At 40.7% G+C, this 144,179-nt stretch overlaps 1 protein-coding gene across 5 annotated transcripts; it reads left to right on the top strand.

Moving 5' to 3' along the window:
• The first annotated feature begins 64,222 nt into the window (after positions 1 to 64,222).
• On the top strand, positions 64,223 to 129,280 carry LOC148034983 (transcription factor). 5 transcript variants are annotated; one of them, XM_087679901.1, is made up of 5 exons: positions 64,223 to 64,456; positions 114,248 to 114,365; positions 128,099 to 128,171; positions 128,330 to 128,385; positions 128,514 to 129,280. In XM_087679901.1, exons 2-5 carry the CDS (start codon positions 114,268 to 114,270, stop codon positions 128,617 to 128,619), a joined length of 333 nt encoding a protein of 110 aa, XP_087536027.1. In that variant the 5' UTR covers positions 64,223 to 64,456; positions 114,248 to 114,267; the 3' UTR covers positions 128,620 to 129,280. The 5 variants fall into 5 exon arrangements, with proteins under 5 accessions (XP_087536027.1, XP_087536030.1, XP_087536028.1 ...); XM_087679904.1 differs by having other exon boundaries at positions 64,223 to 64,484; positions 128,330 to 128,358; positions 128,518 to 129,280; XM_087679902.1 differs by having other exon boundaries at positions 64,223 to 64,484; positions 128,330 to 128,358.
• The last annotated feature ends 14,899 nt before the right edge of the window (positions 129,281 to 144,179 follow it).

Genomic DNA, 144,179 nt, shown 5'->3' with positions numbered 1-144,179 from the left:
TGTGTTCATGGCCTATTTATAAATATCCTAATCTGTGAATTTTTCTTGAATAAAACAAAACCCTTTTTTATTCAATCTGTAAGTAACCCATTTATATGACACCCTTCTGTATATGTTAAAAAAATGTATAAAAATGGGGTTTTAAAAAACCCTTATTTTGAACTCACGTTATACATACATGTATTTATGAGTGACCCCTCGAGTACGAGGCGAGGACTCCTATAGCCTGATCAAAAAATATTATCTTTTAGCACATTGGTTCTTTAGCCTCTTATTTTTCATACTCGGGCATGTAAAAAGGAGAGAGCTGAGTGTAGTGACCCAAAGAGAACAAGGCATCGGCCTTAGGTCCTATATTGGTACCCAAGAACCTACCAAGCTCTCGCAAGGCATCATTTAATCCTTTTCTAACACTCACTTTTATTTTTGCTCCAACCTTATTTTATTTGCTTTGCTTTTCAGCTAGTTGCCACCCCTAGGAAGACAAGGCATCGGCCCCGGGTCTTGTCTCATCCCCAGGAACCTACCAGGCCTTTGCAAGGCGATAAACAATTGCTCAAGGATTTTTCTTTCTTCCCTTTTCTATATTTTTTTAATAGGGGTTAGACCCCTTTTTACACACCTCTGTATATTCATGGATTTTCTCTAAGATATTTAGGCCTAAGATTTGCTTCTTTATATCATCATTTTAGTAGGCTTCTCTAACTGCCTCACACTAATAGGACCTCCTAGAACGACCGCCTAGTAGGCTAGCAGAACAGGGTCACTAAGACTACCTTCAAAAATAGGTCTTTCAGTGCCTGACAATTCCTTTGCAGGAGGCAATGACTACTCAGACCTCCCATAGACATATCGAACCTAAACCTGGGATGTCATGCCTTGATTGCCAGTCCCCAACAAATAAAAAGAAAGTACCCCTTACACATGTATCGTTATTCGCTTAAGGGGAAAAAAACTCGAAAAGGGGACGAAACCACCTGGAATGGCCACAAGAAGCTCCTCCGTAGCAAAGGCTCCCTCCAGCGACTTCATCAATCTATATGATGAAATCACTAAAACAACAAACCATTAAACGTACTTGCACCAAACAGACATAGGGCCCTCTTGGCCTAAAGAAATAGCACATTTGTACTACAAACTAATTGGCCCTCTTGGCCTAAAGAAATCAATCAAACCAGCTCATATAGATCCCTCCTTGGAAGAAGGCATATATACAAAAATACGCTCTATTCCAAGGGGAAAAATAGGGCTCTCAACCCTAAACTAAATGCATCAAGTTGTAACCCATACCTCCTATATATATAGCAAGAGGTGTACGCATAACATGTCGGTTGACCAACCTATGGGTCCAAGATAATAGTGGTAGATGGGTCTCAGCTACTCTTCGCATTACCCATATCAACCATCACTTGCTATATAATGTGTGGTCTGATAACATTCCCCGCAAACGACCAGGTTCTGTCTCATTATCAAGAGCAACATCTGGACTAGGACCATAGTTGAAGAAGAGGTCATCTTCATAAGCAAAATTGGCTAGTGAATCCGCAAAAACTGATTCCAAGAATGTGGAATGAGCTGAAGAGATATGCTCTCAAATTCATCAAGTAGGGTTATAGCAGTTCGATGATACATATGAAGGATAGGATTCCGGACTGTATATGTCTCATTGAGTTGATTTAAGATCATCTGGGAATCTCCTTTTACTAACAATCACCGAATACCACCTTTCTTGGAAATATTCAGTCCCATAATCAAGGCTTTATACTCTGCCATGTTGTTAGTGAATCTTACCCTGAGATAAGCAACTAATTTCATTGTAACTCTACGTCGGGGATCTCGGATAACTACTCCAACACTCCCTTTTTTATTAGGACTCCTGAACACCCCATCAAAATATAATGTATATGTCCACATGGGTTTACACAGCTAGCCATCCAGACCTCCCCTATTCATAATTATGATAGTCAAAATTCAATATATTGAGAGGATGAATTAACGACTCCATCCCACCTTCATCATTAAATACTATAGGGATGCTCGTCAAAATCTACAAACAATGATGACAAAAGACCTTAATCTCCCAAATGAATGTCCCCTCGTCTTGCTCAGTCACTTTATAGCCTTTACTCCACCAGATGAGCTTTCCCTGATGATATCGCTGCTCTAAGTATGGGTGCTTCAAATAAGGGATCAACTGACCCATCAACCTCTATCATTGTTTCCTTGCAGATGTCTGATCAATCACGCATAGACCTGCAAGGCAGTTATGTCATTAGCGCAGCCAAAAATAATAAGGTTTAAACTTATTAAGATTAACCTTATTCTTAAACTCCACATCCTCAAGATTTGCCAATAATGCTGTGGATTTATTCTTTCCAATCTTGACAATCCTATAAGAACCGTCCCATTTGGACTCCATCTTTCCTGGAAATAAATCTCTATGTGCATCATAGTACAACACTAGCTGTCCTTTCTTAAAAGTATATTTCTTTGCCTTTAGGTCATGGAGCTGCTTCATCCAACGCTTGGTCACCTCCTAATAAAGCAAGCTTTACAATTTAATCTCATCAAGGTGTGCTAGAGTCGAAAAGCGCTCTAAGAGGGCATCTCTGTCACCCAAATAATGATTGATCGTGAATCTTATCTCAGCAACGCGATCTCTAGAGGTAGGACACACTCTCTCCATATACTAACTTGAATGGGGTGTGACCAGTAGCTTTTTTGAATGTTGTATTGTATGCCCACACTGCCATGTATAACTTTTTGTCCCAATCTCATTTCTTTTCCAATACTACCTTAGAAAAAATACCCACAAGCTGCTTGTTGGTACTGTCGACGTGTCCATTGGTTTGTGGGTTATAGGGGGTTGTTTTATTGTGCTTGATGTGTCAAGCTTTTTATCACTTTGTTCAGAAAATGTGTCCCGCGGTCTGATACTATTTCTTTTGGTGGACCAAATTGACATACTATTTGCTCTAATGGAAAACTGGCGGTTTCCTTTGCATTGTCTTTCTGTGTTGCACGTGCTTTCGACCACTTAGTAAAATAATTAGTCACTACCATAATATATCTTTTCTGTGTAGTGGACAATGGAGTAATAGGGCCCACAAAGTCGATCCCCCACTTCTTGAAGGGAAAGATCACCATGATAGGAGTGAGTGGTCGCTTCCTATTCTCTTTGCTATCATGTCGTGGTCAGGTGTTGCATCTTTTAATGTACTCAAATGCGTCTTGGAAGATGTCCAGCTACCAATGTCCCTCTCTCAAGGCTTTTTTCACAGCCAGCTGCCTAGCAAAATGACCTCCGCAAGCAAAGTCATGCCACTCTTCTAAGATGAAAGGGACCTCATCAGGCATTACGCATCGGCAGTAGATATCATCTACCCCTTGCCGATACAACGTGCCTATGATTACTGTGAATTTTAAAGACTGCTACTTGATCTTTCCCTTTTTTGACTTTGATAGACCAGCTCCAGTCTCTCCCGTTGACAAGTAATGCGTTATGGCCCAGTCCTTTCCTTCAGCCAGGGCTTTCTTTGGCTCCCCAAAGTCCACAAGGCACTCTACGATACCCTGCAACCTGGGTGGCTTGCTCTTAACCTCATTGTCAAACTCCTGCAAAGTGATTAACCACTTTGCCAAATAGTCAGGTGGTTGTAGCTTATTCATCAACACTCGTAGCCCTTCCGTCTTCGTATAAAGGACAATCTTCTCATAAAGGATGCAGTACCTAAACTTTTTAGTCGCAAAGGCTATCCCAAGGTACAACTTTTCCATATAAGTATAATTAATTTTGGATACACCCATCTTTCGATTGGCAAAAGCAATTAGGTGATACCACTTCTCTTCTCACATCTGCGCTAAACAACAACTAATGCTATGCATGGTAGCTGCTGAAAAGATATAAAAAAAAATTCCCCTCTTCGGTGCTTTCAGCACAGGTGCTCTTGTGAGTTCCTGCTTTACATCCTTGAAAGCCACCTTACAAGGATCACTCCACATAAACAAACAGTTGAAGGATAACATATTTGCCAACGGAAAAGTTCTTTCTGCCAAAGCATTTATGAACCATTGATAATATCAAACTGATGAGAGAAAGCTGTGGACTTCTTTGGGAGTGTGTGGCGGACTCATGGCGACTATAGCTTTGATCTTTTCAGGATGCGTCACAATCCCTACCGAGCTAACTACATGGCCCAACAAGAGCCCATAAGGTACGCCAAAAATGCACTTCCTCGGATTGAGAGCTATGCAAAATTGTTTGCATCACTCAAAAAAATTTCATAAAATAATCAAGTGCCTTTCTCTCACGGTGGTTGCCCCTAAATCATCAATAAATACCTTCAACTCCTTAGGGAATGTCACCAAAGGTCTTATCGCAATTCGTTGCCAAGAACCAGGTGCATTGCATAGACCAAATGCCATCACATGATATGCAAAGGTCCCGAAGACTGTTATGAATGTCGTTTTGAGCTTATCCTCTTTTGTAATCGCCATTTGATTATAGCTTGCAAGACAGTCCATGAATGAATATATCTCCCTACCCGCTAGTTGATCCAGAATCTGGTCGATAAAGGGCAATGGGTAGTAATCCTTAAATGTTTGCTTGTTTAACTCTCGAAAGTCCACATATAACCGGATTTGATTATTTTTCTTCTTCCTAATCACAACTGGTGAACACCATTCAGTGTGCTGCATAGGGAAGATCAAACCCGCTTTTTGTAATTTCTGTAACTCCATGAATAGCCCATCCCGCAACTCAAACGGCATACACTTGACTTTCGGTCACACAGGACGACTTCTTTCCTTCAACGGAATTGTATGGACAACGAGGTTAGGAGGAATGCCCCTAAGTTCATCGTAACTCCAAGAAAAAATATTGTGGAACTCTTGGATTAGAGTGACATAATCCTCATGTTCCTTTGCACTAAGCATGGGCCTTAGCTTTATTGGCCGCTCATCATCTGGCGTACCAAGGTCTAGCTTAATAACATGTGCATCCCTTATTCTATCTTGAGCTTCTAATGGCTCGTTCAACGTTACTTGATAGACGTCTTCTATGGTCGATCCCTCTTTGGATTTGTCAATCGACGACGTCTCACTTGCAGACGCATCTTCCATTGTCTCTAACTCTATAGAAGATAGGGGAGCTCGCTCACTTTGAGGTGACTTAGGATATGCATCGACTACCACACGTCTAGCACCTCTACCAAAAATCAATCTACCAGCGTATATATCTACTTAACAGTCTGCTTGCAAAATCCAAGGCTGATCAAGAAATACTTGGTAACTTGGACGCCCTGCAAATCAGATTACCCTAAATTCCAACATGCATTCTACATTGGCAACTATCACGTGGACTTTAGTAATGCAGCCCTCTGGCTGTCTTAGACTGTCATCAGCCATTCTTAGGATTGTGGAGGCATCTTTCTAAACGACAAGACCCAACCTCTCCATCAATTCAGAACTCATAATATTAATCGAGGATTCTGTGTTGATGATAATCCCATCAACATTATCCACTATAATCCCATCAACATAGGCACTATAATCCCATCAACATTATCCACTATAATCCCATCAACATAGGCATCTTTCTGAACCACAAGACCCAACCTCTCCATCAATTCAGAACTCATAATATTAATCGAGGATCTTGTGTTGATGATAATCCCATCAACATTATCCACTATAATCCCATCAACATTATCCACTATAATGTGTTGATGATAACATTATCCACTATAATCCCATCAACATAGGCTGCAACCCTTGGGCAGTGCTTTCCGGCATGTTCAAACCAGTCATCCCCTACCCGCGACTCTTGACGACTATCTTTTTAAATATCTTTTTAAATAACTCGTATGCAATATCTTTTTAAATTCTTTGCGTACTCTTGGCGATAGCTTGATTAGCTACAAGAGATTCACATCTGGTTTAACATTGCAAAGGGAGCTAGCTAAATCAAATTCATGATAATTCGCTAAAGCTCGCTTCTCGTGCTAAAGCATCTGCTCTTTAGGACGTTGCATTGACTTTATTGCCTCTTTTTTAACTCTCACCTTCTTTCTCAACACCACTTTGTCTCTCTTGGCGTCATCCTTACTCTCTATGGGCTTAAGAGGTCCCCCTTTCTTGTCAGGATTTAGAACTGCGTTCCTTTATCATCCTGCTTAGGGTTTCCGTCGATAGGTTTTACATTATATTTGTCGACTTCTCTATTTTTTTAGCCTCTTGTTACGACACTAGGCTAGAAGCTTCAATGCCATTAACCTGCACAACCTCGATGAGGCTCATCCCACTATCGCCTGGCAATTCTTTGACAGTAGCCTTACCCCTTTGGAGTATTTATTTCGGCCCATCATCTTACTGAAAATTGTTTCCTTGCACACGATGATTAACAGGCCCTGGTTGCCAATTGCCTTGTTGGAGGAAACTGATCTTGCTCCAAGAGGTGACTACTAAATGGCTAGACTTCTCACAAATGTCACAGTTGACGTTTGGGCAATTACGTGGATAATGTTGCCCACCACACCATTCACAGCTGAATCTAGAGGGTGCACCCTCTTCGGGGCATCGACTCCCTATCAGATTCTGTTGTTTCTTTAAGAAATTAACGTCAACGGCTATTTGCCGATATTTTTTAGAGATTATATCTGTGTAGTGCTTCATCATGTCCTTGACTTTGCTAAGGACATTTTATGAACTCGACTCATAGCCTTGATCGTCTACCCGTCGGTCCCTTGGCCACACAATTTGATTAGGCATTGGTTGCATTGGTTTTCTGACCCATAGGAACGAAATTAGGGTTTGTTGCTTGGTCTTCCACATTTGGAGGCATCTGATTAGCCATACGCATAGTCACACTAGGTGGAGCTAGCAATAAAGGCACATTCGGCACCACATTCCCTCTCCCGTTAGGGTTGGCCATCCCTATCCCTTGGCTTCCACTGCCATTGATCGGTTGCGAATTATTTTCTGACACTAGGCCCATATTGGGATTGGTTCGAGAAGCATATGCCACTTGCAGTCGGGATTCTATTCCTTGTGCTCATTTAATGGCAGTGTCTATATCCGCCAAGGTGACACTACTCAGCTGCACCTGGATGTTAAAATCAAGACCATGCAAGAAGTATTGTAACTCAACAATAGGTGGGATAGGGATAGAGGCATCCAATTTACAAAAAATCTCTTTGATCTTCTTCGCATACGCTTGTATATCTTCATGCGGTTCTTGGCATGTCAAATTCAACACGCGCAGCCAATATTGGCCACCCCTCTCAGGGGCGAACTCCCTTTGGAAGGCTTCATAAAATAAGTCCACAGTGTAGTATGGTTCCAACTCAAGGCCATGATACCATATAGCTGCCCTTCTCTTCAAGGTCATGTTGAAGAACATCATTAGATGCCCTTCCTCTCTTGGATGTGTCGAAATGAGCGGGATCTAGGACATGGCAATGAGCTATGGTGGATGGAAGAAGAAAAATGAACTCATGATGATAGAGACAAAGAGACTGTTTGTTACACAAGTGAATTAGGTTCCAAGATTGAGACTTGGACTCATAAACACAATCTTGTGTATGACTGGCAATGAAAAGACACTTAACTGAAAGTACAAAGCATCATGACATTGTATTCATTCCATATGAAAAGTGGTAGTCTACAATGCTTTATAGTTGTTGGATGGGTAGCAATCTTCCCTCTTTGTGCATATGGGATTACTGCAGCGCCTACATGTCCTAAGCCCAGACTGCCTCATACAAAGAGGCTACATTAGGTGTGATTGCAAATATCTCAACACCCCTCCTCAATCACAACCAGAAAGTACAAAGTGTGTAGAGGCTTTAGTGAAAGTAACACCTGCAAAGTGTGGGCACACCATAAACATGGCAAAACACCAGAGGCTGTCGCAAAAAAGGCTAAGTGTGGGTACCACAAACATGATGGTCATCCAGAGGCTGTAGCAAGGGCCTTATAGAAACTATAGTACAAGGCTACATGAGGATTTTTACAGGCTTATGATAAAGACATTTGGGCTAGACATTACAAGGCTAAAGAAGTCAGTAAAAAATTGGATCAAGGACCGCTAGGCCCTTGTAGTTTTCAGCATTACTTTTGACATAGATATTCAATTCATTGTAGGTCTTCTTGTCTGAGTAGTCCAGCTTGCCCTTTTTTATCATGTACTTGCTGCTCACTTTGCTTGCTGCTTCAAAGTCTTCATGATTTTTCTGCTGCTTCTTCTTATTCTTTTTCTCTTTGATCTTTCCTTCATGGTCATCATTTTCATGGACTTTGCTTGCATTAGTCATCTGGTTCTTGTCTTTATGGTCCCCCTCAAGCAAAGGTACAATCTTTGAGATAGCGAAAATGTCTTCAAGGTCTTCAAATGGATGCACTGATGGCATTTGGATACAGGCAGCTCCATGTCTTCCTATAGGGAGAGTAACATCTTCTATGTAGTGTATTTTGGCAAGGAGAATTGTATCACTCTTCATAACAAGCATCTTCATAAAGGAGTTCATTTTGGTCATTCTCATAACTGAGAATCAGCTTCAAATTCTGAGTTTGCACCGCAGAAGAGTTACACTTTAATGTGTCAATAGACACAAGAAGATTAGTGTTTATCAACACTAAATGAGTATCAAAAGATACTATCTTGAAGCTTGGTGTTGAAACTAGGTTTGATTTCTTGCTTCCCTTGCTGATTTGAATTGGAAACTGAGTAGATTAGAGTGAATTAGAACTGTAGAGGGTTGGTTGAGCCCAAAGGAGTGAGAAATTGAAGAATTTTATGAGCTTGAGTTAAAAAGCTATGGAGGACTGTTAGGGTTTGAGGTGCAGGCGACTGATTTTTTCAATAATTCAACAGCTACAATGGATCATTCCGTTGCATATTTGATGGAGATGAAGCTTAGGAGTCTTTCTTCAAATGCCCTATGCCCAAAGGCGGAATCGCAGTGCGTAGACAGAGATCCAGCTGTACAAACTGATACATGCATAGAATTTCTAGCGAGCTCAAATTCACGCAATGCTGGGCTCAATGATGGGTAATGTTGGACTATGATGTACCAGGGAGCTTCGCCATGAGTAGAGGAATGTTTCTCCAGAAGGAATCGTGGGCTGAAATGACTTGTAGTGTGAGATCCAGGGGCTCAATTAGAGCTATGTGATGTTTGGCTATGGCTGCCACAAGCTTGGCTAAAGATGAAGCTGAGAAAATAAGTCATACACTGACACCGAGCTGGATGTGAGCTGGATAGAGGTTGAGAGGAATCAAGAGAGGCTGGAGAAGCAATGCCATGCCCGACTGGGCTCTGAGCGTCAGAGACTTGGAATGTACTAAGGAGTCAGTATGAAACATGAAACCAAACAAGGATTCAAAACTTGGAGAATCAACTAGCAGCGGCGGAGAAGTTTGCTGAAGGAGAGACGGTTGAAGCATTCATCACTCGGATTAAGAATCTGCGCAACCAGATGGCTGGCGCTGGGATACAAAAGAGTAGAGAAGAGCTAGCTCGGAGGTGTCTTCGGATTTGTCCACAAAAGTTTGGGCCGATGTGGAAAAAAAGGTAATGATTGAGGGGTAATAATAAGGTGGAAAGAAGACGATGAATGGGGAGGTTGATTCAGTAGTGGCAATGTGGAGCTACGGCGGCAGCAGAGCTGCAATGGCAGCAGAGCGGCCAGCAGGTCTGGGCGTGGTGGGGCGGTCCTTACGATGGCTCGACGGCAGCTACCAGGCTTGGGGATGGCGATGCCGGCCTCCACTCTCTCTCTCCTCTCCCTCAGCACGACGCCGTTCCTCTGCTCCTTTTCTATCCCCCACTGAGGGGTGTTGTTATATAGACTTAAAGGGGGGGGAGGGAAGCCACCACGTAGCCGGTGCATGGCTCTCCCTCCATACACCAACTTCAACACATCATCTCCTTCTCCCATTCCCTTCCCTCGAGCCATGCATTGGCTGGGGGAATTAGTAAAAAATTTTGCATTATCTTGATCATTATCCATTTTTCCCCCTTTAAAAAGGGTGTTTCCCCACAATTATGCAATCCTGAATCCCTAGGCTCGATTTCACAATGTGGAGGCCTCGTTTTTGCACGTACGGGGTACATATTAAACTGCCGGTAATTACAATGCGGGAGATAACCTTGCATAGGTTTTACATGGCGTGCGGGGAGTCAGGTTTAGTAATATTTTCGAGCGGGAATATTGCATTCTCTCACTCTTGGCGGAATCGAGATGTCCTCATCTCAAGAAGAACTGGGGGTATTGTTGGTTGAGAGTGCTTCCATCCATCCAAGTGGCATCCTCCTTGGGATAATCTTTCCACTGAACGAGGCATTTTCTCAAGGTTCTGGATCTCAATTGTCTTTCCCTCACATCCAAGATCTTGTCAAGCCGTAGCTCAAGGACTCCTTGGCTAGGCATTACAACTTGTTGGTCATCAAATACATGGCTAGGATTAGGTACATACTATCAAGAATCGCGTGGTGGGGGGACTTGCTCAAGATGTTGTGCTGAACACACACAGAATGCACAAGGAGAAGCTCACTGAAGAGACAAGAAGAGAGATGGAGGCCAAAACGTTTTCTTGCTGGTTTCTTCTTCTTCTTCCACATTTTATGAAGATGTTGAAGATTATTGTTGATTCTATCAAATCCGTGGGAGATATCTACTATGATGTTGCGTGAAGATTTGCTATTTTCCTTGTTTTGGTCATCAAAAGAGTGAAACAAAAGCTTGTTGATGTTACAAGATAGATTTTCTTGCACTAGAATCCTCTTTTCCTTGGTGTCTCTCTTAGGGCTCCATGTTTTTGGTGCACAGCCGGGGAAACTTGCTATCAACAAGCATCAAAAGAGGCTAAAAATGAAGGAAATGGCATTACCAAGAAGAGGAGAATTCAATGGATGCTTGCAAAGTTCCTTCTTTCATTGAAGAGTTGGAGATTCTTATTACCAAAGCCACTTTCCACAAGAAGTTCATCCCACAATGACGAAAACATATTACCATCATGATGCAAGCTCTATGTGGTGGACTATTTCCTCTTTTTGTTGAGGCAACAAAGATGTGCATCTTGGTGGCAAATTGTTTGGAAACAAACTAAAGAGTAGAAACAGAGAGAATGACCATCCATGGAAGATTTGGCATTCATTGAGAAGTTTCTAGACATCATCAAGTGGGAGATCGTGAAGAAGCTTCAGGAGTCATGGTCAATGGAGGTTCACAAAAACAAGAAGAAAAAGAGTTGGAATTTGTTCGTGGATGCTCAACAGCAAGATACGTGGGATGCTTGGTGTTCTGACAACCTTTTGTTTGCCCAATTAGCAACCCACTGGAAGTCGGTAGACATAGTGTTCTTCACAACATACACTGTTGAAACCATCAAAAGTTGGCATTATTATAATGATGGCACAACAACGATCCTAAGAAGAATGAGTTTTGATACTTTCAGAACGGAATATCTCCCCCTCTGTAATGGTTTGAAAGCTAAATTCAGAGATATTGAAAAGAAGGAAGTAGAAGAGATGTTGGCCAAAGAATCCTCTAGACACTGAAGCCCCTCTCTGATTCTATTTTGTTGAGTACAGACCGACTGGTTGGAGCCAACCCCCTGATGAATGGCGCAATCAAGAGGCAAGCATTAGAACAAGTCTAGAGGTATGTGAGAAGAGAGAAGGCAAGAATCAAGGTTGAGAACGAGCTTGCAACAGAAGCCTCTTTTGACGTCCTAAAAGAACTCTTTACAGAAGTCCCCATGGCGACTCATGGTCCCCTTCCTAGTCAGATTCGTCCTGGAAATATTGATGATAGGCGAGCAAATGTAGTCCCATTGCCAATGTTTAAGGGAGAGTACAATGAAGACCCCGATCTTCATGTAGCAGAGTTTATGGTAGCATGTGTGGCTAACAATGCCTGAACCCCTGAGCATTGGTTAGCAATCTTCCTCGCCACTTTCAAAGGTGTTTTGTTTCAATGGTATGAGAGACAAGCAGCAGGAACTTTTGGCACATGGGATGACTTGAAGTTGGCCTTCCTTACTAAATTCGGGCGTGAAGGTTTTGAAGGGCGGATGCGAGAGGAGTTCATGAACCTAAGTCAGTCCTCTAGAAAAGAGTAGAAGCTTATGTCTCGCAGATGGAATCCATCCTGAAGAGATGGACTAACCATCATTTGGACGAAGGTATCTAAAAAGGAGTGTTCCTCAGAGACCTATAACCAGAAGTTTGCAAGTTCGTGGAATTGAGAAGACTAGTCAATCTGCAAGCTGCAGTGGAAGGTGCAAGATTGTATGACGAAGTTGAAGCAAGGTTGTCAATGACTCCAGGAAGAGGAGTCTTACCTCCTCCCATGCCAGGAATGGTATACCCACGAAATGCAGTCCCACGGACAATTCTCTACCCTTATCCCCAATTGCAAACAATGCCACAGTATAGTGCACCTAATCCACAGTGGTCGCCGCAGATGCCAGTGCCTCAAATGATGGTTCAATCACAACAGAAGTGGCCTCAAACATTTTCTCCAATGGTGACTCAACAATAATGGAACCCTACCAACTCGAATTAACAACCCCAAGTCTCAATAGGAGCTTTGAATTAGAACTAGAACAGAGGACCCTCTAGATCAACCCAACCTGTATATGCAATAATTACAGAAGCTTCCCAAAATCCTACTACAAGTACTTTAGGAGGTGAAAATCTGAAGGACTACTTATCCAACTCAGTCGCAAGTATCAAGAAAGAGCTTATGGATGTGATTATAGAGCAACTACAGATGCTAAAGGTGAATACTGCCAATACATCCTCTCCTGCAGGAGCTGGGATAGATGTGATGCATTCTAATACATGGTGCGGAAAGTGCCATCAAGCAAGACATTTAGCCATAGAATGTACTTGAAAACCAACCATTCTTGGAGCCTTCTATTCCTATTGTTTGCAAAAGAATCATACAGAGGATATCTGCTCTCTGAAAGAGATGCACAAATGAAGACAGAAAGATAAATATGCAAGATTCAACTTGCTAGAATCTAAAATGACAATGTAGGACATTGGACCAAATCCTAGAGAGTTTGGTCCTAATTTTGGTCCAAGGAGTTTTCCCTCTCAAAGTTACAGAGGACGATAGTCTGACGGTGGTCAAAGATCAGAGGTGGAATGTTACAGATGTGGAGAAAAGGGTCATATCTCCCCAAATTGTCTAAATCCTAGAAGATCTATGGGTTACAAGCCCTTATGCATCTGATGCAAAGGAGAAGGCCACACTGCAAAGGACTGTCCAAGTCCAGCCCTTGTCAAGGCCAATGCCACTGATAGCCAGCAGAAAGCACAAGAGCTTGCCTCCAATTTGGTAGAGTTGGAAGTTGATGCTATCACGTGCACCAAGAAGCAGGAACCAGTTGTCCGATAAGAGAACAACTCTCCTGCCAAGACTGTGAAGTTCAACTTGCCAACAAAGGGATAGAGCAGTATAGGACAGAACATTGCAGTACAAAGCATTGTAGTGCCATAGAGAGTCACAGAGACAGACCTAGAAACAGGACGAGAGGTCTAGGAGATAGGCGATATAGAAGCACCTCCAGAAACAAAAGAAGTGTCAATGCTGCCATTGCTAGAAAAAAAAGGAAAGATGAAAATGGGTGTAGCCGCATTCCCCAGCAGGCTAGAGAAGCCCCTGGATCCTATCAAAGAATATAACTTGGTAAAAGACCTAGAAACTTCCAAACCAAACTTAACATTCCGGCACTTGCTGATGTTGTCTCCCAGCTGCCGAAAGAAATTCAAAAGCATCTTGACTCGAAGACATGAATTGAGGATTGCTCCTTCAACAGCGACCAAGACCAATAAGGCCCAAGAGTCTGTAAAGGAAGTAGATGTGGCTAACACTTTCCTAGATCCTAGAACCCTAGAGATTAGTGTGGATAGAAGGATGCTTTTTTTCAGATGCATTGATTGATGGAGGCTCATCAGTAAACATAATGACGGATGTGACAATGAAGGACTTAGGTTTGCAAGGAATTCAACCTACATAGTGGCTTATCAGATTCGTAGATCAAAGAAGATTTAAACTGTTGGGCATCCTCCCATATGTAAAAACAACCCTTGCAGGAAGAGACTATTGGCTGACATATTTGGTGGTCAAACCAAATTCTTATGGGACCTCATACCCTTTGTTGTTGGGAAGACCTTGGCTTTTTGAAGCAAGAGCCAGGACGGATTGGTTCAAAGGAACCCTAACCCTAGGCAAAGGACCCCGTAAAGTGGTGTTGAAATTGTATGGATCGCAAAAAGGCAATGGATCCACATCCATTGAAGTCATAACCACTCCTCCAATGAAGTAACATATGGTACATTAGGAGACGAAGAGGTTGTTAAATAGATCTTTCCAAAGAAAATAGAGGCACATTCCCTAATAGTGGTCACTGTAAGCCAACTACCGAAGGAAGCAAAGTCTTTGTCCATGGGAGAATACCTCCTGCCTCTACTCGAAGTGACTATTGAAATCACCTCTGACAGTGAGATAGAAGCATGGATGTATTGTTCTCCCTATTACATGGCAGTCGTAGAGTCAGAAGCAGAGATAGAAGCAGAAGTAGATGCCAAGACAGAGGATCTGTTCATCTCCTATAGAGCCTCTATAGAGGCAGAGACAGAGCCTCCAGAGGAAGAGGATGAAAATGATGAAGAAGGAAATGAAGCAGGTTATGAAAGTACATATGAAGAAATTCATTTGATAACAAACGATCTTGTTGATGTCCCTACAAAGACCTCATAAGCCAAAGATCTCGAGTGTTGGATGGAATGACCATGGTTCCATTTGGGTTGACCAATGGACCACAAAGTATACAGAATCTGCATAAGAAATGGATCAAATGTATAAAAATTAAGTTCACCTATGGCTCTTGTCGCCCTGACCAATGATTCTAGAGAAAAGAGGATGATGATGCCCCTTGTCAACAGAAGGTCCATGCTATGTGACATTCCTGGACACATCCTCTGAAGATGAATCCCTAAGTCCAGAAGAAATCACCACTCACACAGAAACAAACAAAGTTTTGATACCCTTCCAGCAATCTCAACAGACAAATGAGTCATCTATTTAGAAGGAAGAGACTCGTTCTAGTGGAACATCAGACGATGACACTACTCCCTTGAAGGAGTCAGACCTCTACCCAGAAGCAATCCATGGGACATTCATCCGCGAAGTGGAAGGTGAAAGGCAAGTGACATTCTTGGATACTGACGGTACTAAGCATCACCTGAAAGTGGGTCTCAATCTTCTAGAAGAAGAACTAGTGGTCCTGCAAGACCTACTAAAGGAGAACTTAGACGTGTTTTCTTGGTCATATAAAGATCTAAAGGGGATTGATCCCACAGTATGTCAACATCACATAGACCTAGACCCTGATGCAAAACCTATGAGGCAGAGACAAAGGCGTATGAATCCTAATTATTTAGCTCTGGTAAAGGCTAAATTATTGAAGCTTCTTGAAGCCGAGTTCATCTACCACATGGCTAACAGTGAATGGGTTTTTTCAATTGTGGTAGTACCCAAGAAGAATGGGAAACTTCAAATATGTGTGGACTTTCGAAAGATGAACTTGAAGACGAAGAAGGATCATTTCCCTATCCCTTTCACAAGCCAACAGTTGGACATAGTGGTAAGCCATGAGCTCTATTTCCTCTTGGATGGATTCAACGGATATAACCAAGTCCAAATCGCAGAAGAGGACCAAACCAAAATAACCTTCACCATAGAATGGGGGATCTATGCCTATAGAGTGATGTCGTTTGGGCTTTGTAATGCTGCTGCTACCTTCCAATAAGTAATGATGGCTTCCTTCCAAAATCATCTGCATGATTTCATTGAGGTGTATCTCGATGACTTCTATGTCTATAGCCTAATCCGTGAGTATTGGAGACACCTAGAGCAATGCTTCGAGAGTATGGGATCTCTCTCAACCTTGACAAATGTGTCTTTGGTGTCTCATCAGGAGTTCTTTTGGGCCATATTGTCTCTGCACAAGGTATTGCAATAGACTTGACAAAGATTGAGAAGATTGTCGCCTTGATAGCACCAACAAACCTCAAGCAACTGAGAGGATTTCTTAGCCATGTGGGCTACAACAGAAGATTTATTGCACATTTTGCAACCAAGGCAACCCTTCTCCACAAGCTTCTAAGGAAAGATGCGGATTTCTTTGGATTGATGACTGTGAAGAAGCCTTTAATACCCTAAAACAGTGCCTTATCCAAGAACCTATCTTGCAGCCTCCTAATTGGACGAAGGAGTTCCATGTGCACATAGATGCATCAGCTGAAGGGCTAGATACTATACTATGTCAAAAGGCCGCCTCTAAATTAGATCAGCCAATATATTATGCAAGCCGAAAGGTCACTGATAGAGAGCGGAACTACACAGTGGCAAAGCTTGAGTGCTTAGCAATGGTTTTTGCACTAGAGAAGTTTTGACACTATCTACTGTCAATGCATTTCAAGTTCTATGTGGATCATGAAGCCCTGTCCTTCCTGATGAACAAATCAGATGCCAAAAGACAACTGATGAGATGGTTTCTCTTATTCCGGGAGTTTTATTTTGAAGTGGTCACTAAGCCTGTCCGTTCCCATGTCCTAGCCAATCATCTATCACGAATCCCTCAAACTACAGAAGAGGAACAAGATGATCCATACCTTCCTGATGCTTCCTTGTTTCTAGTCAAAATAGTTACTACATGGTATGTAGACATAGCCAACCTCCTAGCAACTCAAGAGTATCCTCCTGGTATCTCAAGTCGTGAGAAGAAGAACCTTCTGTTAGAAACAACCCCCTACACCTTGCCAGGCGGTGCACTATATAGGAGAGGCAAAGATGAAGTATTGTAAAGATAAGAGATGAAATTGGCATAGTATTGAAAGCATGCCATGACGAACCATGTGGTGGACACTTCGTAGGAGAAGCACCAGCCAGAAAGGCTCTGCTCGCAGGATATTGGTGGTCGACCCTCCACAAGGATGCATATGACTACTACAAGAGATGCGATGTTTGTCAGCAAATGGGAAAATCCACCAAAACAAGTACCATGCCACTGTAACCTATTCTTCCCCTTAAGCCATTCAAGAAGTGGGGGATTGATTTCGGGTCCCATTGATCCACCTACCACACAAAAGCAGAACAGATACATCCTAGTATGTATGGATTATGTCACAAAGTGATGTGAAGCTAAAGCTTTAAAGCGGGACAATGGTAATAGCGTAGCCCTATTCATGTACAAGAATATTATCACCAGTTTTGGCAATCCCCTCGAGCTGGTAAATGACAGAGGTACTCATTTCCTTAACAAAATCATGGAAGAGCTGACAAAGCTGTATAAGATCCACCATCGCAAGTCCACTCCTTACTACCCCAGAGCTAACAACCAAGTTGAAGTCACCAACCACATCCTCTGTTGGATCTTGACAAGAACGATTGCCACACATCGTCACAACTGGGACAATCGACTTACAAAGGCCCTCTAGGTATACAAAACCTCCCATAAGATTGCTACAGGACAGACCCCTTTCTAGCTGGTGTATGGTATCGAAGCCGTTTTCCTGGTTGAATTGGAATTGCCCTCTTTGCGAGTGGCAGTTAAAGAACGCTTGGGAGATGATGATTCATTGCAACACCGCCTCCTAAACTTGGAATGTTTAGAAGAGATTTTGTGGATGGCCCTGCATTTCATGGAAACCACTCAAGCACAATGCAAGGCCTATCATGACAGCTTCATCAAGCACAAGAAGTTCAAAGAAGGTGATCTTGTCCTTGTTTATGATTTCCGATTTGGAAAGTTTCCAGGCAAGCTTCAACAACGCTGGATGGGTCCCTACAAGGCACTTGCTGTCAACCCAAATGACTCTGTCCAAGTGCACTGTCCAAGTGCAAGCTGTTGATGTTTCTGAGGATTCCTTTTTTATAAATGGCTATCACCTGAAGAAGTACTTCCCTCCCTAGGGATCTTGACAATCACAATCGACCCACCCTTTTCCTTTTGGGCGTCGCACTGTCCTTCTCTTCGTGATCCTGATAGCCCTTATAATCTTCCTCATGAGGCGGTCTCGTTCTGCTAGCCTCTCACAGATACCTTTGAACGCTACCTTGTTCTCTTCTCGTCTGATATAGCAGCGGTGGAGAGGATGGTTCTGACAAATGGTGGTTCTACCATTTCCCTTCTGAAAAAAAAAACAAACAAAACAAAACAAACAAACAAAAAAAAAGAAAAGAAAACTGTTATAGGAGAAAAGGAAGAAATTCCCTATCATAGCAGGTCCCCTAAATTGTAGGGGAAAGTGGGTTTTGATGCTGATTAGTTGCTGGAAATATTGGAACTTGTGATCTATTTGTTTGTGCATACCATATAGGATGGTTTATAAATTAAGTTAAAAGATTAAGCCGCACGAGTATGGTCGGGGCTAACCCTTAGCAATGAAGCATGACACATAGGCTGAAATCATTAAAAGAAATGTTTGTTGCATTGTACAATGCTGATTCATAAAATGTTTGACCATGATGGCATTCACAATTGCATTGCACATATCACATGGTAATTCCTAGATGCATTGCAATTGGTTACCTATACTTATGACCCACGCTGAGTTGTGAGACACTTAAACTATATGTTTAGATAGTTGTGTTCTTTGGGGAGTTGTCAAGTGAAAAAATATCTTATCTCCTGGATCAGTTTAAATAAGAGTGGAGTTTATTATGCATGTGTTATTTGTGTTAGTGGCACATCGAGGGTCCAATCCCCTTGATATAGGAGAGATGTAGTGGAGCCACAACATTTAGCTAGAGGGGTGTCTCCTTTTGTTTGTGATTACGAGGTATCTTATACCAATCTATGTGTAGGGACTCTCTCTGAGGAGTGTGGGGTTTTATTATTGGACTACAACTCAAAACAAACGCAAGATTCACAGTAGTAGTTAGGGCACTATGTCCTTTATAGCCATTGTCGGGCCCGGCTAGTACCTATAGCCAGTGTCGGGCCCATTTTAGGTCCCGACACATGGCATGTCCATGACATCACACCCTCCTATAGCGACAAGTTCCATGAGGAGTGGCTTAGTGGTTTGGTCCACCAAGCTTCGTTGGATTCCTCTTGTGAAATTCTTTGACTTTAAGAGGGACGCTTTAGAGATATTTGATGCCAGGAGGCCTATTCCACGGTGGATTCCATGAGACCATGGTGGATTTCGTGAGTTTTTTATTCCATAGTGGATTCTTGAGGTTTTGCGGTGGATTTTGTAAAACTATATTTATTTGTCGGGGCTCGTAGACAAGGTGAATTCCCTGTGTGAGAAGTTGACGGGGATGCTTGTCCTTTTTGGGTATCATATTAATTGAATGTGCACATGGGTGATTCTGCAAAATACATATTTAAATTAATGGGCGTTTATGCCTTTAGAGCGCACTCGTATTAAATTAAGGTTAGGACATAGTTCCAACCTATTTATTTATTTTGTAGCTGAAGACTGCTAGGTATTCACTTTTGTTGATTTAATTTTATTATTTTCTAACAATTGTGAATGCTTTAGTTGATGTGTAGAGCAGGTGGTGGTACATTGGGAAGCACTGGGCGATAGCGTGTATTCAAATTACCTAGAATAAATTATCATTTTTGATGGGCGCGCACCTTATTATTAAAGGCGTGGTGCTAATATTTATTTAGGAGTGTTTATTTATTGAAGCACTTAATAAATATTTATTATTTTTTATGCACATGGGTGCATGGTTTAAATATTTCATTATTGGACATTGTATTTGGGCACAGCCCAAATACGACTTTTGGGGCGCCCAATTGCTTTATTCTTTATTTGGACAAAAGCAAACACAAAAGCTAAAGCATGCTAATTGTAAAATTGGGCTATTTTTGAGCTTTGAGATGAATAAATTTATAAATATATGCCTTGTGAAGCACTCACACAAGGTATGGGAGGAGATTGTACCCAATTTGTCTCTTTTCTTCATGTCGTGCAAATCTTCCTTTTTGTTTTATGAGCTTAAGTAGAGTTATTTTGTTCTTGGGGACCTTCCAATGTTCACTACATATGCATCCAGCATCCGATTTGTGCACCAATATTCTACAAGTTTCCAAGTGTGATCATTGATTTCATATCCTTTCTACCGAAGAAGGTATTCCAATCGACCTCGCGAGATCCTCGAATGTTGGAGAGAATATTGGTCTGCATAGTGCTTGTACTGATTATGAGCCTTTTGGATTTGTTGGTCTTGTTCTTGGTGTATATCTGCTAGGTTTTGAGCTTTATCTTGGGCAGCAAGGTTATTTACTGGATTGGAGAGATGTACATCCATCCTTGGATGCTGGCCATAGTTTGCAAAGAAAGGAGTGTGCTTGGTAGATGCGTAGAAATTATTATTATAAGCAAACTTTGCAAAGGTCAAGAGCTCAAACCAATCATTCTGATGGTAGTTGATGGTGCAATGGAGATATTGTTTCAAGACTTGATTTACCCGTTAACGGCTCTTCGACCATTAGTCTATTGATGATTGATTGTGGATAACTTAACTTGGACTCCAAGGAGGTTGTAGAGTCTCTTCCAAAAACTAGATATGAATTGGAGACCCCGATCACTGATGATGTCGCTTGGGAGTCTATGTAATCTAAAAATTATCTAAGGAAGAGTCTAGTGGTAACTATGCCTATGATGGTCCTGGTGATAGGGATAAAATGTGCCATTTTTGTGAACCTATCTACCACAACAAGAATAGAGTCATATTTGTTTGATTTGGAAAGATCTATTATGAAATCCATGGATAGAGAAGACCAAGGACATGCTAGAATGGGCAAGGATTGCAGGAGGCCATGTGGTTTGTGACGAGGTACCTTGGCCATGTTATAAGTATCACATGATTTTATATATTCCTTAACTTCTTTCCACATCTAGGGCTACAAAAAATCTCTTAAAAAAATCTCTAAGATCTTATTAACTTAAAAGTGTCCTACTATTGGGGTGTCATGGCATTGTTGGAGTACCTAGAGTCTCGATTTTCTTGGAGGAATGTAAAGTAGATCCTTATAGTATAACAATCCATTAGTTTCTTGAAACTCAAAAATTTCATTTCCTTTTCCCTCTTGATTTTGTCTCTTGACATTGTTGGCCAAATCATCATGTGGCAAGACTTCATGGATTAACTAGATCAAGGTAGGGTCATCTTGGTAACAATTGGAGATGGTTCCTAGTTGGAGGTGCTCTTGCTTGAGTAGTATTGCTCATTGTTGATCAAAAGTTTCTTCTCCCTTCTTAGGTGCCACATAGAATCTTCTTGATAAAGCATCTAATTGGAATTGTTGGCATCCTGGGCGATAGGTGGTGACATAGTCAAACCTAGATAAGAAGTTACTTTAGTGGGATTGTCTTTGATTGAGGATGTAGGGTTTCATAAAGTATTCTCAATTTTTATGATCTTTATAGACGATAACTTTATGGGCTCCACCCTCTAGATGATGATGCCAAGTATCAAAGGCATCTATAGTGGCAAGGCATTCTTTGTCATAGATCTCAAAGTTCATCTCTAGAGGGGAGAACTTCCTTAAGTGGAATGCCACTGGATGCATATGACCATCATCTCCATGCTAGGACAAGATGGCTCCTAAGGCATAGTTTGATACATCAGTCTCTAAGAAAAATGACTTAGTCAGATCTAGGGGGACTAGGATTGGGATAGTGGTGAAAGTGATCTTGAGTGTCTGAAAGGCCTTTTGAGCTTCTAGGGTCCATGAGAACTTTGAGTTTCCTTTGAGTCTAGTGAGTGATGTGACTGAATCCTTGATAAATATCCTATAGAAGTTGGCAAAGCCAAGGAAACATTAGACATCGTGAACACATATGGATGTCTGCCAAGTCAAGACTCGATCTTCTTGGGGTCCATGAAGATTCCTCTCTAGGAGACATTGTACCCCAGGAATTTCACTTCTCTCTAATGGTAAAAACAATTCTCAAGTTTTGCATATATTCCTTTTTCTCTGAGATTTTTCAAGTTTAATTTTACATGGTGCTCATGCTCCTTTGCATCTTTTGAGAATATCAAGATATCATCCAAGTATATAACTATAAAATCATCTAGATGCTCTCGGAAGATATCGTTCATCATATATTGAAACACTGCAAGAGCATTGGTGAGACGGAATGACATAACAACATACTCAAAGTGGCCATACCTTGTGCGAAAGGCTATCTTCCATTCTTCTCCTTCTCTAATCCGTAAAAGATTGTAAGCCCCTTGTAGATAAATCTTTGTGAAGATCTTGGTCTTTCCAAGGAATTCCAAGAGCTCTGGTATTAATGGAAACATGTATTGATTCTTGACTGTTATCTTGTTGAGTCCTTGATAATCCACACACATTTGATGTGACCCATCTTTGCATCTCTAAATGTAGAAGTAAGCTTGCAAAGAAATGCCTCGTAGCATATGAAGTACTTGCATATTCTTTTATAATATTGGGTTGAACCATGATAAAGCTTGACCACAAAGCAAAGTCCCAATGAATCCCAGCTTGGAAGCATCATCTAGATACCTATCCGGTTGCATGCGAATATAGAGCTTTACTTGTTGCAAGAATCCCCTGAACTTTGAACTCTAGCATGTTGATCTTAGGTTCTCTTGTTGGGGGTTGGTAAACACACAGAATCATCTAATCACTTCCTATGTTGTTTTGCAAGGCTTGGATCTACTAGTCTTACATCTCTTGAAGAATAGGGCCTAGATACATAGGGTATTCTATTTGAAGTTGCGATTGTTGTTCTTTCAAGTCTTGAATTCCTTGTTGGAGGTTTTGAAGGGAGGACACAACTCTTTCAAGGGTTGCCTCCATGGTGCTTAGTAGGGCTAAAAAGCAACCAAATTGTTATGGGAGAGCACCAAAGTGTGCTCGAAAGACTAGACTAGATGCAAGATTTGTTAGAAAGATTATGATTACAAGATAATCCCATGTAGGGGCACAAGATACAATGATAACTTAGAGCAGAATTTAAAAACCTAGGAAATGCCAGAAAGGAGTGAAATAATCCAAAATTTACGCATGAATTCAAAGCCAACAGAAGCATAAGATGCGGATTCGACAATTTTAAGAGACCTAGACGACGGGTATGAAAATTTTAACCCTTGCGGTGGCTGCATATTTTTTCATACTTTTTCTTATTATTGCCAGATTGAAGCAAGACGACTTCTTGCCATTTGAGACGACAAGCCAGACGCATAGGATTTTTCAAATTCTCAACGAAGGAGCTGCAAGAGGTCGGTGAATATCTCAAAGGTCAAAATTGACCAAGATTTGAAGGGTTACCAGCATGGACCTTCGGGGGGGCCAAAGCCCCCAAATTTTTCAAGGGGGGAGTTATCAAAATGGCATGAAAAAAATGCCACCGCCTAGCAATGATTAGGATGGAGGGATAGGGAGCTTCGAGCAACCCTCCCAACAAAATACATCAATGGAATCCCTATATTTTTCACCTCCAATCACCTATTTAATCTTGCCGAATGGTTTCCCGAATGAAATTTTGAATTTATAGCCTTTCTGTCTCCTCTCTCCTCTTGATGTGTGTTCTCATGCTTAATTGATGAGAGAAGGGGCTGAGCTGATATGCGAGATATGGATCGTGGGATGATGCTAGAGCTTGAAGGAGCATAAATCAAGGTTTGGAGGAGTGTCAATAGCTATTGGGAAGCATCAATGGCCTTCCAATCATGAGATGCATATGATATGAAGCGCGGTTCTATGAGTAAGTCGTAAATTTAATCATTTAATGGATAAATTCCATTTGTAAGTGGTTGAAGATGGTTGGAGATTCGGTTGTTAATGATGTGATCTATCAAAAATGTTAGGAAAATTAGGAAAAATCAATCATCGAATAATTTCTCTAAAAACATGCAAAGCTTCCGTAACATTGCAATTTTAATAAAAATCATGAGCTTTTGGGATTTCATTGTCTATATGGTATTCGCATGGGATGGAATACAATATAAAAATAATTCTTAGCAATCCTAATCAATTTAAATCAATAAATTAGAAAATATCAATATTTATCAATAAATAAATATATAAAAATAAAAAATAATAAAAAAGGTTTTTTGTGTCTAAAACATAAGAAACTTTTACATTTGTGTTTGTGAATGTATGATAAGGTTGAGGCATGAAGGTGAGCCTCAGTTCAGCCCTATCTTTATATTAAAGTGGGTATTTTATTGCTTTTATGAAGGAAAAATACATTAAAAATATACTCTAAACCTACCATCAAATGCACAATCTTAAGCGGTAGGGAGAAGGGGAGTGTTAAGGGCTAATAATACACTAAATTCTGATTTTTTCCTGATGCGTGGCATATAGGACACGTGATCTTTAAAATTAAGAGGGTCTAGTAGTACGAGCATGCTCTCGATCCTAGCCCTATGCAATGCAATAATTACATTTAGAGTAAAGACATGAAAAGAAATATTTTTTCACCTTCTAAATGTTGGTTGTTAATGAAAGAAATGTTTGAGAACTATAAATCATACACAATTGCATTGCATGCAACACATGGTATCATCCTCGATGCACAACAATTGTCTTCGTGAACATTGACCTATGTTGAGGAGGTGAGGTACCCTAAGTAGTAGGGCTAGTGGTTCAATCTCGGTGGGGAGTATGCAGTGAGAGGAATATATTACATCTCCTGGAACGACTAATTAAAAGAGTGGAGCATGTATCATATGTGCTCTATGTATGAGCGACACATCTTGGGACCAATCCTTGAGGTGTAGGAGAGTTAGGAGAGTCATAGTGGGGCCATGGCAATTTGCCAAGGGGTGCTCCCTTTGTTTGTGCTTACGTGGTTTATTACAGTGATATGTGTAGGGACTCCCTTGAGGAGTGTGTGAAGGATTATCCGTTGGATTACAAGCCATGCAAACGCAAAGTTCTACATTAGATGTGAGGGTAGTATATTCCTTTGACGCTCCTAACCATGAGGCTAAGGGGTAGTTTGGGTACATAGTAGAGGCTTGGCTAGTGCCATAGAGCCATTGTTGGGCCTTTTTTAGGTCATAGTAGTAGGTGGCTTGTTTGTTGGGAGCTGTTAATAAGTGGAGGTCTCTGAATCTTGGTTGATAGGGACCAATTTATTAGTGTATGCCAAAATGCAATGAAATAGATCCAAAATACCATCAAGCTAAGCTTTAGAAGAAAGAAAAAGATGAAGGGGATAGACGGCGGACTAAAAGTATGAGGAGATATTCTCCGCAAAGGAGTGGTCCAATATCCTTACAAGGGAGGGGACTTAGCAACCCTAGCCCCACACACATAGTCTGTTATTAGGAGGAGGAGAAAGTTCCAGTACTTCCCCTCTCCAAGTTAGCGAGCCCACTTCAAGTGTAGTAGTGCTTCCCATGGTTTAGGGACCCTTAGTGATTCTGGTCGTCATGGCACAACCCATTGCAATCCCAGCAAGAACGTCGCACTTGCTAGCCTTGGTATTTCATTTATCCATTTTTAATGGGTTATTAGAGAAGAATGTGGAACTTCATATTAATGAATTCCAAAAGTTAATGTTTAACTATCGAATCCAAGATGATGGACTCTGAGCTGCAATATGCTATCACAACCTAGAGGTTGGAACCATAACTAGGATTGATTTATTATTTGTAGCCTTCCAAAGAGAGTTTTTCCCTGGAAGGGGACGTCAGTATTGGCTATGTGTTCTTAATGTAACACGTCAAGAACCTCATGAGAATATTTGAGGCTATGCCAAGAAATTGAATTAAGTTTTTCATAGGTTGTAGACTTATATTCCTTTTTCAGCTCCTACTTAGCTACAATACTTTTTGCATGGGCTAGACTTTAACATTCAAGTGTAGCTAAGCAATGTTGCTCTTGTTAACATTGATATGGCTATTACAAGATCATAGGAGGTAGAGCCACGATTACAAGCGGCCTACACCTCTATGGAAAACTAGAATTCGAGTCTAGGTGTTGGAAATATTTTGGTACTGAGGAATGGAGATCAAGGGACACCCTGAGTACTTCTAATAGGAGAGGAAGCATGATTCAAAATGTGCCTATGGTACCAGCTCCTCTTTGTGTGACCATGCCTATGGCTAGTCAAATGGCTTCACCAAGTGTTGGGGGCCAAACAATAAATCCTAATGTTGTTCCAAGGAATCAACAACCAATTCCTAATCAAGTGGTTAGGCCAATGGAATGACAAGTAGACAATCACGGCTATGAGTCAAGTGCCTTGAATGTCCTTGGCAAAGTTAAGGATATGATGAAGCACTATACTGGTATGATCACCAAGCAATACATGAAAATAGCTATTGATGTCGATTTCCTTAAGAAGCAGTAGAATGTGATAGTGATGAGTGGATGCCCTAAAGAGGATGCCCCTCAAGATTCAGTTGTAAGTGGTGTGGCAGCCAACATTTTCCTAGGAATTATCCAAATGTTAAATGTGACATATGTAGAAATTTTGGCCACTTAGGTAGTACCTGTTGGAGCAAGATTAGCTCCAATAAGGAAGTAAACAGCCAGTTCTAGTCAACCATTAAGCAGAAGAAAATAATATCCAGCAAGATGACGGACGGAAACAAATACTACTAAGAGGGAAGGCTACTATAGAGGAGCTACCTATAGTGGCAGTGGAGTGAGCCTTATTAAAGCTATATGTGTCAATGGCATTAAAGCTTCTAATTTAAAAGTCATCATGAGAGGTCAAAAGGGTAAAGACGTTGACAAAGACAAGGTAAAACTTGTTGAGGAAAACCCTAGGCAAGATGATAAGGGGACACAAGTCCTTAATCTCGACATGGAAGGCAGACCTCTAAAAGCCATTGATGGTAAAGTTGACACCAAGAAGGATAAGGAATTGCCAAAGAAGAAGGAAAAAGTCAAGAAAATGGCACCAAAGCATGTTCAAAGACCAAAGGAGACAATGGTCTGGCAAGAGAAGAGAGCTATTGCTAACTCTCATGAATTTGATTTAGCAATTTTTCTTTACAAAGTTAAGTCAAATGTAAATCTCTTGTAGTTGATTAAGTTATCTCCACAAGTGGGTAAAGAGTTTAAGAAGATTCTGCACACTAGGTATATAGCCCTTGGGCGGCATAGTGCAGGTAAGAGATGATTAGTTGGCATGGTGAAAAGCATTGTCCAAGGATAGCATCATATGTTGATGGAATATTAGTGGATCATACTATTGTAGACATAGGATCTTCCTTCAACATTATGAGTTTGGAATTGATGGAGAGGCTAGGGTAAGAGATCCAAAGAGATGCTTCCACAATTCTTTGAATAGCTAATGTCACTTTAAGACAACCTGAGCGTTGCATCACTAAAGTCCATGCATGTGTCTGTTGCCAATGTGAAATGCATTCAAGACTTTAGGGTGATTAGGTTTGTGGGCGGCCTAGCTATCAAATATTGCTAGGTAGGCCATGGATCTTACAAGTAGACTGTCAGGTTGATATACCCACTTAGTTAGTTGATCTTTGGCAGAGGTGCTAGATGTGTAGTAGTAGATGCCTACATTTGAATCTCCTCAAAGTGAGAGAGTTCCTTTATCCTCTATAGAGATAGATACATTAGATGATGTAGCTAGTAGTGAGATGTCATCAAGTGACGAATCCAACAAGGGATTCACTACAGAGGATATCTATCAAGTAACTTTGAATGAGCCAATAGAGGCTCATAATATGATAAGAGATACGGGCATAATTGAGTTGAACCTTGGTATGTTGAATGTTGCACATGGTCAATTAAATTAGGGTCCATGCTCAGTTTGGAATAAAGAAAGGACTATGTCTCCTGGATTCAGGAATTTTGTGACATGTTTACTTGGAGTTATGACAAGTTGAGAGGTATTCCTCCTAGCCTAGCTTTTCATACCATTCCCCTAAAGGAAGGTAGCTGCCCTATGTGACAAAAAGTAAGTTGTATGCCTTTCAAATTAAGGGATGGGCTATTTGAGGAGTTGACAAAAGTATAGAAAGCTGGCCAGATATTTTTGATACAACACACAGAGTGGTGTTCACCAGTTGTTATTAGGAAGAATAATAATAATCAAATTTGGCTTTGCATAGACTTTAGAGAGCTTAATAAGCAAACGGTTAAGGATTACTATCTATTACCACTCATTGATTATATTTTAGATTAATTAGCTAGTAGGAAAGTCTATTTAGCTATGGATTTCTTTGCTCGATACAACCAAATGGCTATTGCAGAGGAAGATAAGTTGAAAATGACATTTATCATTGTCTTTAGTACCTTTGTGTATCATATGATGGCCTATGAATTATGCAATGCATCTGGTTTTTTAGCAACAAACAGTTAATAAGACTTTTGGCGACATCTCTCCAGAGGAGTTAAAAGTCTTCATTGATGATTTGGGGGCAACCACCACAAGGGAAAGATAACTTATTATTTTATAAAAAGTCTCTTAATCCACAAAAGTGTGTCTTTGGGGGGCCCTATGGATTGTTACTAGGCCATATCATTAGCTCAGGGGGGACCATGTGATTAACCTTGAAAAGATAAAGGTTATAGTTGCTATGAGTCCGCTACGCACTCCGAAAGAGGTACGTAGCTGTTTTTCATCAGTGGGATATGATCGGAGATTTATCAATGCATTGGAAAAAAGAATGTTACAATTGATGAACTTTTTATCTTTTAACTATCTATTTAATTGGAGTGAAGCTTGTCAGGTATCTTTCTACTATTTAGCCCAAATTTGGGAAAATAAATTGTATCATCCCCAATAGCCTTTGCTAGTCATAAATTGGGGATATCTAAAATTAATTATACTTATATGGAGGAATTGGACTTTGGAATGGTTTTCACGACAAAGAAATTTATACACTATATTCTCTATGAGAAGGTGGTATTTTTTACAAAGGCAGAGAGACTTAGACTGTTGATAAACAAGTTGCAACCACTTGATCATTTAGCAAAGTGGTTAATCACTTTGTGGGAATTCAATTATGAGATTAGGAGTAAGCCACCGAAGCTGCAGGGTATTGTGGAATGTCTTGTGGATTTTGGGGAGCCAAAGGAAATTCCAACTGAGAGAAGTGACATTGAAGGTCTATTCAAAATCAATATAGCTTCCATCCCTTCACGATATGCAACTATAGCTCATTATGTATCTACAAGAGAGATTCGGACTGCTCTATCAAAGTCTGAGAAGAGAAAGATTAAGTAGCGAGCACTACGCTTTTCGATCATAGTAGGTTTCTTGTATCAAAAAGGCATGGATGAGATTTATTGACAATGTGTAGTACGATATGAGTTACCATTCATTCTTGAGAAATATCATTTTTCACCATGTGGGGGATATTTTTTTGGATAGCTTACTACCCAAAAAGCTCTCTATGTTGGATATTAATGGCCATCAATTTTCCATAATGCTTTCAATTATGTTAAGCATTGTGATGTTTGCCAAATATATGATGTGAAGAGAATCGTAAGCGGCCGCTAAATCCTATTTCAGTTACGTTACCCTTTGAAAAATGGGAAATCAATTTTTTTGGACCAATATATCCTTCATCAACTACACGGAAGTGTTATATCATTGTTTATGACATAGTACTATACAAAGCGGTCTGAAGCTTGAGCAACAATGAAGGATAATGCTAAGGAAATTGCAAGTTTTATTATGGAGCAAATTATTTGTCATCTTGATCCACCTAAGGAGATAGTGTCTAACTGAGAGACACACTTCTTGAAATAGTAGCCTTGATGGAAGATCTAAAGATTAAACATAATAAAACTACCCCATATAATCCGCAAGCAAATGGTCAAGTCAAGAGTACAAATAAACAACTTGTAGGGATCTTATCCAAGACAGTGTTTGAAAGTAAGCAAGATTGGGATAAGAAACTGTATGTAACACTATATTAGAGAATTTCGGAATCTCCCAAGTCCCACTTTCAAATAAGGGGTAAAGATTTGGCCATGTGGCTAAATCTTAACCCATACTTCAAAGTGGGACTTGGAAAGACAAACTATATAGTAATTAGGGTAGACTCCACTTTCAAGTAAGGGAACAAGATTTGACCATGTGGCCAAATCTTAACTACATTTGGAATTACCAAACTATATGAGAATTCCCAAATTTCCTAATACATTGTTATGTGGTGCTTTGGGATTACAATACGACATTCAAGAGAGCTACAGTGCCCACACCTTGTTCAAGCTGATATATGGGGAAGAGTGTGTCTTACCATTGGAAATAGAGTTGCCACTGTGAGATTTTCTCTCAATCATTCTTTGGCTGAGATAGAAGCATTCCAGGAAAGATTTATTTCTCTTGCACATCTTGATAAAATTTGATTATAGGCTTTATTACATCAAGAGGTAGGGAAGAAGAGAATGAAAGCACTTCATGACCTTTAGGCTAAGAAATATAAATTTGTGAAGGGTCAATTGTTGGTGTTGTACTACGATATTCATCATGAGCTATTTCTTGGTAAACTAGAACCCAAATGAAATGGGCCGTATAAAATTTTATCTATAGGAAAGAATGGATCTATATGATGCCAGGAGGCATATTACACGGTGGATTCCATACCAAGGTGGATTCTTTGAGGTTTTACGGTGGATTCCGTAAACTTTTATTACCAGGGCTCATACACAAAGTGGATTCTTTGTGCGAGAAGTCGATGGAGACGCCTATCCTTTTCGGGCGTTTTGTTAATTTAGTGTGTACATGGGTGATTCCATAGCGGGTGATTCCGCAAAATACATATTAAATTAATAAATATTTATGAGTTTAGAGTGCGCACTCGTGATAAATTAAGGTTAGGATTGATTTCTAACCAATTGATTTATTTATGTAGCTGAAGACTGCTAGGTATTCACTTTTGTCAGTTTAATTGTATTATTTTACTAATGATTGTGAATGCTTCAGTTGATGTGTAGAGATCGCAGTAGTGGTGGTGGAAAGCATTGGAGGATAGCGTGTATTCGAGTTATCATCTATATTTTGATGGGCGCATACCTTAGGCATGGCGCCTATATTTTGTCGCACCTATTTATCAAGGCGTTGGATATTTATTTATTATTTTTGTATGCGCATGGGCGCATGATTTAGATATTTGTATTTGGACATTGTATTGGGTATGCCTGACTTCTTAGATGCCCATTAGCTTTATTTCTATTTGGCACAAAAGCAAACTCAAAAGCTAAGGCGTGCTATTTTGTAATGTGGGCTATTGTTTGAGCTTGAAGATGATTAATACATAAAATACATGCTTTGTGGAGCGCTCACACAAGGCATGGGGGGAGATTGCACCCAATTGGTCTCTTGTTCATGTCATGCAAGTCTTTTACATTGATTTGTGTGCAAAAAGTAGAGTTCTTTTGTTCTTAGGGACCTTCTGATGCTCACTACGCACGCTTAAAGCATCCGATCTGTGCACCAGTGATATCAGAGCGAAGCTGAGATTGAGAGCTTCCAATCGCTACCCATCTCGCGCGAAGGCGAAGCTCCTGGAACAATCGAGCTCTACAGTGATTTTCATCGCGAACGATCGATACGGGTGGATTCCTGGCGATCAAGAACCTCTGTCTGCAGCCTCTGATCGCGAAGGACCGGCCTGAGGAGGCAGAGGACCACTCCTACATCTCCCTCTCCAATACGTTTTTTTTTCATAGTCACAGTAAGCTTCTTCCATATCTAAAAGTTCTTAAGCTTTAAAATAAAGCTTAGTAAGCTTTATAAGAAGCTTTAAGAAAGCTTTAATTTCGAAAATTCAACGACTGTGGCAGCGGCATCTCAGCATCAAAATCGATGCCAATTTGCAACGAACTAACACCGACAAAGATGGACCGCAACCCGAAGATCTTATTCGACGTACCATCGATGCGACACTCGAAGCTCAATCCATCCGCAAAGAAACAAAGATAAGTAAAGAAACTTCAAATTTCGTACTTTCAATGGATCTCGAGATGGAAAGACTGTACTTGCATTTATCAGTCAGTTTGATGATTACTTTCATGAAGAGACATATGCTGAGAAAGACAAAATTAAATGTGTTACTAATCATTTAGTTGATCGAGCATCTCTATGCTGGACTGTGGTTCGTAGGAGCATTGATTGTAGAATTTCCTTCCTCCTCAATACCATGAAAAAGCTATAAAGCAATGGGACCTTCTACAGCAAAGAGATCGTGAGCCTATTTCCCAATACACTGAACATTTTTGCAATGCCCTACTGCAACTCCGCATGCTTGAAGACGTACCTAAAGCGACTCACAAACGCAAGTTTATGTCTAGCCTACTTGGACATTACTATGCTGAAGTCAATATGTTCAAGCCAACAACCCTTGAAGATGCAATTTCTTTGGCTCATGACACTGAAGACAAGATTTGGGGAAGAGACAAGCGTCCACAACAATTTCAAGCAAATGGTAACTATGGTTCCAAGCAAATCAATTCAAATTTTAGAAGATTCAATCAAAGTCGTTTTCTTCCATCGTCATTCCATAAGTCTTAGATAAAACCACCTGCTTTGCCATCAAATACCAATCCAAACCCTAAGCCATCCTCACAACCAGATCCTAATATTCCTAGACTTCTTGCCATTGCCAACAATGTATCTAAAGCCAAACCAATAGTTTGTTACAAATGCCATCAACCTGAACATCTGGCAGCCAATTGCCAATTGAAGAAGCCACCTGTCCATATCAATTATCTTGGAGCAATGGAAGGTGAAGAACGAGAGGAAATGCCTGGCTTTACAGAAGATGAAGACGACATTGCTACTCCTTCAGATACTTTGCCAGGTATGCCAACTCCACATTCTTTGTTGACAATGAAATGTTTAGTGCATGGTAAAGAAAAGATTATTTTGCATGATGATGATAGCACACATGACTTTATTTCTGCAAAGTTAGTGAAAGAATTGAATTTACAAATTGTTTCTACACATTTTTGTATTAAAGTAGCATTCCTAGGCACAAGATATAATGGAACATAAGAGGTGCATAACTTAGAAATTAAAATTGGTGAATATACTAAACGAAGGAATTTTCTAGTTGTACCTTTGCAGTCTAGTGATATTATCCTAGGTATGCCTTGGCGTCATCAGTATAACCCTGACATAGATTATTCAACGCATTCAATTAAAATTTATTTTCAAGGAAAATCACATTGCATGGTATGCATGCCTCCAATAATTTTCCATTGCTTACTCATACTCAAGCTAAACATGCATTACGTAAAAGTAGTAAATCTTATTTAATTTGGGTGAATGAATTCAAGCTAAAGAAAAACATATGCATCCCAGGCATAAACAATTTCTTGCTCAATTTAAAGATTGTTTTGTTGATGTTTTACCACCTAGACTACCACCTTCACGACCTGAAGATCACAAAATAAATTTAATTCCTGGTACACAACCACCCTGTAAAGCACCATATAGGCATAACCAAATTGAACAGAAAGAAATTCAAAATCAAGTAGAGGAATTGCTTAACAGAGGATTAATTAGACCTAGTAGTTTTCCATTCGGTGCACCTGTTTTATTAGTAAAGAAGAAGAATAATACTTATTGCATGTGCATTGATTAACGTGCCCTAAATAAAATAACTGTTAAGAATAGATATCCGATTCCTAGGGTAGATGATCTTATGGATAAACTACAAGGTTCTGCCATATTCAGTAAGATAGATTTAAAACTGCATTTAGAATACAATTTGGACATTATGAATTTCTAGTGATGCCTTTTGGATTAACTAATGCATCTACTACATTTAGTAGAATGATGAATCGCATATTTTTGAAATATCAGCATTGTGTTATAGTATTCTTTGATGATATATTGGTATTCGTTAAAAATGAGAATGAGCATTATGAATATCTGTCTTTATTTTTCAAGTTGTTAAAAGATAATCAATTGTATGCTAATCCAGAAAAGAGTGAATTCTTTCAAACAAAAATTGAATATCTAGGTCATATTGTTTCATCAGAAGGTATTAAGGTTGACCTTAAAAAGATAGAAGCAATTTTGAATTGGCCCATACCCAAAAATGTGCATGAGTTACGTTCTTTTCTAGGTCTTGCTAGTTTTTACAGAAAGTTTGTGCGAAATTTCTCATTACTTGCATTGCCTTTGACTAAACTTTTAAAGAAGGGTATTGTGTATAACTGGACTAATAATCAACAAAAATCTTTTGATTTATTAAAACATGCATTAACCCATGCTCCTGTATTACAACTACCTGATTTCAATAGACCGTTCTTTTTAGTAGTTACTGATGCTAGTGGATCTAGAATAGGAGCCATACTTATGCAAGATAATCATCCCATAGCCTACTCTAGCTGTAAACTGAAACCATCTGAACTTAAATATTCTACATATGATAAAGAATTGCTAGCTATAGTACAAGCCTTACGTCAATAGAAACATTATTTAATGGGTTCTAAGTTTATGATTAAAACTGACCAACAAAGTATTAGACATCTCCTTAGTCAACCCCAAATATCTGACATACATATTAAATGGGCAGCTTTCATTCAAAGTTTTCATCCCCTTATACAATATCAACCAAGAAAAGAGAATGTAGTAGTTGACGCTTTAAGTAGAAAACCGACAATTCATAATATTTCTGTGATATCATTTGATTCCCTTATCCCTATGAAAGATACTTATTACTTTTCAAGCTTATTGGAATAAATTAGTTGCAAATAATTGGATTCCTATTGATTCACTGTCTTATAATAATGGATTCATGTTTTATGAAAAGAGATTATGTGTTACAGTTCCATTTAGATATTTTATTTTGAATGAGATTCATTGTCCTCCATATCAAGGTCATAGAGGTAATAGATCTACTTTGCGTACATTGACTGAAGATTTTTATTGGCCACATATGGACACTGATGTATCTAACTTTGTATCTGAATGTTTAGTTTGTCAAAGAGTTAAAAGACACCATGGTAAACAGTATGGTTTACTTATGCCTTTATCTATTCCATCACGACCATGGGAACAGATTTCTATGGATTTTATTACTGGTTTACCTAACACTAAAGCTAACCATGATATGATTTGGACTGTTGTAGACAAATTTAGCAAACAAGCATATTTCATTTCATGCAAGAAAACTTTAACAGCATCTCAAGTAGCTCAATTGTTTTTGAAAACTGTTTTTACTAATCATGGTTTACCAAAAGTTATTATTTCTGATCGTGATTCTAGATTTTGTAATAATTTTTGGATTACTTTGTTTGCTAACTTAGGAACAAATATTGATTTTTCATCTGTATTTCAACCTGAAACTAATGGTAAAAAAGAAGCTACTAACAGTACTATTTTAGATCTTTTACGTGCTTACACTATTTCAAAACCACATACATGGGATACACATCTACATTTACTTCAGTTTGCATATAACAATACACCACATACATCTACAAAGAAAGCACCATTTGAAGTCATTTATGGTTATAGATTGTCTACACCTATTGCATCTTTATCAAATAAGATTCAGACTGCTGATGATATTGCTAACATGCATGCTACTATTTTTGATGAAGTTAAAGATATGATTGCCAAAACCCAGCAATCATATACAAAACAAGCAAATAAGAAAATACAGGCTATGAATTTCAAAGTTGATGACTATGTTTGGTTACATATAGAAAAACGTAGATTACAAAGTGTAGATAAACATCCAGTTGTGAAATTAGCACCTAGATTCTATGGACCATTCAAGATCATACATAAAATCAATGACAATGCATTTAAGTTAGAACTACCACCACATTGGAAAATTCACAACACATTTCATATTAATTTACTACGACCCTTTAGAGGCCAATTTTGAAATCCTTGAGCCTGAAGCTATTATAGATATTGACTTTATGACCACTAGAACTGGCGGTAGATATTCTAGATATTTGGTCAAGTTTAAAAACCATCTTGTTGAAGAGGCCCAATGGATGCATGCTAGAGACTTAAATGCTTTCCCCACTGTTACCTCCACATTGAGCTAATAGCAATTGAGGATAATTGCTATCCCACCCCGAGGGTATGATGCCAGGAGGCATATTACACGGTGGATTCCGTGAGGTTTTACAGTGGATTCCGTAAACTTTTACTACCGGGGCTCATACACAAAGTGGATTCTTTGTGCAAGAAGTCGATGGGTACGCCTATCCTTTTCGGGAGTTTTGTTAATTTAGTGTGTACATGGGTGATTCCATAGCGAGGATTCCGCAAAATACATATTAAATTAATAAACGTTTATGAGTTTAGAGTGCGCACTCGTGATAAATTAAGGTTAGGATTGATTTCTAACCAATTGATTTATTTATGTAGCTAAAGACTGCTAGGTATTCACTTTTGTCAGTTTAATTGTATTATTTTACTAACAATTGTGAATGCTTCAGTTGATGTGTAGAGATAGCAGCAGTGGTGGTGGAAAGCATTGGAGGATAGCGTGTATTCGAGTTATCATCTATATTTTGATGGGCGCATACCTTAGGCATGGCGCCTATATTTTGTCGCGCCTATTTATCAAGGAGTTGGATATTTATTTAATATTTTTGTATGTGCATGGGCGCATGATTTAGATATTTGTATTTGGACATTGTATTGGGTATGCCTGACTTCTTAGACGCCCATTAGCTTTATTTCTATTTGGCACAAAAGCAAACTCAAAAGCTAAAGTGTGCTATTTTGTAATTTGGGCTATTATTTGAGCTTGAAGATGATTAATACATAAAATACATGCTTTGTGGAGCGCTCACACAAGGCATGGGGGGAGATTGCACCAATTGGTCTCTTGTTCATGTTGTGCAAGTCTTTTACATTGATTTGTGTGCAAAAAGTAGAGTTCTTTTGTTCTTGGGGACCTTCTGACGCTCACTACGCGCGCTTACGGCATCCGATTTGTGCACCGCTATAGCCCTTTTAGTTTTTCCAGGGATAGAGTCTGAAAATAAAGTTAACTTTAATAAGCTAAAGCCTTACTAGGTGTAAGGGATGATGTTGGCCTTGGTGCCTGTGTAAGTCCTTCAATGATTCAAATTTAGCTTGTAGTAGTAGGTAGTACCAAGACAATCGAATGGGAAGAATCATTCCTTATCTTGAGCATCCATATTTAGAGCAACATTATCACCAAGGTCAAGTGATCTGGTGGAGTAAAGATTATCATGTTATTGAATGACAAGAGGGATCTTTCATGTGGGATATCAAAGGATTCTTATAACTATTCCTATTGAGTTCAACAAAGGAAGGAGGGATTATACCTGTTATATACATCCTCTCTCTCAGCTTAACTTTGATTATCATAGGTACAAGTGAGCTAATCAATATGGTGTGGCCTATCAATGAAGATTGGATCTATACTTTGTATTTCGACGCGGAGCTTCTAGAGGGCACTTTGTATCACTAAAGATCCCAGATGTAGGTTTGTTATGAAAATGGAGGTATATTTAGAACACTCTTTTACTAATAATATGGAAGAATACAAGGCCTTGATTATGGGGCTAAATGCAGTGCGACGTGGTAATATCTGCTAGTTATTGGTGAAAGGTGACTCACAGTTAGTAAATAACTAGTTGAATGGGACCTATAGTGTGCAGGATCCCATCCTACGAATGTACCATTGTGTAGCCTTGGATATGTTGCATCTTTTTGAGATGGTGACTTGTTAGCTAGTTCCTCGATATAGTGGAATCACTTTGCAAATTCCCTCACCAATTATGCTTTTGTTGAAGATTTCTTTTTCAATTGTGGTCCAAGGGAGCTCATATAGTTACCTTCTAACATTAGCCCACAACTACTTTGGGATCTTCTTACACTAACATGTCTTATTTTGGCCGTCGATGGCTAGTTTGGGTTATGCTTTTTACCCGTTGCTTGCTTGCTCGAACCTTGCTTCTTCTTCTTCACTTCAGCCTTCGAATTCATCCTCTCTCAGTGGCGCGGCTCTGATACCATGTCAAGAATCGCATGGTGGGGGGACTTGCTTGAGCTACTGCGCTAAACACACACTGTATACACAAGAGGAAGCTCATTCAAGAACACAAGAAGAGAGATGGAGGCCAAAATGTTTTCTTGCTGATTTTTTCTTCTTCTTCCACACACTATACAATGTACACAAAGTATAGATAAGATATAACATAGAGGAAAGTGGCCTACTAAGTCAAACAGTGCATAACCGACTATACTAATCGACTGGTGCTATGTCTTTGCTAGCTGTAGGTAGGTGTAACAAACTAAATATAATAAGTGATAAGTTAGTGGCCATGTGAGTATCATAATGACCACCAAGGTTCTAAGTGTAGACGTGCGGACCCATCTAGCCAAGCGGTCCATCATCAATGTCCGCACATGTCGAGCTTGCCATCTCAACAGTGACTCTATACTACTTTATCTTTGTATTTATAATGAGAATCTTGGTGCTTGTATGGAGATGGTAGAAATCTTGTTGAGATGGCAAGATCAACACATGCAAACATTGATGATGGACCACCTATCTAGATTGGTTCACATGTTTATACTTAGCATGTCAGTGGTCATTATGATTCTCACATGGCTACTAACTTATCACTTATTATATTTAGTTTATTGCACCTACCTACAACTTGCATAGTTATAATGCCAGTTGATTAGTATAGTTAGTTATGTATTGTTTGACTTAGTATATCACTTCCTTTATATTGTATATTATCTATATTTTGTGTACATTGTATTATGTAAGAAAGAAGAAGAAGAAACCAGCAAGAAAATGTTTTTGGCCTCTATCTCTTTCCTTGTGTTCTTAGGTGAGCTTTCTTTTGTGTATCAAGAAAATCCCCCCATCACATGATTATTGATATGGTATCAGAGTGGTGCTACCAAGAGAGGTTGGTTTTGAAGACTGAAGTAAAGGAGAAGAAGTAAGGATTCGAGAAAGAAAGCAACATGTAAAAATCTCTCTCATTTGTCCACTCTTTCTCTTGGATAGTGTCCATGGAGGCACCAAAAGTAGAGTAGAGTGAAAATATTTGATTACTATGAGATATGGTGTGCAAGCAAAGCATTGTAAATTTTGGACAACAGTCCTTTTGGGGTATTCCACTAATTTTTTTGCCATTTGAGTCCGTTTTTAAGCCCCGTTTTAGATATGCAAGGTTGTGGACAATAATTTCAGGGCATATTGCATTTTTGGCTGTGTCAATTGAAAGTGGATGGCTACAAATTTCAAAATTTCAAATCTATAAGTTTTGAGAAGTTTGTGAGGAACTGAACATAAGTTTTATCTGCAAACAGGTTATAGATTATATGTATTGTTGAGAAATCACAATGAAAAAATGTTGCTTGGTGTATTGTTGTACACTTATTGTGGAAGATTGCATAAGACTTGCTTGTAGTTTTATATTATTTTTGTGATAATGGTAGAAAATAGTGAAAACCCCATCATTGAGAATCTAGACAAGAACAACCATCATGGAAGTTCTATGTGATAAACTTCCTTATTAGAAAATGCCTTTACGAGTTTGTTTCAAGTGAAGAGATAGAGCCAGAGCTAAGTAACCATATGACTATGGATGAATTAAAAGCATGGAAAGAATTGAATGCAAATGACAAAAAGGTGATGTATTGGCTATTTGTAATCATTGATAATACTATGCTGGGGCATATTAAAAATACAAAAACTTCAAAATAACTTGGATAATTTTTTAGAACATATTTCAGTGAATACAAAGATATGAAAGATTCAACTCAAGCAAGAGTTGAATACTTTGAAGAAAGAAAAACCCATGTCAATGAGTGTGGTTTTGAAGGTGAGGAGCATTGCAAATACTTTGGCAGCAATTGATGCAATGCGTGATGATAATGATTTGGTTTCATCTACTTTGGATGGTCGTAATAATGAGAAGACCTAGAAATCATTTGTCACTTGATGATCACCAAAGAGATCAACATGCAGGGTAAATCATCTAAAAGAAGTGGTGAAGAGATCCAGCTTTTTACTCAAGTTCAAGAATGAGACATGTTAGATTCTCTTGAAGAGGCTGCGGTATGGGACCTGCTGGTGATAATCAGCAAAATAGGTTAAATCAATAATTTGGTAAAATGTAGGTTTCAAGAGGCCGTGGAAACTTTAGAGGCAGGAGGAGCTCTAGAGGAAGAGGTAGATGGTAGAACAAAGACTCTAGAAATTCCAGTATTATTTGCCATTATTGTGGTAAAATATGTTATATTGCAGTCCATTGTTATGCTAAGAAGAATGATATGGATAGTGGTAAATTGTAGCAAGGAAACTATACATCGTCTTCACAACAGAATGAAGATAAAAAATACCATATTAGAGAATTTGGAAATCTCCCAAGTTTTACTTTTAAATAAGGAGTAAAGTTTTGACCAAATGGCTAAATTTTAAACCCATATTTGAGAGTGAGACTTGGGGGGTTGTTTATATAATATCTAAGGAAATTTTTACATTCAAGTAAGGGGATAAGATTTGACCATGTGTTCAAATATTAGTCAGATTAGAAATTTTCAAACTTTATAAAAATTTCCAAAATTCTTGAATATGTGGTTAAAATGAGTGTGTATTTTTTATGTAGCATATGATGAATGTCGTTATAGGAAAGAGGACACATGATAATGTAAGGCATGTCAATTTAAGTGCATCCAATCATATGACCAATTATGCTAAATGGTTTGGAGAGATGTAGGATTTGCAAAATCTAGGTTATGTGCAGACGGGTGATGATTCATATCACCCAATTTCACACATTGGAAAGGTTCCCTTGCCTTGTATAATGTCCAGAAAAAGAGTTTATCAAATGTATTACATGTGCCATCAATCACAAAGAACCTAGTGTCTGTTGGCCAAATGGTAGAGCAAGAGTTACAGGTTCGATTTAATACAAAATGTTTTTTGGTAGAAGTTTTAATGATAAGTGTAAATAATTGGTTGCAAAAGAAAGTAGTGTTAGTCACCTTAGATACTAGAATTCCTACTATGAATGATATTATGTATGCTAAAGAAAAAGGAGTGGTCTCACAAACATTGAAATATGGTATAAACATATTGAACGTACAAATGTGCAAAGGATGAAATTATTATAGTCCAAAGGATTAGCTAGATAGTTGCCTACTTTTAGAGTTATAGAATTTCATAAGTGTAGGAAGCATATCACTTTGGTAAGTAGACAAGACAACCTTTTTTGCATGACAGAGATGTGAGCACAAATATACTTGATATTGTACATACAAATGTTTAGGGGCCTACATTGAACATCTCTTAGTGGCAGCAAATACTTTGTCAAGTTTATTGATGATTATTTAGAGAAGTTGTGAGTATATTTCATAAAGAAAAAGAGTGATGTATTTGAGCATTTCAAAACTTTCAAGTCTCTTGTTGAAACAGAAATAGGCTTGAAAACTAAGTGCTTGAGATCAGATAGAGGGGGAGATTACCTCTCTAATGAGTTTAGTGGTTTCTTGAGGTCTCATGGGATAAAGAGACAATTTACTTGTAAGTATATCCCACAAAAAAATAGAATTGCAAAAAAGAAAAATAAACATACTACAGAAGTTGCACTGGTATTGATGGTTAGTTGAAAACAATATTTAAAAAAAACTTGGTCTAAAGTTGCTCATACTACTATCTATATTATGAATAGAACTCTCACATCTACACGTCATGGGATGACCCCCGAAGAATTCTTTGCATGTAAGAAGCTCAATGTGTCACACTTAAAAGAGTTTTGCTATATTGCATATGTTCATGTGCCACATAAGCTACAAAAGAAGCTTGATCCAAATGCCAAACAATGTATTTTTATTAGATACTTTTTAGAAGTAGAAAATACTATATTAGAGAATTTGGAAATCTCTCAAGTTTCCCTTTTAAATAAGGAGTAAAGATTTGACCAAGTGGCTAAATCTTAACCCCATATTTGAGAGTGGAACTTGGAGAGATTGCTTATATAGTGATCCGGGTTTTTTACAACCTGGATTATTACCACAAAATTTGGCCAAAGCCCCTATCAAGAGCTTACCATATCACTCTGGGGTTACTCTTCAAGCACTAGGTATGCTACATTGCTTCTCGATTATGATAACTCTAGTAAATGGGGGGAACAAGTTCTTAGGAGACATGTCAATGTAAAGGGTAAAAGGGATGGTTATCTTAATGAAGATGAAAATGGATTACACCTAGGAGTTGAGTGAGTGCATAGATTTTTCAAAGGACTAGCCTCCAACTACACATGGGCTCCATCTGCATCACTAAGATTTGGAATCTATCACCATCATTAGAGGACACGTCACCCTAGTACACAAGTCAATATCCACATCATGGTGTCATTTGGATCTTACATAAAAGCTTACAAGCATGGACCCCTTCTGTCACATGCTTATATGTATTTATATATATATGGGGGACTAAAGTCAAAGCAGCTTTTGGAAGCCGTTTTTTATAATCTTGATAACTCCCAAGAAAAAGCGAATTTCAAGAAAATTCATGCGATGCCCGATCGGTTTCGACTTGGTCTACAAAGTTACAGAAGAAACTTTTTTCAAATTCTTCACGGAATTGAAGTTATGAAGGCGCAGACTGTTGGCTACATACAATTTGCTTCTCTCTTTCACCACACCAACTTTCCACTCTATCCTTCTTGTAAATATATTATAATAATGTGCTTTGGACACCCACCTCTTGTAATCTAGCTCAATTTCTCTATTTTGTCTACCATCACCCTTGGCTTCTTGCATGATGACCAAGGTGGGGACTTGTCCCATCCACTACTCTCCATATTTTCAAAGATGCCATACATCATCTAGGATTATGTTAATCAGGAAGATTAGCTTAATCTAATCCCTCATGGAGGCTATATAAAGAGCCCATGGAGAATGAAGGGGGGAGGACAATGACAAGCACATGAGAGCACTCTAGAATACCCTCATCTCTTTGAGGTAAGCTATGAGTAAGTTCTTTTATTATGTAGTATAATGGCAAGCTTCCTCTACCTCTTCTTCTCTTGTCTCCCTCTCTTCTCATCTTCTCATTCCATAAATATATAATGGAAAGCTCCATTTACCTCTTCTCCTCTTGTCTCCCCCATGCTCTTAGCTTATGTGATGCTCCCGAGGCTTGGTATTTGATGCTCAAATGCTTTGAGGATATTTTTTCAATATTTTGAGATGCTTTGGGACTTGGTTTGAGCTTCCATAGCTCGATTTATGTAGGGATTTACTGTTGTACATTGTTTGGGTAACAAGGTTTTATCAGGGACGGCTTATGTATAATGCTCTTTGTTGACATTCGGGTGTCCTGTTGGATATATTGATGCTTGGTCATCATGATTTATGCCTGAATATGCTATTTGAGAGCTATTGAGCCTTGATTTGGATGCGGACACTTTGTTCTTGGTTGAGATTTATGCTACCTTGGTTAACAAGTTATTTTACCTCCAGTTTGGTTGTGCCTATGGTCTACAGGTGCTCCCAACTACTCAGGATGATATGTTGATGTATTTGGATGATGCTACTTTGATGTTTATTCTCTCGGATGCTGCTTGAGCAAAGAGTAGAGCTCAATTCTTGGTTCATTGTTATTTTCTTTGTAGCTAGCATTTCACTTAACAAGGTTTATGCCCCATGCTACCCATTATGGGACTTATGTCTCATGTGGACGCTTTTGGGTTTGGCTACAGTATGCTAATTGTTTGGGCTTTGAATCGACTTGCATTTGAGAATTTTGTGGAACAGCTTGCATTTGGTTGGCTTATCACTTATGCAATTTGGATGCTATTTGGCCCTTAATGCTCCAATTATGGATCTTGGATTTACTTGGATGCAGATACATGTCTGAGCAGTGCTTGCTCCATTGTCTTGGCAATTAGTTATTGAGCTTTCATTGCTCATTGATGCTTGGTTCTTTGTGGGTTACTCCTTGATCAGTGGTGGACTTCTTGACAGTGCTTGGGTTTAGCAGTTATGGCTTTGTTACTTCTGTGTTGCCTAGCTTCTATGCTAGTTGGGTTGCTTTTGGCCATACAGGTTAGAGAGCAATTGCTCTTGATGCTTACCTGGCTATGCACTTGTCTACTATCATGTACTTTATAGAGCCACTTATTTGGATGTTGTTGTACAGATACTTGGGCTTCTTCTAGAGCTTGACCATTGTAGGATCTTATGCCACATCGTGCATTGACTTGGATGCTACTGTGTGGTCTGATGTACTGTAGAGTCATGTTTGGCATTATGGTTATGGGATGATTTCATGGTTGAATACCATATGCTCTTATGACAGATGTACTATGCTTTACTATACTATGGTTGGTTATGTCATGCAGTTGGCTACGACTCTTTTTCATGTGGGAGCTTTTGCATCCTTGGGTGATGCCTTTATGTCCTCCCGTTTGTTGAGGTTTCATGAGCCTTTCAGTAGCATGCTTCTACCACTTGTGCTTCTACTGATAGTTGTCTTCATGAGCAAGTTTCCTATGTTGGGATAGCCCTCGACTCCTTGAGCTCCATGGATGCTATGGATAGCCCTATTCATGATGACTTGGATTCCTTATCGTCTTCTACAGATTCTTCTTGTTGAAAGGGATGCAGGAGACGCGGGAGAGAAGAGTAGGCACAATGTAGGTGCTGTCAACAATGTTATGATAGCCTTATTGCACTTTCATATATATATGAATAAAGAATATGGGTAGTCACTGTACACGGGCAAGCCCAAGGGCCTTTTACCCCAACAACCTCCCACTAAAAGGCCAATGGGCCAAGGAGTGAAAAAACAAAACAAAAGAAAAGAGACAGGGTGAGGAATCATGACATCTCACCCAATGCCCAATCGGAAAGCGAGCTGTGCAATAAGTGGCGGGAATCTCCTCACAAGAAGAGTCAAGTATCCTTAAGTCCATGGCATCTAGGAGATAAGCGATCCCATAGCTCTAGACAATAGAGCAATCCATGACTACTTCCCATGAAGCAAGCAATAGAACTCATAAGTGCACGGTTATAAAGCATTAGAGTGGCGCATAGCATCAGCGCAGCGCATAAAAGACAGCGGAGAGCATACAGACTCTCCAAGGTCAATCATCGAAAGAAGGCCAGCATCTCAGATACAAGTCAAACGGAGTCTCAAGACAGTGTGCAGCCTCAACAAAGCGGAAGACTAACATACAGCTATAGAATCAGTCATAAAGCGCATTGAACACGCATCAAGAGGCCTGAGAGGTGTCTGCATCTCATAAAAGATAGGATGACGGTTGCGTAGAACCTACTGGGCATCTAAATCCCAAAAGTTGTAAGCCGTAAAGTCACCATCTCTATAACCAAGGAGTATGCATCTGCGTGACATAGGCTCATGTGGCATACTGGCATATGCCTGGCAGCCAAAAATCCTCAAGTGATCATAGGAGGGTCTCATGCCACTCCATGCCTCATGCGGTGTAATACCGTCCAAAGTCAGGTACGGCGTCCTATTAACCAAGTAGACTGCCGTCATAAGGGCCTCAGCCCAAATACCATAAGACAATCCAGCTGTGGTAAGCATAGCAGCAACCTTCGTTTGTAAGGTTAGGCACATGCCATGAGAAATTCCATAATACTGTGGGCATAAGAAGTGAATGCCATACTGCTGACAATAGGACTAAAAGCTGGGAGAGAAAGCAAAACTCTCATAATCCATCTGCAAGCATCTAGGCCCGCTACTAGCGGAATCCATAAACATGTCAAGCATAACTGCGGCATCCTCAACCCATACCAAGGGGAAAGCCCAAACACGATGGGTAGCATGATCCACAAAGGTCACCAAATGTGAAGCTCCACCAAGTGACTTGGAAGGTATAGGTCCATATACTACAACATGGACTAGATCTAGAGGAGTATGCCTCACACGATCGCCATAAGCCAAAGAGGCTCTGCACGGACCATGAGTATAATGAGGGCAAGTAGCATGGGGAAGAGCAGGCAATAAGCCTATGTCACATAAAGCATCCATCTCAGTGTGTCGTACATGGCCTAGGCAACAATGCCATAACAATGCATGTGGTATCTGCGTAACTGCAACCATAGAATCTCCCACACGAGAGACATGCACTACATAATCACTGCTATATCTAGCACCTCTGGCCAATACCAAGCAACCACGACTGATTTTCCATGAAGTATCCCCAAGAGAGACATAATATCTTGCACCATGCAACTAACTGACAGAGATCAAGCTCTTACTGAGCGTAGGTATATGCAAGACATCACGGAGCATAAGAGAAGACCCATTTGGCAAAGCCAAGTGTATATCCCCTATACCAATAACATGACAATCCTGCTCAAGGCCCAAAGAAATACATTCGTCAACCTCCCTATAAGAAGAGAACCAAGCTCTATGCGAAGTAACATGACAAGATGCCATATTGTCTAAAAGCCAATCAAAGGTATAGGCGGTATCACTGAGCAAGTAATCAGCAGGTAACACGATGCCAGGAGTCTAGGCTCAACTGCATCATCATGGGTAACTACATGCACCATACCACTATCAACTGTGGTCTCACCTACTATATCACTGACTCTGCTCTCATGTCTAGTGCAGTGCAATCTTTTTGCTCTCTAATTCACTTGAAGCATTTACACTTCACATGCCCTGTCTTTCCACAATGAAAGCAAACAGAACCTGTAAAACCTGTAGAAGAGGACAACTGCTCTGTAATAGTATGAGTAGGGTTGTCCAATACATCCAAGGAGCTCAAATAATCATGGGAACTCTCATCAGAGAGAATAGGCTCATCAAGAAGACTATTTGCGTGACTAGAAGAGCTGGAAGTCGTCATAGCATACTGCAAAGGGGACTCATCCAAACCAGAATGTGAGAACACAAAGGCATCAACCACGGGTGCAAAAGCTCCCACACGGACAAGCCTAGCAAACAAAAGCATGGCATATCCAACCACTGTGGCTCATAGCCATAAAAGCATAAGCATGCCTCGGAGCATAAATGCATAAGCATCCCCAAAACATAGGAGTATACATAACTTTGCAATGTCTCATACCATATATTGACATACATGTCCAACCAAGAATGGCACGTGGCAAATAAACCTGCAAGAATCAAGCTCCAATAAAAGCCCAAATATATGTGTAGAAGCATCTGGGTAAGAGGCTCTATAAAATACATAGCAGCAGACCATGTGCATACACGGGTGGCCATAAAGATCAACTGCTTCCTGACATACACGGGCAATAGCAACCCAAATAGCATAGATGCCATACAACATAGAAGTAAGACGGCCATAACTGTAAATCCCAAGCACTATCCAAGTCCATTGATCAGTAAGTATCCCGCATATCAAATGCAAATGAGCAATCACAGCTCAATAGGCAACTGCCAAAACAAGGGAGCAGTTCACTGCTCAATACTTGTAAGTGCATCCAAGTAATAGCCAAGATCCATAATCAGAGCATCAAATCCCATATAGCATCCAAGGTCGTAACGAAAAAAGCCAAGTCATAACGGAAAAAACCAAGTCAATGTCCAACTACTCAAGGGAATACTCAAATGAATGCGAGACGAGCTCAAACAACTGCCATCCACAGCCAAAGCATAAAGCATTCACCAAGACATCATAACCCGTACTAGGTAGCCTCGGTATAAACCATGTCATAGATGAAATGCTAACTGCAAAAAAGTGACATTCAAACCCAAATCGAGCTCTAATCTTAGCTCAAAAGCATTTCAGAGCATAAACAAGACATGTGGCATAGTCCAAATACATCATGACATCATACCGAGTAGCCGGGAGCAGCCCGTGTGACCAATAGGCATAACCCAACTGTAGCATAAATAGCTTCAACCTTGAAGTTTCCAACAGCAAATATTAGTCCAAAACTAAGTAAATTAGTGCTCAATGCAAGCTCAAATCCATAGGCAAACCATAGGCATACATTCCCGTATGTATAGACACCAACCGGGCATAATCGAGCATCAAATGCCAAGACCTGTAAGCATAAAATTGAAGTAACATGTGGCTTTCTTATTTTGGACAGATTTGAGACTATTCAAAACAACCAATGACTGAGCTAAATCAGCTCCAAATGTGTCTCACATAAGAGGCATAACATCCAGAAGTGATCCGGTATCAATAGTCATTAGTAGAAGCATCACATAAGCCATAGGCATACAAATACATGTTGTCTCAGACCTGAAATCTGTTGTAGAATATTCTATCATTAGAATTTGGAAAATCCGATATCACCATCGCATCCGGAGCGTGCCAAAACCCCAACTTAGACTCTTACCTTGCCTAAATCGGGTTTCGAATGCCCGAGATATGACAAAAAGAGTGATTTTTGAGCCATTTTTGCAAACATGTGCAAATAAAACGTGAGCATACTGCTGAACTTGAGCGGTCAAATGAAGACCTACAATAGGCCTACACAAGCCTAGGACAGGTCCAAGCAAGAGGTGAAGAGAACAAGCTTCAATGATGGAAGCAATGGCCGCCTCTTCATGAAACCCTACTGTTCATGACAAAGAATGGCTAAGAACTGAGTGAGAAGCAAGCTCTTATACCTTATGTAGATGCCGGGGAAGGCTAGAAAGCACTCACGAAGGACTTGATTTGATACCAATTGAAAGGGATGTAGGAGACTTGGGAGAGAAGAGTACACACGCTATCAACAATGTTATGACAGTATTATTGCACTTTCATATATATATATATGAATAAAGAATATGGGCAATCACTGTTGTACACGGGCAGGCCCAAGGGCCTTTTACCCCAACACTTCTTCTACAGATGTATGCTTCCATTGTGGGAAGCTTGGGCGTGTTAAAAGAAAATGTTTCAGATGGATTAGAGAGCAGCAGAGACAAAGACGGACTTGACATGAGCAGAGAGTCAGAGATACAGGAGATGCAGTGTGTGTTACCACTGTTACTAGTGGTGAGGTACATGTTGTTACCCACCATGATGATGCAGTTGAGCATGTACTCCTATCATCTAGTTTCCCTACAACTTTCTTGCTTAGTGATATGGCCTATGACTCGGATTGACTATTGGATTCTATGGCATCTTGTCATGTTACTCCACATAGAGCATAGTTCTCTACTTACAAGGAGTTTGATGGATGCGTTTCTTTGGGCCTTGAGCAGAATTATGCTATTCTTGGTATAGGGGACATATACCTAGATTTTCCTAATGAGACTTCTCTTATGCTTAGGGATGTTTTACATATTCCCATGCTCAGTAAGAGCTTGATTTCTGTTAGTCAATTGCATGATGCAGATTACTCTGTTTCTCTTCAGGATAGGTCATGGAAGATCTGTCATGGTTGCTTGGTTTTGGCCAGAGGTTCTTGAGTTGGTTCTCACTACCCAATGCATGTCTCTCATGTGGGAGATTCTATGGTTGTAGTTATTTGATACCACATGTATTGTTATGGCATTATCTTCTAGGCCATATGCACCACAGAGAGACGGAGATCTTGTCTCGTTCAGACTCATTGTTGCCTCCTATGTCACTTACATATCTTGATGCTTGCCCTGATTGTACTCTTGGTACTTGCAGAGTCCCCTTGGCTTATGGCGATTGTACGAGGCATGCTCCTCTAGATCTTGTCCATTGTTTAGTATATGGACCTATGCCTTCCCAGTCACTTGGTGGAGCGTCGTACTTTGTGACCTTTGTTGATCATGCTAGCCACCGTGTTTGGGCTTTTCCCTTGGTGCAGATTGAGGATACTATAACTATGCTTGATAGGTTTATGGATTCTGCTGGTAGCAGGCCTAGGTGCTTGCAGATGGATTATGAGAGTCATGCTCTCTCTCCCAGCTTTTGGACCTCTTGTCAACAGTATGGCATTGATTTCTTGTGCCCACGGTATTATGGGATTGCTCATGGCATGTACCTGACTTTACATGCAAAGGTTGCTGCTATGCTGACCACAATTGGGTTGTCTTATAGCTTTTGGACTAAGGCCCTTATGATGGCAGTATATTTGGTTACAGGACGCCGTGCTTGACCTTGGATCGTATTACATCCCATGAGGCATGGAGTGGCATGAAGCCCTCCTATGATTACTTGAGGATGTTTGGCTGCCAGGCATCTGTACATATGCCACATGAACCTATGTCACGTAGATGTATCCTCCTTGGTTATGGAGATGGTGACTTTAAGGCCTACAGATTATGGGATTTGGATACCCAGTAGGTCATATGCAGCCGTCATGCTGTCTTTTATGAGATGCAGACACCTCTTAGACCTCTTGATAGCATTTAGTACGCTTTATGGCTGATTTTATAGCAGCTACAATGCCATTACAGCAAGCTATTTATGTTGAAAATGAGGCACTTATTGGCCCAGATGACGTAGTTATGCATAGCAGTCAGGGTTAAGATGTTGGTGATCAATTATTAGACCCCTTGCAGGCTCATGAGAGCCATTTTCTTGTAGTTTTGCAGGCTGGCCAGCCAGAGTCTTCCGCTTTGCTGAGGCCACATGTAGTCTTGAGACCCTGTTGGATGAGTGTCCGGGATGTTGGCTCTCTTTCAATGATTAACTCTGGAGATTTTGACTGCTCTGCGCTGTCTTGTATGCACCACAGTGATGCTATGCACAACTCTGATGCTTTACAACCGTGCATTAATGAGTTGTGCTTGCTTCATGAGAAGCATTCTTGGATTGCTCCATTGTATGGAGCTGTGGGATCGCTTATCTCTTGGATGTCATGGACTTGGGGATGCTTGAATCTTCTTCTGCAAAGGTTCTCGACACTTCTTGCACAGCTTGCTTTCCGATTGGGTGTTGGGTGAGATGTCATGATTCCTCACCTTGTCTTCTTTTCTTTTCTTTTCTTTGTTTTCACTCCCTAGCCACATTGGCCTTTTAGTGGGAGGTTGTTAGGGTAAAAGGCCTCTGGGCCTACCCGTGTACACTGTAACCGCCCATTCTTTATTCATATATAATATGATAGTGCAATACGACTGTCAGTTTAGTTGGACAACACCTACATTGTGTGTGCTCTTCTCTCTCACATCTTCCTCTTCTCCTTCTCCACTGCTATTGCATCCCCTTCATTTATATCAGTTCGTTTGAAATTAAAGTAGTCTATGTTTTTCTCATATTTGTTGTGTGTTCTCTTCTGCTTGCTTAGATTTTGTCAGTTGTGTCATGTAATTTCTACACAACTCACTATCCATCCATGCAAAAATACTTGAAATTTTGACCTAGATGGGAATTTAGACTGCATAATCTCCTCAAGCTTAAAGGCTGCGCACCATGGCTAGGAATACACCAAGTTCCCTTTGTAGCAAACTGCCAACCCCAAAACAAAATCTATTCTTGCCTTTGAAGCCATTAGGCCATGAAATAACCTTTGCCTACAAACCTATGATGTACTTTGGACCCAAATGTAGCCTAAAACCCTCCTAAGAACTCCTCCTTCATTGGCAACTTACCCATATAATACGTATAAAGGCCACAATAGGCATATTCAACATACCTTTGCTTAACCTAGTAGTAAGAGAGAAAGCAACATGAGTCCATAGCACTCGTCTATTTTCATTAGCTCCATCCTTCTTTCTCTTTTTGTAGAGCTTTTGATAAACTTGTTGACATTTCTCCAATTTAGCTAGATCTCCTCTAGCCCAAACAACAATTGCGTAATCCATTGCCATCAAGTCATCCTTTCTTTGTTTCTTTAGTGGTGCCATTTTGATCCTTGGGTTCGCCACATTGTCTTTTGCTTCCCCCCTTGCAAGCATGGGGGTCAAAATAAAGAGGCAATAAGGCCACAAATGGCAATTAATGTGCTTTGAAAGAGCCATGTTTCCAATTGGAGCTACCATGTTGCGTGTTTTCTTATATGAGTTTCATGTGCATGTGGCTTGTGCAAAAAGCAGTATAGATAAAGAGTTTATATAAGGGTGTCATAATGCAAAAAAGGTCTATCGGAGATTAATTAAGGGAGCGACATCTAGACCTAGCAACTAGAGTCAAGGTGCAATTGAGTCTCTTTTGTTAAATATATTCAAAATTCATAATGATAGACTGGTGTTCCTTACACTTGTGGGGTAGCTTTGCACTATCATGTGAAGGTGTCATGAAGCAGCCTCATGAGGGAAGCAATGTTGCATGCTACCCTCACTTCTTTCCCACACATTGTATTTCGCTTTCCTTATATTTCTCTCTCCATATTTTATTCTCTCTCTCTCTCTCTCTCTCTCTCTCTAAATTTAATCTTTTCTATGTATGTCTAAATTCACACACACACACACACATTCTCTTTCTCTCTCTCTTTTTCTTTCTCCCTTTCCTCAAATCCTCTCTCTTTGTCTCTCAAAAGTTTCCCTCTTTCTATTGCAAATTTCTCTCTTTCTCTTCTCTCTTCTCTCTCTCTTTCCATTTCTCTCTTCCATCTCTCTCTCTAAATGTTTTCTTCCCCCCCCCTCTCTCTCTCTCTCTCTCTCTCTCTAATTTTTTCTCTTTGTGGAACTTTTTCTTCTCTAACTCTTTCCCCTCTCTCTCCCCCTATTTTCTCTTAATTTTTCTCTTTCCTCTCTCTAAATTTTATTTATTCTCTCTATATTTCTCTTCTCTTTCACTCTCACTCACTCACTCACTCTCTTTAAATTTTTCTCTTCTCTCTCTCTCTCTAAATTTCTCTTTCCTCTATTTCTCTCTAAATTTTATTTTTTTCTATGTATAATTTTCTCTTCTCTCTCTCTCTCTCTCTCTCTCTCTCTAGATTTTTTCTTCTCTCCCCCCTCTCTTTGTCTCTCTAAATTTTTACATTGATTTTCCTCTCGATTCTCTCTCTCTCAAAATTTCCTCTCTATTCCTTTTCTCTTTAGTTTTTTTTTCTTCTTCTTCTCTTCTCTCTCTCAATTTTTCCCTCCATCTCTCCCTCTCCCTCTCCCTCTCCCTCTCTCTCTTTTCATTTCGTTCTCTTCTCTCTTTCTCTCTCCCTCCCTCTAAAGTCTTTTCTTCTTTCTCTCTCTATCTAAATTTTTATTCTCTCTTCAGTATCTCTTAAATAAATAAATAAGTCTTTGCTAGACTATATTAAAAATTTTAAATTCAAAACATTTAAATCTACGAAATCAATTTAAAAATATTTTTTGAAAATCCTCTGATTAAAAAAGGGGACAGGAGAGAGGGAGGAAATATAAGTTTTAAAATAAATTCAATCAAAAAGTTTTAAAAATCAATTAATTAAGAGGGAAGGGAGGAGAGGTTGAGAGAGAGAGAGAGAGAGAGAGAGAGAGAGAGAGAGAGAGAGAGAGAGAGAGAGAGAGAGAGAGAGAGAGAGAGAGAGAGAGAGAGAGGAGAAAGTTTGGGATATTATATAGGCCCTTTGGGAGTTTAGGGCTTGGCAAAGCCACAAGCAAAATAATGTTGTATATAGATTTAATTAAAGAAACACGTTCATTGAAAAACCTTGATTAAAAAAGGAGAAGGGAAAAAATAGATGTTTAAAAAATATTCAATTAATTTTTTTAAAATAATATTTAATGAAAAATGGGAAAATAAAGTGAGATAGAGGGGAGATCATGTTGGAGCCACACGTGAGAGGGGGGAGGGGGCAAGGAGAGAGAAAGAGAGGGGGAAAGAGAGGGGGTGAGTAAATTAGAAAAGATTTGATTGAAAAAGGGAGGGGGAGAGGGCGGAGAGAGAGAGAGAGAGAGAGAGAGAGAGAGAGAGAGAGAGGGGGGGGGGGGAAGCCCTTCAAAAACCACAAGCAAAATAATGTTTTAGTATAAAAATATAGACATAGATATAGTTTGAAGCCTCAAAAAGATTTAGAGCTCGCAAACTGTAAGACACATCTTCTGCCCGTCTTGTTAGAAATCAGAGTTGCAGCATTGGAATGTGTGCACAAGAGGAAGAAGAGAGCTCAAAGTACAAGAACAAAATCTTGCTTACTAAGTTGCTTAGAGTACAACTTGGGTACACTCTCTCACACACTTGATAGTGACCCATAGGCTGTTTATATAGCCTCTACCAGGCTAGGGTTAGGGTTTCCCCTGCCCCTAGGGCTATTCACACCCATCTGCCCTCATACTCCCTTGCTTATTGTGGGTTCCTATGCCTATCTTCTAACACCCCCCCTCAATGCCAGGGTTGCATTGGATTACAAGGCATGTAAGATATCCCCCCCCCTTCTTGGGATGCCTTTATAAATCAGGCTTACAAGAGTGTTTTAGGTAAATGATTTAACGAGTCAAAATAATCGATCTTTAGATGGATTGGAGGCATAGTTAGCCACCAATTCTTTGTGTACATCAGGAGTATTGGGGTATTTACTAGTGATATGCCCTGTCTTCTTGCATTTGTTGCATTTCATTTTCTCGAGATACTTCTTCCAACAGTTGTTTACAAGATGTCCTTTTTTCTTACAGAAAGAACATCTAGTGGGAGCTGTATGTACCAATAGTTGATCACGGGAAGTTGAAGATGCCCGACCGTTGCTGCTTTCTTTGTGGTTCCTCTATCCAAATAAGATTGAATGGTACTTGCCAATGTAGGATTTGGAATGTTGGTGAGAGTGGTTACAAGAGTAGGAAACACCTGTTTTATAGCTTTTAGGAGAATAGCAATAGCATCTTCTTCATGTATTGAAGCTTGTACAGAGGCAAGCTGTGCCATAAGTCCCTTCATGTGAGAGATGAATTTTCCCAAATCTTCTCCTAATTTATATTCTAAGCTAAAGAATTCAATTTTAAGGAAGATTTTTGTATTTTTACCAGTGGCTCCATAGAGCTTTTCAAGCCCATTCCATTTTTCTTTAGCAGTGTTTCGTTGATCAACATGATGAATCAGGGACTCATCTAAGTGTAGCATTATGATTGCTTGGGCACATTGGTCATCCTCTATATCAATCAGATTTGCAGAGTTTACAACTCTAGTGCCTTGAATGAGAGGCCAATACCCTCTCTCCATCATTTTGTACTTTATAAGTACCTGCCATGGGTGAAAATCTTTGCCATCAAACTTTCGAATTTGAGGACGGACATCAGCATATGTTGTGGTCATTGGGAAGGTCTTACCACTTATTAGGACAAGGGCGGTGTCTAGTCCCTTACAAATTTTCTACTGAATGCAGAAGCAAATAAGACAATTTGAAATCAAAGTTGCAATGAAGAGAAAGGCTGAAAATCATACAGATGTAATATTTCAAGGTATGACTGTGGTGGTCCTTTCTTATGTGCAATCTTCTTCCGAGGTTTAATAGTCTTTTTAGGTTTTAATGAAGTAAACCTAGATTGGACTTCAGGCTCCTCCTTGTGGTATGGCTTAGTGGATGAAGCTTGTGTTGGACAAGGTTGGTCTATGATCTCAATGCTTGTTGTTGCTAATGATTGTGAGGAGAGTTATACAATGACACTCATCCTTTTGATTTCATTGACCGGTGTACTTGAAACAAAGTCACTCAAGATATGCACTACACTTCTAGTGTATGATGGTCTATGTATTTATAATTGTACACATAACCTTACAATAATATACGAAGAGGAATAACACTCACTAGATTTTAGTAAATACCCAGCAAGCAAATGATTAGATGATTAATGATTAGTGTTTAGAAACACTAGTGTTGGTGCGCAAATCGGACGTCGTAAGTGCATATAGTGAGAGTCAGAAGGTCCCCAAGAACAAAAGAACTCTACTTTTTGCACACAAATCAATGCAGAAGACTTGCACGACATGAACAAGAGACCAATTGGGTACAATCTCCCCCCATGCCTTGTGTAAGCTCTCCACAAAGCATGTATTTTATGTATTAATCATCTTCAAGCTCAAATAATAGCCCAAATTACAAAATAGTACGCTTTTGGCTTTTGAGTTTGCTTTAGTGCCAAGTAGAAATAAAGCTAATGGGTGGGCGCCCAAGGAGTCAGGCATATCCAATACAATGTCCAAATAGAAATATCTAAATCATATGCCCATGCGCATACAAAAATAATAAATAAATATGCAACACCTTGATAAATAGGTGCGACAAAATATAGGCGCCATGCCTAAGGTATGCGCCCATCAAAATATAGATGATAACTCGAATACACGCTATCCTCCAATGCTTTCCACCGCCACTGCTGCTATCTCTACACATCAACTGAAGCATTCACAATCGTTAGTAAAATAATACAATTAAACCGACAAAAGTGAATACCTAGCAGTCTTCAGCTACATAAATAAATCAATTAGTTAGAAATCAATCCTAACCTTAATTTATCACGAGTGTGCACTCTAAACTCATAAACGTTTATTAATTTAATATGTATTTTGCAGAATCACCCGCTATGGAATCACCCATGTACACACTAAATTAACGAAATGCCCGAAAAGGATAGGCATCCCCATCAACTTTCGCACAAAGAATCCATTTTGTGTACCCATTCACTGTTAGCTACGGGATAAATGAACTCTGCTTCAAGAAGTTTCAATAATTCGGCCTTCACCAGAGCAGAGTAATTAGGATTCATTCATACCCCTGGGGTGGGATAGCAATTGTCCTCAATTGCTTTTAGCTCAATGTGGAGCTAACAAAGTGAGGAAAGCATTTAAGTCCCTAGCGTGCATCCATTGGGCCTCTTCAACATGGTGGTTTTTAAACTTGACCAAATATCTAGAATATCTACGGCTAGTTCTAGTAGTCATAAAGTCAGTATCTATAATAGCTTCAGGCTCAAGGATTTCAGTCTCTTCTTCTAACAAAGGTGGGTTTTCATAGACAGGGTATACAGGTAATTGGCCTCTAAAGGGTCGTAGTAAGCTAATATGAAAGGTGTTGTGGATTTTCCAATGTGGTGGTAGTTCTAACTTAAATGCATTGTCATTGATTTTGTGTATGATCTTGAATGGTCCATAGAATCTAGGTGTTATCACAACTGGATGTTTATCTACACTTTGTAATCTACATTTTTCTATGCGTAACCAAACATAGTCATCTACTTTGAAATTCGTGGCCTGTCTTTTCTTATTTGCTTATTTTGTATATGATTGCTGGGCTTTGGCAATCATTTCTTTAACTTCATCAAAAATAGTAGCGTGCATGTTAGCAATATCATCAGCACTCTGATTCTTATTTGATAATGATGCAACAGGTGTAGGGAATCTATAACCATAAATCACTTCAAATGGTGCTTTCTTTGTAGCTATATGTGGTGTATTGTTATATGCAAACTGAAGTAAATGTAGATATGTATCCCATGTATGTGGTTTTGAAATAGTGTAAGCATGTAAAAGATCTAAAATAGTAATGTTAGTAGCTTCTGTTTGACCATTAGTTTCAGGATGAAATGCAAATGAAAAATCAATCTTTGTTCCTAAGTTAGCAAACAAAGTAATCCAAAAATTATTACAAAATCTAGAATCACGATCAGAAATAATAACTTTTGGTAAACCATGATTAGTAAACACAGTTTTCAAAAACAATTGAGTTGCTTGAGATGCAGTTTAAGTTTTCTTGCATGGAATGAAATATGCTTGTTTGCTAAACCTGTCTACAATAGTCCAAATCATATCATGGTTAGCTTTAGTGTTAGGTAAACCAGTAATAAAATCCATAGAAATATGTTCCCATGGTTGTGATGGAATAGATAAAGGCATTAGTAAACCATACTGTTTACCATGATGTCTCTTAACTCGTTGACAAACTAAACATTCAAAAACAAAGTTAGATACATCAGTATCCATATGTGGCCAATAAAAATCTTCAGTCAATGTACGCAAAGTAGATATAATACCTCTATGACCTTGATATGGAGGACAATGAATCTCATTCAAACAAAAGATCTAAATGGAACTGTAACACATAATCTCTTTTCATAAAACATGAATCCATTATTGTAAGACAGTGAATCAATAGGAATCCAGTTATTTGCAACTAATTTATTCCAATTAGCTTGAAAAGTAATATCCTGATAATAAGTATCTTTCATAGGGATAAGAGAATCAAATGATATCACATAAATATTATGAATGGTCAGTCTTCTACTTAAAGCGTCGGCTACTACATTCTCTTTTCTTGGTTGATATTGGATAAGGGGATGAAAACTCTGAATGAAAGCTGCCCATTTAATATGTCGGTCAGATATTGGGGTTGACTTAGGAGATGTCTAATGCTTTGTTGGTCAATCTTAATCATAAACTCAGAACCCATTAAGTAATGTTTCCATTGACATAAGGCTTGTACAACAGCTAACAATTCCTTATCATAAGTAGAATATTTAAGTTTGGATGGTTTCAATTTACAACTAGAGTAAGCTATGGGATGATTATCTTGCATAAGTACGGCTCCTATTCCAGATCCACTAGCATCAGTAACTACTAAAAAGAATGGTCTAGTGAAATCAGGTAGTTGTAATACAGGAGCATGGGTTAATGCATGTTTCAATAAATCAAAAGATTTTTATTGATTATCAGTCCAGTTATACACAATACCTTTCTTTAAAAGTTTAGTCAAAGGCAAAGCAAGTAATGAAAAATTTCGCATAAACTTTCTGTAAAAACTAGCAAGACCTTTCTTTAAAAGTTTAGTCAAAGGCAAAGCAAGTAATGAAAAATTTCGCACAAACTTTCTGTAAGAACTAGCAAGACCTGGAAAAGAACGTAACTCATGCACATTTTTGGGTATGGGCCAATTTAAAATTGCTTCTATCTTCTTATGGTCAACCTTAATACCTTCTGATGAAACAATATGACCTAGATATTCAATTTCTGTTTGAAAGAATTCACTCTTTTCTGGATTAGCATACAATTGATTATCTTTTAACAACTTGAAAACTAAAGACAGATGTTCATAATGTTCATGCTCATTTTTACTGAATACCAATATATCATCAAAGAATACTATAATACAATGCTGATATTTCAAAAATATGCGATTCATCATTCGACTAAATGTAGCAGGTGCATTAGTTAAACCAAAAAGCATCACTAGAAATTCATAGTGTCCAAATAGTGTTCTAAATGCAGTTTTGAATATATCAGATTTATCCAATTTCACTTGATGATAAACCAGATTTAAGATCTATCTTACTAAATATGGCAGAACCTTGTAGTTTATCCATAAGATCATCTACCCTAGGAATCGGATATCTATTCTTAACAATAATCTTATTCAGGGCACGATAATCAATGCACATGCGATAAGTATTATTATTCTTCTTTACCAATAAAACATGTGCGCCAAATGGAGAACTACTAGGTCTAATTAATCCTCTGGTTAGCAATTCCTCTATTTGATTTTGAATTTCTTTCTGTTCAATTTGATTATGCCTATATGGTGCTTTACATGGTGGTTGTGTACCAGGAATTAAATCTATTTTGTGATCTTCAGGACGTGAAAGAGGTAGTCCAGGTGGTAAATCATCAGCAAAACAATCTTTAAATTGAGCAAGAAATTGTTTATGCCTAGGATGCATATGTCTTTCTTTAGCTTGAAGTTCATTCACCCAAATTAAATAAGATTTACTACTTTTACGTAATGCACGTTTAGCTTGAGTATGAGTAAGCAGCGGAAAATTATTGGATGCGTGCATACCATGCAATGTAATTTGTTTTCCTTGAAAATAAATTTTAATTGAATGCGTGGAATAATCTATGACAGGATAATATCACTAGACTGCAAAGGTACAACTAAAAAATTCCTTTGTTCAATGTATTCACCAATTTTAATTTCTAAGTTATGCACCTTTTGTGTTCCATTATATCTTGTGCCTAAGAATGCTGCTTTAATGCGATAATGTGTAGAAACAGTTCGTAATTTCAATTCTTTCACTAACTTTGTAGAAATAAAATCATGTGTGCTACCATCATCATGTAAAATAATCTTTTCTTTACCATGCATAAAACATTTCATTGTCAACAAAGAATGTAGAGTTGGCATACCTGGTAAAATATCTGGAGTAGTGGTAATGTTATCTTCATCTTCTGTAAAGTCAGGTATTTCCTCACGTTCTTCTTCATCCATTGCTCCAAGATAATTGATATGGACAGGTGGTTTCTTCGATTGGCAATTGGCTGCTAGATGTCCAAGTTAATGGCATTTGTAACAGACTATTGGTTTGGCTTTAGATACATTGTTGGCAATGGCAGGAAGTCTAGGAATATTAGGATTTGGCTGTGAGGATGGCTTAGGATTTGGATTGGTATTTGATGGCAAAGCAGGTGGTTTTGTCCAAGACTTACGGAAAGATGATGAAGGAAAACGACTTTGATTGAATCTTCTAAAATTTGAATTGAATTGCTTGGAACCATAGTTACCATTTGCTTGAAATTGTTGTGGACGCTTGTCTCTTCCTCGAATCTTGTCTTCAGTGTCATGAGCCAAAGAAATTGCATCTTCAAGGGTTGTAGGCTTGAACATATTAACTTCAGCATAGTAATGTCCAAGTAAGCCAGACATAAACTTGCGTTTGTGAGTTGCTTCTGGTACATCTTCGAGCATTCGGAGTTGCAGTAGAGCATTCCAAGAACGTTCGGTGTATTGGGAAATAGGCTCACGATCTCTTTACTGTAGAAGATCCTATTGCTTTATGGCTTTTTCATGAAATTGAGGAGGAAGAAAATTCTGCAAAAACTTCTTTTTGAAACTCTCCCAGGTAGTGGAACAAACAATGCTCTTGCGAACCACAGTCCACCAAAGAGATGCTCGATCGACTAAATGATTAGTGACACATTTAATTTTGTCTTTTTCAACGTATGTCTCTTCATGAAAGTAATCATCAAATTGACTGATAAATGTAAGTATAGTCTTTCCATCTCGAGTTCCATTGAAAGTACGAAATTTGAAGTTTCTTTTACTTATCTTTGTTTCTTTGCGGATGGATTGAGCTTCGAGCGTCGCATCGATGGTACGTCGGATAAGATCTTCGGGTTGTGGTCCATCTTTGTCGGTAATAGATCGTTGCAAATTGTCCAATTGAACTTGCAAAGCTTGTCGGGCTCTTCATTCTTCATCAAGCTGCATCATAATCAAATCCAATTTTTGTTCCATTATAGGTTCGGGAAGATCGCCTTCAGCCATTAAATCGTCCATATTTTGTTCCGTCATCTTGTAAAAATCCAAAAGACCTCACTCTCTCAAAATCTGATGAGTGGGATGAGCATAGCTCAAAGTCGGGAATACAAGACTTATAGATTTTTGTTTGGCTTTTACGATCTTTGTCTTTTGTGGTTGCGAGATTTGTAGTCTTCGTAGAAACTGCGTGTGAACTTCTACGTGTGCTGAAACTGGTTCAGCAAGTCTGTGTATGTGAACAGAGTCTTCCAGGGAATAATTTTGTAGTTCTGTGCTTCTGCGCATGAATAGCCTTTATGGGAGTAATTAAGATAAGTTGGTAATGACTTCTGTGGACTTGCAGGACTTGCAGAGTAAGAAGACTTGCATAACTTGGTAGACTAGGAAGATTTATGACTTGTAGCTTAGGTGACTAAACTTATGAGCTGCCTGTCGGTCGAATTTTAAGGGGGGGGTAGCCGTTTTTTTCGCCGCCAATTCCGTCTAGAATATGCCGCGATACCAGACGTCGATTTTGTGGGGCTTTAAGCTTTTAAATAAGCTTATTAAGCTTTTAACTTAAGCTTTTCAGATTTTGGTTATGGAGGAAAGCTTACTGTTGATTGTGGAAAAATGACTTGGAGAAGAAGATGTTGACGTGTTCCTCCACCTCCTCAGGCCGGTTCTTCACGATTAGAGGTTGTAGACAGAGGTTCTTGACCGCTAAGAATCCACCCGTATCGACCGTTCGCGATGAAACTCACTGTAGAGCTCGATCATTCCAGGAGCTCCGCCTTCGCGTAAGATGGGTAGCGATTGGAAGCTCTCGATCTCAGCTTCGCTCTAATACCATTGATGTGCAAATCGGATGTCGTAAGTGCGCATAGTGAGAGTCAGAAGGTCCCCAAGAACAAAAGAACTCTACTTTTTGCACACAAATCAATGTAGAAGACTTGCACGACATGAACAAGAGACCAATTGGGTGCAATGTCCCCCTATGCCTTGTGTGAGCGCTCCACAAAGCATGTATTTTATGTATTAATCATCTTCAAGCTCAAATAATAGCCCAAATTACAAAATAGTACGCTTTTGGCTTTTGAGTTTGCTTTAGTGCCAAGTAGAAATAAAGCTAATGGACGGGCGCCCAAGGAGACAGGCATACCCAATACAATGTCCAAATACAAATATCTAAATCGTGCGCCCATGCGCATACAAAAATAACAAATAAATATCCAACACCTTGATAAATAGGCGCGACAAAACATAAGCGCCATGCCTAAGGTATGCGCCCATCAAAATATAGATGATAACTCGAATACACGCTATCCTCCAATGCTTTCCACCGCCACTGCTGCTATCTCTACACATCAACTGAAGCATTCACAATCGTTAGTAAAATAATACAATTAAACCGACAAAAGTGAATACCTAGCAGTCTTCAGCTACATAAATAAATCAATTGGTTAGAAATCAATACTAACCTTAATTTATTACGAGTGCGCACTCTAAACTCATAAACTTTTATTAATTTAATATGTATTTTGCGGAATCACCCATGTACACACTAAATTAACAAAACGTCCGAAAAGGATAGGCGTCCCCATTAACTTCTCACACAAAGAATCCACTTTGTGTATGAGCTCTGATAATAAAAGTTTACGAAATCCACCGTAAAACCTCACGAAATCCACCGTGGCATGGAATCCACCATGTAATATGCCTCCTGGCATAAAGTGTCAAGCTTAGTGAAATGCTTGAATGAAACTCGATTGGAAGTTGGCTTCCCGATGCACTTAGTGATGCCCATTAAGCATTCCCAAGAGCTTTTAGATCTGGAATAAGCTTCAGAGAATATGCTTCAATGATTAGAATCAATATAAAACTCAGAGTGAAAAAAGTGAAAAATGCCAAGCTTAAAGCTTGCTGGCTATGGCTACCACAAGGTACACAGTTAGGGTTTGGTAGAGATCTCTCTCTGTGGAAGGAATTTCTAGAAGCCCTCTTGTGGGAAGATGGCCCACTAGGGGGGCTAACAAAGCCCCAAGGTAGCCAGCATTATTGTGCCCTGTACATCAGACGAGCTTCAGCTCGAACCAGTTGCCTGCGAAATCTGCGCCAGATCTGGAAAACACGTAATGTCAGCTCCTACATCGACTAATGTCCGCCTCTATTGCGCCAGTCTGAGTCGCCTTGGGATAAGCAAGAAGTTCCTAGAAGAAATCAGAAGAAGATATGGCCTTCTTTGTCCTCCCCAAGTCCTCCAATGGAGGTAGATTGCAGGCAACTATGGAGGAAAGAAGGATAAGATGAAAGAGATGAAAGCTCATGTGCACTTAGTGATAGCTGAGGCTGAGGGAAGCTGAGGAGATCAGAGATGGCTCTGATACCATGTTAGAAATCAGAGTTGCAGCATTGTAATGTGTGCACAAGAGGGAGAAGAGAGCTCAAAGTACAAAAACAAAATCTTACTTACTAAGTTGCTTAGAGTACAACTTGGGTATACTCTCTCATACACTTGATAATGAACCATAGGCTGTTTATATAGTCTCTGCCAGGCTAGGGTTAGGGTTTTACCTGCCCCTAGGGCTATTCACACCCATCTGCCCTCATACTCCCTTGCTTATAGTGGGTTCCTATGCCTATCTTCTAACACATCTAAGGTTGGTTACGCACTGAGACAGCCCCAAATTTCTGTGAAAAACGAAGTGTCCACAAAGGTACATGTCCCACTTTTACAAGCTCTGGGTTTAGCGCTTAATGCAGACACTTACGGGCCCCGCCCACCACCCATAGAAGGACCACACTTTTCATATTAAAAGCTGACTTTGGTGTTGGTAAGAATCCAACCGCCGGCAATCGTATACGGTGGGTGTATAGGGCTTGAGGGCCGACTAGCAAGCCAGCTCATCTTGGTTGGCAAGTAAGGGTGGGTTCAGATTCTGCACCCGGAATTGAAAAAGAGAACATGCTTGCAGACATGTATAGTTTCTATTCGCCCCGTAAAATACGCCGCAAACTCGACTTTTTGAATCAGTTCCGCACTGGTTGGGTTGGACAACATTGATAAAGTAGATTTCGCAAGGGTTGAACCCTCACCAACAAACTTCAAACCCAATAGGGCACTACCATGTAACCATTTTGGCAAGAACCACATCTTAGAGAACATCTTAGCTTCCTTTTAATTTGAACCACATCGTTGTGGGTTCCCTTTAATCTGAACACACTCTTGACACACACAAGAATTACCAATTGTGTCGGCAATCAAAGTCTGAACCCGCCCTAAGGGTGCAGCTTGCGTGTAAATAAACGGCTAGACGGTCCGGGCCCGGTGCGTAACCGGCGTAATCGTACTAGCAGCACCCCCCTTTGGACGAGGCAATTGAAGGCTGTCCATCCCTGGAGTCGCTCACCAGTCCCCCGTCACTCTCTGTCTGTGGCGTCCCAGCTCGTACTGCTGGTCGGGAGGCTCGGTACCCTTTTCCTTGCTCTGAATCTCAGGTGCCGCGCATCTTCTTTGTCTCTCTTTCTAGCAAGAATAGGTGAAATTCGATCTCTCTGCATGCACATCCGACAAAAATTTCACTAAGGCGGGGGCCTGTGAAGCCTTTACTCTAAACTCGGGCATCCCAAAACTTCAATTACATGAGGTGAAGATAGGCATGAGCCGCTGATATCATGCATGCCCTGATCACACGCAGGTAGCTGAAAAGGACATCTAACTAAGAAAGCATGTGCTTGTGCTTGGTTGCGATAGGTCTCAATCACCTTCATTTACATGACAAGTAGAAAAATGTGAAATATGTTTAGGTGGTGGGAATTTGCACCAATCATGCCACGCTTGTAGTAAAGAAAGTTTGTTACAAGTGATGGTGGTAGAAGAATATGAAATATATCTTGGGATGCAAAGCCTTAGTGGATAGATAAAAGGAATGCGGGAGACCTGCCGAGTGTTTTGATATGCTCTAGTTTGGGGAAATGAGCCCATTTATACATCTTTGATATAGTAAGTACATTTATTTACATTTGATGTAATTGCAGACGCTTGGAGAGCTTAAGATTTAAAATTGAGTGTTTGAAACTTGACAGGGGTTGCAAGATAGGTAGTATTTGAAACTTGACAGGGGTTGCGATGTAGGTATGTTATAGTAGCAATCCCATGCAATAATGAGGTATGTTATAGTAGCAATCCCATGCAATAATGATCCGACATTTGGAAGGAAATTGCAGATAGTAAACACACAAGAACAAGGCTAAGGTGAGAAGGGAGCAGCCCCATTGTAGGAAAGAGATGACTATCTCCATCTCCCGCTTGGGTTTCTTCATATCCTCTTTTCGTAGGAAGTTTTTTGCTCCCTTATCAACAAGAGACAATTAACTTTCCATCTAGTCTTTGAAATATGATGCCAATAAGCTACTTGTGAAAATTTTGATAGTTATAAATACAGAAAAACAAGAGAATATGATTAAGGTGATCTTTAGACAACTCTATCTTAGATATGGAATTGACATTGTGTTGAGTAGTGGATATCTAAGCAAATCTTCACCAAATTGCAGAAATTTGCCATTGGCCATAATCTCAAATTTGGGGCTTCTTGTCAAATGCCTTCAATTTCTCTCTAATCTTGCTGTCAAAATTGGGCTTCTATCAATTTTGCATGAATTCATTTGAACCGAGGCCTAATTTGGCATTTGCCATGAGAGAGCATAGTCTAGGTAAAAATTTCATGAAATTCTTTAAATTTCTCTTTAGTTTTTGGGTAAAATTTGGGTTGGGGCTTTTTGCTGTTTGAGCTCAATTCTGCCCAAATTTCATGAAAATCAGGTAATCTTTATCAAAATTTTCAAAGTTTACCTCAATTTTTGAGAAAAATTTAGGGTTTAAGCTTAAATTTCACCTTTGAGGTGCTGAAAATTTGGGGCTTTTGTCTCAAATCACTTTCTTTGGTCTTGAGGGTCCAAAACTTATATTATTTGGTTTGCTAGTTTTGTGTTTTCCCAACATTAAAGAAATTTTTTATCTTGTTGGTGGTAAAGGCCCCTCTGCCTAGCCGCTTGTGTATTACTACATTGACAGTACCCGCCACTACATACTACAGGTGGCGGGCGCCCATCACCGTCACTTTATTCTGTGACTGTTGGAGTTCTCATTTGGTCTCTCTCTCTTTTTTGCTCTTGCTCTCCCGCCATAGCTTTTTCAAGCAAGCTTCAATCCTTCTCATCTTTCAACTGGTATTAGAGCATGGATTCATGACTACTTGAGCTTGGTTCGTGGGGTCTTCAGCTTTCTATTGATTATCTACACACATTGGGTCTCCTTCCCGGCAGCCATAGCCGACTCTCTTGAGCTTCCGTGACTCCTCAGCTTCCCGAGCATCCACCCGGCCCCCTTGGGCACCCTTAGGGCATTGTATCAGAGGAATTGCTTCTTTTGTTCAAGGTTTTCATTGGTTTACAGGCCACAAAGGGTATTTACAGGAAGGGGACAGCCATATCTCATGCTCATTGGAGCTCCTATGCCCATTGCCTTACCTGGAGCTCTTTGAGGCTAGCTTGGGCCTCTTATAGGCCATCCTTACCACCATCCCAAGTCCCCCATCAACCATGTTGAAGCACAGAGGTGCTGCTGCTCTGCCACGCTGGTTGTGCCTGTTTTCTGCAGCATGGACTACATCTACACACTACCAGATTTGGCTCCTTGGTCATTACCCTCTTCATTGGCTCTAAAACAATGCTTGGCAATCTTGGTTGCAATGTACTGATGCTTCTCTTGAGCTTTGGGACATTGATTTGAGCACACATTGGCTGTAATATACAATAGCAGGTCTGTCCAGGTCTGCAGCAGAAGTATACAAGTCCCGGAGCTCATCTACATACACTATCTCATGTCCGTATGCTATGCCATTAATGCCTATGCTTGGTGGATGTTGTGCTAATGCTTTGCCATCATTTTGGTGATGATTTGAACCTGCAAATACTCAGTTTCAAACAGCAAATCACTGCTGTACAATAGTGGGCTGAAGTGCCTCTGATTGCCTTTGTTATGCCTATTGGTTTTGGGCTATATCTTGGAGGTATGCAATGATGTGTTGACATTCGGGGATGACTTTGAACTTGGCTTTTATACCGGATCATTGATTGAGCTTGAGCTTGGCTTTGGAAAGCATTTGGATGCTCCGTCTTTGATGTGCTTATGGTATATACTTTGCTTATGTCTGACCGGTCTTGACATGCTCTATGCTACTACTACATGCTAGTATTGTTTGGAGCTGATTGCTATTAGAGCCTTATCTTGGCTTGAATTTGGATTCCCATAGCTTACTTGGGATATTTCTTGGCTTGCCCGAGTTGTATTTGGGATACAATTGATGTGTATGGATGCTATGATTAGAGGCTTCAGAGCCTATATGCTCATGATGTCTTATTGATGCTTGGTCTTGGATCTTTCGTCACTGGTGCTATCATATGCCTTTCTTGAGCTTCTTGGCTTGATCTATACGGCTTTTGTGCCAGTGGGAGCATCTTTGGATGCTTGACAAACATTGAGTAGGTGGTTTATGCTATTGAGCTTTGAGTCTTCTGAGACTGGGATCTTTTTCACTTGGATATTACATGGTTGATATGCCGTGGTCCGCATACATATAGTTGGGCTGATTTAGGCTTTGTACTCTTTGAGCATACACCTATTTGTGTCAGGTCTTGCTAGTGTTATGTACACTTTGTCCTATTACACAGAGAGTGTGTCGGCTTACTGATGGATTCTTTTTTTGATATGCTTGGGTGTTTGCTCGATGTTTGTATGATTGTCACATGCTGATTTATGTTCGCTTGATGCTGGTTATGCTTTGACAGTCAGTGGTTGACTTGGTGTATTTATTTTGCCTATAGTTTGCTCTCATTGTACCTGTCTGTACTTTATTACAACAAGCAGTTATGCATGGAATGATGTGGTATTTTCATGCTGAATCATCCTGATTTTATATACTCTTGATTGTACTTGGTGGGCAACATCATTAGCTATCAGTTTGTGGTCACTTTGCCTTGGTTTTGGTAGTATTTTAGTCATTTATAGCAGAAAACAACAAACAATTTTGAACTGTTTGCACCGTTTTAGACTGCATTATGGGTTCTTCTTCCAATGATAGTGCTATCTTCAACATCATTAAGCTTGATGGTACGAATTATGCCTATTGGAAGAGCCAAGTTTGGTAGGTATTGGTGTAGAAATCACAGATAAAGCCACTATAGATGCATGGCGAGCAGCTTGAAACTATGATTGACGAATGGGATGAGCTTGATGAGTTATGCAAGTCCACCCTCATCTTGTCTCTCAATGAACAAGTGCATTACAATGTGGTCGAGGAGACATAGAGTGCTTGGTAGCTTTGGGATAAGATAAAAAATCTCTATGACAAGAAAAGTCCAGCAAGTTAGATGTATTGGTTGAAGCAACTTATGGACCTGCACATGAAGAAGAATATGGTGATGTTTGCTCACTTGAGCTAGTTCCATGCTATTCTCAAGAACTTGACTTCACAGGGTATTACCTTTAATGATGAGGTTACTCCATTGTTTTTACTTGGGACTCTGAGTGAGTCATGGGATGTATTCCGCACTGTCTTATGTGCTCCTGCTACTATTTTGAACTTGCTTGATGTAGAGAGTGCTTTTTTGCAGGAAGAGATCAACCGTAAGAACTTAGATGCCTCTCATGTGTTGCATGCTTTGATTGTTAGAGGGAGAGATGGTAATGGAAAGAATGACCGTGGGCATGGACGTGGCAGAGACTCGCAAAAGTCTAGGTCTAAGTCATGTGGTAAGTCACGCAGTAAGTCTCTGGGAGAAATGCTAATGTGACATGTCATCATTGCGGCAAGAAGGGTCATATACGACCACAGTGTCATGAGTTGCGTAGTGAGTAGTGCAAAGAGAAGGGGAAAGACAATACAAGAAAAGTCATTTGATGGCATTGACTGTTAGAGGCATAGATGGTAATGGAAAGAATGACCGTGGATATGGACATGGCAGAGACTCGCAAAAGTCTAGATCTAAGTCATGTGGTAAGTCGCGTAGCAAGTCTCGTGGAAGAAATGCTAATGCGATATGTCATCATTGCGGCAAGAAGGGTCATATACGCCCACAGTGTCATGAGTTGCGCAATGAGAAGCGCAAAGAGAAATGGAAAAACAAAGTACAAGAAAAGTCCTCTGATCGTAGCATGGTACTTGCAAAATCTAGTGTGAAAATAGAGGAAATCAATGTCATGCAGATTGATGACTCCGATGGGGAGTACATACTTGCAGCTAGTTCTTGTGATACTATACCGTTGATCAAGGTTTACTCTATGTATGCGCAGTGCTGGCTTTTGGATTCTGGTGCTTTATTTCATGTTACACCATGCCGTGAATGGTGTCACTCCTACCGCACTGTCTCTGGTTCAGTTCGCTTGGGTGATAATAGGTCACTTGCTATTGTTGGCATTGGGGATGTATGGCTGCAGTTCTCTACTAGCAATACTTTTCTGTTATAGGATGTACGTCATGTACCTGCGCTTACACACAGTTTTATGTCTGCAGGGTATCTTGATGATGTTGGATTTCATGTTTCATTTGGGAATTCTGCCTTGAAGATCACCTGTGGTAGACTTGTGCTTGTTAGACATGTGAAGGCTGACAGCCTCTATCCTCTTGTAGTTGATGGGTCCTCTGTTGACCATGTTTTGTCAGTCAGTTCCATTCCACATGTATCTCTTTGGTATGCCCGTTTGGGCCATATGTCCTTGAAGGGAATGAAAATGCTTTTTGGTTTGCAGTACTCACTGCTCTTTGACTATGCATGTTTTGATTCATATGAGCATTGTCTTTATGGTAGACAGACTAGGAATACGCATAAGAAATCTGGTAGGATACGCATGAGTGAGCCTCTGGCATTGGTACATTCGGATTTTGGGGGCCTATGCCTTGTTAGTCTATGGGTGGTGCAAAGTATTTTGTGACGTTCATTGACGATTTTTCGCGTGAAGTCTGGGCTTACCCTATTAAGCTTAAGTCAGATGTCTTGACTGTGTTTCAAAGATGGCTTGTATTGGTTGAAAACTAGACTGGGCATAGGCTGAAATGCCTTAGGACTGACAATGGGGGAGAATATGTGTCGTGTCTTTGAGCAACTATGTGACGAGAGGGGTATTAAGCATTAGTTGACTGCCCCCTATACCCCACCCTAGAATGGTTTGGTTGAGTGGATGAATAGAACTATCCGGGAGCGTGTACGCAGTATGCTTAGCCATGTAGGCCTACCACAGAGCTTTTAGGCTAAGGTAGTTAGTACAGCTGTGCATGTCATCAATAGATCACCTTCCAGTGGTTTGGATTTTTAGGTTGCAGAGGAGGTATGGACTGGGAAACCTTCGTTTTATGCGCATCTACATGTCTTTGGATGTGAGGCATTCTGCCATGTGCCCAAGGATAAGCGGACTAAGTTGGATCCTAAGAGTGTCAAATGCATTTTCCTTGGCTATGAAGATGCAGGCAAGATGGGTTACCGCCTCTGGGATCCGCAAGCGCGGAAAGTTATCCGCAGCCATGATGTAGTCTTTTATGAAAACAAGATGCATAGGCAGTCTGAGAAGGGGGTAGAGATACGCAGGGTTATATTCCAGGAGGAGCCACGTGCTCTTGCACATCCAGTTGGACAGCCTGCAGTAGCAGTTGGTCCACATGGCCAGGGTATTGGATAGAATGCTAAATATGCAATAGAGCCTGCAGTGAGATGGTCTACTAGAGCTAGACGTCCACTCGATAGATTTGAGCCCTTGATGCATTATGTCTTGGTTACAAATGTAGGAGAGTCTCACCTATGATGAGGCTATGCGTAGGGGTGATAGTCACTCATGGGAGAGGGCTATGCAGTCTGCGATAGACTCTTTGTATAAGAATATGACTTGGGATTTGGTTGCGTTGCCTCAGGGCAAGAAGGCTTTGCCATGCAAATGGGTGTACAAGCTGAAAAGTATCCCTGGAAATTCCAAGCCGACTTATAAGGCAAGACTTGTCGCTAAGGGTTTTAAACAGGAGTATGGAGTTGACTTTGATGAAATCTTTTCTCTTGTGGTTACTATGACCACCCTACGCTTGGTTTTGGCCTTAGTTGCGCAGCTTGACTTGGACATGTATTAGATGGATGTCAAGACTACATTCTTGCATAGGGATTTGCATGATGAGATATACATGGAGTAGCCTAAGGGCTTTGCAGAACTTAGCAGGGAGCACCTAGTGTGCAAGTTGAAGAAAAGTCTTTATGGCTTGAAGCAGGCACCTAAGGAGTGGTATCATAAGTTTGATGCATATATGTAGTCACAGGGCTAGATCGCAGGAGTGCCATGGATCCGTATCTTTATAAGGAGACAGCCTGTGATGGCTCATTGCTTATTTTGGTACTTTATGTGGATGATATGTTGATAGCAGGGAAAGCTCATGATGAGCTGGATGCTCTTAAATCTGTTAATCCTCAAACGAACAAGGTGGAAAAGCTGGAAAATCTAAAGCAGAAGACAAGGCCAAGGCAAAAGTGAAACAGAAGATGAAGGCGCGCCAAGAAGAATCTGACCTAAATAAAGAAAAAAGGTGCATGAGAAAAAGCGCGAGTCTATACTGTTGTAAAAAAGTGCAAGGCGCACCATGATTTATTTTAAGAGTGCCGGGCTCTCACCCGTGCAAGTTGTAAATGTAGACGGGCAGTGGAAAGGAAGCTAGGAAGATAGGAGGACAATGGGAAAAAGGGCTTAGACCACGGCCGGCCATGTAAAAAAGGGGATAAGGGGATGACTGCCCAAAAGGGATTTAGGGTTTTGTATATAAAGTTGAAAAGTGAATGAGAAGTTCATTCTTGTGTGTGGCAAAAAGCTTTTTCTTCTTCTTGTCTTCTTGCTTGTGCTTGAGAGAGGGAGTGAGTGAGTGCTGAGGAAGTGAGGGAGGAGTGTGTGAGAGTGAGGGATTGAGGAGAAGAAGCTCCCTATCTCCTCTCTTCATCTTCTTCTCTTCTCTATTCTTCTCTTGTCTCGTGCGGCTATGGAGGATGGAGCTTGTTGGAGAGATATTGAGGTTGCTTGAGCTTGCCTCAAGGATCGTGGAGCTACCGGCATGCACGAGAGAGGAGGGTACTCAATCGGGCATTAAGGTAAGCTCACTACACCCCAAAGGTAGGAAGGGCGTGTCGGCTATGTGAGAGGTAGCCATGGCCGATCGGCTTGAAACGCTTGACCAATAAGCGGTCCGTAGGTCTCGAGGGTTTAGCTTGAAGCTCCCTTCGTTTTGGTTCCGTTGCTGGGATATACAGAATCAAGCCTTGAGCGCCGAGCGCTTCAAATCGAGCATAGAAATAGGGCTTTCAGCCCAAACCAGTGCTTGAGATAGATAGGAGATTTAGGTGGTTTGATCTTCCGAACAAGTAAGTATTTTGGTTTGTTGTTGAGTAGGCAAGTAGGTAAATCAACCTCATCCACTGTTTTTGATTTTTGTTGCGTTAGGGTAGGATTAGGACCAAGGAAACAGGGAAAATAGAAGGGTTTTCTGCTACTGAAAACAGGCTGAAAACTGGGAGAAAGGGGCATAAAATCTAAATCTTGAGTAGATGGGTGCAGGAGGGGCAACCATAAGGTTGAAGGAGACTTGTGCAAGGCAATAAGAGACTCAAAAGATCAGGGGAAGCCTTATTTTGCAGTCGGACATTGAGAGAGAGATTGTGAGTGCAGGTGCAGAAGGGATTCGATCCGGTTGTCACTTTCTCCTTTTGAAGCAATGTAGTCTTGATAGTTTCTGATGAAGGGGGACTTATATGTGGGTCCATACTCTGCAATCTTTGTCACCATATTTAAAAAATAAGGTGACCTGGCTGATTTGAATGCAATATGGTCATGGTAAAAAAAGCGTGCCACTGTTGCATCTGTTTCCTCTTTTTTCTTTGGTTCCCATGAAGTGTGCAATGGATTCTGTTTAACACCACGACTTGTTGCCATTGATGGCCCACAAGAAGGCTGTGTAGCCACTAATCCTGGTTGTCTTCTGCATGAAGCACCATGCCCTGCTGGCCTTGGAGTCCATGTTGTTGGATCCACTGCTATATTTGGCGTCCTCCTGGCATGTGAATTCCCCATAGAAGTGGCTATGTGGTCAAGTAACTCCTGCTTTTTCTCAATTGATACATTGGTGCAAAAACGCACCTCTTTGGGCTCTCACTTTATCAGCCCCACTAGTGCGAGCATAAGGGCAAAGTTTGCATTTCCAAGGGCGAGCCCCTCCACCTCTCAATGGCACCCCTGCATCTACCTCATCCCACCATGACCAAGTAGTGCTTCGACTTCGTCCAATTGTTGACGAAGTACCTGTTGAGGATGATGAAGATCCCATAGATGTCAATGCTGCCATCTATATAGAAGTGACAAATAATCAGTAAACTTCAATGAAATTACAGAAATTTGCAGCCAACATTTCAACATCCATGTGTCAAAGTTCAATGAAATCGCAGAAATTTCAACCAAAGTTGAAAGTCCAATGAAATTGCAAAAATTTCGGCCAAAATTTCAACATGAGTATCGAGAATCTAGATTTCTCGGACCTCACCTAATCGCGGGCGGGAGTCAGGCCAAGCAATCAATAGAGGTGTACCGTGTGCCGCACGCGACGTAGGCGGGAGAGGCATGTGGGAGAGTCAGGTGGGCAGAAGTAGGCACGGCCTTGGCGAGGTAGGTGTGGCAGGCGAAGCAGGTGAGTGAAGCGGGAGCAGGCGAAGCGGGAGCAGGTGGAACAAGCGGAGCAGGAGCAGGAGCAGGAGCGGGAGCAGGAGCAAGTGGAGCAGGAGCAGGCGGAACAGGCGGGAGAAAGCGGGCGACAGGTGGAGCGACACGCGGGAGTGTGGAGAAGGCGGGCGACAGGCGGGAGTGTGGAGAAGCAGGCGGGCGACACGCGCAAGATACAAGAGGTGGACGGGCGACAAGCGGGAGAGTAGCGACACCCGCATGATGCAGGAGGTGGATGGGCGACAGGCGGGAGTAGCGGGCTGCGGGCGATTATTTTTTTTTAAAATTTAAAAATTACATTGCTGGAACGACCGTTCCAAACAGGGAATGGCCAGGAAGGCGGGAACGGGCCAGGAAATGGGAGGAAACGTTTCGCTAGCGTTTCCTGGGCTTGTACCTCCCGGAATGCGTTAATCCGTTTCTATGCGGCAGAATGGGCGTTCCCTGCCTCTATGCGCTACGTGCCTACTCTAAAGAGGTACTCGTTGAAAAGAGGCCCCAAGAGACACTTTCCAGGACGCAAGCCGAAAACTCCCCAAGCAAAGAAGACGAAGGCTCAAGGGAGCACTTGGCGTGGAGTAACACCGGCCGTGCAGGCCCCTACCAGACGCTCGGGCACCAGGTGCTCGAAGGTGGAGAAGGCAGCTAGAGACAAGCGCGAATTTGATGAATTGTTTAAAAGCATTCTTGAAACAGCTGCGGCTAGAGACTACACCATTCGGGTCCTGGCCGATATTTTCCCTGGCCAGCCTGATGGGAGCCCCTCACCGGCACAGCCCTAGTCACCCGATCACCTGAACTCACCCCACCTCATACAAATAGAATAGTCCCCGTGTTGTATATGCCGCTTAACAAAGGCCATCTTGCCATAACTTTTTGTCCTTAAGTGGTTAAAGGGGCAGGCTCCCTAACTGTGTAAACCTACTACTAATACATGGCATATCTTTAACAAGCGCCGATGAGATGCATCGGAGCCAACACCATAGAATTTAGATGAAGTAATATCTTTTTGCGTTGCGTTTGTTCATCATAATTGACACATGTGGTTTGCATATACTCTCACGAAGCGTCAAGTGAATGCAGGACGACACAGGTCTTTGTACGAAAGTGGTTAGGGCCCAAGTCACCGCAAGACCACCAACCTCACGAAGAGCCATGGCAGAAGCCTCACTGCCAGAAGCAAAAATTGGCTCATGGCAGTTGTTACCTCAATTGTACCGACATCGCATGTCGCAAAGAGGTTTGCAAAATCTCAAGTGTATCTCTCCATCTCAACAACTGTTCCTCTAGCATCGAGGCTAGTAACACAATCATCTTTGTAATATCTATTTTTCACAACCTTTGGATCTTCACATTTCTCAATCCAAATGAAAGGCTGATAGTCTCAATATATTGCATTGATTGTATTCATTTTATCCAAAAAAAAAAAGAAAAAAGAAAGAAAGAAATAAAGAAAAAGGAAGAAGAGAAAACAAAAAGAAAAGCAAAGAAAAGAAAAGAAAAGAAAAGAAAAAAAAAGCACTCACGATCACAACACAACACCTAGGGGTCCTTAAACTAGGTACGTCCAGTAACCTTGGTCGGTTGGCTCCATCTCTAATCCCCTAGTTCTTTTACACATCCCCCACAATTGTTCAAGACACATCAAGGGCAGGACATACCTAGGGAGCTCATCTCGCCTATGGTTAGACTTGTCACCCTCAACCATTTGCACAATTCTTTTTCGCACTCCATCTCCGTGCCATTGTAATCAACAGTGGTAAGTAAGGCATGGAAGACGATGGAAAGTACATTGTACTCTTCAAACACTACAAGTAGCCACCAGCTATCAAAGCTAAGACATCAATGAACTCAATTATGCTACATCGTGTTGTCAAAATCACAATTGATGTCTCAAGAGCCTTCAAGTGTACTTTCCCTCAACATCGACAATCTTTCCCACTCCATCGAATCCTTGCTTTATCCACCCATTGCTACGAGGAACCAGACCGATAGTCTTCTGACTACGTAATATCTAACTATGCAGGTGCACTTACATAATATCTGCACCACAATATATACACAGTTTGGATCCTCAAGTGCTGGACAATACTCTCAGCTTGCTGAGAGTTCGACCTGTCTCCCAAACTGATCAAACTATGTCTTGTGCACGATAAGAAGACTAGCACTAATTCCAGGGAGAGACCACATATAAAACTTTTCAATTGCAGGTATTGCATACTGCAACAGAAGTACCGTCAGCTCTTCATTAGCACTCCACTTTGAATTCTTATCCTTCATCATCTTGTAAGCCCACAAACAAATTGTCGCCCGCCCCAGAATCCCTCGAACATCAACACCTGTGCCAACCCATGAATGCAACTCCCAACCAAAACCGGTCCTATCCCCAACTTCAACACTCCTATCACCAACCAAGCAAGCCAACAAAGTGCCACCAACCACCTTCATTTGCACCACCACTAAAACTTCGCCAACGCTTGCCATAATAGTCCCTTCCACCCACATCTTTGGTGCATGCCAAAGCCTGCTACCTACGATGGTGAGTGCCATGGGACTGGCACTCGTCTAGGAGGGGGGTAATGTTAACCCTCAAACGAACAAGGTGGAAAAGCTGGAAAATCTAAAGTAGAAGACAAGGCCAAGGCAAAAGTGAAACAGAAGACGAAGGCGTGCCAAGAAGAATCTGGCCTAAATCAAGGAAAAGGCGCATGAGAAAAAGCGTGAGTCTATATTGTTGTAAAAAAGTGCAAGGCGTACTATGATTTATTTTAAGAGTGCCGGGCTCTCACGCGTGCAATTTGTAAATGTAGACGGGCGGTGGAAAGGAAGCTAGGAAGATAGGAGGACAATGGGAAAAAGGGCCTAGGCCACGGCCGGCAATGCAAAAAAGGGGATAAGGGGATGACCGCCCAAAAGGGATTTAGGGTTTTGTATATAAAGTTGAAAAGTGAATGAGAAGCTTATTCTTGTGTGTGGCAAAAAGCTTCTTCTTCTTCTCTTCTTCTTGCCTTCTTGGTTGTGCTTGAGAGAGTGAGTGTGTGAGAGTGAGGGATCGAGGTCTTCTTCTCTTCTTCTTGCCTTCTTGGTTGTGCTTGAGAGAGTGAGTGTGTGAGAGTGAGGGATCGAGGAGAAGAAGCTTCCTATCTCCTCTCTTCATCTTCTTCTCTTCTCTATTCTTCTCTTGTCTCGCGCGGCTATGGAGGATGGAGCTTGTTGGAGAGGGATTGAGGTTGCTTGAGCTTGCCTTAAGGATCGTGGAGCTATCGGCGTGCACGGGAGAGGAGGGTACTCAATCGGGCATCAAGGTAAGCTCACTACACTCCAAAGGTAGGGAGGGTGCGCCGGCTATGTGAGAGGTAGCCATGGCCGCTCGGCTTAAAACGCTTGACCAATAAGCGGTTCGTAGGTCTCGGGGGTTGAGCTTGAAGCTCCCTTCAAAATCTCAGCTAAAGAAGAGCTTTGAGATGAAGGATTTGGGACAGGCCTCTCACATTCTTAGTATGCGCATTAAGCGTGACAGGCATCAGGGACTACTTTACCTCTCCTAGAGAGAGTACATTCATAAAGTCCTTGAGCGTTTCCGCATGTAGGACATAAAGCCTATTGGCTGTCCATTACCTTCTTATGTGAAGGTCTTACAGGCTGATTGTTCGTAGACAGATGAGCAGAGGGCCGAGATGACCAAGATCCCTTATGTATTAGCCGTGGGTAGTTTGATGTATGCCATGATAGCCACTCGTCCAGATATTGCCTTTGTAGTTGGCGTTGTGGCATACTATATGGCTACACCTAGTAAGAAACATTGGGATGTCGTGAAGTGTATCATGCAATACCTGAAGGGCACAGCAGATATGTGTATTTGCTATGGCAGCTAGGATATAGGAGTTGTGAGCTACACAGACTCCGATTATGTAGGACATGCAGATAGTAGGAAGTCCACTTCCGGCTATGTCTTTACCTATACCGGAGGTGCTATTTCTTGGATGTCGAGGGTTCAGAAGTGTACGGCTCTCTCTACCACCGAGGCCGAGTATGTTGCAGCCATTGAGACTTGCAAATAGGTCATATGGTTTGGTCATTTGGTTCATGATCTTGGGATTGATTCTATACGTATGTTGTATTTGGATTCTACGAGTGCTATTCAACCAGCCAAGAATCCGGTCTTCCATGCGAAGACGAAACACATTGAGGTGAGGTATCACTTCATACATGGGGTCGTGGAAGACAAGTCTGTTGACCTTGTCAAGATCTCCATTGACGAAAATCTTGCAGATCTACTCTCGAAAAGCCTCACTACTGAGCGCTTTGCCTTCCTCAGGAGATTGATGGGCGTTGGATGAGATGACATTTTTCCTTATCTTGTTGTACTTGTGTACATTGTATTGTCTTTTCTTTTTTCTTTTCACTTCTCACTGGGGCAGATTCGTCTTTAAGTGGGAGGTTGTTGAGGGTAAACTTGCCTTTGCCTAGCCGCCCGTGTATTACTACACTGACAGTATCCGCCACTACACTGCACGTGGCGGGCGCCTGTCAACGTCACTTTATTATTTATTCTTTTAGTGACAGTTTGAATAAAAGAAGGCCCGGTCACACATTGTGACTGTTGGAGTTCGCATTTGGTCTCTCTCTCTTTGTTGCTCTTGCTCTCCCGCCATAGCTCTTCTAAGCAAGCTTCGATCCTTCTCACCTTTCATATCTTTGGGTTGTATTTATTGGATGAACATTCTCAAGCTCTACTCTTGTTTGCATATTCAGATAATCAATAACCATTAATCACATTGATTTTAGAATAGTGCTGATTGCCATCTTTATTGGGTAATATTATATTTTCTTCAAACTTATTATTTCTAGCATCTCCTTTTTTTGGGGGTAAAAGATAATTGTATTTGTTAAGCGACTGAAAAGATGAAGAGAACCCAAGAGAATACAGTTCGACACTGAAAGGGCATGAGAGATCCTTTTTTCCACCTAGCCTTGCCTAGTTATTGCTAGCAACTCTCATCGTAATCCGATTGCCAGCTGTCATTTGTTGGTGAGTCCTACTATTCCTAGACTCTCTTTAATTCTAGGCTCCCCTAAACCCCGTTTGGGCGCCCAAGGCCCTGGACGGTCATCCCTCGTGCCTGTTTCCCGTAATTTACCTTATTAATATAACATTTCCTTCCCCTTAAGAATCGGTTTCGTCCTCGAAAACGATACTTGGAAGGTCTAACTGTAAATTGGAAAACCTTTTCCTTAGGGTACTTACTCGCTCCCATGTTGAGCTTTCTTCTGAACAATCTTTCCACTTAACCAAACATTCTTGATAAATAGTATTCCTTGTTCGTCTGTTACGAACATATAATATTCTTTCTGGTTCATGTGGATTAGATTGGTCATCTAATAGCTCCTCAATGTTATAATTTAAGATTAGATTATCCAAATCACCCAGCTTCTTCCTTAACTTACTTACATGAAAAACTGGATGTATTTTACTACCAACAGGTAGTTGGAGCTTGTAAGCCAGTTCTCCCATCTTTTTAAGTATTGTGAAAGGACCACAATACCTGGGTGAAAGTTTTGGACATTGTCCCGTTTTCATGGTTTTGGTTTGTTCAGGCACCTTAAGATAGACCAATTCTCCTTCTTCAAAGGAGATGTCTCTTCGGCGAGGATCTGCATATGCTCTAGCTCGATTTTGAGCTTTTTAAATATTTTCGTGAGCAAATTTTAACATACTATTCATATCCTCCAAAAAATCCTTAGCTGCCTGAACCTTTTCCTTATGCAGTCCTACTGTATGAGGAGCTCTGGGCTGAAACCCATACATTAACATAAATGGACTATATCCAGTGGAAGAGTACTTGGTACTATTATATGCAAACTTTGCTATCGGTAGATACTCTTCCCAATTAGTTTGCCTTTTACTTACATATGCCCTAAGCATATCTTCAAGGATTTGGTTAACCCTTTCAGTTTGCCCATCGCTTTGCGGGTGATCTGCCGTACTCATGCTACGTTTAGTATCCAACTTCCTAAATACCGCACGCCAAAATTGACTATCAAATTTTCTATCCCGATCAGAAACTATATTTGCCGGAAGGCCATACAATTGGTATATGTTCTCTACGAACAATCTAGCCAATTCTGGTGTTTTAACATCAGTTGAAGTTGGAATGAACCTAGCCATTTTGGTTAACCTATCCACAATCACCCACACAGAGTCGTGCCCCCTCTGTGTTCTGGGTAATGCAACAATAAAATCCATGGAGATACTCTCCCATTTTCCTGAAGGAATCTCTAGTGGATGGAGAAGTCCTCCCATTTTCAATCTTTCAGCTTTATTAACCTGGCATTTATTACATTTGACCACATAGTCAAGGACGTCCTTATTCATTCCAGGCCAATAGAACTGCCTTTTAATAAGACTATAAGTCTTATTAACTCCTGGATGTCCCGCGCTAGGGGTATCATGACACTCAAAGAGTATCTGGCGCCTTATTTCTTTATCTTTCGGGAAACATACCCTACCCTTGTAGAGTAAATAACCATTATCAATGGTAAAATTCTTCCACTTGAATCCGGTTTGAGCAACCCCTGATGCTCCATTTCCTTGTTGAACATCCTCAGATATTCCTTCCTCAGTAGAAGCACTTTCATTTGGATCCCCATTTTTTGTTCATATGTTGGAATATGCCGGATCAACCTGGCATTTCTCTTTTAAAGATTCAAGCAAGTCGGAAGTGAACTGAGTAAAACTCAATTCATTTATGATGGGCATTCTGCTGAGTGCATCAGCTACTATATTATACTTTCCTTTTCTATATCTTATCTCATAGTCGAACTCTTGGAGGAGTTCGGCCCATCTGGCTTTACGCCCTTGTAGATCCAGTTGATCATTAAGCCACTTAATGCTTTCATGATCCGACAAGATCAAAAGTTTGGCACCGTACAGATAGTGCCTCCATTTCTTCATTGCATGTACTATTGCATACAGCTCCCTCTCATAAATAGAATAATTCTGTTTTGCACGGTATAATTTCTTGCTTTCAAAAGCAACTGGTTGACCTTCTTGTAATAAGACCGCGCCTATCGCCTTATCACTGGCATCGGCTTCAACCACAAATGGTTTATTGGGATCCACAATTAATAGTACTGGAGCTGTAGCAATAGCTACCTTAAGTTTTTGAAAACTTTCATTTTGGTCTGTTTCCCAATTAAAGCTCTTTCCTTCCCTTTAAGTTGGTCTGTCATTGGAACAGCTATTTTGGCATAATCTTGAATGAATCTACGATAAAATCCAGATAAACCTAGGAAGATCTGCAGCTCTTCCAGGTTCCTTGGAGATGGCCATTCAATAATTGCCCTTACTTTTTTTGGATCTATCTTGATTCCCTCCTTCGAGATAATATACCCCAAATATTTGACTTTTTGTGCGAAGAATTCACATTTAGTTTTCTTCGCATAAAGGGAATGTGTTCTTAACAGTTGGAATACCAATTGTAAGTGTTCCAAATGTTCTTCTCTTGATTTACTAAAGATCAAGATATCATCCAAGAAGACTACTACAAAATGTCCTAGATAGGGCCGTAACACACTATTCATCAGCTTCATAAAGGTAGCTGGTGCATTAGTGAGGTCAAAAGGCATCACCAAAAAATCATAATGCCCGTATCTAGTACGAAATGCTGTCTTAGGAACATCTTGTGCCTTAATTCTTACTTGGTGATAGCTTGATCTTAAATCTATCTTTGTGAAGAATTTTGCCCCTTGTAATTGATCAAAAAGATCTTCCATTCTAGGCATAGGAAATTTATTCTTCACCGTTATTTTATTAAGTGCTCTATAATCAACATAAAGTCGCATAGAACCATCTTTTTTCTTTACTAATAAAATTGGCGAAGCCCAAGGTGAATTACTGGGTTGTATAAACCCTTTATCAAGGTAATTCTTAATTTGTCTTTCAACTTCTTGGTGCTGTGTTTCACTTAACTTATACGGTGGTTTAAAAATAGGGTGTGTATCCTTATTTGTGTCAATTGGGTGATTTATATCACCCCTATCTGGTGGAAGCCCACTAGGTAAATCAGAAGGAAACACATCTTTAAATTCATCTAACAAAGTACTTAATTCATTATTAACATTCAACTCACAAACATAAGAAAATTATTGCTTTATATTACAGAAAGTAAAAGTGTTTTGTACAGGAAGAGACCATAACATGTATACCTCACAAACTTCCTTCTTTATCAGCTTCTGAACCTCAGTGGAACACAACAAAGGATTATCAGATACTTCATGTTCACCTTGAATGACAAAAGTCTTACCATCCCTTTCAAATTCCAGTGTATTATGATGATAACTACGTTTTAAGGATGGTTCCAATCCCCATAGCCACTCCCTCCCTAGAGCAATATCGGCTCTTTCCATGTTCATAATTTGGAAATCAAGTTTATCTTTATATCCTTGAATCTCAATTTCCAAATTGGATACCATTGTATCCCATATTTTATTATCTTGACCTTGCATCATACGAACAACATATTGATGCCCACTCTTTTGTTGGGGAAGTTTCAATTTTTTGACAAGTGCATAATTTATAAAATTATGGGTAGTAGAGTCATCAATCATGACTCTAACCCTCTTTTCATCCATGCACTCTAACTAAATCATGTGGCCCAAAGGTAGGCTACCATATAGAAGTTGACATACAACACTTGTGTTGTACATTCATGTGCAAGACCTCTAAAGATTTATACCTTTCATGCCCCTTTAATTCTAAGGTTTGTACTACATCGATTTGTTTTTCTTTTTCCTTGGCCCTTGTCCTTATCCTTTTCTTTGTCTTTCCTCTTTTTTCTTTGAGGGCAATTCCAAGCAGCATGGTTAGGGGATAGGCAATTGAAACACAGCTTTTCTTTTTTGGCCTTATCAAAATCATCTGGACTTAACTTTGGTCTTACATATTGTTTCTTTTCAAAAGGTTGTTTTTTGCCCTTAAAAAATGGCATTTTCCTTTTAAATTTGCCCACAAATTTTGAGGTTTGCAATTCCTTAGACTTGGGCTCCGTATCAGTGAGACTAGTGAGTGTACCTGGACGTGTACTATCTTCATTGATTAATGCAAACTTAATTGCCTCTTCCAGCGTCTTAGGTGAACTCCTTTTTACTTCCTTTTTACAGGCCTTATCTAGTCCCCTAATGAATCCTCGTCTTTTGAAATTCATCTATTCCTTCCAATTTGAGGATTATCTCATGATATTCCTCCAAATATGTCAGCAGGGGTCTTCCCTTTTGTCTGACATAATCCCAATCTCCCCAATTTCTTTCCATTTCATTTTCAGGAAGGAATTCTTTCAAAAAGACGGATTCAAATTGAGCCCAAGTTTCAGGTATTTTATTTGCCTCCTTTAAAGTTCGCCACCATTTATACACTTTTGGTCCCAAAGTTAAATTGGCCTCCAGTGCTTGGAGATGTGGTGGAGTATTTTTAAGTTTATGTAAATCTTCCCATTTTTGGAGAAAATTAAAGATAGTGTCTTTATTTCTATCTTTTTCCTCCCTGTGAAACTGAGGGGGTTTTATATCTTTTAGAACTGGATTATCCCTCAACTTGTGGTGAGGTTCCTTAGGATCTTGCATAGTCACATCTAAATCTTTCGATGAAGATGGGATATCCGAGATTTCTATCTTATTCTTATCCCTTTCTAGTAATAAAGTTAATTGAGATTTTATTTCAGTGAGTGTTTGAGTTAAAAATTCCATTTGAACCCCCCTGTGCCTGCACACGAGCAGTTAGATCATCAAATTGTTCTCGTGTGGCAAAGAATTCTTCCCACGGTTCTTCTTGCATCTCCGTTTCATGGGGATCTACCATAGGGTGGTCCCCAGAACTAGAACCTTCCATTACTCCTTTCCCTTTTTCTGCCATTAATACACTGGAATTGGAAAGCAAAGATAAGAAATTTGCATACAAATTAAAGTACTTCCCTCGTTATAATGACAGGGCAGCTGTTGCTGGTTTTATTAGTAAGCCCGAAGAGTGAGGAACAATTTTTATCTTCCGAACTAAGCCGGTCACGCAGGAAATGGAGCTTATTGGCAGAAACGGCTAGTATTTAGTCCCCTTCTTAATGGTCATGCAAACCATCAATACACCTTTCCTGAATTTGTTCTCTGCCCAACTTGTACTTGTCATACAAGCGCAGTCGGGGCTGGCGACAGAGATACCAGACAGTAGAAAATAGCGTGCAGTCGGCTGGTCACCGAGAAACCAGAGGGTAGCATCGATTTTATTTGATTGCGCCTCACGGAATACACGTGATCCAGGATACGGCGTTAGACGTGAAGGGCAGCCTCTTTTCGTCGAATGATAAGTGATGTGGCGAAAATGAACCTCACGTCAAATTTCGTATGACGTGTCATAAGGGCGCCGGGGAAGAACAGCTTCACGGGTAAACGGAGCGAGACCCGTCGGCTCTTGAAGACAGAATGATCCGACGACTTCTCAAGAAGGAGAATCCAACGCCTGCGCTTGCTCTGATACCAATGTTAAGCGACTGAAAAGATGAAGAGAACCCAAGAGAATACAGTCCGACACTCAAAGGGCACGAGAGATCCTTTTTTCCTCCCAGCCTTGCCTAGTTATTGCTAGCAACTCTCATCGTAATCCGATTGCCAGCCGTCATTTGTTGGTGAGTCCTACTATTCCTGGACTCTCTTTAATTCTAGGCTCCCCTAAACCCCATTCGGGTGCCCAAGGCCCCGGATGGTCATCCCTCGTGCCTGTTTCCCGTAATACCTTATTAATATAACAGTATTAATTATGAAATAGGCACAAGATTACATGATTACAAGATATAGGATGGCTCTAGGCCATGGTGCGTAAAATTTGAAACATGACAGTCAAAGTACAAAGGAAGCAAAGTGACTAGAGATGGCTAGAAAAAATTGCAGTGTGCCAAGCGAGCAAATCCTGGCTAGGGAGAATATGTGTTAACTCAATCATTGGCAATGAAGAAGTCCTTTCAAGTGGAGTATATGACTCTACACTCCCAATGAAGCATCAAAGATGAATATATTCCTCATGGTCCATATATGCCAACAATCCCAGAAGTGTAAGAAGGGAAAGAGCACTTTCATATTAGCTTGCACGGGATCCACAAACTTGGGATGTTCAAAGACCTAGTCTTTTGGAAGCATTGATAGCCAAACCACTTGGAACCAAATGGCTGATAGTAGTGGCCAAACCTTTCTCGCTATTCGGCAAGTAAGGAACGGTGGGAGGTTTCTATTGGCGACGCCTGACAAAAGAAGTAGCAACCATTGGAAATCCTTCACTTGGAGAGTGCAAAGGCAAGATGAAGCGCACCAGTCAACATTCACCAAATGAAGACCTTGGATTGGAAAGGTGTTTTGTTAAGCCAACCTATCATTACCATAGATTTCCACCATGCTTGGCCTTTCTGGAGACCCAAGGTGGTATTTCATTTTTGGACAAGTCAGTCCTTATTGCTTATAAGCAAGTGATATATCTAGTTGGTTGAAGCACAACCCAAAAGCAATCGACCATTAATCATCCAATCCTGCCAAGGGGTCTCTTGGTCCAAAGAGGGAAGAGGTTGCATGTCCTATAAAGAGGTTGAGATGGTGTTTCCATAAATTACAATAGCCTTGGGGAACACAAAAGTACTGTTGAATTGATTTGAAGGATATAACAGCTGCACTGACCAGTAGAAGAGCATCAACAATAGTGACGAGTCTCACACGCGCTGTCCTATTGCACATTGGCCTTTGTTTCTCTTTACCTTGCTAGGAGAGAAGCTTTGAAACCGCTGACACTTTCACTCTTAGGGAGTTTGTTGCCTTTTGATCTAGAGGTAGGTGCCAAGAAGCTTCAACAAGGACTGATCTCCAATAGTGGACCAAATGATTCAACAACATAGAAGACTTAAGATGGAAAGTTTGTTCAATATTATAACCATATGCCATCATGAGACAAAAATCCTTGTGTTCCCATGGCTAATACCTTGAGTCTCAATGAAAAACTTAGCAATGAAAGATCGGGGTTGCCTACCCTCGCACAAAGCCTAGAATAGTGATTAATGGAGAGTAGTCATATGTTTCTCCAAGTCGAGAACATCCCCACTGCCCATTCTTTTGGGAGTGCAAACATGGTGCTAGGAGATCTAGGATGCCTATCTATGTAGAATCTTTTTTCCAAATTAAAAATTGGACGGGTTGGGTAATTTTCCGTAAATGAGATTTTAACCAAGGGAGCAAGGGAAGGTAATATGAGACAATTGTTATCATGAACGTCTGCAAACCTCTGGCAAAAGGAATCATCATGCATAATGTAGAGCCAATCCAGGTGGCTCCAAGTTTCCAGGTGTTGCAGTGAATAAAAGATGTAGCCATGGTCTAGGGGAGATCACCAAGACCGCAGATTCTGTTTCAAAACTATTGAAGAAAAGGTGTTTTAGTCTTAGCATTCTGGGCCATCTATGAGTCCATGTTTGGAAGTTGAATGCAATGGGTTAGCATGTATATTCAAATCACCCATGATAAATCCAAGTCTTCTAAGGCAATCTGTGTGTGTGTGTGTGTGTGTGTGTGTGTGTGTGTGTTGTAGGCACAACCTACCCCTGCACAATGTAAGCAGGCAGCAAGGGCGCGTCACTATAGGCAGATTGGCAGGTAGGTAAAGGAACGTGGCACATTTGCTGGAGAAGATCCATGTTCTCTCTCTCTCTCTCTCCTCTCTCTCTCTCTTCCCTCCCCCCCGTTCTTGCTATTGTAGTAACTGGGAGGCATGAAGATCAAGACAGTAGGTGTTCGTTACGCGCAGAGAGACAGAGAGAGTGAGAGAGAGCAGAGTAGAGTGTGCACAATTTTAGGTACAATGATGAGTGTGTAGTATGTACCTTTAGGTTTTTAGATAGATATATATGTATAAGTACAAGTGCTAAGGGTGTGTTCACACCTGAGCACATTAAAAAGGCACGAGGGCCTTTATTCCTAGCGACCTCCCACCTAAAGGCAATGTGCCTTAAGAGGAGAAAAGAATCAGCTAAGTCTAGGTATGTATAAAGCTGAAATACATATATCTATCCAACTCCCATCATCTGTCGGCAATGAGCAAACCGCTTTGTTGGAAGACTCTTCGTGAGAAGGTCTGTAGGATTATCATCTGTATGCACTTTGACAAGCTCAATGCTCTTGCTGTCAAGTACATCTCTAATGAAGTGGTACTTCACCTGTATGTGCTTTGTCTTTGTATGAAAAACAGGATTCTGTGCTAGCATGATAGTACTCTGACTATCACAATGGAGAATAGGTAACTCTGTGATGCCAAGCTCTCCCACCAAACGTGAAAGCCATAAAGCTTCCTTACATGCCTTAGTGGCAGCTACATACTCTGCCTCTGTAGTAGACAATGCAACACACTTTTGTAGCCTGGAGATCCAAGAGACTGCTCCTCCTGTGAAAGTAAACACATACCCAGAAGTGGACTTTCTGTAATCCGCATGACTAATATAGTCTGCATCTGTAAAGCCAACAACAGATGCCTTCTACTTCCCAAAGCAAATGCATAACTCCTTTCTGCCTTTGAGGTATCTCATAATACCTTTCATTGCTTCCCAATGCTTTTTGCTAGGGTTTGCCATGTATCTGCTAACCACTCCCACATGCAAAGGCAATGTCAGGACATGTAAAGCATATGGTATCTTGGCCATTTCAGCCTTCTCATCATCAGATGTAGGGCTTTCCTTTGCATTGAGTTTCACATATGGAGGCAATGGAACCCCAATCGTTTTCCCCCCCTCCATATTGAAATGCTGCAAAACCTTGGAGATATACTCCTGCTGAGATAGATAGAGTAATCCTTTCGACCCATCACTGAGTATTCACATGCCAAGAATGTGATTTGCATCACCAAGATCCTTCATGTCAAAGCTGCCTTGAAGACTTTGCTTCAGTGAGTCCAAGGCATGGGTATCCCTGCCAACAATCAGCATGTCATCAACATACAGAACCAAGATAATCAGGCTGCCATTTGCTGCCTTCATAGTGTACAAGCAATGATCCACTTGACTTCTATGGAAACCTTCAGATTGCATAAATGTATCAAACTTATGATACCATTCTTTTGGTGCTTGTTTCAGCCCATACAAACTCCTTTTGAGTTTACATACCATCTTTTTCTTTTCCTTTTTCAACAAACTCTTCAAGCTGCTGCATATATATGTCTTCATGCAGATCACCATGTAAGAATGTAGTCTTTACATCCATCTGTATGAGCTCCATATCTTCAGGTGCAACTAAGCCCAAAATGGTTCTCAATGTAGTCATCTTGACTACAGGAGAGAAAATCTCATCAAAGTCACTTCCATGCTCTTGCTTGTATCCCTTTGCAACCAAGCTTGCTTTGTACTTTGGTAAGGAACCAGAAGTGACTTTCATCTTGTAAACCCATTTGCATGGAAGTGTTTTCTGCTCTTTAGGCAACTGCACCAAGTCCCAAGTGCCATTTTTCTCAAGAGATTCCATTTTTGACAACATGGCTTTATACCATTTCTTATTGTCTTGTATGTCCATTGCTTCCTTGAAGCAAGATAGTTCACCACAGTCTGTCAATATGACATAATCAGCCACATAATTTGCACAAGGAATGAATCTATCAGGTTGTCTAGTAGCCCTAGACGATCTCCTAACCCAATGATCATTGTTTGTTGGCTGTTCTTGCAAATTTCCATTTTCAGCATGCTGTCTTGGCATTTCAGCCTGCAAATCAGCATTAACAGCTTGCTGTCTTGGCTGTTTCTGCACATGTAGTGGCTCATTTTAATGGGCAATAGCTGGCTGATCATTTCCAGCATTATTTTATGCATTTACAAGTTTATTTACAGCAAGTATTTGCTGTTGTACAGCGGGCACATTTTGCTGTCCAAAAGGTATTTCTTCTCGGAATACAACCCTATGGACCTCCTCATATTTTCGGGCTGTTTATGTATGCAATCTTCCTGGAAGATAACATCATTGTTGCGTACTACTTTCCTTTTCTTGGGATCCCACAGTCTATACCCCATTTCACCCTCGTCACCATATCCTAGGAAAATGCATTTACAGGACTTTGGCTCAAGTTTGTTGCGTTTTTCTTTACGAATGTGCACGAAAGCCTTGTAGCCAAACACTTTCAGGTGAGCATATGAAGGTGGCTTGCCTGACCACACTTCTTGGGGAACTTTCGTCTTTCTTCTCTTCCTTGCTATCATCTGTCTTCTTGCCTTTTCCTTTCTCTTTCTTCCATTTGTAGCAATCACGTTTAAAGTGATCCTTCTTACTACAATGGTGGCATTCAACATCTTTGCCACGTGATTTACTACGTTCCTTGCTATCAGATTTGCCTTTCTGCTGTGATCTGCCCCTAGTATGTAAACGACTAGAAGACTTACTTGATGCATTGTTCTACCGATTCATTTCTTCCGTGAGTAGAGCACTCTCTATATCAGCATACAAAAGAATCGCATTGGAATTGCTCACAACGGTCGTGAATGTATCCCAACTCTCTGGAAAAGTGCAAAGCAAGAACGTAGCCTTAAATTCTTCATCAATCAAGAACTTCAAGGCGACCAGCTGGCTGAAAATGAGTTAAACTGACTCAAGTGAGTAGACATTGCTGTACCCTCTTTCATACGCAAATCCATAAGCTTTTTTAGCCAATACACTTTGCTTGCAGCACTCTTTTGTACATACAGTTCTTCCAGATGAGTCCATATAGCATATGCAGAATCCAAATCTTCAATGTTGAAGAGCAAGGCATCAAAAATCGATAGCTCTATGGTTGAGCGTGCAAGCTCATTTAACTCATCCCCAATCATCCTGATCCATGTCCACGGGCTTTGCCCCTTTGGTTTTAATCGGCTTTGCCTGCTTCTTTTGCAACAAGATATTGTAGCACTGTTTTTGCCAAACTGCAAAGTTATATGCTCCTTCAAGCTTCTTTATGTGCATGAGATTATTGCTGTCACTGCTGCAAGCCATGATTTTCAGCCCAAATGTGACAAAAAAATCAGCAAATGCAGGCCCAAACTGTCACCCAAGTGACCAAGGTACAAACAAGTACCAACCGGCAATGAATGACCACATAGAAGCACAGATTTCAGATTGGTAATTAAGTTTTCAGAAGTACCAAATCATGTGCTACAGTATTCCACAACTGATTACAGCTGTTTCAAGGGCATATGCATCACATAACATGAGAAATCCCAAATTTTAGCTGCAATTTCTGTTGTACATGTATCCACGGGCATAAAATTTGACACGCACGGTCAAAAGCCTCAAAATTTTTGTGCTCAAAGCATCAATCACACATCTACATTTTCTCTTCATGCATAGAACATGCCAATTCTGCCAAAATAGAGCAATTTCAGCAAAACCCCCAATTTTTTCAAGTGTTGGATGTCCAAATTATATGGAATTGAGCCCGCATGTACATAAAATGACCAAATGGTGCGCAAATTTTTCCCAAACTGCAAAAGCCCCAAATTGCACGGGGTCCAATGTGCATTAATGTCGAGAAATTGGGTAAATTTCAGTCCAATTTATGCATGTATATGAAAATCCCTAAATGTTGGGGACAAAATGTCACAAATTCTTGCAATTTTTGAGATAGATATCACTGTTGTATCTTGATCGCACCAAATCTAGACAAATCCCCAAATTTTCCAAGTCCTGCGTGCAGAAATTTTAGTGATTTTGAAAGAATTTCACTAAAATGTGAAAAAAGCCCAAAATTCCCGGGCAAATGTGCACCAACTTTACAATTTCTGAGCGAGATTGTCCAATTCTAGGTTAAGATCCCCAAATTCGGGAAAAGCCCCAAATTTTTGGGCTTGAATTGCACGGAAATTTGTGTTGTGGCTCCACGCGTGAACCCTCGTAGGGAAACTTAAAAAAAAAGAATTTTGACGAAAAAAAATGTTGAATGATGGGTCAATGGATCCACCGTGCAGGTTGTCGCCTGGTACCTGTTGTCGTGTCGCGTGTCGACAGCCGCGTGTGGAGGTCGCCACTAGTCCTGTCGCTTGTGCAGCTCACCAGCTGCAGCACCCTGCCACGTCGTGCAGCTCGTTCGTTGGCTGCTTTATAGGCGCCGTCCGTTAGGTGCTGTCTGGTCCTGTTGAAGAGAAAGTGCCGTCTAATGCCACGGCTATAGCTCTCGTCTGTCCCACTGGCAGTACATTATATGCTTGGCAGCGACTGACTGTCTCACGCCTGCTTGTCAGGTTAGAAAACGACCTCACGACTTACACGTCTGCTTGTCAGCTCCTGCTCAAACTCCGAGAAGTACGAATGCCTCAACCGCAGCTCTGATACCAGTTTGTAGTGATTGGGAGGCATGAAGATCGAGACAGTAGGTGCTCGTTACGCACGGAGAGATAGAGAGAGTGAGAGAGAGCAGAGCAGAGAGTGTGCACAATTGAAGAGATGAATGTAGTCACTCATGATAGTGATAGTGGGAGTGATGTACTCTTTGTCTCTTCACACTTTGGTGCACATGCTTTACTTGCAGATACAGATGATGACATGCATACTTGAATTCTCGATTCATGTGCTTCCTTTCATGTCACCCCTCATCGTGAGTGGTTCTCTGCCTATAGAGGGGGTCGACATGGTGTTGTCCATCTTAGGGACAACTATGCATGTGACATTGCAGGTATTGGCAGTGTGCAGTTGCAGTTTCAGCATGGCTTTGTCTTCACACAGCAGGTACGGCATGTACCTCAGCTCAAGAAGAGTTTGATTAGCACAGGGCAGCTAGATAATGATAGTTTTCATACCACTACAGCTCAAGAAGAGTTTGATTAGCACAGGGCAGCTAGATAATGATGGTTTTCATACCACCTTTGGTGATGGAAAATGGAAGATTTGTAAGGGATCTAGGGTTATTGCCAGAGGTTGCAAGAGTGATACTTTGTATCCACTTCATGTATCTAGTGTGCCTGACCATGTTGTTGTCGTGACTGAGCAGCCAAGTGTTTCTTTGTAGCATGGCCAGTTGGGACACATGAGTCAAACAGGAATGAAAGTGCTTTCTCGTTTGGGTTACTTGCCTTGTCTTCGCTATGCTGATTTTGAGCATTGTGATCATTGTATATATGGCAAACATGCACAGACGTCTCATAAAAAGTCTCTTTCGCTGAAAGCTTCTCCTCTAGAGTTAGTACATTCAGATGTATGTCAGATGCCAGGATTATCTTTAAGGGGGAAGAAATATTTTGTCACCTTTGTCGATGATGCTACACGAAAGGTATGGGTTTATCCTATTCGTAGCAAAGATGAAGTGCTTGACAAGTTCAGAAAATTCTTGGCATTGGTTGAAAATCAAACTGATAAGACACTCAAGTGTCTTTGCTCTGATACCAGTTTGTAGTGACCGGGAGGCATGAAGATCGAGACAGTAGGTGTTCGTTATGCACGGAGAGATAGAGAGAGTGAGAGAGAGCAGAGCAGAGAGAGTGCACAATTTTAGGTACAATGACGAGTGTGTATTTGTTTCCATGTCATCTTTTGGGCTGTTGGCTTTGCTAAGCTTAAGGTAAGGAGGTAAGGGTACCCCAAATGGCTTAGCTTCAGCCATGTTAAATCTGTCTAGTACCTTTTTAATGTACTTTTCTTGAGATAAAAATAGCAATTTCTGCATTCTATCTCTACGAATCCTCATGCCCAAAATATGCTTTGCATTCCCCAAATCTTTCATGGAGAAGGCTGATTTCAGTTGATTTTTGAGAGCATCCAAGCTAGTCTTTCTTTTCCCAGCTAGTAACTTATCATCCACATACAAAACAAGTATGATGGGGCTGCTATCTGTATTCTTTTTCATGTACAAGCAATGATTTGCATGGCTGCGTGTAAACTCATGAGATAGCATAAAAGTGTCAAACTTTTTGTACCATTGCCGTGGTGCTTGCTTCAGCCCATACAGGCTGTGTTTTAGCTTACACACCATTTACTCTTTTCCAGGAACTACAAAGCCCTTGGGTTGTTTCATGTAGATTTCCTCATCAATGTCACCATGCAAGAAAGTTGTTTTTATATCTATTTGATACACCTCTAAGTCCAATACAGCAATGAGAGCAAAAAGCACACGTAGAGTAGTCATCTTCACAACAGGTGAAAAGACCGCTTGGAAGTAAATCCCTTCCTTTTATGCATACCCTTTGGCAACTAGCCTTGCCTTGTACTTGGGTTTCCCATCAACTGTCTTTACTTTGTACACCCATTTGTTTGGAAGTGGCTTCCTTCCCTTGGGCAGAGACACAAGATCCCAAGTATCATTTGCATATAGAGATTTAATCTCTTCCTGCGTAGCTAGCTCCCACTTATTGCTGAACTCACATGACTTGGCCTCTTTGTATGTAAGAGGCTCACCCTCATCTGTAAGCATCACATAATGCAAGGAGGGGTCAAACCTATGTGGTTGCTTTCTTACGCGTGTAGACCTGCGTACCCAATGATCAACATTTTTAGGAATTGGGTCTACATCTAAAGGTATATTATTTTCAGCATTTATTGGCTGCTGTAAGCCATTTTCAGCTTGCTGTTCATGTTGTATAGCACCTTCATTTTCATTACCACCACCTGCATTTTCATAATCAGCAAGCCTATCTTGTTGTCGGTGACCTCCTTGTGCTCTTATTTGCTGTCCATCATCATCTGGCTAAAAAATAACCAGCTAATCATCAGTTTCAGCCTGTGGTACAGCACCATGAGCTCATTTTCTGAAGTAATAGGTGGCTGCAAACTCTGAAATTTCACATTTTTCATATTTTCATTAGAGGCTAAAGTACCTTTCAGCAATCTTTCCTCATTAAATAATTTTCTTGGACTGAGGTAACCACACTCTGTAGCTAAATTCACCCTCATCACCATAGCCCATGAGAATGCCTTTGGTGGATTTTTGGTCAAGTTTGTTCCTCAGCCCATCCCTAACATGCACAAAAGCATCACAGCCAAATATGCGTAAATGGTCATATGAGGCTGATTTGCCAGAACAAACCTCCTTAGGGATGCCATTATTTAAGCACGTGTTTGGAGAGCGGTTGCAAATGTGAACCGTGGTTTTGAGTGCCTCTCCCTAAAATTCATGAGGGAGATTAGTAGTGGATAGCATGCACAACACTCTTTCACATAAAGTCCTATTATATCTTTCAGCCACCCCATTCGAAGAAGGGCTGTAAGGGGCTATAAGCTCCCTCTTAATACCATGCAAGTCACAAAAGGACTTGAATTCAGTTGGTGTGAACTACCCCCATGATCAGTTCTCAAGCATTTCAGCTTTCTATCTGTCTAAGTGGTCACAAATGCATGAAAAGTTTTAAAAACAACAAGCACTTCACTTTTCTTTTTCAACAAGTATATCTAAATCTTCTTGGAACAGCCATCAATAAAGGAGACAAAATATGTAGCACCACCCAACGATTTCATGGGTATACTACATACGTCAGAATCCACTAAGTCCAAGACATTGGACTTACAAGAGACACTAGAGTAAAAGGAAATTTTATTTGCTTTCCAAATTGACACTCATTACAAAAGTCAAGTTTAGAGCCTTTTCCATCAACCCTCTTCAGAGAGGTAAGGACATCATCTCCTTTTTGGCTCATATGGTCTAATCCCTTATGCCATAACTCCAAGTGGCTGCAAATTTCAGCAACTACAAGAAACTTGCCATTCAAGGCTTTACAGTGCAAACAATATAAAGTGTCCTTCTTGGTTCCTTTTGCAATCACCATGGAACCCCCTTTCACTTTCCACAAACCACCACCAAACAATGTGGTGTAGCCATGCAAGTCATGCTGACCAACGTATAGTAAACTCTTTTTAATGCTAGGCACATATTTGACATCTTTCAACACAAGCTCTTGACCATTGTCTAAAGACAAGTGTATAGTGCGGATCCCATCAATGCTGCAAGCATGATTATTTCCAAGATACACCTTTCCATAACTGCTTGCATTGAGCATAGCAAAACACTCCAAGCAAGGAGTTACATGGAAAGAAACACCAAAGTCTACAATCCAAGTCTGAGTGACACCATCATCAATTGACGAGTACATTAATCACATCAGCCTTGGTAGTCTGCATATCTTGCATGTGACATACAAGGGCATCATAATACATCAGCCTTTGTATCTAAAAGCTCCTCTATGACCACACTAGAGGCCACATTGGCCTTTTCTTTGCCTTTGGTTGCCTCAGATGCATCTGTCTTATCTTCCTCCTTTTTATCTCCTGCATTCTTCTTTCTCTCTTGTTCCTTCTTGTATTACCTGCAATTAGGTTTCTTGTGGGCCTTCCAACCACAGTGATAGCAAGTAATGTCACTTTTTTCCTTTCCTTTGCTCTTGCTCTTGTTTCTCTGTCTTGCATTTGCATTTTTCTTTTCAGCCCTGCCTCTTACATTATAAGTTGAGTTGTTGCCTTCTCCACTAGACATACGTCTAATTTCTTCATTCAAGATAGAACCCCTCACCCCATCATATGAGAGATTGGAGTTATTGTTGAGTGAAACCACCAAGGTCTCCCAAGAGTCAAACAGTGTCATGATCAAAGAGATCGCCCTCAACTTATCATCAAAGTCCAAATTTGCATCTTTGAGTTGATTTAGAATCCCTGTAAATACACTCAAGTGCTCAGCCGCAGGCTTTGACTCATCCAATCGCATATTCACCAACTTGTGCATTAAACCTGATTAACAGGTGTGGTGATCTCATAGGTAGTTTTCAGCTTCTTCCATATTGCATAACCTGTATCTAAACCCTTAATGTCTGTCAAGATGTCATTAGTGACACCCATCTTTATGTAAGCCACAATCTTTTTATTTACTCTGGCCCAATCTGCCTCAGACATTAGTGTGGGTTTATTTTCCTGCAAAGCATCCTCACAATCCTTTAGAAACAAAATGCCTTGCATGTGGTCTTTCCAAAGGTCAAAGCCATGACCATCAAACCGTTTGATTTCCATCAAACTCTTGATGTCTGAACCGGAAGAAGTTGCAGCCATTTTATCATGAACACAAGAGTAAATGCGCTAAATTGCAGAAGCACAAGCTGAACCAACAAAAAACATTGTTGTTCTTTCTCAACCAGGGATAAATCTCAGCTGTTTTTACATGAACCAGCCACCACACGGGCAAAAAATGCAGAAATTTACCAAATTTTGCACAAATCTCCAAAATTTCAAGTCCAAAATTGCATAGGTGTCAGCCAATTTGGACTAGCTGAGCAAAATTTTGCCAATACATGAGAAGCCCCAAATTTTTGGGATCCAATGTCAAGAAATTTTGCTCAAAGGGGCCAAATTTTGACTAATTTGGCAAAATCCCTAAATTAATTGAGGTCACCACACGCAATGTTTGCAATTTCTGACTTCAAAATCACTGAGGCGCATAAGCAATGTCAAATTTGGGGAAGCCCCAATTTTTCAGGCCAGATTTGCATAGATCTGTGACCTGCTGCCTCCAGCGCATGAACTCCCACCAAGAGTAAGTGGTGATTGAAAGGATTTAGGGGAAAATTTTGATTTTAAAAAAAAGAGACCTGACGTGGGGGTCCGTTGACTTGTCAGGCGGGTCGCGTGGCCTGTTTGTCGACGACCTGGCCGTCACTGCCCATTGCTGTCGGCGACTATTGCCTAGTCCCCCCTGCATGTCACTATCCATTGCTATCGGCGACTACTACTTGGTTCCTCCCGTGTGCGCTTGTTGGACCCCAACGAGTGGTTGTGATCGCGAACAGTCCGCCAGTCCCACTGGTCGTCAGCCAGTCTGCTTGTGGCTTCACGATGGTCCATGCTGAAACTTGCCCCGCAGGGTGCCTGCTTGTCGCCTAGGCTATTCGCCTGTGAGACTGTAAGCTATGCATCTTCTGTGAGTTGTCAGTCGGCTATGCGTCGAGAAATAGAACCTTGCTCTGATACCAGTTGTTGTAAAGCTCAGCTTTAGAGTGAGAGAAGTTTGAGGAGTGAGCGTGAGAGTGTGACGGCTGGAGAGAGAGAGTGAGAGAGCAGAGTCAAATATGATTCGGTATGAGTGTACCAACAATGTGTTGGTACACAAAGAATAAAATGTATTTATACTTAGGGCACATAAGGGTGCATTCACATGTATAATGTGCGTGTACTATACACGAGTTAAACCGGGCCTTTATCCCATCAATTATTTCTATAAGTGGTTTGATAAATTTTCATTTTGGGATTATTTTTCTCTCTTCATTTCAGCATAATTCTTTATTGCTGATCATAAAAACTAACCAGGAATAAAATGTTTTGTTGGGCATGCTTGACATTACAAGCTTAACGGCACTAATTATCCTATGTTGGCTTACATGATATGGCATGTTCTTATTGTGAAGAATTTGTGGATGTTGTGATTGGCATCAAGCGAAGGTTGACTTTCCAAATATTGACACCACCTTCTACCTTCATGTTGAGATATGGCACTCATGATGCTAAATCATCTTTGTCTTCCACACTAGCTCCCACTCGAGCAAATTGGATGGAATGGCCATGATGCCCAAGTGTATGCCTTATTAGTGAAGAGAGGCATCATTCCCCACATTCGATCATGCAAGACAACCAAGAAAACATGGAAATAACTTGCATCCTTATATTAAGTGTGTAATGAAGCGCTAGTTGCTTGCTTGTATAAGCAACTGGACAATGTTTACATGGATGGAGGTAATATGGATGTTTATCTCACAAGCATCAAAGATCTTCGAGAGTAGTTATTGAATATTGATGAAGGAATCTGAGATAATCAGCTTGTTTCTATAAATCTTATCAAGGCTTTGCAACTACTTTGTGGTTGGTAACTATGGGATAACAAGTTATCTATATGTTCGGCCAACTTGTGTCTCTTTTGTTGCAAGAAGAACAAAGATATCTTAATCACAATGCTACTTTGGTGACAAAACATGCCTTTTTCACCCACCATCATGGAAAGGGCAAGCATCAAGCCATAAATAAGCACGTTGATAAAAAATACTAGCACGTAGTGCAAAATTTTGGAGCAGTATGTTGGGATAAAGGCCCTTCTTCACCTCTGTGTATAGTACATGTACATTATTTAGTTGTACATGTGAATGCACCCTTACGTGCCCCAAGTATAAATACATTTTATTCTTTGTGTACCAACACATTGTTAGTACACCCAAATCGAATCGTACTTTCACACTCTCTCTCAGTCAATCTTACTTGCCTGCTCACTCCTCCAGCTGAACTCCAACAACTAGTGTCAGAGCTTACGGTACAAGATCATCAGGCGTGCAGTCGGCTGGAGTTCATGTCCAGCAAGGAGTCAGCTGGAGTTCGTGACCAGACTGGAGCGGGTGATGACGTTGCTGACCAGTGTGACTAGTCTGCACTAGGGGACGACATCCAACAGGCGAGCATGGACCAATGCGAATAGTCGATCAGGCGGCTCGTGTGGCGACCAGCGTAGGTAGTTGGGTAGACGCATGCATCGTGTGACGGGCCACGAAAAGGTGAAGGTTGCAGGACTTGCGATGCCAGCAGGCGTACACGGTGTGACATGCAGCATGTTGATGGCGGGTCAACGGACCCCACCCCCCTAGTCAATCTTCTTTTAAAAGAAATAAAAAATTTCTTTAACTTCTCACTTTCCCTTTTTTCTTTTGACAGGGGTTCATGCATGGAAGCAGAGGTCACAAATCTGTGCAAATCTGGCCTAGAAATTTGGGGCTTTTCCCATATTTGATCCCGTTTGTGCCTGGTAGTGACATTCGTGTCAGAAATTGCAGATATTGTGCGTGTTGACCTCAATCAAATTAGGGATTTTGCCAAATTTTTCAGAATTTCGTTCTTTCGAGTAAAATTTCTTGACATTGGACCCCGAAAAATTGGGGCTTTTCATATTTTGATGAAATTTTGCTCAGCTGGGTCAAATTGGCTGACATTTATGCATTGTTGGACCTGGAATTTTGGGGTTTTGTGCAGAATTTGGTAAATTTCTGCAGTATTTGCCTGTGTGGTGGCTGGTTTATGTATAAACAGCAGAGATTTATTACTGTTTGGGGAAGAACAGCAGTGTATTTGCTGGTTCAGCTTGTGCTTTTGCAGTTCAGTGCATTTACTCTTGTGTCCATGATAAAAATGGTTGCAATTTCTTCCAGTTTAGACATTAAGAGTTTGATGGAAATCAAACGGTTTGATGGTCATGGATTTGACCTTTGGAAAGATCGTATGCAGGGCATATTGTTCTTAAAGGATTGTGAGGATGCCTTGTAGGAAGATAAACCTGCACAAATGTCTGATGCAGACTAGGCTCGAGTTAACAAAAAGGCTGTGGCTTCGTAAAGATGGGTGTCACTGATGACATTTTGACAGACATTAAGGGTTTAGATACTGGTTATGCAATATGGGAGAAGTTGAAAACTACCTACAAGATCACCACACTTGTTAATCAGGTGCATTTAATGCACAAGTTGGTGAATATGCGATTGGATGAGTCCAAGCTTGTAGAGCTGAGCACTTCAGTGCAATTACTGGCATTTTAAATCAGCTTAAGGATCCAAATTTGGATTTTGATGATAAGTTGAGGGTGATCTTTCTAATCATGACACTGCTTGATTCTTGGGAGACCTTGGTGGTTTCTCTCAGCAATAACCCCAATCTCTCATATGATGGTGTGAGGGGTTCAATCTTGAATGAAGAAATTAGATGTATGTCTAGTGGAGAAGGCAACAACTTAGCTTATAATGTAAGAGGCAGGGCTGAAAAGAAAAATGCAAATGCTGGATAGAGAAATAGAAGCAAGAGCAAAGGAAAAGAAAAGAGTGACATTACTTGCTATTAGTGTGGTTGGACGGGCCACAAGAAGCATGATTGCAGGTACTACAAGAAGGAACAAGAGAGAAAGAAGAATGCAGGAGATAAAAAGAAGAAAGAGGGTAAGACCGATGCATCTGAGGCAGCCAAAGGCAATGAAAAGGCCAATATGGCCTCCAGTGTAGTCATAGAGGAGCTCTCGAATATAGAGGCTGATGTATTATGTGCAGTTGATTATGATGTCCTTGTATATCACATGCAGGATACGCAGATTACCAAGGCTGATGTGATTGATACACTTTTGTTAGTTGATGATGGTGTCACTTAGACTTGGATTGTAGACTTTGGTGCCTCTTTCCATGTAACTCCTTGCTTGGAGTGTTTTGCTATGTTCAATGCAAGCAGTTATGGAAAAGTGTACCTTGGAAATAACCATGCTTACAGGATTGATGGTTTATGGAAAAAACTCTTTAGACAATGGGCAAGAGCTTGTGTTGAAAGATGTCAGAAATATGCCCGCCATAAAAAAGAGTTTACTATCTATTGGTCAGCTTGACTTGCATGGTTACACTACACTGTTTGGTGGTGGTTTGTGGAAATTGAAAAAGGGTTCCATGCTGATTGCAAAAGGAACCAAGAAGGGCACTTTGTATTGTTTACACTGTAAAGCTTTGAATGGCAAGTTTCTTGCAGTTGCTGAAATTGGTTATCATTTGGAGTTGTGGCATAAGAGATTAGGCCATATGAGCCAGAAAGGACTTGATGTCCTTACCTCTTTGAAGAGAGTTGATGGAAAAGGCTCTAAACTTGACTTTTGTAATGATTGTCAGTTTGGAAAGCAAATGAAAAATTCCTTTTACTATGGTGTCTCTCGTAAGTCCAATGTCTTGGACTTAGTGCATTCTGATGTATGTAGTATGCCCGTGAAATCGTTGGGTGGTGCTGGATAAGCAAGGGGCAGCTTAAGAGGCTTGCTTCAACAGTGAATTACAAGTGCAAATTGATCATTTCATGAGAGATTAAGAGTTATTATATAAGATAATAGATCAACTGAGTAAATCAAGTCACATAAAAAGGTACTCCTTCCCTTCTCATGTGGGAAATTTGGAGATGTCTTGCCCTACCCATTGGCAGAAGTGGATGTAGCAATGGAAGCATAAACAGATGCTGAAATAAATTGTTGAACATAAGATAGACGAGAAAACATAGAAGAACACTTCAAAGAAGAGAACACAGATGAATGCTTTGGAAATGGAATCCATACACCAAACACGAGATAGTTGCATACAACAATGAGTCATTGGTTGTGTGGGTATTGGCACTAGCTCCCTCTCTTGAACAGAACCTCTAGGTGATGAATGATTGACTTAAGAGGGAACCTAGAATATAAAGGATAAAATAATGCTATAAATGGTAGTAGATTGGCTAGCATAAAATGCCTCGATACTCATCATATTGACCACAATAAAATGCCTAAAATACCTAGTAATGTCAGGCATGACCCAAACTCACTCATGAGCTAACTAAACTACTAACACCCTCTCTGAGATCATGGATGATTTGATACAATACAATGATACAATAATAATGACTCATTATAGTCCATACAACAAAGAATGAGAATAAGACCATGGATACCCAAGTAGTGGGTGATCAAGACACCACCAAGGTGCATTCGTGTCAAAAATACCTCTAAACAGATGTGGCCATGGATTCCCCACCTTTGGCAAAAGCTGCCAGAGTGTCCCCTCATGTGAGTGCAAACTAGGAGCCAATCTCGCTCTTTGTCAAGGAACAACCTATCATAAACTTGGATGTCAATTCTAGCTCCAGGATTTGAAAACTTGATAGACTTCAGTTGATGCATTAGGGAAGGTCCTTGTGGAACATGTGCATTTGTATACTAGTATAGATGAGGTTCACTTGTCCCACCTCACCATCCTCTCACACTCCCTTTGTCATTGGAGAGTTATGAGGGATGACTGCATCACTTGGACTAGAAATCAGGAGGGGCTGCCAAGCCATTCCCTCGGTTTGAAGAAGATCCTATCCATGCCTTGGCCGAAGGAGCTGAGTCAGAGTGTGAGGAAGAAGAAGACTCAATGGAGGAGTCCGTATCATGCTTTTGCTTTTGCTGCTTGTTCCTCGAAGCCACTAACTTTTTGAAATCCTTGTCTTACCATAGTGATAACACTAGGCCTTCCAACTTCTTCTTATCACCCCTCTCTGAAGCTATAAAGGCCTCACCGGAGCCACTAAATTGTGATGGAAGCCTCTCCTGTAACCGCAAAGACGTCTCATGCTCAAGCAACATCAAGGACATATGTAGAAAATTGATGGGTGTTGACAATGTCTGAGCCCTCAAAGCATTGGCAAGTCCATCAAACTCTAGAGGGAGCTTGTAGAGCATTGTCTCCACTAGATGAGCCAGAAATTTGGGACTTCTCCAGACTGAGTATTGTTCATGCAAAATTGAGGCATCCGTGTCAAAAATTGCAGACATTGTGCGCATTTGAATTGGGAATTTCGCCACAATTATTGAAATTTTGCTCATCTGAGTGAAAGTTCTCAACATTGGACCCATAAAACTTGGGGCTTTTCCCAGATTTGGGGATTGTGATGCAGGACAAGCAAATTTGTCTCAGAAATTGCAGGAATTTGTTACATTTTGTCCTCAACATTTGGGGCTTTTCATGTACATGCACAAATTGGGCTGAAATTTACCCAATTTCTCAACATTGATGCACATTGGACCCTGTGCAATTTGGGGCTTTTGTAGTTTAGGCAAAATTTGTGCAGCATTTGGGCATTTTATGTACATGCATGTTGAATTCCGCTCAATTTGGACATCAACACTTGGTAAAATTTGGGGGTTTTGCTGAAATTGCTCTATTTTGGCAAAACTGGCCTGTCCTATGCATGATAGAGGAGATGTAGATGCGTGTTTGACACTTTGAGCACAAAATTTTGGGGCGTTTGACCGTTCATGTCAAATTTTATGCCTGTGGGTACATGTACAACAGAAATTGCAGCTGAAATTTTGGGATTCCTCATGTAATGTGATGCACATGCCCTTGGAACAGCTGTAATTAGTTGGATAATGCTGTAGCACATGGTTTGGTGTTTCTGAAAATTTAATTACAGATCTGAAATCTGTGCTTCTGCGTGGTCATTTATTGATAATTGGTACTTGTTTGTACCTTGGTCACTTGGGTGACAGTTTGGGCCTGCATTTGCTGGTTTTTGGTCACATTTGGGCTGAAAATCATGGCTAGCAGCAATGACAGCAGTAATCTGATGCACATAAAGAAGCTTGAAGGTGCACATAATTTTGCAGTTTGGCAAAAGCAGTGCGACAATATCGTGTTACAAAAGAAGTAGGCAAAGCCGATCAAAACCAAAGGGGCAAAGCCCGCGGACATGGATCAGGATGATTGGGATGAGTTAAATGAGCTTGCATGCTCAACCATAGAGCTATCGATTTTTGATGCCTTGCTCTTCAACATTGAAGATTTGGATTCTGCATATGCTATATGGACTAGATTGGAAGAACTGTATGCACAAAAGAGTGCTGCAAGCAAAGTATATTGGCTGAAAAAGCTTATGAATTTGCGTATGAAAGAGGGTACGGCAATGTCTACTCACTTGAGTGAGTTCAACTCCATTTTCAGCCAGCTGGTTGCCTTGAAGTTCATGATTGATGAGGAATTTAAGGCTACTTTCTTGTTTTGCACTCTACCAGAGAGTTGGGATACATTCAAGACTGCTATGAGCAATTCTAATGTGATCCTTTTGTATGCTGATGTAGAGAGTGCTCTACTTCTGGAAGAGATGAATCGGCAGAACAATGCATCCAGTAAGTCTTCTAGTGCTTTGCATACTAGGGGCAGATCACAACAAAAGGGCAAATATGATGGCAAGGGACGTAGTAAATCATGTGGCAAAGATGTTGAATGCCATCATTGTGGCAAGAAGGGTCACTTTAAACGTGACTGCTACAAATGGAAGAAAGAGAAAGAAAAAGGTAAGAAGACAGATGATAGCACGGAAGAGAAAAAGGACAGTCAGCCTAAGAAGAGCAGTGTAAAAATTGAAGAGGTGAATGTAGTCACTCATGACAGTGACAGTGGGAGTGACAAATGGAAGATCTATAAGGGATCTAGGGTTATTGCCAGAGGTTGCAAGAGCGATACTTTGTATCCACTTCATGTATCTAGTGTGCGCGACCATGTTGTTGCTGTGACTGAGCAGCCAAGCGTTTCTTTGTGGCATGGCCGGTTGGGACACATGAGTCAAACATGAATGAAAGTGCTTTCTCGTTTGGATTACTTGCCTTGTCTTCGTTATGCTGATTTTGAGCATTGTGATCATTGCATTTATGGCAAACATGCATAGACGTCTCACAAAAAGTCTCTTTCTTTGAAATCTTCTCCTCTAGAGTTAGTACATTCGGATGTATGTCAAATGCCAGGATTATCTTTAGGGGGAAAGAAATATTTTGTTATCTTTGTCGATGATGCTACACGGAAAGTATGGATTTACCCTATTCGTAGCAAGGATGAAGTGCATGACAAGTTTAAAAAATTCTTGGCATTGGCTGAAAATCAGATAGATAAGACACTTAAGTGTTTTTGCTCTGATAATGGTGGGGAGTATGTGTCCAAGGCCTTTCAAGCATTTTGTGATAGCAAAGGGATAAAGAGGGAGCTCACCGCCCCTCATAATCCGCCCCAAAATGGAGTTGTAGAGCGTATGAGTCGGATTATACATGATAAGGTCCGTACGATGCTGTCTCATGCTGCATTACCCCATGTTTTTTGGGCAGAGGTTGTTATGACAGCCGTTTACTTAATTAATCGGTCACCAAATAGGTCTTGGGGGGGGGGGGGGGGGGAGTTCCCCAAGAAGCGTGGCTGGGCAAGCCATCTTCATATGCTCATCTGAAAGTGTTTGGCTGCGAGGTTTTTGTGCACATTCGTAAAGAAAAACGCAGTAAACTTGAGCCAAAGTCTTGTAAATGCATTTTCCTAGGATATGGTGACGAGGGTGAAATGGGGTATAGATTGTGGGATCCCGAGAAAAGGAAAGTAGTACGTAATAGTGACGTTATCTTCTGGGAAGATCGTATGCACAAACAGCCCGAAAAGACTGAGGAGGTCCGTAGGGTTGTATTCCGGGAGGAAATATCTTTTGGACAGCAAAATGTGCCTGCTGTACAGCAGCAAATACCTGCTGTAAATGCAGGAAATGATCAGCCAGCTATTACCCATGAAAATGAGCCATTACATGTGCAGGAACAGCCAGTTTAGCAAGCTGTTAATGCTGATTTGCAGGCTGAAATGCCAGGAGAGCACGCTGAAAATGAAAATTTGCAGGAACAGCCAGCAAACAATGACCATTGGGTTAGGAGATCGTCTAGGGCTGCTAGACAGCCTGACAGGTTTGTTCCTGGTGTAATTAATGTGGCTGAATATGTCATGCTGACAGACTGTGGCGAATCGTCTTGCTTCAAGGAAGCAATGGACAGACATGACATCAAGAAATGGTATAAAGCCATGCTGTTTAGAGATGGAATCTCTTGAAAAAAATGACACTTGGGACTTGGTGAAGTTGCCTAAAGGGCAGAAAACTCTTCCATGCAAATGGGTTTACAAGATGAAGGTCACTTCTGATTCCTCATCAAAGTACAAGGCAAGATTGGTTGCAAAGGGTTATAAGCAGAAGCATGGAATTGACTTTGTTGAGATTTTCTCTCCTGTAGTCAAGATGACTACATTGAGAACCATTTTGGGCTTGGTTGCAGTTGAGGATATGGAGCTCATACAGATAGATGTAAAGATTGCGTTTTTACATGGTGATCTGCATGAAGACATATATATGCAGCAGCCTGAAGGGTTTGTTGAACAAGGGAAGGAAAAAATGGTATGTAAACTTAAAAGGAGTTTGTATGTGATGAAACAAGCACCAAGAGAATGGTATTATAAGTTTGATACATTCATGCAGTCCCAAGGCTTTCATAGAAGTCAAGTGGATTACTGCTTGTACACCAAGAAGGCAGCAGATGGCAGCCTGATTATCTTGGTTTTGTATGTTGATGACATGCTGACTACTGGGAGGGATACTCATGCCTTGGATTCATTGAAGCAAAGTCTTCATGGCAGCTTTGACATGAAGGATCTTGGTGATGCAAATCACATTCTTGGCATGTGAATACTTAGAGATAGATCAAAAGGCTTACTCTATCTATCTCAGCAGGAGTATGTTTTCAAAGTTTTGCAGCGTTTCAATATGGAGGGGGGGGGAAACAATTGGGGTTCCATTGCCTCCATATGTGAAACTTAGTACATAGGACAGCCCTACATTTGATGATGAGAAGGCTGAAATGGCCAAGATGCCATATGCTTCAGCTGTTGGCAGTTTGATGTATACTATGGTTGCTACACTTCATGACATTGCCTTTGCAGTGGGAGTGGTTAGCAGATATATGGCAGCCCTTGGCAAGAAGCATTGGGATGCAGTGAAAGGTATTATGAGATACCTCAAAGGCACAAAGGAGTTGTGCATTTGCTTTGGAAAGCAGAAGGCATCTGTTGTTGGCTTTATGGATGCAGACTATGTTGGTCATGCGGACTGTAAGAAGTCTACTTCTGGGTACGTGTTTACTTTCATAGGAGGAGTAGTATCTTGGATCTCCAGGCTACAAAAGTGTGTTGCATTGTCTACTACAGAGGCAGAGTATGTGGCTGCGACTGAGGCATGCAAGGAGGCTTTATGGCTTTCACGTCTGGTGGGAGAGCTTGGCATCTCAGAGTTACCTGTTCTCCATTGTGATAGTCAGAGTGCTATCATGCTAGTACGGAATCATGTCTTTCATGCAAAGACAAAGCACATACAGGTGAAGTATCACTTCATTAGAGATGTACTTGACAGCAAGAGCATTGAGCTTGTCAAGTGCATACAGATGATAACCCTGTAGACCTTCTCACGAAGGGTCTTCCAGCAGAGCGGTTTGCTCATTGCCGACAGATGATGGGAGTTGGATAGATATATGTATTTCAGCTTTGTACATACCTAGACTTAGTTAATTCTTTTTCTCCTCTTAAGGCACATTGCCTTTAGGTGGGAGGTTGTTGGGAATAAAGGCCTCGTGCGTTTTAAATGTGCTCGGGTGTGAACACACCCTTAGCACTTGTACTTATACATATATATCTATCTAAAAACCTAAAGGTACATACTACACACTCATCATTGTACTTGAAAACGGGCTCACTCTCTACTCTGCTCTCACAAACTCTCTTTGTTTCTCCCTGGTGTAGCGACAGTCTGTCTCGATCTCCGTGCCTCTCCCTCACTACACAAGAAATGGAATCCATATATCAAACACGAGATGGTTGTGTACAATAGTGAGTCACTGGCTACGTGGGCACTGCCACTGGCTCCCTCTCTCCAACATAACCTCTAGGTGATGAATGATTTTTTGAGGGAGTTGAGAATATAAGGATAAAATAATGCCATAAATGGTAGTAGGTCGGTCTGTATAAAATGCCTAAATACTCATCATAATGACCACAATAAAATGCCTAAAATATCTAGTAATGTCAGACATGATGGAGACTCACACATGAGCCGGTTAAATTGCTAATATCCATCATCACCTAATCCATGGCCAAAATAGGTATGGGCCCAGTCTATTGGGTCGATGGAGTTTGGTTGTCCGCTCACTCTGTCTATTTCTCTCTCTTGTTGGCCCTCATCGTACTGCACCTTGCTCCCATTATAGTGCGCCTTGGATTCTCTTCTCTTCGCCCATCATTGAAAGAGTTCTTCTTTCTTGCCCCATGACTTAATCATTCTCTCTCCCTGACATGAAAATTAAGATTGACAATAATGTTTATCCTAACATTAAACACAATGTTAACACTAAAATAACAATAGCATTAATGTAAACATTAAAGGTTAAAATGATAGTAACACTTAGTAGCATATTAATAGTAAAATTAATGATAATGTTAACATTAAATTTTAAATTGACAAAATCATTGTCAATCAAAATATTGATGCTTATCTAAGCTATAAGAATTCAACTTTCAATGATGGTCTACCATAGCCGTGGAGTGGCAACTCTTGAGACTCCAATCATTAGAACCATCAAAATTCTTGTACACAAGCATCACCCTGATACAAAAATTAAGCATAAGTTCCGGCAAGAAACATACCTTGTCATCGTACCCACCACCTGCCACACATGCCCCCCATGCATCCCCTCTCGCTAGCAGTGTCCCATACCACCCTAAACGAGATAAAGTCATGTGTCCAGCGTGAATCTGTTAGCCTGTCTATTTTAGTTATGTCAATTAGTCATCTCCGCTCTTGCTAGAGTTTGACGGAGATATGGGAGCTCTGGTAGTTTAGAGTGCATTTCCTATGTTTAGGCCCATTTTCTTGTGCACTTCTTTATTTGTCAATTGGTTTACACCCCTTGTTAGTGCTTGCTTGCTCCACAATTGCTGGGATATTTTTGTCATTATTTTTCCATTTTTTATGAGTAGGTGGACTGCATTTATTGTAGTCATTTTGGCATTTATGAGCAATTGGCCAAATTTGGGGCCCTAGACAGTAGTCGGCCAGCTTGGTGGTATTGCTGCTATTTATAGCAGCCCTTTTCCCCCACTTGGCTATTCATTCTTCCGTAGGTCTTGCATATTTGGTCTCCGACACTCACCAAACTTTGGTGCTGCCATTTTCATTAGCCTAATCTCGTGCCCTCATTGATGTTGAGGGCTGTGTGCAGGGACTGATTATTGTATTCAGCATTCTTCTTCAGTTAGTATAGTATTTCTTCCTTTATCTCTTGCTGTCTCTTTCTCTCACTTTTTCACTGTGTTCATGTTCTTTTTGTCAAAAGATGACGTACCAACGAGATAGTAGGGTTGGCGGGGAGGAACACGGAGTGAACTTGGCAAACATGGAGAAGAGAAGAGAAGAGAGAAAAAAACTCTAATGAATGGAAGGATGAAGTTCTGAATCATGGAGTGAATGTGATACAAGGGAACAAGGGTGCCGTAGCACAAGGAAGATGATGATGACAGCCACGAACCATGAACCGCAATGTCCTCCTGAAGGGGTGTGAGGGTAGTGGAGAGGTTGAAGAGAAGAGGTGACGGACTGAATGAATCAGCCGTAAGGAATGAATGAGAGTGGCCTATAAATAGGCATAGTTAGTCTAGGATGGCGCCCCTTTTTGGGGCTGCAAACCCTAAATGCAAAACGCAGAGACGCAAAAATGCAAATTGCGGGTGAAGGGTTTCTCAACACCCCCTCTCTCAGGCCCTAAAAGGAGAACAAGAAAAGAGTGAGGTGGAGATGCAATGCTACATGCTGAAGAATGCTCATGCAGCAGGTGCCACTTGGACAGTGTCCCTCGTGGGAAAATTGTTCACTTGCCCAAGCACCCTAGTACAAAGATGATGAAAACATGCAATGCATAGAAGGAATGTCGGACTTTGTGTGGTGCCAAGAACCATAAGGATATGCCCGTACTCGATCTCGGGAGGTGGCTCCATGTTGACCAAGTGACCAAGGCAAGAAGAGAAGAGGAGGAAGAAGATGTAGGGGATCCCGAAGATCTAAGATTTCCACTTGAAAGGTAACCTGCAGTAAAGAACAGTAGACAGAGTGAACTGGAGAATCCGAAACTCAACCTCGGGAGAGAAGCCACTAGCTCTGTGTTTTCATGTTGGAAGGAATACGAAGGCCTCGTCACCAAGTCGCGGTTGAACCTTCGAGGTCCCAATCTAGGTGGTACCTAAAGATCTTGGGTATCAGTAGAAGAGATGACTGGTCGAAGACAGCCACCCTAAGAAAGTAGAGGATGGGTGAAGAACTTCATGTGGAGTAGGTTCCCCATTTGAGGTGGGAGGTGGAGGGCCCCCCGCTAAAGTCGAAGAAGTAGATGCTCTCTCTGAGGGCAAAGAAATAACATCCCCCTCTGAAGTAGATAGGGAATCCAAAAACTCATGGATCACGGACTCCGAAATGTCTAATGACGAAGGAAGTGCTGCCGGTCGTGCCAAAGAAGGTATTTGGGGTGCCGAAGAGCTCCCAGAAGTAGCCTCTCGAACTTGCGTAGTCGAGGGTGGGGAAGGGTGGGGCTCAGAATGAGCAAGAGGTGGGCAACAGTCGCTGTCTCTCAGTGGAGCAGATTGGGTAGCTGAAGTAGAGGAAGGAGTCGAGCAACCACTCTCTCTCGAAAGAGCAAACTGATGAGGAGACGGTATCAAACAATTACTGTCTCTCGATGGAGCGGACTGTAGATCCGTAGGTCGTGGAAGCCGCTGTACTGGAAAATAAGTGGGAGAAGATTGCTGCTGGCATTGCGACGATCTCTAGGAGGTCCTAGCACCAATTGATCCTCCATGTGCTCGAAAGGATTTAGTGCGTATCGAATGTGTCTTATTGCCTTGAGCATAGTACTTTGATAGCCGATGTAGAACGATCTCGGTGGCCCAGAAAGGAGAGGTGGCACAAGGAGTGCCTGGTGGAGTACGTATATACTCTGGGGGGGTGGGGAGTAAAGGTCAAAGTCAGCAAGCATTGGTGGTGTGTCCGGTGATGCCATAGTAAGAGCACCCAATAGTCGGGACATCTGGTGGTAAAGAAGCCATGGTTACTAGTGTGCCTTGTTGAAGAAGAAAGAGGTCAGTCACCATGAACCACGAAGTGTGAGGGCAGTGTGAAGCACAAACCGCAATGTCCGCCTTAAGGGGTGGGAGGGTAGTGGAAGGGCTGGAAGTGAGCTGCCAGTGGGAGGAGGATGTGACTAGTGAAGAGGTTGCAACCAGTAGAAAAACACTGGTGAGGAGAGAGAAAGACTAAAAACGCAGGCAGGACAGCATGCAGGAGAGATAAAGACTAAAGACGCAGGCAACAGGTAAGATAAAGACTAAAAACATAGGCAAGACAGCCTGCAAGAGAGAGAAAGACTAAAAACGCAAGCAGGACAGCCTGCGGAGAGAGAAATACTAAAAACGTAGGAAAAAACAGCAGCAGCAGTCAATATGCGGAAATCAGCTCCGAACAGTATGTGATAGGCTAGAAACAGGCACCAAACTGTTGGAGACAGCAATGACCAGCTTGGACTGCGATGTCCTTCGCATCCGGCGTGTGGGCAGCAAGCTGGAATACTTGAAATCTGCAAAAACGAGATTGTTTTTTGAATGGAGAGTGATCAGCAACAGTTGCTTTGCTGTAAACAGCTGTAAATTGCGGGTGGAAGGCTGGAAACAGGCGCCAGGCTGTAGATGACAGCAAGGGACAACTAAGATTGTGATGTCCTCCGCGAAAGGGGTGTGGGCAGCAAGCTGAAAACACCTGAAACCTGCAAAAACGAGATTTTGATGTAGCGGAAGAAGAAGATAAGTGGATGCTGAACCCGCCACCAGTCTTTGCCTTTACTGGAGTGGAGGATCTTTGCCGTTGTTTGAGCATATCCAACTCCAATACCATGTCAAAAGATGACGTACTAGCGAGACAATAGGGTTGGCAGGGAAGAACACGGAGTGAACTCGGCAAACATGGAGAAGAGAGAAAAAAACTCTAATGAATGGAAGGATGAAGTTCTGAATCATGGAGTGAATGTGATACAAGGGAACAAGGGTGCTATAGCACAAGGAAGATGATGATGACAGCCACGAACCACGAACTGCAATGTCCTCTTGAAGGGGTGTGAGGGTAGTGGAGAGGCTGGAGAGAAGAGGTGACGGACTGAATGAATCAGCCGTAAGGAATGAATGAGAGAGTGGCCTATAAATAGGCACAATTAGTCTAGGATGGCGCTTCTTTTTGGGGCTGCAAACCCTAAACGCAACCCTAAATGCAAAACGCAGAAACACAAAAATGCAAACTGCGGGTGAAGGGTTTCTCAACACCTTCTTCCGTTCCGCACTCTCGAAGTGTACCTAGTACATTTTCACTAAGTCACTTCATAACCATTGTGGCTAATGCCACTAGCACCCATTCGGATATCCAAGGACATAACACAACCTCATCTTGCAACTCCTCCATCTTGTTGATATGGTCCTTCATGGAAGGGATGTTATCAATAGATAACATTCAGAGTTTTTTTTCCTATGGTAATACGATGGGCAAAGGTCTTTTGTTGGTAGAGGGAAGAGAGCCTTGTCCAAACCTCTGTTGTGGTCCGAAGTTTGCCAACATGAACTAGGATTCTAACTTGCAAACTTATAGAAGGAAAAGATTGAGCTTGTGAGTTGAGCTGATCCCAAAGAGTAGCTTGCTAGTAATGGAACCAGTGTAGGGATCCTCCATAGGATGGGGTATTAACAAAGGCCCTTAGATTGAAGGTATCCAATATACACTCACTTTGCAAGACTAAAGAGAGTAGTTGGTGCCATCGAATTGATCCTTCGTGGGCAATGATGGAAGAACTGACACTTGAATGGATGGTGCCATTATGGCCAAACAAGGTAACATTAATAACATGTGAAGGAACAAAGAGAAGAGATGAATGAGGCCACTCTGATCTTCTAGATTGGTCAGAGTGCTAATCTATATTGGATCTGATTATTGATCTTCGGCCATCTTCACAACCTTCACGATCATGATGATCATTTTGACGACGATCAGACCAACGAGAGTGTTGGTCTTTTGAATGGCAGTTCTGAATTTTGATGTTGGGCTGCTTGAATGGAGGAATCAGCTACACTCCGACGAAACAAGTTGTAGATGCCTTACACATTCATAGAAGGCCTAAACAATACAGAAAATCTATGCTCTTCGTGACAAATCTGCATAAATAGCATGTAGAGTGTGGTCTCTTTGTAGGACCTCTAGATCCTCTCTTTTGGTGATGATATCATGTAAGAGTGCACAATGGAAGAAGATTACACATACGGAGAGAGAAAAGGAGTGAGAGAGAGTGAAGAGAATGGAAGAAGAAATCTGCACTGAACTTGAAAGAATATTGGATACAATGTGGACCGATCAGTTCCTACGTGTAGCCCCCAAAGCATCAATGAGGGCACTGGATCAGGATAATGACAGAGATGTGCACCAGATGATGGAGGAGTGCCATTGGATGTTGTAGAGTTCTGAAATTTGCAAGATAATGTGTCTGCCTATGAGCTGGGCCAGCTATAAATAGTTGGAACTGACAAAGACTGGCCAATTGCTGCAAAAGGATGGCCTAAAACTGGCTGATCTGATTTGGGAGCTGCAATTGATGTAGTGACTAACCTAAAATGTTGATCGCTAGTGTGAATGCAGCCTTTGGTCATTGACAGAGAAACACATTGTGTTGATTCACTAAAACAGCCAGTGTGACACCCACTAAATTTGACTGAAAAGTATAATGCATTGGAATGCACACTCTAGAAACAGTTGCATCCTCCGTCAAAACACATGAAATGATAGAGAGAGAGAATGTCAAAGCTCCTAATGCCCACCTGCCTCCTCCGTCAAAACAAATGAAATGACAAACAGATAGAATATCAGAGTTCTAATGTCCTTGTCTTGACTCAAATTGAGGCTTACAAGGAGGATATGATTGTGCAGGACACAAATTACTGCTAACAAGATCTAGTCTATAAAGTTCCAAACATGGATCTTGGATGATCTATTTCTTTCTTGGCTTGGATTTCTCATGTTTTAAAGTCTTGGGGCATGGATAGGGTTAGCCATTGCTTTTAAGTATTGGAAGCTTTGTGGCATACTTTCGTGGGCTATACACATTCAATTGGAATATTTATCCCCATTATATGTTGCGAGATTTAGAGTTTGGGGTGCTTCTATCAATCAGCTTTTGGGGCTACTTTCTAGAGTCTCCCTCATGCCAATCATCTTTCAAAGATTAGGTGGTGATGATCATATCTTTTGGAGCCCAAGTTCTCTAATTTTGCATTCAAGTTTTTAACGAGGATTTCTTTGTAATGACTTCTTGGATCAAAGATCTTTTTTGGAGCCCTTTGAGGTGGAGTCACAAACTATCACACAAATAGCATGTAGAAATTTGTTGGGATTCAATAACTCACTCTTGATTTCTTAGATATGGTATTTTTGATGTTTGTCCCCAGATTCGGCATGTCTATAGTATTTCCACTACACAAAATGTGCTAGAAAAGGTCTACAGCCATGGGCACTTAAAGTGCTCAAAGTTTTAGACCTTAGTTAGGGATGTAGATGGTTGTTTTGATGGCCATAAACATAGGAAGGATCAAGCATTTTGGAGTTTATGGCCATTTATATTCATACGTATTATTTGTGATAACTTGTCTCTCTCTTGGAGTCCAAAAATGGGACGCACAAAGTGTGTGGAGATATTTGCTTGAGACCATGTGCCTAAGATGAACAAGTGACTTGCATTGATACTGTGTGTCCTCGCGGTTATTTCTCTCTTCCTTAATTTCTTTTCTTTTTTAGTTTCTACTTCTTAAATTGGAGCAAGCCTTCTGTAGTCCTCATGCTCCTCTACCTATGCCATATGAAAAGCTTGAATACTACCCTTTGCTTGACCATTTTGCAAATAGTGCAAAGTCTTTGAAGATTTTTTGCATTTGAGCAGAAAAGAGGAAATAGCGTAGCGTTTTCTACTGCATAACACATTTCAGTGTTTTTTGCATGTTAGGGAGAAACTAGAGGGAGGCCATGGCTGCTCTTGTTGCTCCATCTGGAGCTTTATCTACAGGCACTAGCCAAAGCTCTGTATCAGCACAGTCAACCTCTTCAAAGAGTGAATTCTCATGGTAAGCTCCATGTTCTTCTATAATGTTCTCTTATGTTTCTTGAGTTAAAACTCTTTGTTGTACAGTTTGCTCTTATTCTGCCTCAATTTATACACACACTGAAGGGTAATGTAATGAATGCATAAAAAATTGATTCTATGTTGAAACAGGGTGAGGTCAAGTATCTAACGTGTATCTCTCAAGTCATATGGGTGCTTTAAACTTGATTACAAAACTTTTTCTCATAGAATTTACAAGTTTGAATTGTTGTTATTAATCCTGTTGGTTCACTGTTTGGCTCAAGGTGATATTGGTAGTCTTCAAGATGAAAATCTTCACAATTAAAAGTGATTCATGTATAGGGACTTCTCAGTTATTAAGTTTACTATGAGAAATTCAAGCTTTTATGGACTCTTTAGTACGTGAGACTTTTGGTTACCAATATAGTCATCATAAGTGCTAGGTTGTAAGTGTCACCACCTAAGATAAACATGCTGTAACGTGCGTTCCACCTGAATGCACAACTCAGAGAAGAGTAAGCAGGTACAAAGGCAGATACATTCACATCTACTCGGTTCTCAGCTGCCCTTTACTATGGTGACGCTGTTACGGCCCTTAGATTTCATCCTCCATTCATGTGGACTGCTGCATGCCTGAAGTTTTGACAAGCTCTGTGTTGTGGATATCCTGGCTTAAGGACTTCTTCCAATATATATTGTGCATCTCTAGACTGTCTCAGTTAATTTTATGGCCCTATCCCTGGTTGGTCGAGCAGTTGGGCTGAACAGGTCCAACTTCAGACCTGTCTGACCTCCCTAGTGCTTACTGTCCACCAAATTGGCAGCGTGTCACATGGCTCATACTGTCCACAAGCAGATCTGCCTGCACCACCTTCTTAGGGTCATCATCCTGTCCTGGCAGGATGCCCTTCGAGCCCTCTATTTTGTCTTCACTGAGGCCACTTCTTGTTAGAATTTGCCAATTCTGGGCAGTGCCCAATGTGTGGTGTGGACACGTATTAAAGTGTCAAAGTGTGGTGTCTAGGACTTTAGATGTAATGACACTAGACGTTAGAGTTGAGTTAATCCAACTCCAGCGAGGGTGTGGGAGCGTGGTTAGGACAACCTTAGACCTTAGTTGTACTTTGTACTTTTATTCAGTCATGCAATCTTGAGCTGATACACTCTCTTGGGCTCATACTATGTTCCATTCATTGTCTCTCATTTCTCTCTCCTCCATAGGCAACTGAATCTCACATTTGTTATCAGAGCCACACGTGTGTTTTGTTTCATCAGCATCAGCTGGTGCCACCTGCTTGTGGCATGTGTTGCTGCTTGGCTCAGCTCTCGTGCAGAAGGAGGAGCTGCTGTGAGCTCTTTGCAGGCACAGCCAGTTCAGCCCCTTACCCTTCCCCGCCATTGTGTTGGCTGCTCCAGCTCCCCACCCTGTGATTCGCTAGCTGCAGCCGCTAGTGCTGCCAGCGCTGCCCTCACTGGTAGCAGCACCACCCCTGCCTGCCTTTGCTGCTACTGCAGCACTGACCTTGCTAGCTGCATTGCCGCCTCAGCACTGGTCCATAGTGCTATGTCACCAGCTGCTTCCTGCCTCTCCTGTCCGTGCTGCCAAGCAGCGCCCTACTGCTCCAGCTCCAGCTGCGCTGCCTCAGCCTCCACACCCAGTCTGCCAATGCTGCTTTTGCAGTGCCACCTAGTCCGCCTCCTGCTCACCAGTAGCACTGCCCCACACAAAGGGAAAGTCAAACATGAACCACTCGGTCTTTGGATGGTGATGCTACAGCCAACTTGATTGAGGACTATGTATTTTTGTAGTTACGACTGATTCAGCATTAATGCTACTAAAACGTAGCATACATGGTATTTCGATAGTGGGGTATCCAAGCACATCACTTCTCGGAAGTGTTTGCTTACATCCTGTCAGAAGTGGATGTAGTGATGGAAGCATGGAAAATTGTTGTAATAGACCGTTGAACACAAGACATAAGAGAAAGAGAATGAGAAACACTTCAAAAGAATAGAACATTGCATAAAGAAGTGAGAAGCAAAGAGATGCTTGGGAAATGGAATCCATATACCAAGATATGAGACAATATAGAAGCAATGTGAGTCACTGGCTGTGAAGGCACTGGCATAAACTCCTCTTTCCACCAAGGACTTATGAATGACAGATGATGAATGTGATTGTGGAGGAGTGCGTGAAATAAATAGGCCAAACAAATGCCATAAATGGCAGTAGGGCGGCGAGTGTCAATTGCTAAAATAGCCATCATAAAATGGTAGATAAAATGCCTAAATAATCTAGGAAATAAATTGGTGCCCTAGAGGCTAGCCCACTAAATCACATGTATAGACTCAACCATGAACTGACATATCTGCTAACATCCTCTCTTAGATTATGAGTGATTTGATACAATACAATATACAAGGATAAGGTCCCATCATAGTACATATAACAAGGGACACCAGAGTAGAACCATGGATACCCAAGCAGTGGCTTTGGAAGCCACCACCAAGGTGCCTTGGAGAGAACTTGATGTTGATGTTGATCGTACCAGCTCCTGAAAGTAGAGAAGAATCATAGCAATTCTCAATATTCGTCAACAATATCTTGTAGTAGCATACAAAACCATCCTGTTAAAAATGCTGTTGAGTATATGTGACCATGGATTCCCCTCCTTCGGCCAGACTACCAAAGTGTCCTCTCATGTGAGCTTAGATGAGGAGCCAATCCTGCTTTCTGTCAAAGAACTAGCTTATCATGAACTTGGATGTCAGTTTGAGTTCCAAGATTCGAATCTACTAGACTGCCAAACTTTGGTTGATGCGTTAGAAAAACCCCTCTTGGGAAACATTAGAAACATGTTTTGTAAGTTTCTTTCAAGAGGGGGTAAAATAAGAAACGCGGGTTTTTTTATATAGGATTTTTTAATAGTTTTGACTAGAGAAAGAGGTTCTAAACCTCTATGGAACTCTCTCTTAAACAAAGAATGGCCAATTGAGCTTGAGTGATTATAGAGTCAATTGAGAATAATGCGTTACATATCCATGATCCATTATTGACTTGTCACTTATGTCAAAGTTAGTCTTTGGACAAGCTATACTATGGTTCAGAAATAAAATATTATGATTCATATATATCATACAAAGAAAATTGAAATAAACATGTAAATAGCCTATCTACAATATGGACTGAGTCAAGTTGCAACATCATGATTCTCATTTCAAAACAAACTAACAAAATGTCAAAATCAAGAATGAATCATAATATATCATAAATAACTCATAAATGAGACTAATGTTGTATAACAATCAACTCTCAAGACAAGAATAGATACTAGATTGACAAAGTTCAATAACTAAACAAAATCACAAAAAAATTAGTCTCTCATTCAAAATCTTGAGGCCTCACGAGTCATTACACATCATCATCGTCATCATCGTATTTAACATTGCTTGATTGTTTTTGTCAAAAAACCATGTTTTGGGTTCCAACTCACAAAAAAAAAAAACCCCCACATTTTTACTTTAAGAAACGTTTTGTAAATTTCAATATGAAAGAAACGTGTTTCTTAGCTGCTATGAATTGAAGAAGTGGTTTCTCAACACTCTCTCTTAGGCCCAAAAAGGGATGAAAAAAGAGAAGCGAAGAGAGATACGATGAAAAAGAAGAGGATCTTAGAGATCCAATATTTCCACTTGAAAGGTAACTTGTAGTAAGGACCAATAGATGGGATGAACTGTAGAATCTAACTCCATCTCGGAAGAAAAAGCCACTAGCTCTGTAACTTCATGCTAGAAGAAATTTGAAGGCCTCATCACTAAGTCATGGTTGGACCTCCAAGGCTCTGATCTAGGCAGTCTTTGAAGATCCTAGATATCATTAAGAGAAATGATTGCTCGAAGATAGCCATTTCCAAATAGTAAATGGAGGGCGACGAACTTCAGGATGAGTAGGTGCTTCCCTAGAGGGTGGAGACATAGGGATCCTCTCTAGAGCCTCTTGGATAATGGCTATCAATACTCCCCAAAACCTATGGTTGAGGCCTTGGAGGCAGTTTTTTCCTTTCGGACTTTGCAATGATAGCTGAGGACTCTCCTCCTGCCACCTTGGTGCTGCAGCTAACACCTTTGCCGAGGTTTGTATTATTTTTCTCTAGACATATGCATTCCAATTCACCTCGTCCATGGTGCTTCGTGTTCTGAAGCCGAAGAAGTAGAAGCCCTCTCTACAAGTAAAGAGAGTACATTCCCCTTTGAACCCCCCTCTACGAGAGAGAGGGAATCTAAAAACTCATGGATCACGAACTTTGAATCATTTGATGATGAAGGGAGTGTTGCTAGTCGTGCCGAAGAAGGTATATGGGGTATCAAACATATCAAATAACTCCCAGAGGTGGCCTCTCGAACCTGAGTAGTCGAGGGTGAGAAAAAGAGAGGCTCAAGCTGAGCCAAGGCTGGGCAACAGTCACCATCTCTTAGTGGAATGGACGGTGGAGCCAAAGTAATGGAGGGTGTTGAACAATCATTGTCTCTCGAAGAAGCGGACTATTGAGGGGACGGTATCCAACAATCATTGTCTCTTGGGGAGCGGAGTGCAGATGCGTATACTTTGGCGGGGTAGGGAGCAAAGGTCCATGGCAGCAAGCATCAGTGGTGGGGGTTCCAATGATGCCAGAAGAGGAGCACCCTGTGGTTTGTCCATGTGTTTGTTGAGAAGTCATAGCACCAGAGTGTCAACTTGTAAAAGGGTGGGTGGGAGAGGAAGAGAAGGGTATCTCAATCTCTTGGTGATGTAATGCAAATGAAGGGGGGAATCAGTAGATGAAGCTGAATTGGCAACCTGTCTTTGCCTTCTCTAATGAACAGGGTCTTCCACTCTTTGAGCTTCTGCGCTTTGATACCATGTCAAAATAATAGGTATGCTTTGATACTATGTCAAAATAAGCGACATGGTAGGGAGATAGTAGGGTTTGCGGGGAGTAACACAATGTGTACGGCAAACATTGAGAGAGAAGAGAAACTCAAAAACACAAGAAGAACACGGTGATGATGCACTGAATCATGCTATGAGAGGAAAAGCTGATACAGTGGAGTTGAAGCTCAAAAGAGCACTATCTTATCTGAATCAAGCGGCAATACTTGTGGGAATTTGCATAGTGAAAGGAGCAAAACCCAGTCCTTTGGGTAGTGGGCTATCGAAGTAATCACTGGAAGGAGAGCCGTTGAGGGAGCAAATTGTAGTCCTCTGATGCCGTCAGAGATGTGGAAGATGATCACCAGCCTATCGAGGGAGAACCGTAGTCCTCTAATGCTAGGGAGTAACCTGGGCAGCAAAACACAAATTCCAAAGTGTTGGAGTTGTCAAACGCAGGGAGAGTAGGCTAGATGCTGACGCCAGGTGGATAATGATGATGCTAGATGTGGAGGATGAGCAGGGCTGCAAAAACACTGGTCCTAATAGCCTCTATGAAAGATGAGTGATGCCACATGATGGGGGAGAAGCTAGGCTGCAAAAACACAAGTCCTAGCAGCCCCTATGATAGACGAAGGATGAAATCATTGACGCTAGGTGGTGTAGACTGCTGTCAAAGGCTAGGATGTTGATGCCAAGTTGGAGATGATGATGCTAGGCAAGGAGAAGACCTCCAGATTGAAAAACGCAGGTAGGTGAAGGTGGATCATAAAGGAGAAGGGTGCTAATGCCAAGTAGATGATGGTGACGCTAGGTGGAAGATGCTCCAAATGCAAGGCTTGATGATGGAACAGAGCGCTTGAAGCAGAAGAGGAAGGGTGAAGGCAGCCACGAGCCACGAACCGCAATGTCCTACTAAAGGGGTGTAAGGGCAGTGGAAGGGGCTGGGGAGAGAAGGGAAGTGGTGGTGACCGAAGAAGGTGGTGAAGAATGACTGAAGAGAGAGACTAGAATGAATGAAGCTGCCTATTTATAGGCATATAACTGTCTAGGGTGTCACACCATTGTGTGGGCACCCAATGAAAAAGTGGCCAAAATGTGGACACCAGCCCTTTTTGGGGTTGCTAGTGCAAAACCCTAAATGAAGTTTGTGAATTGAAGAAGTGGTTTCTCAACACTTGTAGCTGTTGTCAGGGTCACAGAGTTGGAGTTGAAACCTATACCTGGAGATGAGGAAGACTCGCTGAGAGAGTCGTTACCCTTCATCACCATTTGCTCCAACACTTGCCATAAAGCTACTAATGTATTGTAGTCCTTTTAGAGATGTCTCTTCTTGCCATAATAATAGCATTGATACTTCTTCTTCTTTTGCCGAATGGCACCCCTCTCTGTGGCTTGAACGTTTGAAGCATTGAGTGATAGCATCCTCACAGAAACCTAAAGTTGAACATATTAAGGCTCCAATATAACATTGGTAAATGAGTAAAGAATGTCTACATGCTGACCATCGAGAGATGTCGGAGGAGTCATGATGAGGGAGATATAGGGAAGATGAAGGAAGATAAGGGATCATCAAGAAAAAAAGGATGCCAAAAATATAGACTTACAAGGATTGCACGAGTTCAAAGCAGTAAAGAAAGCACATAGAGGAAAGATCAACAATAGCTAAAGTGTAGTGATGAGAACGCAACAACCGGATGCACATGAACCGTCTCTAAAGCTGACCGAAAATTAGCAGAGGATGGTCGCCTAGACTGAAGAGCAGTTGCAGCAGTAGGAACAAGTCCAAACAGCAGATGAAAAGTCAAGACACTGACTTGCACCAGCATAAAACAGTAGCAGGAACCTTGATCTTGAAATCTAATACCACGTCAGAAGTGAATGTAGTGATAGAAGGGTGGAAAATTGCTGTAATAAACTGCCGAACACAAGAGAAGAGAAAGGGAAAGAGAAACACTACAAAAGAAAAGAACACTGCATAAAGAGCTCGGAAGCAAAGAGATGCTCAGGAAATGGAATCCATATACCAAGGTGTGAGGCAGCAGAGAACCAATGTGAGTCAGTGGCTGTGAAGGCACTGGCACCGGCTCCACCAAGGACATATGAATGACAGATGATGAATGTGACCATGGAGGAGTGCCTGAAACAAATAGGCAAAAAGAATGCCATAAATGATAGTAGGTCGGCCAGCATAAAATGTTCAAATAGCCATCATAAAATGCCTAACTAATCTAGGAAATAAACTGGTGCCCTAGCCCATGCATAGACTCAACCATGAACTAACATATCTGCTAACACATCCATGCAATCAACCCCTACAAGAAATAGTGTTTCTTGGGCAAACAACTCTAGCTATGATGTTTGTGGCCTTGGTATAGTAGTAATCATTGCTACAGATGGGTCATATTTTCAGCTTATGAATGTATTGTTTGTGCCTAGAATCACTAAAAGCATTCTTTCAGATACAACTTTCAATAAGCAAGGTTTTTTGGTCATCTTTGAAGATAACTAATGCATTGTTAGAGATAGAGAGCTTGATTATGCTCTTCGGTTATTAGGGACTTTGTACAAAGTGAGAGACCCAAGATAGAGGGGAAGGTGGAGTTGTGTCTGGAAAAGCTAGAGGAGGAAGAGATGAGGTGAAGATGGAGGAGGATAAGGTGGAATAAGAAGAGATGGAGGAGGAGATGCATAAGGAGGAGGAAGAGGTGACGTAGTGTGCAAGGAGAAGGGCATAGAAAAGATGTGGGTTGTAACAGAAAAGCAGCCCGCATGTTCTTTTAATAAAAGAAACTCGTTAAGAAACATTTTTGTTTCATGACCTTGTTTTGGGAAATGAAACAAAGTATGAAAAGATAGAGAAGGTGATTGGGCACACAAGGAGGTTGGAAAAAATGCTAATTATACAAGAAAAACAAACCCCATGTTTATTTTAATAAACAAAAACAATTAAAACAATTTTTCATTTTGCAAATATGTTTTCATTTCGCAAAACGAAACAAAACATTTCGCCTATTTCGAGGTTTCACGTTTCACTAAGAAGAAACGCGTTTTTGGTTACTATGGTGAGTGCCCATTCACTTTTAATGTGCTAACCCCCATGGGACATTTAATTGCCTTGACATTAATTTGCCTTGGACTAGCATTAATTTAGGGATTTATGCCTAGTCCCTTAATGTCACTACAAGAATGGCCCAATTGATGGCCTACACCCAAACTGATGCCAAGCACCCACATGTACCTCTCCAACATAACTTTATAAACCTTTTGCCAAATGTCATCCACTGCTCACTCGGAGTACTTAGGTTGTCAATGTGACTTAACTGACTTGCACTTCATATGTGCACAATTTAATAATGCCAAAGCTAAGCATTTAAAATACATGTCCCCGTGATATTTGGAATGTTGAAACACTGTCTTGGATGGATTTATCGAAGGGGAAGCCAAAATGGATGGGGGATGCCCTCTATTCTGTTCATGATAGCTGTCCCCCCACCTGGAATGTCCCCTACCTTGTCTCCTTGTTAGGGATGGGTGATAGGGGATGTTTTTGATAGGGGACTTTTTGTGGGGGGGTTCTTTCGTTTTTTGTGGTGGGGGGTGTTTGTGGAGTTTTCAATCTTCTTCCAAGGAGTTGGTATAAATTCGTCATTGTGTCATACATACACCCATACAACATCAGCATACTCACATATGAAGTCATACCAAATCAGCCCAGGTTACACACGGTTTTAAGGAATGGAAAATACATGTATGCATGCATGCACATGCAGATGTTCTTTGGTTGTACACATTCACCCAAACCTCCGCCCTCAAAATTACATGCATACATTTGGTAACTATGAAATTTAAAATGTTATTTATGTATGCTGTCCCCTCCCCCATTCAGATCCCCGAACCCATCTCTATCCCTTGCTTTTGGCTGTTTTGGTTTCTTCCATATTGTCATTACTTCTGCTTCAAAGGAATTAGTCAACCAAGTAGAAGAGAAACCCTGTTTGAATAATACCCAAGTAGACAAGTAGATGCTACTTCAAGAGAAAACTTGTTTGAGTAATACCTAAGCAGACAGTGCTTCACCCTCTGTAGTAGTGCTGCCCACCATCGTGATGCATTGCCTTTCAAAATGGTAGTTACCTTGTACACCACCGAGGCCTCAGTAAGGTTATCCCCTGAATAAGCTGTATCAAACTGAGGAAAGTCAAAGCTTTCAGTCTATCTTGTGTACCATCAAATATCTCAAGCTTTACTGTTGTCCTTCCTCCCTTGTAACCATTGACCTTTTGTTTAGGCGTCAAATTGCCATACATGTGGCTACAATAATGGTGCCCTAGAGGATACCATTCCTGCATTTACATTTGCCACACCCATAATAGGGTTTACATGATGAGCCCTTGTACTTTGCATGCCAAAAATCTCAGCATAACCTGCCATGTTGGGAAATGAGCCACTTTGTATTCTTGGTTGCATACATGTTTCTATACATGTTGTGATGTATTTTGGGCTATGCTGCCCCTGTTATGTTGCCCTAAAAGCCTTGTTCAGCAGGCTGGAAACCAACATAATGAATTCCATATCTACCAGATGCATTACCAGCCATAGCATGGAAGACTGATCCTCGACCAAAGTACCTTGGGTATGCATAAGGCTGAGGCAATACTGGCCATCCAAAATTTGTTGGATGTAAAGCATTACCCTAGGCCTGCAAATCAGCATTTTGACCATCAGTGGTCTTGAAATTGTATTGCTTGCATATTAGACATCTCTGGATCTTGTCCAGTAAGGGACCTAGGCTAGGACTGCTGCCCATGAGCTTGAGTAGGCTGTCTTTGATTTAGAATGATCCTTCTTCATTGGCAAAGGTGCTGTTTGCATTACTTCAGCAAACTGAGGACGCTGAGATAACTGTTAAGAGTGCTTATAGCACTAGCATACTGAGCCCTGAATAGTGCATCTGATTCCCAATTGTCTTCCACTTGTTTAGTTGCTGCTTCTGTGCAACATCACTTGTATTACTTTTTCTACTTGCCTTTGAGGAATCGTGTTCCTCATGAAAATGCTCATTGCTATAGCATTTTCACTTATCTTTACTTGCTAATCTCTGATAATAGCAAAGCTGAAATGTGGCTCCAATGAAATTATAGCAATCACCCATGTGTATTCTCACCGCAAGATGACCACAAGCTCATCCCGTTAAAGAAGGTGGTGGCAATGGAACCATGGAACCAGCCTTTGGTAAAACCAAAGAGCAGTAGAAACCTGAAAGTTGAACATGGTTATTGAAAGCAACAAATTAGCAAGCAAATTAACTCACAGATGGGAGCTAGAATGCTCATACTTATGCACATTGACAGTTATTGGCACTTGACCATGGCAACTTCTGCAGTATTACTTGAAATTTTTGAAGAAATTGGCTTTGACTGTGTACGAATGATAAATTATGATGGTCAGCCAGTAAACCTGATAGCACATGGCATGAACCAGCAGCAGATTTCATCCCTAAACGAAGGGGCAAATGCTCCAATTCCTGTCAAATGGATTCCTTTAGGCCCTGCCTTACATTTCTGTGACATTACCAAGTTTCTCATGTCACAGAACTGTGTAATTTATGCTTTCTCAGTGACAAGCCTGTCCAGAAGTGTTTTGGATGAAGAGATGATTGAGAAGAGAGAGAAACCAATGGTAGACTGATTCAATCAGTCAATCCTTTCAATAGGAAGGTGAACAACATTTGCGAGCTGATTTCTGTTGATCTTCTATTCCCACAAGCTTCATCCACCTGTCATGATTCTGTGACATGTTCAACCCTGACATGGCTGTTGTCCAAGCATTCTCCGTAGCTAAAAATGAATAAAATCAGTCCCAAAACCTGCAATGTCTGCTGCAGCCAACTTGAGAAAGCTGAAAGGAGAGAGAGAGTTGAATAGTGGCAAGTTTTTATTCTAAATACTCTCTCAAGCTTGAAAACCCATGAGCTGATCCATTGGGACTGCTTGACATAATTGAGCTGCTCATTAGAGCTTCTTGGCATAAGTGAGCTGCTCAAGCGACCAAAGTTTGGTCAACCTTCCAATTTAACGAAGGTTTCACATAGCACATCAGGGAAAACATATGCCACAACTTTAATCAACTCCTGCAAGGTCCTGGAGTGGATGTGCTCGTCTTGCACATTGCCAACACCATGTTCTCACATGCCAAGAGCTAGGGATGCCATAATGTAGATTTAATTTGTCACTTTAAGATCATTAACTAAATTTACTTGTCACTACTAAAGTTAATTCTGACTCTAGTAACAGTAATCGTCCGTCGTGCTACACCCTTCCCACTTAGTTAGTTATACACCAAAAGCCTCTTTTTGGTTCGCCAACAAAGCATAAAGGCCACTCATGAGCAGTCATTATGTTCTCAACTGATCCATGTATTATCTTCCAATGATCCCCCACCATGACCTAGCGAGTTTATAAAAGCACACTGTCTGTTCACCATAAATGCCCATGATTTACTGTTTTCATTAAGAGATCAAAACCTAAGTGTACATGCTTATAATAAAGAACCCAAAGCATATGCTCATATCCAAAAGATAGAAAGACCAACCCAATACAACCAACATAAATACTAAGCCCTACATATGTCTTTGAAGCTTAAGAACCCATATCACCAATCCAAATGACCTCAAAGCATGCCATAGCTCCAACAAGATACTTTCAACGTTATGAACTTGAGATCTATGCCTTTTTTGTGATACGAGAACATGTAAAGAAACTTGATACAAAGTTTTTCTGCTGAGAAAGTTTTATGTGATTAGGCCAACTCTACAAATGGAAGTGTGCACAATGAAGATGGACATGGAATAATAGGTATGAAAGAACATATAATATTGTACAAGGGGCGGTAATAAAGCTGCCAATTCTTATGGAAGTTGGAACAGGGGTGAAGGCTTGAAACTATAAGTGGCAGTAGAGTCGTACATTGGTTAGGGATGGTCAAAGAGGTGGTCTAGGTTATGTGTTGCTGAAGGTAGAGTTGGGTATTGACAAACAACAAGGGTGGAGTGTGTCGTCATTCATTTAGGTCCCAAACATGAGCAGCCAACCAGCATTTGAGGTAGGGGTATCATGGTGTTGTCCAAGGCCTTCATTTTAAGAAGACAATCCTTGAGCTCTTGTAAGGGTCCAAGGTCTTTGATTCCATGCCAAGCTCAAACAACTTCTGAAGCTTTCAATCCGATCTTCAATGGCGAACTGTTTTTGAAAGACAGATTTGAACTGGCCCAAGTTTAAGGCTCTCCCACAATGCATATGCCTTCCCCGGTAGTATAATTTGTATTTGTACCAATGTGCTGTGCACTAAAAAGATAAGCCGTCTACTTGGCCAGCCAAGAATGGATGTTGGTCTTGTCACATTTTTGTTTCTCCCCCTTCGAAGGGATCAATAGATGGAACTAAACAGGCAATGTGCCCATTGCCCATGGTTGTGGCAAAAGTGGAAAATGGGGTTGTGTAGCTTAGCAAGCTGCCGTTGCATTTTGTTTGGTTGAGATTGGAGAGTGGTCATCAATGATGAGTTTCCTTTGGATATGAGAGCAGTAGAGCCTTTGGGATGACATGCCTATATGCAAGGGGGTAAGGACTTTATCAAGGCACTATGCATATGTGGAAGAACAAGAGACATGCAAGCCAAGTCATGAGATATTAAATGAATAATTTCATTTGGAGATGCTTCATGGGAATACATGATGCTGTGATAAGGCTGGAGAGAGAACATAAGTAGAGCAATAGAAGGGGATAATATTTGTGATGCAAGGAGAAATGTCGTGAGAGGTTTTGGAAGAATGGTGTGCATTTGGAGTTTATGGGGAGGAAAGATCATGTGCGACCCTTTTTATATTTATTCAAAACTTCCTATCCACCTCTAGGGGTTATTGCAGGTCTGGCTTTTGAAAAATAAGTGGAGGTGACATGACATGCTGTGCCACTGAGCCAAACCTCTTGTGAATGTGGATCAAAGGTCATGTGGGTATCTGGCATCCAACAGGTGCATATGTGGGGTCAGATGGGTGGATGGATGCCTCCTAGAATAGACTGGGCTTGTAGTTGAATCTCTGTGAGACTAGTTGAGGACCTATACTGTACTTCTTATTCCAATTAAGGTGTTCTTGCTGTTACATGAAATGCTGGTCTATAATGGTTGGAACTTGGTCTGTCTAAGCAGAAGGCAGTTTGGCTGCAAAACCTGCAGTGCATCTGTTATCTCCATTCTATCTCAAATTACTCTTTACCTTGTGTGGAAGTGAACCTTGTCTCAGTCAATTGTTAAAATTTGAAATGCCTTTTGGTTGACATCTCTGAAATGAAGTGTTGATCTGGAACAGATGCACAAACTTCTTATTGGTAATAGATATAGTAAGGCAAAGTCTTATGTGATTCTGACCTTTTGTTTCTTGAAAATAAAATATAATTGTTAGTCATGTTGGTTAAAGCTTTTTCATGATTTTTAATGGCAGTTACATAGTATAATTGAGAATGTAGACACATGCACATGCATGTACTCACGCACCCATGCTATCATCTCTCATATGTTTTTCCTTTGTATTTTAGTGGTTAGTTTAGTGGCTTCTCTCTTTTTTTTTTTCTCGTAAAAATCTGTGTGTGTGTGTGTGGAGTTGAGTTGTTCAAACAATGAATACTCTTGGCATTGCAGAAACTTGTGCATGTGCACGAGTACAGTTGAGTGAAAAGCTCAGCTAGCTGAGCTCAGATGCATACACAAACATGAGCATCTAATGCATGCAATATGACAGACTTGAGTCTTGTTTTGAGTTGCAGTGAGATTCAGATAGAATATCCCTCTGAGGAGATGGCAAAGATTATTCATTCTTCTCTTGCTGTTGACGCTGAGGTCAGAACTATCCAGCATATGCTTTCTGTTTGAGCTATATTGTAACACTTGATATTGAGCCAGTAAGAGAAAAAAAAAGATTTGAATGATCTTCTAATGCTCATCCAAGATTGGTAACTGATTTGAATTACTGATATTCAGCTTTATGGTGAATACAGCTGCAACCTGACAAGGTGTACAGGGAGATGTATGTAAATGGAAATTTACTTATCACGTGAGGATACATCAACTCCATTCTAGGAGTCCTCTTTCTGAAGAAATACTGCATACTTTTGAACAATTCTGAATCCCTCGGTTCTCACATTTGACATTTCCTATTTTCATACTGAACCTTTTTGGCAGGAAGTTTGTTGCGGTGGAGGCAAGATTTCTGCGAGCTTCATTAAGTGCATTCATGGATGTCCTTGTTTTGGCAACACGAACGTTGGAGGAATTTGGGCAGTTGTGATGCTAAAATCTATTTTGAGCAACTTGGGAAGGATTCATGCAGACCGGCCTTGTGATGCTACTATCATTTGTTAGCATTGCCCATTACGGCATATGCTATTACAATGGTAAATTGACAAGGTGATTTTACGATGGTACGGTGATGGTGATTTTTGAAAACTTACCCCTACTTATCTTGAGTTAAGTGGCATACTTCTAGGAAAGAATGCCAAGAACTAAAGGGCAATGCTTCTGTGCACGCTGTGCATCCTTGTTATACGATTCAGGGTTTGACTCTTGAAATTGGCCTAGCAGTTTCTGGCCGAGCACTTTCTGGGTGTATTCAAAGGTGCATTCAAGTGTGTCAAGAAAAATGATTGAAGTATCTCATTCCAAAATCTTCCTTGGACATTCTCATAGCCTTGTGTACTATTGGTCGTCTGCAAACAATGTTTAGAGTGACAAGTGGCTATGGTTGTACCATGTATAGGAGTGAATTACCAAAGCAGGAAACATGCAGGGTCGTCTGAGTTTCTCAAAAGGCAAGATGCAGACGTTGGGATGCAGGAAAGCATGGAAGAAATTGCATTGATACACATGACGTGTTGTAGAATCAATAGCAGTTTGCTTGCTTTTCACTTGGTCCTCCATATTTTTTGCACCTATAATTTGAGTTTTAAGCTTGGGAGTTTGGATACTTTAAAATGCTTAATGCTATGTTGCTTTTATAAGTTTATGTTTTAGGTTTGTGGAGTCCGGTACTCTTTAACTAATCTCACAATGTAGTATCTTTGCATCATTAATTATAGTAGGCATGAATGAGAGAGAGAGAGAGAGAGAGAGAGAGAGAGAGAGAGAGAGAGAGGTATTAATGTCTATTGAGACCGAAAATGGCCTGTGAGACAACCATGTATAATGTTAAAAGCCACTAGATATCATAATAGTGTGATGTGGTAATGCAAAGCAACGTGTAAAGGGATGTACAATGCAATTCCCATATAGCGATACAAAGAAAGGAAGGGGGGGGGGGTGGGTGGGTAGAGCTCTACATGCTTAACTAAGGGGGGGGGGTGGGTGGGTAGAGCTCTACATGCTTAACTATGTGATTCTCTCTCTATGGTGTAGTCTATGTTTGGTACCGTTGCATCCTTAGTTGGCATGTAACTTTGATCTCCTTAGCTCTTTAGATTGACACCCCTATATGTAGGTATAGGATGTATTGTTATTGTTTGGTGTTTGCCCCCTCTCTACAAGGTGCATGATTGGAGTAATGATGTGTGGAGACTTTGAATCTCAAATAGGAACTAGCCCAGGCATGGTTGATTTGGGGACTCCATGACTAGTCTCAGGGAGGGATTACCTTTGAATAGCGTGCAATATCTTTCATGGATTGTATTTTAAACCCTACATTTGTAGATGTAGTGCTACTCACTCTCCATTGTGGATAAGAGTCAAAGTTGGCTGATGGTTACATGTATCTCATGTGGCATGTATATGTTCACAGGTATCTCATGTGGCATGTATATGTTCACAGGTATCCAAGTCTCAATCAAACCATTTGTTGTAGCCCTCATGAAGTGGTCCATGTCGTATGCCATCTTCGGGAGAAGGGGTTGCTAGGGTGATCTATATAATGTTGTATCTATGATTGATAGAGATCTTGTTGCATGAGTAGTTTCCTCTTTGCGCGAGAGAGGTGTATGGAGGGGAAGTTAGGGTTATATTGGAAGGGGGAGATGGCCCATGTTGATTCTATCTTGTAAGCCATTGCTCTAATTGTGCATAACTCCCATGTTTTGCCTATGCTAGGTATCTCAATGCCTTGAAAGCTCTTAAACAATCTACCTAGTTGCATACCTCGTGCTTTATATGCAAAGCTCATGGTTTGGAAAAATGTTTGCATCATCGTAAGAGGTGTTTACATGTGAACTCTACTCATCTCATGTGGTACTAATGGTTTGTTGTAAATCATTTGTGAGAACATAATAATATGTGGTGTATCAATCTATGTTCATATATATGTAGATAGGCTAAGGGTCTAGGTTGGTGCTTTGTACATCATGGTTGGTGTGACCAATGTGTCAAATAACCACCTTTGCGTGTAGGGCTTATAAAACATGTTTGATGACACACTCTCCCTAGCATCTATTGAGTCCAAGAATGGCCTACAAGATAGTACATGTACAATGAGTAGTAGTCATTAAATACCAAAGTGTATAATGTTGGGTATAAAGTGTAATGAGGTATACAATGCAATATAACACCATAAAGCATCATACAATGTCTATGGCTAGGTAGAGGGTGTGGATGGATGAAGTGTTAATCTATAGGTGCACAAGAAGCATTTGGTTTGGTCTATTAATGCTACATGTGTTGCTTATGCTCTTGGTGGATCTTCATAGTTTCTCTTTGGTGGGATATTTGTATTTGGTACCTTTGTATTAGCGATTAACTTGCATCTTTAATCTCCTCCACTCTTTATAATGCCACTCCTTTGTGTAGGGATTATATGTGTGATTATTCTTGGAAAGAAATTGGTAAGCTATGGAGTAGTGAAGTGTGCTACCTTTGTGTGGACTTACTTCAAGTGACAAGGTACATAACCTTTGTGAGGGACTTACCTGAAGTAATAAGGTGCAGAGCCTTTGAATCTCAAGGAGAAACTAGCCTTGCCATCGACGATTTGGGGAATCCACCATTGATGTGAGAGGATGCCCCTTGAAGAGAAGAAGATATCTCAATCAGACAAAGTTGTAAGCCCTACATTTTCATTTGTAGTTCTCCTCACTCTCTAGCTTCTAGCATAGTGGACAAATCCTCTTGGCTCTAGGGATACAAGTGGATCGTCTTCCTTAAGCTAGTGGAATGATATTTTAAGCTAGTCAACTCACATCTCATGTGGCATATAGATGTCCAAAACCAAGCCTTTCAACGAGTCCATTTGATGTTGTCCTTAGGAAGTGATCCTTTTAGTATAACATTGTAGTGTTCCCATTACATAACTCTATTAATAAAATGGCATGAACTATGAGACATGTAATTTAAAGTGCAAGTATTGTAAACTTGTTTTTCTACTAAGAAGAAATGAAATACTAGACTACTTGGACATTTACACATTGCAAAAGGAAAATGTAAGTATTAGATTTTAATCCAATTATCTTAAATATGAAAAAACTTGAAAAAATGAAAATGGAATATACAACATTACGTCTTTGCAACACAATAATTTAATTCCATCAATGCCTTACACTAATTTACAGGAAATGTGATACGAATGCACTTTTGTAGAGTTAAGTATTGATGAGCTTTTGGGAAAAAAAAGCGTGGAAGGGTGAAAATACAATTAGCTTTTGTCAAAATAGAGTAAGGATTAAAATACAATTTTCTTTTGGGAGTGCATGATATGCAAAGGGCTATGTTGAATTTTGAAAAAAAGAAGATAGATAATTTTTGGAAAACATGAGCCATCAGCTTTCTTCTCTCTTCTCTAAATGAACGTATCCTATTATGCAAGTCTTCATTAGACTATGAATTAACTCATGCCCTCTTTGTTGGAGTTCCTAGAGGTGGAGAAAGCTCATCCATGGTCTCAGATCTAATTTTCACAAAAATTTGATATCTTCCCTCTCCTCAATCATCATTCTTGATGGCACTCTCTTTGTTGCCCTTGTCTTCAAACATCTCTTGAAAAACTTTATGCTACATCAGACTTAATGATATTTTATGAAGGCCAAAGTCAAAGATAATTAAAGGCAACTATACAAGGTTAAAGCATAGGTGCTAGCATTATGTTTGGAACGATATTATTTTTTGGAGTGCTTCAATATATTACTTTTGGTCACTTGAATTATTCTTTGTATTTCATGCACATCATATTATCATGGATGCATTATTTTGTGAGAGCCAAGCTCACAATATCTGTGCACATTATATCATCTCTTTCAGTTGTACTTGTTATAACTGCAACATTTGTATGGGTTGCACACATGAAGATGTAATTGTAGTAGTGTAGGCTAGGTCTACTTAGGCTAAGGTATAAGCATACTTCAATGATCGATAAGCCTAGATTCCATAAAGTAGGTAAGATGCCCAAAAGAGGGTGCAAACCCTAATATGGTTGTGAAAACCCTAAAATGCAAAAGGGGTGCAAACACTAAAATGCAAATGGGGTGCTACCCTAGAGAAGAGGCCTAACCCTAATCCTTATCTTGCTTTACGTAAGGATGGGAGGTCTCACTTGTATTTACCCTTTTTGTGCATCCATGATATAGAAGGTTTGTCAATGGAACTCTTGAAGCTTTCTATTAACTTCTTTTATCATATCATCTTATTTCATTGTTTTGAGAGAGAGAGAGAGCAAAGCTCTAGATCTTCTTTTTACTTTTATTATTATTATTATTATTCATAGTAAGAACTTTGAGTTTGGAGTTGAGAGAGAGAGAGAGAGAGAGAGAGAGAGAGAGAGAGAGAGAGAGAGAGAGAGAGAGAGAGAGAGAGAGAGAGAGAGAGAGAGAGAGAGAGAGAGAGAGAGAGAGAGAGAGAGAGAGAGAGAGAGAGAGAGAGAGAGAGAGAGAGAGAGAGAGAGAGAGAGAGAGAGAGAGGGATTTGGTGTGGTGAAGTTTTTCTCCATCTTCTCTCTCTCTCTCTCTCTCTCTCTCTCTCTCTCTCCTTATTTTATTGTTGTTGTGCTTGGATGCGAAGGAGCGACGACAATGGATTGTGTTGCTTGGGTTATTGAACCATCTTCGAGCCTTTAAGCTTTCAGATTAAAACACAAGAAGGTAAGATAGGTGAATTCACTACACCTCAAGCTAGTCTTGTATTCTTGCTATCCTAGATTCAAGAGAAGGATGTATGGTTAGAGTGTCTAGAAAACAAGGTGAGATTTTTGCCAAAGTGAGTTATAACTTTTTACTGATAGAAGTCCATCCAATGTTTAGACTGTTGTGCATTTAGCCCAACATCCTGGTCTCATATTTGGGATAAAGGATGGTGCAACTACCGAGGTTTTCATTCTCACACTCCTATTGTATGGTGAAATAGGAGACTTTTCTACTTGAGTGTGAATGGGATCAATGAACTATTGATAATTTGTGCTTGTACTTGCTTACTCCGAAACACATGTAGCTAGTTTAGGAAGGACATATTGGAATGAATGAGTTCGTTGGATTGAGTTCACTTGAATAGTGATGGTATCAATGGAGTATTGACAATTTGTACTTGCAACTTGCATACCTTGAAACACACGCAACTAGTTTACGAAGGCCAAATTAAAAGGAACCAATTTGTTGGATTGAGATAATAAAGTTTGGACTTGTTAAAGTTGGAGAAATTACAAACTCAAACTCAAAAATACAATCAAACCCAAAAAAATAATACAAACACACAAAAATGTAAAAAATGAAAAATGCAAAACTCAAAACTTAAACTCTTCTTGCTTAAACAAACTAGATGATATTATTTTGGATTGAAGATACATCATACTTTTCATGCTTGTTTAGTTGTGTGTGCATTAAAATAAAACTAACACAAAAATCAAAAGCCCAAAACAAAAAATGCAAACTGTGAAAATGTAAAATCTAATAATCAAAATTCAAAATCCAACTCTTCTTGAACAATTTGTGTATCAATAGTGTAGATGGCATAGATTAAGGGGCTCATTTAGGTATTCAATTACTATACTTCCTCTCTAACATCGATCTTGCACATGAAGGCTTCAATTAGTAACAAAAGTTTTCAGTTTTGAGCATTCTCTCCAATCCTTTTTGGCAAATTTTTTCTCCATGAAACCCTAACTATGTAGTCAAAGGGCAGCCGTTAAAGCTTGACCAAAGCTTTTAAAATTCAAAGGGCATTTACTTTATTTCATCTCTAGAGCTTATCTACAGCAAGTATCCATGAAGTTTCGTAAGGCATTTGAAGCATTTGAGCTCTCTTGATTGTTACAAGCTTCTATGAGGGAGAAATTTGGGGGATTCTTCTACAAGCATTAAGCTCATGGTTTTTGAAGCTTAATGAGGGTTGAGGCCTCTCTTTTTAAGAGAATTTACATGGTTTTGATCCTGCATTATCAACATTGGAGCATTCTTGGTGCAAATGGAGCATTATTGAGCTATAGAGTCTATTCTTGAGTCAAGATTTGGGGCAAACATGATTGAGCTTCAATTTTAAATCTCTGATGCTTCAGGGTTTCTTTTAAGAAGTCAAGGAGCAAGGATTGTGCGTTATTTTTCTAACATTTCAACTTGACATATTGGCCTCTTCATGATTTTGGCACTTAGGGATTTGCTTTTGAACACACACATTAAGTTGGAAAAGAAGAAAGCCTCATTTTCAAGCACATCAATCTCTTGTTTTTCTTGAAATTGAAAGTGATTTAGAGAACATTTTTGGATTCGTTAGTGACTAAAAGAAACACTGAGTGCCATGGTATAATAAGATAACTACACAAAACAAAGGGCAAGGAATCTTAGATACATTTTGACCCATTGATCACTTAGAGCCATCAAGCATAGAACTCCAAGGCCTAGGCTAAAGCTCAATTTTGATTTTGTTGTATGCACATATGAAACGACAAGGTGATCCCCTCCTAGGGAGTAGAGCCCTAGCCTCAAAACACTCGCTACAACATTAACTTTTGAATCCATTCTAGTCAATGGGCTCAATCCTGAGGGGTCAAGGCTCTCACCAACCAAGTGATTTACTTAGTTAAACTAGAAACATAAGACCTCAAGCCAAGCATAGAGACATATAAAAGGAAATCCAAGGACAATTTCATCTAGTGTATAAGCAAATAGAAGGACACTAAATCAAGAATTGGAGGAGAAAGAGCTAAATGATAAGAACTTGAAGAGATGAGAGACTAAGGAAGAATTGAAAAGCCTTGAGGTTTGAAAGAGAAGAAGCACACACAAGACAAGGCTAGAAAAAAAGAGTCATGAGTTAAATCTAGATATTGAGAGCGTGATACTCATAATTGACATGTTTAATAGGAAATTAGACTGAGACATCTAGAAGTCCTAAAACTTGGTGAGTCAACTAAGACTATACATCTCCATCCAATTGTCCATTGATAAGATGATAGAGCTAGTGGCAGAAAGGCCATTGCCACATCTTGTAGACTAAATGAAGATAGACAAATCCACAAAGGTTGACCTAAGATGCATACTTAGCTTGCCATTCAAAAGATCAAAGCCACAAATATTAACCTAGAAGATGAAGAGCTAATATCTTCAGTGTATCTTAGGGTCAAGCTAACTACTAAGTAAGAGCTCGTTATTGACACTCTCATTGACAAGGGTTTGGATTATAACATTTTGAATTATAAATTATGGACTAAGATCAAACAATCTTGTCTCGATAAATGTAGTTGTCAAATCATAAAAAGGTTCACCATATACCCATTGCTTTCTATGTGCTTTCAAATTGAGAGGATATGGATAAGAAAGTTTTGTTTGGAAGACCTTTCAAGTGTGCAACTCAATGTGAAGTGGACTACAGAAGAGCACACCAAATACACTTAAGCTTGCCAAGCATTAAGTTAATCCACTACGTTCAACATAAGGTAACCTTGTTTCTTCTTTAGGGAAAGGCAAGAAGTGTGTCTAAGACTCAACCTTGAGCCCTAGTAAGGATAGCCAGAGAGTTCTAAAGGAACTACTCAAGGCACATGAGAATAAGAGGGTACCACTTAGTGTGTATCCTCCTAGACCTAAAACAAACACCCAAGTTGCTATGAACCATATAATATGTCAGACATAATAACCTTCGATTGGGCAAGTAGCCCAAGACGGACATTAATTAGTGTGTCCCAGAAAAGGGCAAGAGGTGCCAAGGTCTGAAGCTTGGGCGATACCCTTATATTTCTTGCTAAATTGGGTAGGACTTGTCTATTTGGGAACATCGGTTGGGTGCACCATGAAAACAGGCCCTAGAGACCCGATTAGAAGGCGGAAAGAGGGTATATTTGGTTGGGAGGTGAGTAAGACATGTTTTGGGCTCCTTACTTAGCCAAAGGTTATTATGTCTGATATTTAATGTAAGACATAATAACCTTTGGTTGGGCAAGTAGCCCAAGACGGCCATTAATTAGTGTGTCTCGGACAAGGGCAAGAGGTGCCAAGGTTCGAAGGTTATTATGTCTGACATTCTTTGAGAATGTCAGACATAATAACCTTCGGCCCAAGCAAGTAGCCCAAGAAGGCCATTAATTAGTGTGTCTCAGACAACGGCAAGAGGTGCCAAGGTTTGAAGCTCGGGGGATACCATCAGATTTCTTGCTAAATTAGGCAGGACTTGTCTATTTGGGAACACCACCATATGAAAACAGGCCCTAGAGACTCGATTAGAAAGTGGAAAGAGGGTATATTTGGTTGGGAGGTGAGTAAGACACAAAATAAATTTTCTTCTCTCTCTCACATTTGGTATCAGAGCTCGTGGGTTTCCAAAAAAAGAAGAAGGAGATTTGGGGTTTTTTTTGGTGACGGCCACACAGGTGAGATCGTATTGTAGTCATGAGAGCGCACGGGAGTGGGCAGCGTGAAGGCATCTCTGCAACACACCACAGAAGACAACGCAACATGAAAAGACTCTTTCTCTGCCCACTCACCACAAGGCCTAGCGGCACTCACCACAAGGCCTAGCAGCAGCCCAACGAGCCAATCACGTGAGTCAGCAGCAGCCAATAGCACCACCAAGGCCAAGGCACACTCCATCACACAAGAGAGCTCTCTCTCTCTTTTACTTGAGAGAATGACCATCTCCCTTTCACCTTTTATCCTTGGTAAATTCCTTGTGGCACTTTGCATGTCGGATAGAATCCCCTTTTTACCAAGCTTGTGAGCCCTCCATCCCCTTGTAAAAAAAAAGGGCGTTTCTTCCTCTTTTTGAGCACATTTTCTGAGATCTATAACTTCTTGGTATGACATCCAAATTGCAAACCGATTTCACGACCTTCGAGAATGATTTGAAGATAAGCTTCTGAAGAAGTATCATTGCCAATTGAGCTTGGGAGAACTTTCAAAATTTCTTGCCAAAGTGACATTTGGAGGTGGGAAAAAATTGGGATTTTTGGGCTCCAACGGACTTTGATTCAAGTGCTGTCAGTTCCTGTGGTTTTCTTGCATCGATGAGTATCAAATTTCAGCATATTTGACCTCTGATTTTGATTGGCGAGGACTGGAGAGGACATTTAAAATTGCTTTCGTGGTGCTAGATATGCATTATCTCTACTTTTTGGGGCTTAAACTTCATTACTTTGAGTGTGTCTATGTATGCTTGAGAGTATGGATTTTGTGCATTTGGATGTTTATGCATGGTTTCAAAGAGGATTTGGTGACTTATTCAGCTTTGCACTTTTGTTTGAAATGTACAAAGAGGCTTGCTTTTGACATGTATGCTTCTTGTGGATGGTACTTGTGCGAAAACATAGCAGTTTTCTGAAAGTACATTGTATTTACATTTGCCTTGCTTTTGTTGGTTTGAATTAGCAATCCAAAAAAAAAACATCAATTAATCAAATTTCATGTCACGCACTAAAGATATGCCTTTGGAGTTTACCTGATGCATGTATGCCTGACACACAAGTTGTACATGACTCCTCTGTAATCATTCCTTCGTTGCCAGAAGCTAAGTGGCAGCTTAAAGAACTTAAGCCGCCTAAGTTCAATGGAATGATGACACAAAGGACTGCAGATGCGGTGGAACAATGGCTCTCTAAATGGGAGTAGTATTTTAAGTTATGCCATATTCATGAGGATGCTTTAAAGATACATCAAGCTACATATAATCTCATGGATGTCGCTCACCGTTGGTGGTGGAAAATTGAGCAAGATCATGCAGAGTCGTCTACTTGGATTGCATTTAAAACATTGTTTTATAATAATTTTGTCCCTCCAGATGAGTGGACAAGGGCTCTAGATGCGTGGTTCTTCATAGCTCAGAAGAGCTACTTTGTCCAGGAATATGCGGACAAGTATAGAGAGATTCTATTAAAGGTCCTTGAACATATTCCTGACTTTCTGCAAGTGCATAAATTTGTCATGGGCTTAAAAGAAACCTTAAGGACACTTGTCAAGAAGGAGAGATGTAAAACCTTGAATGAGGTAGTGGAGCTTGCATTGGTCTTTGAAGATGGGAAGGCCTAGAGATTTCCTTGGACTAGAGGTCCACGCCATGTCTTTACTCTTGCAGTTGCATCTAGTGCTCCTCGTGCGAAGGACACTAGAGAGGTGCATATGATCAAGACGGTGTCAGGTACCAAGAGGAAGGTATCTGTTATGGCTGAGAGAGCCTACAATAAATCCATGCTCACTCTACAAAGGGAGAAAGCAATGAGAGGAATCTGTTACGGATGCCTAGGGTAGCATAAATTTAAGGCTTGTCCCAAGAAGGCAAGAGTCAGTGCTCAAATGGTGCTTAATCCAATGCAAGATGTGGATAAGGTGAGAGATGACTAGATGAGTCACCTCCACATGGCTCTAGTTATCATGAACAAACCCTAGCCGTCATAGTAACAAAGAAAGTACCAACTGTGCCAGATGCAGTGTTATCGCCTGAGGCACAAAAGGGGTACCGGTTTGTTGACAGTGAGCTCATTGCAATGAAGGCATAGTGGCAGGATGCCCTGTGCGTATTTTATTTGATAGGGGCTCTTCACATAATGTTATTAGCTCTAATCTCATCAAGAAGTTGAAGCTCAAGACTACCCCTTCAGAATACAGTTATTCGATAGAGCTAGTTGACGGGATGGGTACAGAGACATGGGATTAGTGAGTTGTTGACCTTCCTGTACAGATCCAATCCTATGAGGACAGATTGGATTTTAAAATTACACAGCTTGCAAGATTCGACCTAGTGTTGAGAAAGCAGTGGCACACAAAGAAGAGACCTATCATTGACTTCTCCTCTCATATTTATCAATTTGAGCATGAGGGTTGACAATTGTTGATTCGCAGAGAACCAGATCTCCAAGAAGTGAAGATTCTCTCGATGACCAAGGTGCTCAAGATTGATTGAACGTGAAGCATAGGATTGAGCTCGTCCCAGGAACTAATTGCTAGACCCTCGTTCAGGATGAGTCTACAAGAGGAATATGAAGTCCATAAGGTGGTGGATGAGTACTAAAGCAAAGGATTGTTTAGACCTAGCTTTTCAACCTTTGCAGCCCTTGTTTTACTTGTAAAAAAGAAAGATGGTTCTTTTCGAATGTGTGTAGACTATAGGGCTTTAAATAAAATAACTATCAAGCATAGATATCCTATGCCTCGTATTGATGATCTCTTGGATGCTCTAGGTGGTTCTTCTATCTTTAGTACGATTGATTTAAAAAGTGGTTGTAACCATATTAGAGTAAGAGATGAAGATATTTTTAAAACTGCTTTTAGAACAAGATTTGGTCAATATGAGTATTTGATTATGCCTTTCGGTTTAAAAAATGCTCCTACTACTTTTATGATGTTAATGAATGATTTACTAAGACCATACTTGGGCAAGTTCGTTGTAGATTTTATTGATGATGTGCTTGTGTGTAGTAAGAGTATCCATGAACATGAGTCACATTTGGTGACAATCTTTGAAACTTTGCGGGAAGCAAAACTCTATGCTAACCCAGAGACAAGACAATTCTATGTTTAGCAGAGATAGAGTATTTAGGTCATATTGTATCTGCTGATGGGATCAAGATGGACCCCAAGAAGGTTGTTGTGATACTTAGCTAGTCGACACCCCAAAATGAAACATCTCTTCATTCCTTTTGGGATTGTCAGGATTCTATAGGAGATTTATATACGCATACTCGTATATAGCTGCTTCTATGATAGATTTGTTGCAAGCTATGGTGCCCTATGTGTGGACATCAATGCAATAAGAAAGTTTTGAGGCTATGAAACAAGTAGTTTTCTATTGCCCCTGTTCTCAAGATAGTTGACCTGAGAAACCATTTGTTTTAGAAACAGATGCAAGTAGCATTGCGATAGGTGCAGTCCTTAGCCAAGAAGGCATGCCTGTAGCTTTTGAAAGCAAGAAGCTTTCCCCAAGCCAACCGAATTGGCCAATTCATGAACAAGAGCTTTATGCTATTGTTCATTGCCTTAAAGTTTCGCGGCACTATTTATATGGTGCAGATTTTAAAGTTTATACAGATCACCATATCCTTAAGTATTTTTGTACTCAACTAGATCTTCGAGGGCGCCAAGCTCGATGGGCTGAAATGATGCAAGAATTTCATATGGAAATTCTATATAAGAAGGGTAAGGATAATGTTATTGCTGATGCATTATCTCATATAATGTATCCAATGAACTTTACAAATTTAGAAAGCTCATTGCTTCAAGAAATAAAGGAATCACAGTTAGAGAACTCTTATATGGCAAAAATTTATTAGGCCATAGAATGAGACTCTTTGATTAACGATGGACCAGACACTTCTGTTTCATTACCCACTATTATTTATGATAAGGTAAGCTCATTTAAGAACCTTTCAATTGAGAATGGGTTTCTTAAACGAAAAGGCAAGATCTGTGTTCCTAGTGCACAGGAACTACAAAAGAAATTTTTGTTTGATAACCATGATGTGCCTTGTGCAGGACATCCTGGTATTGATAAGACCATACAGCTTGTTAGAAGGACATTTTGGTGGCCAAAGTTGGCCAAGGATGTTTGCCAATATGTCCAACAATGCTTTCAATGTCAAGTTAATAAATTCGAAAGGGTGAAGCCACCAGGTTTGCTAATGCCATTACAAATTCCAAAATCTAATTGGAAAGTATTTCCATGGATTTCATTGTTGGCTTACCTAGAACCCAAAGAAAAAAATACACTATCCTAGTGATAGTGGATCACTTCAGTAAAATGGCTCATTTTATAGCCACTTGCGAAAGTGTGGAAGCTCCACAAGTCGCATATTTGTTTATTGATCATGTGTTTAGGTTGCATGGTCTCCCTACATCCATTGTGTCTGATATGGATGTCATGTTTACGGATCATTTTTGGCGTCATGTCTTTGGTCGTTTAAATGTGTCTTTAAACATGTCAAGTGGTGATCACCTAGAAACAGATGGTCAAATAGAAAGAGTCAATTAGATAGTAGAAGACATGCTAAGAGCATATGTATTTGATAAACAAACAAATTGGGATACACATTTGTCTTTGTTAGAATTTGCTTATAATAACAAACCTCATAAGGAGGCAGGTTTTTTTCCTTTTGAACTAAATTATGGAATGAATCCAAGTTTTCCTAGTACAGTAAGGTCAGATGAGAAATGCCTAGCTGTGGCAGAATTTCTTACTGACATACAAGCTAATGTTAAAATTGTTCAAGCCAAGTTACAGCAAGCTACTAATAGGGCTAAGCATTTTGCAGATAAGAAAAGGTCAAGTAGGATTTTTGAATTAGGAGAAAAAGTTTTTCTCCAAGTCCCAGCCAATTCATCTAGTTTATTGACTGGCAAATGTCCAAAGTTATCTCCAGGATATTGTGGACCATGGAAAATTACTCAGAAGCTAAGTGATGTAGCTTACCAATTGGAACTTCCTCTTGGATGCCGTGTTCATCCAATGTTTCATGTTAGCAAATTAAGAAAGTATATCTCATGTGATGATAATCTAATTGATGGTATGGTACCTTTGCAGGAACAAGATTCAATTGTTGACCATGGACTAGACAAGATACTAGATCAGAGAGAGAAACGGTTGCGTAATCGTATTCTCCATGAGTATCTAGTTGCCTGGAAGGGTCTACTAGTTATTGATGCTACATGGGAATCATAAGCTTTGATTTGACGACACTTCCCATCACTAATCATTGAGGACAATGATTTTTTGAAAGGGGAAGAGAATGTCAGACATAATAACCTTCGGCCGGGCAAGTAGCCCAAGATGGACATTAATTAGTGTGTCTCGGACAAGGGCAAGAGGTGCCAAGGTCCGAAGCTCGGGGGATACCCTCAAATTTCTTGCTAAATTGGGCAGGACTTGTCTATTTGGGAACACTGGTCGGGTGCACCATGAAAACAGGCCCTAGAGACCCGATTAGAAGAAGGTGGGAAGAGGGTTTATTTGGTTGGGAGGTGAGTAAGACACACAAGAAATTTTCTTCTCTCTCTCACATAATAACTTTTAAAGCTATCAAGAAAAGGACTTTATCTAAAAGGAAGAGGAGACCCAAGGATATAATTAGAAGTATTGATGGAGAGTTAGCACTGAGTTGCGATGAGTTTCCAAAGTGATATTGCATGCTCAAGGGTATTATACAAAAAAATATTGGATCTAATTGTTGAAATTGCCCATATAGCCACCTTCGTTGACCGTAGCCCAAATCCCATCAAAGTCAACGATAAAGAGAAAGAGACCTAAACACAAATCTACATCAAGGACTAAGGTAATCAAGGAGATAAACTAGATGAAACTGTAATAGAAAAGTTAGTTATTGTGACACGAAAGGCCACAATTCTAGAAGAGTAACTACTCCATACAAGGAACCTATGGTGTCTAAGAAGTCATCAACCCAAGAGGAGGAAGAAACAAAGCAACCACATCCATGTGATGTTGCTCAAGGTAAAAGACAAAGTCCCAGGAAGGACATGATAGAGCCATCAAATGTTGATAAAAGTAACAATCGAAGACGGTTGCTAGTCCACCCAAAGATGCAAAGTCTCCCAAGAATAATGAACCTTTGTCACCAAAGCCCAAATAGAAAATCTAGTACAACAGCCTAGTGCAGCTCCTAAATCCAAGAGAAAGGATCCCCAAGTGAAAGCGAAGAAAACATCAAAGGATCGACAACATCTCTTTGTCAAGAGTGTTATCAAATATAAATCTGGAAATTTCAAGATTGGGACTACTTCCAACTAGTCTAAGGATGAAGTGTATAATCATCTTTTATTTTCATAATTGACTAATCCACTACTCACCTATAGCGGCAAACATGCTGGATGTAGCGGTAAACATGTTGCCTATAGTAGTGAACTTACCACTTGCAGTGGCAACCTTATTTTCTACTATGATAACCTTGTTCCTTATAGCACTAACCTTGTTTCATGTAGCGATGTTGCAATATCCCGTAGCAAGGTTGCAATTGCCTTCATCAGGATTGTAGTTTTCTATAACATGAATGCCATTTGTTTTGCCTATTCAAGACAAATAAATACTACTACACACACTAAAATATCACCAAAATAAGTGCAATGAGATATTGTAAAAAGTTTGAAAACTATTTATCTCATAAAATTGGCAATTGACTATAATGTCCATAAAATTTCACACCATTGTTGCTTCAGGCACTACAATAGTGACTTGGATAAAATTGATTTCAACTACTTACTGAACCAATGAATCCTTTTGTGGCTCATCATAATAAACTTGAATTAGTATTTAGAGCCTAAATCTATTAATTGTAGGTTTAACAATGTTTCCTTGCATTATAGCTAGAATGAAAGTGTTTGCAAAATTGCTAAAAGGTAATGAGCCATAGTTCTATAGTACAACCATTTCAATGAAATATGCAAGGGTCGAGAACTCATAATATACAATGACATACATAATATATAATAGAGAATAAAGATATTGAACCATACCTGAAAAAAT

Source organism: Lygodium microphyllum, chromosome 6 (assembly GCF_053477565.2).
Source record: "Lygodium microphyllum isolate KBCC chromosome 6, Lygodium_microphyllum_v1.1.10, whole genome shotgun sequence".
NCBI classification, from domain to species: Eukaryota; Viridiplantae; Streptophyta; class Polypodiopsida; order Schizaeales; family Lygodiaceae; genus Lygodium; species Lygodium microphyllum.
The sequence above is the reverse complement of the archived record's forward strand: the minus strand, read 5'-3'. Positions and strand labels throughout refer to the sequence as shown.

Bases quoted from the DNA above. Each gene is read 5' to 3' on its own strand.
- LOC148034983 (XM_087679901.1), top strand. From the start codon at position 114,268: ATGGCTGCTCTTGTTGCTCCATCTGGAGCTTTATCTACAGGCACTAGC. The intron at 114,366-128,098 runs GTAAGCTCCATG...TTTGAGTTGCAG, and splicing joins TCAAAGAGTGAATTCTCATG to TGAGATTCAGATAGAATATC. The intron at 128,172-128,329 runs GTCAGAACTATC...TGGTGAATACAG, and splicing joins CTCTTGCTGTTGACGCTGAG to CTGCAACCTGACAAGGTGTA.